Source organism: Aulonocara stuartgranti (genome assembly GCF_965226115.1).
Source record: "Aulonocara stuartgranti genome assembly, chromosome: 9".
In the NCBI taxonomy this organism is placed as follows: domain Eukaryota; kingdom Metazoa; phylum Chordata; class Actinopteri; order Cichliformes; family Cichlidae; genus Aulonocara; species Aulonocara stuartgranti.
Genome location: NC_138960.1, coordinates 24,103,523 through 24,247,701, shown reverse-complemented (window position 1 = coordinate 24,247,701; position 144,179 = coordinate 24,103,523). Strand labels below are relative to the sequence as shown.

At 39.8% G+C, this 144,179-nt stretch overlaps 2 protein-coding genes and 2 long non-coding RNA genes across 7 annotated transcripts; 2 read left to right on the top strand and 2 right to left on the bottom strand.

Moving 5' to 3' along the window:
- Positions 1-36,805: 36,805 nt before the first annotated feature.
- Positions 36,806-86,803, bottom strand: LOC309714787. Its single transcript, XR_014279023.1, has 3 exons — positions 86,622-86,803; positions 38,193-38,340; positions 36,806-37,060 (listed from the first exon to the last, which is right to left on the bottom strand). It is a non-coding gene; the product is annotated as an uncharacterized lncRNA (long non-coding RNA).
- Positions 86,804-88,475: 1,672 nt separating this feature from the next.
- LOC309713776 (phospholipid scramblase 1) lies at positions 88,476-95,454 on the top strand. Of its 2 annotated transcripts, none has more exons than XM_082545621.1 (7): positions 88,476-88,548; positions 89,195-89,288; positions 91,613-91,655; positions 91,750-91,970; positions 92,143-92,304; positions 92,813-92,974; positions 93,367-95,454. In XM_082545621.1, exons 2-7 carry the CDS (start codon positions 89,220-89,222, stop codon positions 93,394-93,396), a joined length of 687 nt encoding a protein of 228 aa, XP_082401747.1. In that variant the 5' UTR covers positions 88,476-88,548; positions 89,195-89,219; the 3' UTR covers positions 93,397-95,454. The 2 variants fall into 2 exon arrangements, with proteins under 2 accessions (XP_082401747.1, XP_082401746.1); XM_082545620.1 differs by lacking the exon at positions 88,476-88,548 and adding an exon at positions 88,570-88,939.
- Positions 89,303-104,625, bottom strand: LOC309713777. Of its 2 annotated transcripts, none has more exons than XR_014278669.1 (3): positions 104,469-104,625; positions 102,153-102,283; positions 89,303-91,117 (listed from the first exon to the last, which is right to left on the bottom strand). It is a non-coding gene; the product is annotated as an uncharacterized lncRNA (long non-coding RNA). The 2 variants fall into 2 exon arrangements; XR_014278670.1 differs by having other exon boundaries at positions 102,153-102,280.
- Positions 104,626-105,725: 1,100 nt separating this feature from the next.
- Positions 105,726-142,265, top strand: plod2 (procollagen-lysine, 2-oxoglutarate 5-dioxygenase 2). Of its 2 annotated transcripts, XM_082546676.1 has the most exons (20): positions 105,727-106,226; positions 118,248-118,339; positions 120,248-120,384; positions 123,811-123,974; positions 126,313-126,425; positions 126,750-126,813; positions 127,093-127,190; positions 128,160-128,261; positions 130,907-131,032; positions 131,148-131,269; positions 132,783-132,887; positions 133,676-133,801; positions 134,326-134,467; positions 135,192-135,254; positions 136,357-136,470; positions 136,766-136,831; positions 137,054-137,158; positions 139,166-139,312; positions 140,911-141,036; positions 141,204-142,265. In XM_082546676.1, exons 1-20 carry the CDS (start codon positions 106,127-106,129, stop codon positions 141,357-141,359), a joined length of 2,268 nt encoding a protein of 755 aa, XP_082402802.1. In that variant the 5' UTR covers positions 105,727-106,126; the 3' UTR covers positions 141,360-142,265. The 2 variants fall into 2 exon arrangements, with proteins under 2 accessions (XP_082402803.1, XP_082402802.1); XM_082546677.1 differs by lacking the exon at positions 135,192-135,254 and having other exon boundaries at positions 105,726-106,226.
- Positions 142,266-144,179: the final 1,914 nt, after the last annotated feature.

Here is a 144,179-nt window from a genome sequence, read left to right as displayed (position 1 = left end):
TCATCTCGGAAGAAAATGCAGTTATAATTTCTTTTAATTTTAAAGTTTTTTTTCCCTCGGTGAAAGGGGCGGTCTAAAATGTGCTACACTTGTGTTAAATCTCACTTACTCCGCTGAGCTGTGGTATGATGCAGACGTGGGGTAGAGTTTGATGAAAGGCTACAATATTCGGATCCAGACTTCAAAGAGCATTTCGCACAAAGAGCCATTTTTTCACGACGGTGAATCCTCATGGTGAATTAAGATTTCTATAGCAATAGCCAAGTCAAACTCAAATGATATGGGGCCAAGTCCGTGGACTCAAAAGCCTGCTCTAAATAATGTAATATTTGCTTCCCATGGGGTAGGAAACGGTAATCTATGTCCTTTATACTGCAGACTGGGGCAGTATAAAGAAGAGAAATATATTCTTTTGCTCCGGGCCTACTTTACGACAATCAAAGGAGAAGCCGCTAAAAAACAGTTGTCCCACACCATAATAGACTTGCACTTTAGGGCCTAACCGCTCACTGGATAAAATGTAACCACAATCATATTTTAGACTCTACACACAAAATACATAAAACTATAGGAGAGAGTCTGTCTTTTAATGATAACCGTTTCAATAGTAGACAAGTAAATTAATTATTTCAGACTTTGCAGAAAGCCCCATTTTTTCCCCGGCAGAAATCTTTTCCAACGTTATAATTAAAAAGTGAAAATTTGGAGTTAACTAAAAGCTTGAAGACCTTTGCTGTAGTGGGAAAACTTCAGGCTGAGGAGTACATTTTTTACTCTGGCCCTCACTGAGGCAGAAGTGGGTAGAAAGCGCACACAGCTACAACTCTCTCTCTCTCTCTCTCCCTCAGCGTTTCCAGGGTTTGGTTAAGTTCATGACAGTTTGCTCTGTGATAGAGGCTCAACTGAAAGCAAAGAAAACTCACACTAATAGAATAAGATGATGGTGATGCCTCTGTTTTTTAGCACCAGGTCTAATAAGTGCAGGGGGGGGGGTGAAAGGAAGGAAGAAAAAGAAAAAACAAGATAGTTGGATCTCAATTGAAAAAGAGAGTCTTTGAAGTGGAAGTTAATATCAGAAGGATTCTTTTTAGGTTGTCTGAACGACGTTGATGACACGGAAAGCCTTTTGTCACCGATTTTTTGGGCTCCTCTCTATTGGGCCTTCTAAAGCTTTTTAGTTCCAGCCGTCAAAATGGACAAGAAACTGAGTCGCTTAAAAAAAAACGTGTTCCATTTAAGGCAGAAAGCGAACGACGAGCAACATTTTTTTTAAAGTTGTTTGATTAGAAAATGAGTAAGGAGAGGGCGGGTTATAAAGACGAGGTCCGTGTCTCGGCTACATGTGGCCAGTTTTGCGTTTTTAAGCCATTCTTCTCTTTTCTGAATTCGATCTTCACTGCGGACAAAGATGAAAGTGCGTGTGTGTGTGTGTGTGTGTGGGGGGGGGGGGGGGGGGGGGGGGGTACGTGGATTAATTTCAATTAAAAATAAGACCGTGGCCAAGTGTTGAGGGACTGTGCAGGTCTGCAGTTTTGGTAACCTTTACGCGGACTAATTTATGACGTTGACCAAACAGAAACATCCTGTGCTTTGTCGGAAACTGAGCGGGCGTGTGCGGGGTTTGGTTGCAAAGCAGCTTGGAGCCAAAGAGTGTTAACCGGCGTGCATGTAGCTACCATAGCAGAGATAAAATATGAAGACTGTTTGCTTTTACTATATATACTTTTTTTTTTTTTACAGTTAAATTCCCGGTGTGCAGATACTTGATGCCAGAGGCAGTCAATACAGTAAGAGCTCTTTAACAACCGATCACGTTGGACTCACTCATCCAGCCTTCAGCTGAGTGACAACCTCTGATCTGACACCATCTCTAGGGTCAAGAATCGAGAACAGGTGTGTGTGCGTGGATGGGGTGGGGTAGGTTGGGGGAGGGGGGTATAAAGGGGACAGAGAGAGAGAGAGAGAGAAGGAGGGAGAAGCAACACTGCACGACTGCTGAAGAAGCAAAACAGGAAACTGTTGGCGACGCTGGAGTTCAACAGGAAATACATATTCGCGTTAATTGCAGAAGGGACAATTAAAAAGAAAAGAAGGGGGAGTGGAGGTCGAGCTTCAATCGCTACAAAAAAACAGAGAAAATGAATCTATTTCATTTCTTCTAAGTCCCTCTCACTATCACGGCTGCATCCTAAGGCTCATTTGAGTGTGAAATATTATTTCTTTGTAAAATAATGGAGGCGGTAATCCTACTTCCGGAAACTGTCCGGCATTATTGAACAAAGCCCCTTTAATAGGGGGATTAGCAGTCTTGGAGTAAAAGGCTCACTAACCCCCTCCTCTCCTCCACCTCATCCACACCACCCTCATCACTCCCCCTTTCCTCCACGCCCACCTCACGCCTGAGCTCCACCATCAGCACCTCCAACACCAACCAGGTCATAATTATCAGGAATGAAGAGGCTGAAATTGGCATGAAAAAAAAAAAGAAAAGAAAGAAAGAGACAGAGAGACAGGTGCAATAGACCAACCAGAAACAGACCGGAAAAGCTGGACAGAGTTGTTATAATAAGGCTGCCAGTGTGGACACACTGATTTAAGAAAAAAAAAAAGGTGTTTTGATTTCATTATTTACTACAGTAAATATATTTATATTTGAGCTGTCAAAATGGCAACTTAAATGACAGAAATCCCGCCAAATTTTACTCTTTTATTATTGTTTTATAATATTATTATAGGAATATTCCACCGCTTTTTCCTCGCAAAGGAGTATTACACTTTATTTCTTGGACTTTGATCAAGTGTGGAGAAGGGAGGTCAAAAGGCAAACTATGCACACCCACAAGTTAACTACAACCATAAAGCCTGTCATGAATATTGAATATTTTATTCCGATACCGTCCAAGGTTAGTTTTCCGAGGGGATTTACAAGATCACGTGACCGTGATATATAGGCTACCATGAGCTTCCGTCATAAAGATTTATGACGGCCTTTAAAGCTAAATTAACTGTATTCCGCATATAAAGAGGTGAGCAAGCGGAGCCGAGGCAGGTTTAAGGCTACACCCCTGCGGCAGCTTTTGTATATAGCAGGCAAACTCAACATAAGTCACAAGAACCTGAAGAAGAGAAATAAAATCTGTGCCAATAAGACCTTATAGACCGCCCTCTTCCCCCCACCCGCTCCACATCTCAACTCTCTCCCCAGGTTTTGGGATTACCGTCATCCACAGATTTCAGGACACTAAGTTATTTTACTTCCCTAGATGAGTGGGGCTCCCTCCAATGGGAATCAGCCCCCTAGTAGCCTATAGGCCCGAACACGGATTTCTAACAACCTCCACATTATATGGCAGAATGTGCCACATACTTCACACCTGCACTCTGAATAGCAGCTCCCATTCAATGTATGATACGCCTGTTGGCCTTGGACTCAATGCAGCTGCACGAATGAATCAGCGACCCGCTTGTTTGGTCTCTTTTGATGTGAGATCTTCTCTCATTTGATCTTGCAATCTGAACCAGAGACTATTAGCACGCGAGAGCTATGATGACTCGTATTGTTAATGCGCTTTCGATATATGCGTGCAAACTTGTTGCTATATCGCGAGCAGCAATTTGAGATATGGCGTTATTGTAGGACTTTGTGCACTTACTTTGAGTGCGTGGAAGAGGAAGGGGAAAAATAGTGAGAATTAAGTGAAACCTTGTTTTTCTTCCTTTTTTCTTTTTTCTTTTTTTTTTTTCAAACACATAATAAAACAACTCTTTAACAGGATTACACGCGTACACGGATCATGTTATGAAGTAATTTCACTTATTTTCCAGTATGTAAATATTAGGTGTTCAGCAACTGCACAGTCACGTATCTAAACTGTGCAGCACATTTGCAAGCTTCACTGTCATAAAAGAGGGCCATGCATCATGCTGCATAAGTGATTAGGAATTTGAAGACTTACCCTTTGGCGAATAAATCGACCTGACATACATGCGGCAATTTATCATATTTCGAATGCATTTTCCTCTGTTGATCTTTGTATGTGAGCCAAATGTTTGATTTTTTTTGTCACATATTAGTGTCATGGAGAACAAGTGTGTTAGGTTTAGTGTAAATTAAATATAAAATGAAAACGCACACCCACCCACTCCCCCCACACACCAACAAACAAATCACAAAAGGGTTATTCCTCAACTTTTGGGAAGCTCCTGCTCTGAACAAAAGCGATTCCCAACTCCAGAAGTTAAGATAGCCAGTGCTGCAGAAATAACAATAAAATAACGATTTTTTTTTCCTGCCACTGCGCTGGAATTGGTTCACAAACAAGGAAATGGGCCGTTTTAGGACAAAAAAACCCTCCTACTGATTTAGCCAAAGCCATAATGGCAAAAGTGCGTTTATACACTCGATAAAAAAGATAGTATATCATCATATATCAAAATAACACAGAGTATTAGGAGATGCAAATGCTGCCAGTATTATGAATCATTGGTTTATCTGCACTATTTCACACGTCAGATGGGAAATATGTTCCAAACAGACAAGCAAATGCACAGTTTGAGAAGAAACATAATGCATGTGATCACTCTAGCAGTATCGAAGACTTTGGGTCATTTCGCCATCTCCCGCAGGAAAGACATTATGCCTCTCATATTTACATACTCTTTAATATTTGTCAAACATTCATAAATTACACACTAATGAAATGTTCGACGGTCCTTGGAGATCAAGCTAATGAAGACATAGACTTTTTGTGCTTTTGACACATCTTTGTTACGTTTAGTACCATTCTCGCTATCACGCTCTATTAACTATTATTATACTTATGTCAGGCCACCGCTGACACGTTACGACACCAGGATCACCTGCTGTAGGTGGGCACGCCGTGGGATACAAATGACCTCCATCTAGAACGCCAGTTGGCTGTTTAAAAGTATTAAATTCACGAGAGATCTTTTTTAACTGCCTTCTAAAAGTTTAAAAATGCTGCGAGCATCACATTGCGGAAAAATTTACAAAAACACTATAACAGTGTTATATTTATAATATCTCAAAAATAGTAGAAATAACAAGTGTTTGTTTCCTTCTTGCTTTAAGAAATCAATGCGCTTTGCAATGCATGGTTTGTTACAACAACAAAAAAAAGAGAGAAAGGGTTGTTTTTTTTTTTGCAGTGTGCGCAGCTTGTATGACCACTACGACGTCAAGAGGCACTTGGAGGACTGAACCTGTGAAACGAAGAAAGAGAAACACTGAAAGAGGAGGTGGAAAGGCGGGGGAGATATTAATTAAGGAAGAGTGTTGCTCCATGTAGAGTTCATTTCCGCTCTGGCCAAGCCTTCATTTATTCATTCGTTCGTACTATTATTGTTCCCCATCTTTTTTCCTATGACCCAACCTTTGCTAACGCCCCCCATCTGCACACGGTAATAAATAAATAAATAAATGATAAAACTACGCTAATCTACGCGATGTACGAGATTAAAATACGTTGAAATGCACTGAATGGGGAGGTATTGTCAGCACAACAATATAGATCCTTGGAGACGTGTTTATTTGACAGAGCAAATCCCCAGCGTGTCAAGGTTGTCATATTCCCCTCAATGTCCAATGCAAATGCCGCGGCATAATCAGATGCAGCAGCATGACGCGTTTATTACTTTGTCAATCATTTTGATACGACAGTATAGTGAAACAAAGCGAGCCCACGTCCGGTAATAGAATTAAAGAAAAAAAACTTTCAGCGACAGTTTGACGCGTAAAACCGGACCAAAGTCCTTCTCACAGAGGTCAGCGGAGCTTTATCAATCCGCAGAAACTTACTGCGTCATCCATGACAGCAATAATGCTAATAATAATAATAACAACAACAATAATAATTTTGTTTGCATGAACTATTTTTGTGCAACTTTGTGATTTAAAGGCACTTGATTCTGGCCGCAGAAACACAAAGCACGACTTCTTTTCTTATATTATTATTCGTACTTAAGCTCAAAGGACGCTGTGTCAGGCTTATCCTCCATGTTCGTGAGTTAATTCATCAAAAGAAAAAAAAAGTTTCAATAAGATTTTTTTTTCTTCTTGGTTTCAATAATAAACCCACCACTGCGACATTCTTCGAGCCTTAGCTATCTCCATATACTGGTTTGTGTAGCCTAGGAAACTACGCAGACCAGACCAGAACCAAGCCCAAGAAGATTTTTTCCGGCCATATATATATATATATATATATACACACACTTTCAACAAGGTTTGAATATGACCCTGTTGTTTCAAAAATGGACTACGTAAGCATAAACAGGCCAGGAGCAGATGAGGTAAGTGGCGTTTTCCCTCACGTTCTGGCACCGTCTATAGTAAAGAAACGCACATGCGTGAATCATATGTAAGAGTGTGTTAAGAGCTGTCAGGAAATCAACCCCTGAGTCCTTACCCGACGTTAAGGCTGTCTAATTTCTAGCCATAATTAACTTTATGCTCAAAATCAATTGTTTCCTGTACACAGCCAGGGTCCAGGACTGCAAGCAGTGAGAGGCCTATTTGAGCATGTGAGAAAGCAGGAAGCAGCCCTACCTGCCACTCATTAAGCCCACAAAAACTCAATACAAAGAGGGGGGAAGAAGGATTAGACCTGCTCGTTATACCTGCCGCGCAATTAACACTACTTATTCTTCTAATCCCTCTGTTCTAGAAATAATTGAACTTGCAGGAAAAACAGCCACGACCAAAAATCCAAGTTGTTTTTTTTTATGTCGCCCAATATTATTATTATTATTATTATTATTATTATTATTATTATATAGATTTATCTTATCTTGCTATCTCATTTCTTTCTGATTTGTGGTTTCCTCTCTTCTCTTCTTATTATCATCTAAATCAGGTGTAGAATCAGCATCTTCCTCCTCCTCCATAAGGCGGATAATCACATGCCCCCCTTTAGAAACGGAGGTAGCTGCAACTTCTTTGTCCCCGTTGTGTTGTAGGTGAATCGGAGCACACTTGAACTGAAAGAGGACTTGACCTTTGCCTTTATGTTTTCCCCAATGTTTGTCTAAATCACAATTGTCTTTTGTGAGCGGACATGCGCAGCCGTGACACGTCCTATTGAGCGGATGGGTGCTCGCAGTCGCACAAAAGCGGAGAGGACTTCAGTGGCTCGTAGGTGTTTGTAAACTTTTTGTACTGGAAAAAAATGGTGGGGGAAAAGGAAGGAAAATCTTGTGTTTCTTCAAAAAAAAAAAAAGAAGAAGAAGAAGAAGAAGTGACACCGGTGAAAATTGTTACAGTGCACCGAGGATGCACGAATAGACCATAGGTGATTAATTTCTCGCTCGTGTCTGCTGTAAACACGTTTAAAACGCATTTAGGGACCCCTGTGAAGCGTCTACGCGCACGTGCTTCATATTGCAGGAGGGATAAACTTGTTACCATTCATGTCACCGCATAGGTCTACCTACATCTCTGCTGGATGGACATACGGGTCAGTGGAGCTCTCAGAGGTGGGATTCCTCTAGGTCCCTGTCATTTTTCTTCCCGTGACTTAGCTGTAAACAAACACTGGTTTACATGCAACTTTACAGGGGTCGATTACGCCCAGGCTTCGATTTACAAGTGGCACTAGTTAGAAATATAATTTAAAAACTGCATTTTCCTTAATCCGTATAAAATGAGCTGCTTTATTATTATTATTGTTACCATCATTCAGCTCTAACCACTGATTATTTTTTATAATTTGGAAATGCAAAAAATCCAATACAATGTAACGGAATTGTTTTCGCGCATATGTTTAGAGCAATATTTTTGGAGGGGTTTTTTTTTTTGTGTGTGTGTGGGGGGGGGGGGGGGACTTTTGGAGATCGCGGGATCGATCCAAAAACAAATGTGGGTCAAGATGTTTCCGACAAAAACAAACAAACAAAAAACCCAAAACAAGAGAAAAAACAGGCGCACAGACATATGTATCATCGCTAAAAGAAATTATTTCCACGCTTTCAGATCCCCAACAACACCCACCCACTAACAGCACAGTGGTTCTGACCCTCCTTCTAACGGGCTTTTGACACGTTGTAACACTCTAGTTGTCACTTTTCACAGTATCTTTATTTCTATGTGCAGCTCTGTTGCAGTTACTCTCGCCACTCAGTAAACTGCGGGACAGTTGCTTGGGAGTGATAGAAATACTAACGGAGTCTGTAAACGACCGCTGTTTATGGCAGAGGGGACATGAATGCGTCGCTCTCAGCCTATAGGGGAGCAAGAATGTGTTCATTTATCACGAGTGGCAGGGTGTGAGATGACATGGACAACCGAGACAGTAGAACCCCCCCCCCCCCCCCCCCCCCCTTACTTTTTTCTTCTTTATCATAAACCTACATAAAGCTGCATTCAGTGACTCGGGGGTGATGATTGCACTGCTGTGCTGGAGATACTGCCCTTTTTGGGGGGAGAGGGAAAGGGCGTAGGTTTGTGATACATATATTTATATGATAAAAAATAATCTATTTTAAGTATATGGGCAGGTAATTTTTCTCACCTTTATGATTTGAAGGTGTACACTGCACATGAATTGAGTTCAAGTTTTAGTTAGAATTATGGAGCAGATAATGGATGACAAGTAAAAACAATACGCGCTTAGATATCGTCTTATTCTTCTTGAATGTAAAACCAAGATTTAGTTATAATCAAATACAGTCCCTGACTTTAAAATAATAAACATGTACAGTTGGCCAACGGCAACCGCAGAACATCTTACTCCTAATTTTCTATTTCCGGGGTATGCTCTGTTGCTCAACTACGTCCCCACTGTAATCAACCTGGAGTCTAATGAGGGTACAGTTACATTTGAACTTTTAGCTAATGAGCTGATGGGGTTTTGAAACTGGATGTATCAAATTATCTGATGTGCTACCTTTCTGCCACTAATGCAAAACCCTCAAAAGGTGAAATTCGAATATTTTGGCACCAGTAAACTGTTACTAATACATACATTGCTTCGGAGAGCAGCCAATAACACATTTCTGGGCACCACCTTTTGCACCCTTTACGGCATACACTTCTACGTCTTCTTAGTGTTGCTCAGAGGTGACGATCAGAGGGTGAAAACAAGGATTACCCACTTGACTGTGTCAAATGTTAAGGCTCTCACGAGACTTGCAGAATATCATAATTAATGTTTATGGCAGATTTGAAATGTAGACTCCGGCGGCCTTCGGGGCACAAAGGGAATGTGTGGAATTTCATATGCTTACAATTTAGTCTGCAGAAAGACCTGCAAATTGAGTTACTGCACGTGTCCCACAGGTTCGCGGTAATATCTAACTCTATTTTCGCACTTTGCACAATGATTACAAGATTGCATTAGTGTGGCATAACCCCTTAAAAAAAACAAGACGTGGAAAGAAAGGGGTCATGTTGTTGCACTCAGTAGTAAGCTTACTGTAAACATAGACTATTGCGGTGGTATAATTTTTGCGCGTGAAATACACATCGTGTTTTTAAAAAGAAATACACTTCTTGTTGTGGGATGACAGTGGGAGGAGTCTTTGAAAATGCGTTATTTATTCTTTATATATTTATGCTTTTTCAAAGGTGCAGATGGGGGAGGGGGAAAGCCCCTCTCTATCATCTTCTTCTCTCCATAACTTTGTTCCTTTCGGTCTGCAGATCAAAGGCCTCCAAAATTGGTGTCCCGAAGATGTACATTGTTGAGATGACAGGGGGACAATGCAGAGAGAAAGCGTGGTCTATCAGACATGTCAGCACGCAGAAAGGAGAAGGGGGGAGAGGCTGAGAAAGGCCTGGGTGTCTATTTAATACCCCAACTGGAGGAATTTGAAGCTTTTAGCTTGGACCAAGTCGTTTTCTCTTCTGTATTCTTTAGCAAGGATCTATGATTCCGATCTAGGGGAGATGATTGCTAAACATGGCAACAACATAGCACTATGTAAAGAAATAAACGGCGAATTTATTATTTTTGTTGAGAGGGGCGATTAGTATTTGAAATGTATTCCTTAAAAAGAAAAGACCTCAAAATCTAGTGCGCGTTTGTTGGAGATTTTTGGCTCACTAAGCCGTCCTAATAAATTCAGGAACTTTGCCATGAGCGTTAAACTGTATTAAAAGTGGGGCTAAAAGGAGGGACAAGTCAAATCTGACAGTGAATGTAAGGGACTCAGAGAGAGACCTGTCTTTGCGTCTCCACTTTGGAGCGTCTCGGCGTTACAACCTGCTGCTCCAACAAAGACTTTAATAGTTGAAAAGCATCCGAAGTGACTGGAGCTCAGACACTCGCAGAATAAATATTTGTATTCATTTGAGAAATGAGGATTTGAACAAGGAGACAAAACCCGACAAAAGGCACACAAGAAAAAAACAAGCATGAATGCAAGTATTGTCCCCGGCTTTGAAATTCTGATTCACCATATCATAACCCCTGCGAGGAAAAAAACATCAATATCCCCGCGGAAAGGACGCGTTTCTATGGAAAACCAAAGAATTTTTGCGCATAACAGATCTGGCGTAAAAAGGGGGGAAATCAAAGGGATCAAAGGCTCGGCTGAGAAGGCTTTTTGCGTGAAGAAAAGAGAGACGATGTTGACTTTTTAGTGCTAGATTTTCTCTCTGTCGTTTTTTAGCGCTTTTCTGCAGCTTGCCTCTTAAAAACCAGAAGCCGTTTAAATCACAGTATAGTATAGAAATACATATCTTCATCGATTTTTAAAAAAATATATTTTTATTTATTTGTTTATTTTTATTTAAATGTTAACGGTTTAAAACCGAAAAAATACTAATTTCTCTTCATTCGCTATTTGGAAAAATAAGCAAAAGAGGCACAATGTTCTGCTCCCCATAAGCACAAAATAAAGAAACCCGAGACAAGCATCAATGACGCACTGGTAGTTCTTTTTATCCGAGGGGGGAAAAATACTGCTTTATTTTTATATACTCAGACTCCGCGGTACGAAAACACCCGCAGCACACCTGGAATACAAATAAAGTCATGTTAAACTTCCTACACTTGTATTTTTTTCCTGCCTATAAAAAAACGGACAGGGCCCTGGAAGCTGATGGCTGAAATGTCTCAATTGTAAGGCCTACACACATTTGATCCATACGCCCTTTCAGGTAGCCTGACACGCAGGCGGTATAGAAAAAATACTAAAATAAACAGGACTAACAGGAGACTAGTCCCTTTGTTGTACCAAAGGCAGCTGCCCAGCCCTCTATTATCGCGGAGCAGACTGACCGCATCCTTCCCACTGCCCCCTCACCATCCCACTGCACAAAAAGAGAGGGATGTTCTGCTTGCATGGGTAACACTGTCGTTCCAGCCCTTAGCAGTCCTCTTACACTCTATTGAAAAGAGTGGGAGTAGTGGACACAGCCTGATTTGCGGAGTACAAAGGCTCTGCGTAGAGTCCCATTGGAGTGAAAGGAATGAAGGGGCTGGAAATTTCTGAAAGAGGGTCGGGAGGTTTAGAGAAAGAACGGAAGTTATGTTGTTGTGCTTGATTTCCCCTCCTAACTAGGGATGGAGTGGATAGATAAACCCACTTAAAGTCAGTCAACTCACTTTTTAATAAGCAGAAAACAGCTGGGTCACCTGTTCAGCCTGGCACAGACACAGAGGATCAAATTTTATGCGGATCATGTGTTATTATCAAAATGCCAGTTTGCCATTGGATCACTCGTATAATGGAACTATATAAAAAAGGTCCCTCCTTTCCCCATTTCTCCCTTACAACTACTTTTTCTGTAAATAAGTACAATCAGAAACAGATTCCTCAGAGAAGACATCCAGTAGTCTAAATGGCAGCCTTGTAAATGTCACCTATCAGGTATTCTAGGATATAATTATTATAACTATTAGACAAAATGTGTGGATGTGTGGCCTGGCAGGGAAGGGAATGGGAGGCAAGTGTGTCCTCGGGGGGAATCCCATGCTGGCAGGGTTTATGTGGAAACACACTTTCAGCAAGGATTGAATATGACCCTGTTGTTTCAAAATGGCCTCCTGATTTATACCCATCAAGGTTTAAGGGGCCTGTCATGTCTGCTGAAATAGAGGTGTTGACAGCCGCACTTGACAGCTTCTGGCTCATACTGTTTTAATGTTGGTGTCACGGCACCAACTGTACTGTGTACGCACCGTGTCCAGACATTTTTGGCCTGAAGAGCAATACGAGACTCCGAGTTGGACGTGGTTGACTTCCTGTCTGTGTAAAAGTTTCTATTTTCAAAACAAATACTGTCAGTTCTGAGACTGTGGTTCCACCAATGGGGACAGTGGGGAAGAGACAGCGGCACTAGATCTATGAAACAAACTTCAAGCAGCACTGATCAACTGTGGCAGACCAGTGCAAATTCCTGGGTAAAAACAGATGAAAAAGATGCTGGTTTTACATAGTGCCGTGGGACTGAAAACCATCTGAGAAATCCACGCAGCCTGAGAATCCTCTTTGAAGGCACATTCCATAGGTCACGGAGCAGACACCACGCAGTCGAGCCGTTTCATCCTCATCAACATTTGTGTGGGCCGCACAGCCGCCCTGAGGCCAAAAGAAACGCATTCGGGATTTCTCAGTCTATAGTTAGCAAAAGGCCAGCTCCTCTGGCTCCACTGAGCAGGGACACAACTGACATCAGCACAGTCAGCTCTCTGATTAGTTCAGCCAGTGAATCAGAATCAGAAAACCTTTAATAATCCCTGAAGGGAACTTGTTTCAGAAATCACTGCCTGATTATGTTTCAGCTTATTCTGTGTGCTCCAGCTGAAGTGTAACTGAGATCCATTGTTGGCGCACTTTAACTGCATATAGCGGGTCTCATGCACACTGTATAAATAAAGGGGACTCTGTTTTCTGCTACTAGGTTATTTCAGACTCAAGTGCATGCTATTTTAACTCTACATAGCCTCTTGTGTTATAATTACATCATCCTGAGCCTTGTCATTCAGACAGTAGCATGTGAAGCATGTAAACCCCATAGCTGGCTATATATCAGCCTGCTTTGTTTGACATTTATACGCAGAAATGGTCTTGTGCAATTATGAGCTTACTGTTCTGTCAAATATTTAATGCCTTGTAAAACAGGCAGCTATTTATAATGTACAGTGAATGGTGCAGCGCTATCTGCAGAGGAAGAGGCAGAGGGTAAAATATAATCCCTGACAAATGCACAGTAAACATGAATCTCATCGTTTCTATGTACGTGTTTGAGATGCCAGCAGATGCCAATAACTCATCACACTTAAGTTTGGACTCAAAGAACAACAGCCATACATTATAGCAGTCAGCAGAGCAAAGCACGCTTCATTTTATAGGAATAAAGAGCACCATTTTGCATCATTTACACGGGTTTGTAGCCTGGTGCTGCTGTGATTGAAGCTGAAAATCATACAGGTTACACAATGGTGGGAGGAATGTTCCATCTATATCTGTGTCTTTAAAAAAAGCAGCAATGCAGTTTTTTTTCAAATACTCTGTTAGGAGGTAAAGCGCTTTAGATGTTGCAAAACACTTTACAATAAACCAAAACTATAAGAACACACTGTGCAATACAGTTCTGTTACAGCTTCATAATTTCACATATGGGTATTGTCACAGCCCGCTGTGGCAGACCGCGTGGAGAGTGTGTGGAGGACTCAGGTGCGGACACAGGCGAGGACACGAAACTGAGTTCGAATGAAAAGCGAGCCTTTATTGTGGCTGATGACAAGGAGTGCAAACAAGGTAGAAGGGCAGTGACAAAACTAAACTATGACTAACCTGGGAAACTGATACTATGATAAACTATGAAGACACAGAAAACCATAACTATGAATACAAAGACTGGCTGTGAAAACATGGAGGGTGGGAACACAGACGACACGACACAGACTGTATGAAACACAGAGACTAAATACACATGAGGGATGATCAGGGGAAGTGGCCACACATGGGAGCACAGCTGACACACATGAACCTAAGACAGGACAGGAGAAGGGAAACTGAATACACTGACATTGAATACAGACTTTCAAAGTAAAACAGGAAACATGGAGATTAGACATGACATGAACTAAACATAACCACGCAGACATGACGCATGAACCAGGGAGACTTAGTACAGGGGGAGATGACATAAACAACTAAGGAACAAAGGACTAAACAGCAATCTCAAAATAAACTAGATGAGCTAAACTAGGGCACAAATGAATACAAAAGATACATAAAACTCAAACACTGGGTCGCTCGACCCAGGACCATGACAGGTATTGTGTCTGAGTCTTGTGGCGCTACTGTTGTACGTTATATTTTATCAGCTTATCGTGTTTTTAATGTCTGTTAATGTCTGCTCATATTTTCCTGTGCAAATGTAAAGTTAAAAGATCATTCCACCTTAAATGAGGTGTCTTAGAACTATCATTCTGAACACTTTGAAAATATTTTAATAAAATAAAGTCCAAGCACTTTAATTACAAAAAGTGCAGTATATTAACAGTGGTTGTCACTTTTTTCTTCTTCTTTTGATGCAATGCTAATATAAAACTTATCTTAAAGTAACTAATACACTAATTCAGTGCTCGAATTGTGACTATGAACATTTACTAAGGTGTTGTAATTTGAGGAGTAGAGTTGAGTGGGAATAATGTAATTTCTGCTCCACTAAATTTATGTGACAGCTTCAGTAACTACTGCACAAACTCCAACGATGCCTATACAAAAAAGGGATGTAAGACAAAGTATGAATTCGCATGTAAATTGTTGAAAAATGCCCACTTAGAAAAACTGTAAAATTCTGCTTGTACATTATTGAGCTTTATGTATAGCATACTTTTGCTTTCAGCACTCTCAGCACACGTTAGAAACAGTTTTTACTTTCAGTGAAGGATTTTAAACATTTCAACCTTCTAGGACCTGGAATCCACATATGTGGACATCACATTTTGGGATGTCTAGACCAAAATACAAAATTTTGCTCTACAAGGGCCTGATATCCACTTACGAGGACATTGTATTGCCACTTTTCTATCAAAATTTAAAACTAATGTCCTCTTATGTGGATCTCATTTTTCTGAGAGACAAAAATCAGGTAAAAAAAAATCTGGAAATTCTTTGTTTTTATATTCATCAGGTCCCAAATAGCAAAGAGAATTAAAAAATGCATGCCATGAAAGAGTTCGGGTCGTAGGAGGTTAAAGGTTGGTAGTTTTTTTTTTTAAAAACACGTTTAAAATATGGCTTTGCTACATATTCCACCGTTCTTAAATACTAACCATATACGAGCAAACACAAACCTCTAAAATAGGTGAAACTGTCATTTGAAACAGTGAATATTAGACTCAAGAATCAGTCAAAGTCAGATTACTGACAAAAAAGCAACTATAAGTAAATTTGGTATCTTTTGCCTCCGAATGTGCAACATATTGTCAAAGTGAGTCAACTGCTCCATGTGCCTGTCTTTGAAATACTGGGCCTAATGAACACTATGTGTGCAAGAGAAGATGGTTATAAGTAATGCTGAACACATGCTGGTTGAATAGGTTAGCTCAAGGCAGTGTCCGGTTTGACTTGTCTGTTTTTCACCGTGGGGAATAGAGGCTCCATGCATGGTTGCCATGCATTGGCCGTTACATTTTGCACATGTAGGTAAACAATCTCGCCTTGTCTACTGAGAGGCCTGCATTTATACATGGGTGCAAAACATGTGTTGCAGCCAAAGTCGCATCAAAGGTCACTAAACTATGCTTTGAACACTTCAAAGCTGGGGGATGAGACTATAGCTTTTAAGTTTTATGGCAGGTGTAAGTAGGGGTTGCTGACCAGCCCAGGGTGGTCTGCTCCCTGGTCTGCAAGAGGCTACTGGTGCTTTGCATGGTAGAGGTGGTGGTGGTCTGTCAAGGGCCAAGGCGTCGGGGGCAGGGATGTACCCTGCTGACGAAGCTGTGTCCAAGATGTCTTGATGCAGCACGCCACATTTGGAGTCCTTGATCTGAAAGGTTTTCTGGAAGCAGACTGGACACATGCAGACGTCCACTTCAAGGGTCTCTGGTTTCAGAGGACCTCAGCAGGGTACATCTAAGGCCTGTCTCGTTCCCATTTGGAAACAGATACATTGGTGGAGAGAAGTGAAGGGCCCAAAGCCTGATGACCATACCACAGAGTGACCAAAACACCGCACCCTCCCCTGACAGAGCAGAAACAGACCCTGTGGCAAGTTCAAAGGATCCAAAAAGGTCTTGCCAAAGTTCATTTGCTGGAGTTCATTCATCTCAGCACCTGATGTGGTTCATTGCGTCTCGTTTCGTAAGGCATTTCCTTTTAAATGTGAGACTTCAAAGGTGGCAAGATTATTAAGATTTGAGTCAATTGGCAACATTGCATGCAGTCAGATGCTGCATAAGCTCTGTAAAATTTACACCCTGTGAGGGCCATTCAGCTTTCTGTAAATAATGAACAGATCCACATATTCCACATATTTTCTTTTGTGTGTAAACTGTGCCATCATCTTATAAACCTGTTAGGTGACTAGCAGGAGGAAAGACAAAGCAAATAAATGTCGTGATGATGGCAGCACTGAAATCTCTCTTTCCTTCTTTCTTTTTTTTTTTTTTTTAGATTTTGTTAAATGTGGAACCAAACAAAATGGGTACTGCTAAATTTGCTAAAATGGCTCTACTAACAAATATAGTTGCAACTCCTGCCTCGAGCTGTACAAGTCCATGTTCTGCAACAGAGCTCTAAATTCACGCAGTTGGCAGCACTTTAATACACTACATTATGAACATTGAAATCAACACAAAGTGGCTTAATAACTCCTCTGGTGACACAGCCCGCTAAATTGATCATTTTGAACGCTTTACAATATCCATAATTATGCGAGTGGAATACAAGGTGCTGTGCGTCTGGTTGATGATCCTGGAATGACAGGTCTATAACAGCCTCCTCTCCTTGAGATAGTTGGAGACCCACATGCACATTGAGAAAAGCCATTACAAGCCCAGGGTGAAGCAGGTGTGTTTGCAGCACTTCACAGATGGCTGGGAGCGTTGTTAATGAGAGAATAGTAAACACCAGAAAACTTTTATCTCTGATGTGAGATTGTTTTACCTACGCAGTCCTAGCTTGTCAAAGCAGTGGTATGCAAGGGTCAATTCGCACATATGATTTGATTGACCCTTGCTAATAAGGTCCTGCCAAGATGGTTTAGCACACAGTTTATGGGCTCACTGTCATACATTTTACTGGAGGCTATTTAAAGTCTTTAAATGACTAACCTACCAGCGTTTTAGCTCCACACGGTACATATATCTCAAGTATATTCCAAGTATGGCAGCCCTCTTACCGAATCTTTATTAATTGTTTCCCATTAAAGCAGAACGTTTTGCAACACCCAGAGAAACATTATCCTCCCAGAGTGTGAGACTTCTTCCTTTTTTATTGTTGTGCTGAGATGCTGAAGTGAGATGATTAAAAGTGCATTACCTGGGCCCGGCGCTTCCTTGAATGAGCTATGCTAAATTTGTTGTTTTCTATGTTGTGATAAATTGGACTTCCAAAGACACGTTCAACATGCTTTGTTTTTCTGTCCCCAGTCATCAGCTATTATTAAAGACAAATTTTCAATATCTCTCTGGGAGTCCAATTAAGGATTTACATTGTGACAGTATTTTTCACTTTAATTACTATACATGGTGCAAGCTTTGACGTACTTCCTTATTTATCAAACAACACAGTGGAACGGAATTTATCAAGTAAAAGGATTGTTCGACGCTGTAATTGCACCTTCCGTTTTAGCTGTTAAAAAAAGATCCAAAACCTGATGAACAATTGAATAATAGCTCAGCTGGAGAAGAACTAAACTCCCAAACTGTAAAGAATATTTGATATATAGCTCCTCGTGATACGTACCACTGATCATATGTGGGAGAAAATGAAATGAAAGGAAGGGGATTAAATATTATTATTCCTAAATGCAGTAACTCAACTGCTGCCGTATTACACCACAGGTTTCTGAATCACAATCGGTTGTGGGACTTGGGAGAAAATGTATGGACACCGTTATAAATTTCACTGTACCTCATATTGGGCAACCAGCTGGAATCCCCTGTGTAACTAGCAGTGTGGTAAAACATCGGTGGATGACAGCACTCGCAGAGATGCTTTGTGACCGCTGCACTTGACTGGCATGTAGTGTTTGACACTGGCATTCAGGGATTCACTCTTAATATTTAAAACCTAAATGCCTCATTGTTGGAGATGACTGCAATAGTGTTGAAGTTAAGTGGCTTCAAATTGAAATTTCCTGTGGGTTTGTAGCCTGCATATGGAGCCAATAAAAGTCCCGTGGCCCTGAATAAATGTTAATTTTTCTTTTTGTGGGTCTGCAGGGTAAGAGAAATGATGACAGTTTCTCTACTAAACATGCAGATATTCTTTGAATAATCATCTCATTTCTTGAAAAAAAAAAAAGTATGGCAATCCTCTTTCAGTGATGGTTCCCTGGAAGCGAGGCCTGCAGTAGTTCAAAGCTACCCATGGCATCCTGCTTAATGCCCAATTTTCATTCAGCATCTATACCAGCTCCTTTGTGTGACCCTGCAAATATCCTCTGGGCCTCTTCATTAGTCTGTGGGGCCTGTGTGCAAAGGCTCTCCAGTTAATTTGCCCTGGACTGTTTCCCCTACTGGAGATCAGCAAGGGGAAAAAAACCTGCCTTTTAATATTCATAGAGACATCTTTATATATATATATATATATATATATATATATATATATATATGTAAAATGTTTCTCCATTTTTTTTCAACGCATTCTCCTCATCCATTTTAAGTGCTTCAGCGAATCTCTCACACCACTCATTGGCTTGTTTATTGCCAGCTTTTTGGTCTGATCTTGTCATGCGCTGGTGATGCGAGCACCGTGGTGGGTTTTTTTCCCCCCTTCTTTTTTCTGCATTGTTTGGCCGACCACTTGCTGCTACAATTGACCTGCAAGTGGAGCTGATGACCAAGATGACTAACCCCTGGGGAGCCCAAGTCAGGGAAATCATGCGAGAGATGGAGAGAGACAGAGAGGGAGAGCAAGAGACCAAGACCAGCTCGCACAACACAGGCATGCAATCACACACAAACACACACTGTACTGTATTTCCACGGAGCTCTCAGTGGCTCGGCTCCTTGGTCGAAGCATTTGCGGCGAGGAGAGATGCCACATTTATGCAGCACAAGACAGTCATTTCTTTTGGGTTCAGGAGCTCCTAGTGTGATACTGGCATGATGTGCCTGGCTCTGACAGGTGCTGCCATCCCAACAGCGCAGCTCGGCCACCAACCAGACAAGAGTTGTCTGCTCAAACCATGGAAGACCCAGAACCGTGCTGGGAGCGTGATCCCAACTTGGCACTGACCACAGCACCAATCACTGAAGCTGATTTAATTGTGTCACTCTTGGGGAAAGAGAAGCTGGTGAAAATAGAAGTGAAAGGCATGGCTGCTCTACCACATTGCCACTCCGAATTTGAAACAAGGAACATTTATTGTTACATTTTTTAAAGTAAGGCTTTAAAATATATCTGCGCTCCCAGTTTGGGCATTTTTCTTTTCCCAGTTTGTAAAGGCAGAGCATGTACTCCAATAGGTGTTGTATGTTATTAGAGGTAGACAGGAAAACTGAGTGAACTGCATAGTAGACAAACTCTCACCAGGAAACATTTGGAAACATGTCTTCCTCCGCTGCAGGATTGTGAAGTTCCACATGGAAAACATTAAGCTTTATACAGAGCGAATAAGGATGGGCCAATAAATGTCAGGAATTTCAAAAAAGCAGGACCAAATCAAACAGGGTGGGGTCTCCATCACTTGCCTCCAATCCACTGTTGCATTCAATAAGAGAACGAGCATTCCTCACCACATCCCACCTTGCAGTTTGCTGTCTGCTCTGTAATTAGCTCAGGCAAGGTATTGTTTCCATGACAGCAAGAGGAAGCAAGAGGCAGACAAAACATAGACAGGGAAATAAAGAGAGAATGAGGAAAATATAGACCAGGTGGAAATTTTGGACACATCTGTAAAACAGCAATGAGACATTCACTGTTCACCACACTGATTCTCAGCGCCATTCCCTTCACACTGAATGGAGAGCATGTCAGGCTAAAGCTGCATTAAAACGAGAGAGAGAAAATACCTTTAAAAGCAAAGAGATTAACATAGTCTTGTGGGGCCATAAAGGGATCAGGTGATGGTGTGAGAAAGACAGATTACAAATGCCATGTGATGAGATTGAATGTGTCAGCTTTAATTTGGAGGACTTTGGCTTCGTGACTCAGGCTGCAGATGATCTGGTCTAAACTTTTACTGGACGCTGTCCAAGGTTGTCTCCTTGGAAGAGTTACTGGGCCATGGGACTTTGTCCAGACGCTCCAAGGAAAGCAGAGTGCACCACAGTGCTTTCAGATCGGCTGTATTTTGATTAGTTGCAAGGGTGGAAGCACTCTGGTGTTTTATGATCAGATGTTAAATATCGGAGCGGAATTTCTTGTTTTTATCATGATATGCAAGAGTTGGCTGTTCTTGATCACACTGGACAGTCTTTTGATCTCAACATTAGACTGTAAATTTTTTGTTCCTTTTATGATTTTTTTTTAACTTTATACGGTTTATCTTGCGTGTGATATTTTAAGTGTGAAGTTCTTTTGGCTATTCAAGTGTCTCAGCGGACAGAAGTTGTTAACAAATATTATTTTTACCTGTCTCAGGTTCCAGAGAGCCCTTTGCAGGAAGACTATGTCCTCCATCTGCTTCCATTCAGACTAGTAATAAGATATATTCGAAGTTTACTTCTTATAGTTTAACTTTGAACAGTTCACATAATAAAGTTGTACTTATGAAGTGGCCATTTTTCTGCTCATCCCTCAGCTCTGAGATTTACAGGGGGTAGAATCGTCAGAGTGAAATCATAGGTCTACAGATGTTTTCAAGATGTTTTTTCTGTCAGTTGCAGATTATCCCCTGTAGCAAAATCTCATTAAAGTGCAATTTACAGAGCTGCACTGATGTTGCCATCAACCAAAATTAAAGGCATTAATTTTTCAAGAAGTTCACCGAAGTCCTCACAATAAATGATGTAGCACTTTGTAAGAATGATTTGCCAAAGTATTATTTTGGGGGAAGAAATTAACTCACATTAACGGAGCGAGGGGATTGGACATAGGCTGCAAAAAAGATGTGCAAATGTGGCCATTTAGTCAGAGCGTGTCGGTACGGAGACATGCATATTAAGGCTACCATGCTGGGACAGATGAGGGAAGAGGGAAATATGAAACCCTGATGGAGGTTATGACACAGACACATAGAGAGACATGTACACTGGAGGGCTATGGCGCCCACTCTTCTGTACTCAGTGCTGCTGCTGAATGCAGGAGGATTAAAAACAGGCAAAACTTAAATGTAGTTTGGTACAAGCGATGAATATCCCATTCCTCTGAAGTGTGGTAAATGTAAAGCAGTACTGAATGTTTTGCCTTATTACAAATTTCCTCATAATGCTTATATTTTTTTAAAAATATTTTTTTAAAGCAATTTTTATATGAAAAGTGAATGTTTAATTTATTGAAAGTGCTCTTGATATTGATGGGCGTTTGGGACACTGGCTTCTTGCAACACAATCACAGATACTGCTTTTATAAAGCGAGCAGCAGGCTGATATTTCGCGCGTGTTTTCCGTTCTTGTTCAAGTGAGAAGCTATTTAATTTATGAAGCATTAATTTGTTACAAACCCAAATTAATTTTACAATATTTGATTTAATAAAGTTCTTCCTAAATATAATTTAACATAAATAGTTTGCTAAATAAAATTTAGGTCGCTAAATGAACAAAAAAAAAACCAAAAAAACAACAACAACAAAGTTTGTAAATTTAAAACTGTCACAATCCCAATTAAATGTTACCTTTATACAACACTTTTAAAATAAAATCTCAATAACATTAATAATTATTAGAGTTATAATAATAATAAAAATACTACTACTAATAATACTACTACTAATAATAATAATAGTGATGATGATGCATATTTCGTTGTATTTCTAACGAACCTAACTGCCATCTGTTATTTCAAAGACTTTTATCGCAGAAATCGCGGTTACCCCGTTTGGATTTGAACATGACGCCATGCACTTTATAAATCATAAGTGATCACTAAATGGACATGGGGCATGGGAAGTGCAGCTCCATCATTAATGTACATTAAAATTAATGCCATGGAATGGTCTCTAAGCTGCGGAAAGAGCACTGCTTGTCCCTGCAACACTTCTGGAAGCTGCAGGGATGTGATTTATAGTAATGTGGATGTACTCCTGCAGACCAAGTCGAAGACATAAGAAGTAGAGCATAATTCTGTATAGTCCAGTGATTTATGTTGGTATTTATAATTCGGAAACGGTGCAATTAACACTGGTGGTGTGAATAAATACAGTTCTACATAAAGCCAATAGGCCTGTGCAACTCAGCAAAATAACCACACACTTAATCAAAGTCACTTTGAATTATTATTATTATTATTATTATTATTATTATTATTAATTTTTCACTGAAAAGTAAAACTTTTTATTCTCTAAACGTTATTTACTCCAAAGTTAAAAGTCTTTCTTCTTCTTTCTTTCTTTCTTTCTTTCTTCTTTGAAACAATGTAAGGCGGATATAGGTTTAATTAAGTTAACTCATGAAAAAGATGTCACAGCATGCTGCAACCAGCCTGCCCGCTGCACATAATGTAGGCTAAAGAGCAAAAGCATGGTCTTTCTTATAGCTTACGGTCTCTGAGTCACTTGATTTTGTCCTCAGCTCACACCGTTGGGGCGTCGTGCCAAAGCCTATCAACTAAATATCAAAGACGCGAAGTGTCGGATCCTTCCACTCTGCATTTTTACCTTATTTCATTCAATCCCACCTGCTGTCGCGGGTTAAGTTATTTAAATGCAGCTACTATTGGGAGGCTGCACACGCATGCACGCTCAAAATGCCATTGTCTTTTTTTTTCTCTCTCTTTTTTCGTTTCATCCTCAAATACGGAAATCATTTGCAAGGAAATTATAGGCCTCGCGAGGGCAGGTCTTTTGCATACTAATTTTGTTAGACTTACCTCCCGTGGTCAGTGTTGGATGTGACCATTAGTGAGAGCGCTAGAATTTATTTTATTCCACTGAAAAGAGCGTGTTTAGAGTAATGTGGCGCAGACACCTTATGCCAGCGTTAAGACAAATGGCTGGGAAGACTCTTTGTCTACTCTTGGACTCGGGCCTGCAGAAGGTATGTCTCAGGAGTGTTTTGAGTGGCGACTTTAAGCGAATTAAGGCAAACACGTGGCCTTTGTGCAGGCACAGTTGCCTCCTGAATATGAGACTCTTTTATTTTCTCATACAATAATTAACCTCGTATAACTGGATATCACCCGCCATCTCTCCATCACCATTCGTCTATCTGCTGACCTTTTTATTTCTGCAGCCCCACCCAGCTTTACACCCTCCTCCGTGCGTGATAGAATTACACTGGCCCGTATTTCTTCTCAAATTATGTGGACACAACAGACAGATTTTTTAAAAGGTGAAAGGAAATATTTTTAACAACCTCGAAAATAAACACTTGTCCAGCTTTGGGATTTGTAAAAAATAAAAAAAATAAAAAAAAATAAAAAAAATAGAAGAAGATAAAAGGTTGTGGTGTGAAGCTGAGGCAGGAGAGATTTTACCGTTGGCTACTTTGGGGGGTTGGTGCGTTTGAATGGCAGGAAAGGGGAGGGAGGGGAAAGGCTTCAAAAGCTGCTTACCAGCAGGTGGCGGCAGCATAACGTTTGAGCAGCCCCACCCCTTCAGCTTCTGGGTTGTGGACTTTCTGGTAATATTGACAGGTGTTTTATTCTGTAGCTCAAGAGAAATTAAAACTGCCAAGTTGTCAGCAAATACGATGTTATTGATCACTGATGAGTGAAATTCAAAGCTGTTGTCTGGAAGGTTTTTTTTGCTCATATTTAAAACAAAAAAACCCAAAAACAAAACAATGGCCTTGGGTCAGCAATGGCCATATCTGACTTCTTGCTTCATACTACTAATGACAGTACGTTTTTTTTAAACTAATTATTATTGTGTTTTTCTTCTTGACCAAATCGAAACAAAAGCTCCAGCAGACACCTGGATGGACATGATAGTCATCAAGGTCCTTTGTGAGTGCTTATCCTCAGTGGTCAGGTCCCTTTTGTGGTGGGAGTCATTCAGAAGATGAATCACATGATGCATTTTTAATTTCCCTGCCGTGGCCCTAGTCCAGGACTCGGTGGGTCACATGGAAATGAGCGCTAGACAGGCCAGCGACATCAGCCGACGAGGGCTGCAGCACTTAAGACATGATGTACGACGGTCATTACCAGAGGCAGGTCAGGAGGGAGTCCAGGTCATTCTTGCCACCAAAGAGAAACAGCAGAGGAGGCAAAAAGTGTCTGGCCAGTTTAGAAAATGTCCCATCTCCTCAGACTTTCCCCAGGAATACACACAGGGCCCCTGATGGGTGAATGCTCCCTCAAGACAGCAAGGGATTATTACCCATCCTCACCTCTGCTCTTTGTTCTTGTACAGTATATGGCTGATGCACATGGCATGCTCTCTCTCTCTCTCTCCCTCTCTGAGTTGCATCACAAATAATGGTTTGACATATGTGCTACTTATCAACACGTCTGCAGACAAGTTGGCAAGTCACACATCTATTTTAGTTTTGAGGTCGGCTGATTAGCAGTGCACATACAGGATTGAGCACATGTGTCACTTGCACTCTTTATGTTGGCACGGTGAAACTCCAGCACAGTAGAAGCTCGGGCTAATTACCAAATGTCTGACGGCCTTTTCTTTTTCCTCCCTTTGATTGAAACTTTAACTTTTGCCTCCCGAGTGGCGTCATGAAATGCTTCTCCTTTTGTGAACGCGCTTCTGGGTGGCGTGCTGTGCGACCAGGCCGCTATGCGGGAGCCTCGGTGTTGTGTATCTGGTGTCACAATATTTTGGGTGTCAGAAAGAGCAAACAGATTTAGAGCAAAGCAAGGTGTGAATATCGCCACGTGTATCTCTTCTGAGAGATTTCGTAGCTTCCTTATTATAAGGACAGGGTTATTCAAAATTAAACAAAGGTGGCTGACAAGTGGAAAGTTAATTGCATTCAAAGCCGTGTTCAAAACTCGCATCTTTAACGCAAAGAGAGGACAGCATGTCAAGGAGATTAAGGAGAGAAAAAGGGGAGGAAAAAAATGAAAGGAAATAACCAAAATGAAATAATGTGCTGGACCACCTCTTGAGCGAGTACAAGCGTGGCATCTGTGTCAGATGTTGTTAATTAACGTCAGTATGTTCCTCGCTGGCACTTGGCTTTCTGTCCTTCGTGCAGGGCATTTCCTAGAGTAGAAGTGCTTGTGGGGAACAAATGTATGTGTGTGTATGTTGAGGTTTGGGCAGGGGGGCTGCAGGGTTAGAAACAGCAGTGGTAGGGGGTGTTAATCCCACTCATTATAATTCTAGTCTGTGGCCTGTCTTGGGAAAGGGACTACAGGGGCCTACTGGTGTATCTTATCAATATGTATTCCTCCTTTTTCACCTCTCCGAGTGGCCCCTGACTGCATGGTGGCTGGGAAGTCTTTCACTGTCTATGTGGATTATGTGTAAATATTTCATTGTTTCTTATACCGTCTCGCTCATTCTTGACCAAAACCAAATTTGTGTACACCCCTTGACTCTTCTGTCTGTGAAATTTGTGTTGTTGTTGTGTCTTTACTAGTATATACTGCCAGTCACCTTAAACAGGATTTAGGCAGGATTCCAGTGATAACAAACACAAAATTCTGTATAAATTAATAACCAGTCTTACTATATAGTTACCCTGAAATTGTTTTTTTCCCTCTGCCCTTGAAGTCCAAAGAGCAAACCACAATGCCATAATGAATAAAAGCAGCATATGGCACATTACTAACGTGGGAATTGACCTTTCATACTACATACTGTATGCGTGGAGTGAACACCTGCTTTGACTATACGTGATGCTGAATATGTGTAAGGTAGCTAACAGCAGGCAAAGGAAGCTACATTATTATAAAATAGTCGTACTAACAATAAAATAAAGTAGCGTGTTGGGAGGAAAAAAACACAGCACAAGCCAAAACATGCACTGTTTTGAATAATGTAGACTAAATCCACCAAAAGCTTACCTAATGCCACCAAATGTGCATTTCATAAACTGGATAACAAGAATTGCTCATAGTTTCCCTTCCCAGTGTTGTTTTTTTGGTGTTATTTTTGCAACACAATGAACCCTATGTCAAGTTTTTATACATTTTGTTATGTCTTTGGGGAAATCAAAGACTTTAAAGACAGTAAATTATTTTTAATGCTTGCACAAAAATAATAGGCCATTTCCTAAATGATGTGCCATGCTGGTGCCTGGGATCATCAGGATGCCAGTTTTGCCTCCCTGTTGATCGGCTAATTTGAGAAAGAGCGCACCTGGTGTGTCTTATTGCGTGCACAAGTGCCGAGAAATGGCACTCTATCTACTGGGTTTGGTTATTTCCATGCAGAACAGAGGTACTGACAATGTTAGCATTAACGGCTCATTAAAATGAAGAAGGATGAAGTCATTGCCACAAGAAAAAAAAACAAAAAAAACAACAAAGTTGTTGCACCTTGCTAAATGGGAGACCGAAGTGGAAATGAGGTAAAGAGGAAGTGGAGCTTTCAAAATGGCCACCACATCCTGTAATGTTCAGTTTTTATAAGCCCTCCACTGAGTAGGGTCTCAGATTAATGTAGACGGGAGCGTGACAGCAGTGGTCTGAATGGACTGCTGTAGGGAGCCCACTGGGGCTTGTTTCAGACAGCACACGCCTGATGGTAAAAGTGAAATGGCTGCGACATGCAGATGTTAGAAGCATCTAGAACTGTCCCATATCCAAGAAAAGCTCTAAAACCTTTAAGAGGACTACAGTGGGTGATGTTTATAGCTCTGACTATTGAAGTATATATGCTGTTTATCACTTTCACCTGCCTTGCTTGGAGTGCTGGGATGTCTAGCCAGCCACTGCATCCAGGGGAGCGTTTGGAGCTTATCTTTTCAACAGGTTTTCGCGTTGCTGTGGACAGCAAATCAGGGCAGGCTCAGCCAAGGAGTAGAGCACAGTTTGGGGTGGTGCCACACCTCATCACTAATTTCAGGGTTAGCAGAACGCCCAACAGGAGAACGGCATTGCCATGGCAACGGTTAACAGCTAAAAGCACTGTCTACAGTCTGATAGGGGCCCCAAATAATCAGTCATCATGACAAACAGCCGGTTATAGCAGTCTTTTTCAACACGCAAGGTCTCAGCAACAGCTAAATCTGTGATTTAGCTACAGCATAACTAAATGCATTGGCATTTGCTATACGTGCATTTTAAATCCCCATGTGCTCAAGATGGGATTTTGTAGCAAAATTTGCTATTAATCTCAAATTAATAGCACAAGGACAAGAGCTTTATCCATTTGTCTTTAATATTTATGTTTTTATCAGATGCACTCTGTAATAAAAAAAACCCATTACAAACGCTTCCAAACCAAACCAGGCATATTTACTCACTCCACTCCTGAACTTGATGTTGAAATTATATTTTTTTTCTGCCTGTGTACGAGCGATATAAAAAGCGAATGAAAAGCATGAGAGTAGATGGCAAATCGGAGAGAGGGTGTGATAGTCAGTCAGGGGCAACCACAATATACTTTCCATCAGGATCTAGTCAATTTATCAGGAGAGAGATGTTATTAGCTTCCAGATAGCTTCAGCAAAAGCATGTAGGTATTTTCCTCCCCATCAGTCTCCTTTTATATTTTTAGATGTTCTTTATGTGAGTACAATGGCCTCAATATCAAGCATTTTAAATGATGCTTGAAATACCAGTCACTTGACTTTGATGTCACAGGCAATTAAATCCAACCTTACCCCTTTCCACCGTTAATAACAGCAATCTCGCCCGACCTAGTGCCTAATTAATATGTGCTATTTGTCACTTTGCCTTGACACATGTATATCAAAGTGGGGGTGGGGAGAGAGGCCTGGAGGGGTGAAGAGGTGGCTTCATAGGGGAGAGTGGGAGGTGGCGGGCAGTGGTGAAAGAGTGGTATGGTGAGCTTTCATTAGGTGGCAAGGTACCGCTTCTCCTCTCTCCATCTTCTCGCTGCTAAGTGAGAGGCAGGTGTACCGTCATTTGATTTCATAAGAGGGGAAAAAGGATATTTAGTGTGGGAAAGACGCTTCACAAAATGCGGAGAGGGTAAAAAGGCAGGAGGTGAAGAAAATATTTGGCCACAAAGAAGAAGAAATAATGATAAAAATGAGAGAGCTGTGAATGCAGCCATGATTTATTCCTTCGCTTCTGATGGTGATTATTTTGCATGTAATGACACATTTTCACATGGTGGATGCTTAATTTTGGAATGAAAATCTTCATATTGTTTATTTGTACGTAATTTTGTGCCTTTTAGGATATCATCATCCTTCACTGGAGTTTGACTGTGGCAAAGTGGTGCTTATAATTAGGCATGTGTTTGTTTGTGTATGTGCATGCATGTGTATTGTGCATTGTGCATGTGTACATGCCTTGTCATTGCCAGTTTCCACTATGGCTCGGCGGGTGGTAGGGCAGCACTGCAACGCTGCAATGAAATCAATGATCCATGGTTCTTTAGATGTGACCAACAAACTAAGTTGTCATCTAGCTCTAAAACAAAAGGGTTAATGGGGGGAAAGCGGAAAGGAAAAATAAGAAGCCAGCGCACCGACGCCGCTAAGATTACATCGCGAATGTGCAGGGTATCATGCCAGTGCAGTTCTCAGTGGGGTCAGCAGACAAACACCAAAAATTCACAAATACATCCACACTGTACATCTCTCTCTCCTAGCCCCCCACCCCATCCATCCTCCCCTCACTTTCCGCCTGAAACCCTCTGCCAAATGCTGCCAGACTCTCACATCTGTGCCGAAAATGAATTGTATCCCAGAGCCCTCTGAGTCAAGGATTCACTTGTAAAGAATGCAGTTTTATTGGATGAACAGACTAATGTACCATGCAATGTAGTTGCACTAGCATTTTATGCCACATTGAAAGAGTCAATTAATTTGCATAATTTAAACGAGCATGTACAGCCACTTTGAAGGCATGGCTAGGCAACTTGGCTAGTCACGTCAGCCCTTCCATTTCTGATAAATTAATCATTCTTGCCATACAATTAATTACATTTATGACAATTTGAACCTTTGTCCCACCCACCGGCCTGACAATTTTACAACCAGGCTGCAATATCAGAGCATCCTGATGAAACCTCGGTGATTTAGTGAACACCTTAACAGAGAGCCTATGCCTAGGGCTGAATAAAATTAATATTTTGTTTCCCATCTGGTGGAATCAGCAAAATTAATGAGGGAAGGAGGCCCGTAGCTACGCAGAATCCAGGGATCAATCTGCCTCTCTCCGCTGGTTGCTACTCTTTGCTGGAGGTGTGTGTGTGAAGCCGGGGGCGTGGGGGGAGATATGAGAGGCGGGTGAGATGGAAGGAAGATAGCGCGTTGTGCACTTCCACAGTTTGAGCATTCACCCACAATGCACTATGGTGATCACTACTGTAAATGAGTGATTACAGCAGTGCCAGTCACTCCTCCTTTCAGCCCTGACAGACAGCACAGTTCCTTACCCACCACCACCACCCTACTGATTAATTTCCAGTTGTGGCTGCCCGTCTGTCTGTCTTTGCCTTTGACACTTGTTTACAGCCTCTAATTGAATTGCAGTAGGGCAAATGTCTATGAGCTCGCTGGCGTGGAGCGCTGGCAATAAAGTGACTACGTTCTGTGGCAGAGCGAGACTAGTTTAGAGCGAAAAGCTCAGCATCCGGGCTGCGTGTGGTTCTTGTCGCCATGGGAATGGCTGGGAGTCAGAGGGGTTTTTGATGCTGTCACAACAGAAACAAGGAATTTTCAAACTCCCTTGTTTTGGGATATTTTACATCGCCGATTCCTCTACACTTTAGCAGATCATTTTTAAAAATATGATTTCTTTGTTTTTTAATATTTTCTAAATTGAAGATTTATTTCTGTTTTTTTTAGAAATTCTTAGAATGTGATTTAAAAGGTTAGTTTTGGCCATTGATCTTGTTTTGGGGATTTTTTGCATTAAAATGCTTTTCAGTCTGTCAAAGCAGATGAGGGACATTTAGGAGTCTAAATGCAATGCAGATTTTTATGGACATATGTTTTGTTGGGGTTTTAATACTGCTGCGACAAGTAGGGAGACTTTATGCACAAATTTAATGCTCGGGATTTGTTACAAATAATGTTTTATAATGTTATTTTTTTTGATTCTGTGGGATTTTGATGCTGCCAAAATGGGAAAACTTGGAAATTGAATGAATGAAAAATGTAAATGGCAGTGCACATTTGCAAAATAACACCACACAAACATTTTTTTTTTTTTTTTTTAGACACTGGACACGATAGATACAAATCTTTTCAAAAGTTTTTTGTCCTCTTGGAAACGCGTCCAGACAACCCATTAAACACTTTCCCCATTTTTCAAATGTTTTCAGTTCATTGCAGCTGTACACATCCACTGTTACACTCATCTGTAAGAAGAAATAATGAAGACAACACATGTTCATTTCATGTATTCATTCATTGTCGCTGGACTACAATGAACATTTTAGTCATCCATTTACCAGAGATGGCAAAGAAAGAGAGACAGAGAAAGCACTTGTATGACAGAATAGGCACTCCCACAGTGTCATCCAATCTGGGCACCCCATTACCTCCTTCTCTTGCCCTGTGTGTGTCTGTGTGTGTTTATGAATATGTGTGTGTGTGAACCGGCCCCCCCTGTCTGCCTTGCTTGCTCCATGCAGCGTTTTGCCGCCTAGAGAAGGTGCTAGTCGTCTCTTTGAAGTATCACTTCAATTACAGGGTTTAACCCCACAGGTCAGCCCTTGATTATTTACACAAAGCTGGTGTAATTCTGCTGGAAAGACTCGCCTTTGCCATGAATACAAAGCCAGGTTTCACTCTAATGGAGTGAATTTCACATCAACACTCGTCCTGTTTTGACCTGCATCTGATAGGGTTAGTATGTGACAGAAGTCATCTTGTAAAAAGTAGACACACATATGCAAAGTGGGGAAATATGACAGGGATGCTTCAAACCAAGCATCTGATAAAGGTGAGATCTAATATCTTCTTGTACCCATTTGAAATAATTCCTGTTGGGCATTAAATATTTTTTTTCCTGTGTTGTTCTGATGGTTACAAGCAACATGAGGTTATCAAAATGTGTCTCAATGATGTTTTTTTTTCCCCTCTGTCTTTTTGTTTTAGCTACACTGAAAGCTTGGTGGCGTGTTTCATCTGCTTGGCTTGTCTGATAAATTGGGGCCATGTAAAAACTGATCTTGCCAAAAATGGCATTGAATAATAGATTGTTTTGTTGATCAGGTTGCTGTTTACTTACCCTTTTAAATCCCTATTCTGTCTCCTCTCAGCTGGTGGCCTTCAATTGACTTCTTGTTATTTTTTCATGAAGTGAAGAGAGCGCAATACCAAGTGCTGCTATCACTCCTTCTTAAATAATATAAACAAGAGAACAACAAAAAAGGTAAAGTCTAAGTCATCTTCCCTGTTAGTTCATTTCAGCCTAGATGGCCCTCGTTCGCTGGAGCATGATGCGTGCAATGAAAATACGAGGGTCCTCTTCTCTCCGTGTCCCTGTGTGCACCACCCCCATAAAAGTTGCAACTGCCAGCTCAGGTGGAAAAATGTTGCAGAGTAAAAGATGTATTCAATAAATAGAGAGGGACAGCATGGGGCCTGGGGAAAGTGTGCATGAGACGGAGGTTTGGAGAGTGGAATAATGGAAGAGAGGGTAGATGGGGCATGAGTGTACATTAAACAGCGGTGCTTGACGCCTGTGAAAGAAAGCATACCGCTGGGAATATAACTCTTAACTAGTATTGTCTCCTTTCAATTTAAAGGAAGAACAAGTGCTGTCATCTATATAATTCTTTCTTTTCAAAGGTGGTTATCAACATTCATTACTATACATTATATCGCTAATTAGAATATCAGCGTTAAAATGTATGTTATGTGCCCCAGGATATTTAAGCACATCAGTACATATAGCTACAGAGTTGCTCAGGCTTTTTTTATGACCACAATAATGCTTTAAGCAAAATGTAAAAGAAGAAAAAGGGGGGAAAAATGTATCAGCACAGAATGAAATGTAGCTCATCAGACACAACAACCTTTTTGGGTATTTTATCTTTAGCGAATATACAGAATATATAAATACACTATGTTTATATGCTGTGTGTGTGTGCGTTTTTGCATATAGCTGAGGTCATTAATACACACATAAAACATTTAAGGGCTAGGGACCGGGGGCAGTTTTGTAAAACATTAGAAAAGCTGGTGGAACATCTCAAAAGTAATTTTGTTAATTGGCAACAGGGGTTTAAAATTGGGTATAAAAATTCCAGCGAGTATGAGTATCTTACATGTAAGGGTAGAGGGGGTGGGGGTTCCATCGCAAAGAAAAAGACTTTGTTAACAAATAGTTCAGCTATTTAAGACGTTTCTAAAATGTAAAATCGAAAACAATTTGGGGATCTTATCACCTGTGGAACATGAAGACAAATTCTTGTAGCATTGCTGAAAGCCAATGTGTAATGGCCATGGTCCTAGGACCCTCAGTCAGTACTGCAATAAAAACAGACATGATTCGGTAGTGGAAATCACTGCATGGGCTCAGGAACACTTTATAAAACCATTTTCAGTGAACACAGTTCATAACTGCATCAACGAACTGCAAGTTAAAATTCTACCATGCGCGGAAAGTAACCGTATAAAACAAGACCCAGAAACACAACCACCTTCCGGCCCTGAGCTTATTTTAGACTGGCTATGGCAAATTGGAAATCTGCCCTGTGGTGTGACAAGTCAGAATCTGAAACTCTTCGAAAATGACTGGCATCACATCCTCCTCCCCAACCTCTGCTATCATCTTTTTCATGGTTTGACTTCATGTATTCCTATTTCAGAGCTGGGCTTACCTTAAACATAAGTACAAGTGGTTTTGCTGCTTTGATGGCATCACAATTCACAAGAGCAATGACCACTGCATAAGAAAGGGACAATTTGGCTTGCACTCATGATGCCATGGGTTTCTTGCACATCTGATGTGACCTCCATTAAGGTGTATAGAGGTTTGGGATAAGGTCAGAGTAGTAAGATGGTCTAAAACACCCAGAGAGCAATAAAAATTCAGCACAATGTATGTGATGGTAAACATCTGCCCAAAATACTTTAACTATTTGAGACTCTTTGTTAATCAAATTGTGTATTAATATCACTAAAATGTGTGGCACTGTGCTTTGTGTGCCCAGTCTCCATAGTACAAATGCTAACAGCCATCCCTCCTTTAAGGCCTATATCTCCATACACCATACATGTGTGCATTGCTCCAACTGAATGATTATATACCAGTGTACTCTAATACAGCTGAAATATTGTACAAAATACTATAGGTGTTCACTTTCTAGATCAGGACAGGAGGACTACACTGGCTTGCAGGGATTGTATACCTTCTTACTTTGAACTTTGCTTGTTTACAACTTCACATCACAAAGGGAGGGGTGCTGCCATCTGCTGGGTCTCAAGACGCAGCTAGTGCAGGCTATGTAACATCTTACATTGCAGTTAGCTGACATTGTACTGGAGGTGGGTAATATAACCTTAAAATTTTATAAAGATATTTCACGAAAATTTGCAACAAATTTTATTCCTGACAATAGAAAAAAAGGTGAACAATAATTTATCGCAAATTGCGGCATGCAGAGAGCAGCATTTGTCAGTGCAAACAAAACAAACAGCTGCCATCACTGATTACAGACTCTCGACCTGTACTATGTTATTTTACATTTTTTAGCCGCCACCTGTGGTTTTCACATGTACTGTATTCATATATTCTCCATTTCTTTTAGTCAGGCGAATGTACATCACAGCGCTCCTTGGCTAGCACATTTGTGCTGCACTGCACGGTGCAAACAATACACAAGAATGGGTGTCAGAGGGCAGTGCAGGGCTTGCTGTTTTTAAGTTGTTGTGAAACTATAAGCTCTATAGTTTAAAATTAAACATTTTAATTTGTTACATTTAAAAAAAATGTTGGATGTTGTACTTGTTGCTACTTTAAAAGCCTTTCTTCACCATCATGCATTGCATATTTTGCAAAGTATTGTGATTATTATGAAATCCTCTGGAGCAGCTAAATCCTCAGCAGAGGCCAACCCTCAGCTCTTACCTTCAGACATGTCTGTCTCACTGTTGTGCAGAGATGGGCACTAACGCGTAATCCGATTACTTTTTTCAAGTAATGAGTAATGTAAGGGATTACTATTGCAAAAAAGAAATTACATTACTCTTACTTTTCTGTAAGTACACTGCGATACTGCGTTACTAAACCATCATGATTTTGTTTGTGAGAATGTCTCATGACAATGATGTAAGCACTTGCGACGTCCGTGGCAGCAACAGACGTGTGTAGATCAACAATGGATAATATGGAGTGCGGGAGAGAGTATGACCATGCAGGGTTTAAAGCGTGAACGTACTGACATTACTTTGAGTTTGATTATGTGAAAAATTAAACTTCAAATCTGAGCAAGCACCTAGCAAGCCGCCACGAGAATGTGAAATTCACAGAGATCCCCCGGATCCCCCCACTGACATGACCGCTGTGGCACCAGGCAAACCTCCACCCACCCCACTCCTGCTAAACAGGTGAAAATAGATTTAAGAGCGACAGGACGTAGTGCTTTGATTATATTTATTTTTTTGCTGTGTCTACTTGCATCTACTTGAAAGAGTGAGTGTAAACACAAAACATTATTTTATTTCATATGCTGGAATATGCAGAAAATAAGTTTAAATGTTAAAGAATTTCTTTAAGTCAAAGACTATTGCATATCATTTAAGTTTTCCTTAATGCAACGTGTATAAAATTAAAACTAATAAAACAATTTTTAAAAAGAGACTTTTTCATTTGATTCAATTTTATATGATGCATAAAAAATAGAATTGGGCTGAAAGGTGTATTGCTTTATTACGTATTCAGGTTGTGTATAATGTTTTTAAAAAGTAACTAACTAACTAACTAACTACTTACTTTTGAAAATAAGTAATCAGTAAAGTAATGGGATTATTTTTTGGTAGACGTAATCAGTAAATAGTTACTAATTACTTTTTTAAGGTAACTTGACCAACACTGCTGTTGTGTATGCTAAGGAGCATAAACACGTGGTGTTGCTCTATCATTGATGCATTGTGGCGATCTTGGCTCAAGAGTTGGGAGTTCGCCTTGTAATCGGAAGTTTGCCGGTTCGAGCCCCGGCTTGGACAGTCTCAGTCGTTGTGTCCTTGGGCAAGACACTTCACCCGTTGCCTACTGGTGGTGGTCAGAGGGCCCGGTGGCGCCAGTGTCCGGCAGCCTCGCCTCTGTCAGTGCGCCCCAGGGTGGCTGTGGCTACAATGTATCTTACCATCACCAGTGTGGGTGGATGACTGGATGTGTAAAGCGCTTTGGGCTCCTTAGGGTATAGTAAAGCCATTTACCATTCACCTGATGATGTGACACATTTATATGATGTAAAAATTTAAAGAAGGATTACAATATGATATGAGAATGTCCTACTTTTTTTTTTAATTAGCTAATTAACGAGTATTTCTGGGACTAGCTAGAGACGACAACATTTAATTATCTAATTTACTAGGTATTACATTGTGGCTTATTAGGAAAAGACTAGCTGATAAACTGGCCTGCCTGCATACCAGACCTATCAGTGGGTGAAAATATTTGGTGCACCGTGAAACAAAACAGAACCAACAACCCTTGAAAAAAATTAAATGAACATGATTGGACAAGGGTGATGCCAAAGAATGGTTGCTTGAGTTAAGATTTATAAAGCTGTAGGGACATATGAGACAAAGAAGGCTGAAAACCACTGATATAAACACATACAGTGTGCGGCTTTAAGAAGACAATGGCTTCCTTGATGGCACTTGAACCCATAAGAGAGCATCTGCCTGCCTTCATGTTTCACAATGAGGCTCATTACAAAGAATATTTGGGTCTTCATGAAAGATTTTCGTTGATGTCAATCCATCAAGCTGATACATACCTGTCAAAAAAAGAACAGAAATGTGCCATTGTAGTCATGTGTTCGTCACAAGATTCGACGCTGCGCGGCTGGTGATGGAGCTGTGATGGGGCTATGAGTGACAGCCGGTCGCTTGATTGTCAGCTCAGCCCTCCCATGACCTCCAATGAGTCTGTTTGTAAGCCACACATACAGTTACATGGTGTCCTACCAGTGAAGAATTTCACACAAAGCACAAATGATTCAGCTGCTATGCAGAGACGGCAGTGTGACTGCAACTACTAGAAAATGACAATCATTATATTCTTTTATCCAAGTTTCTGATGTACACACTGAGAAACTCAAGCAGTGTCATTGAATTTAATTTTAATGTGGTTTGATTGACTAAAATAGCATAAAGAGCAGTTTTAGAAATGCCTGCTCTTGTGCAAACTATTATCCCCGCAACAATCGCAACAGTAGATGGACACAAATTTTCTCCAACCTCTCTTAATTTGAAAAATATAAACATCTGGCTCTCCGTGCTTTAAAAAAACAAGAAAGAAAAAGCAAACCAGTTGGTATGCTTCAGAGCTGAAACCCCACAATGCCCTGATAGCTTGTCTTTGTGCCACAGAAGCACATTCATTACCTCCTTCTGTCTATTTTAGACAAGGCATCAATTTGAAGATGTGAGGTGTCACGGTGTGGAAAATGTTGCATTTTCCTTGTCAGCCAAGCCTATGTTTCTCTTTCTATGGCCCGGATAAAAGGAGTGGCCTCGGCATGCATCTCTGCCATCTTTCCATTCCCCACGGAGATATTTGAGTGCGAGATGAGTCTCCCTCCATGCTGTGTACACACAGAGAAAAGAGAATTGGTGCAGATGCATACTTAGGACGAATAGCAAGTTTTTCCTCACCAATACAACCAGAGCAAAAGTATTCAATTTTCGACATCTGCTTCACTTCAATAATTCAATGCATTTGAATGTTTTATAAGTAAACTATGTAATCTTTAGAAGGAAGGAAGTGGTGTTGTACTGGAAGCTGCCTTCGCTGTTGTCTTTCATAAACAAGGATGGCATAACGTATGCTTTAACCCTTCTTGGCTTGATGATTTAGCTTGACATGCTCTGTGTTCTTTAGATTTGACTGATTTGGGCTTTGATGAAACTGAATCATGACAATTTCTCGCTGCATTATAGCTGTTGTCATTCCAGCCTGAAGACAACAGCCTAATAGGATCAAAAATGAGGCAACAATGAATTCAGCCATACAGCCTTGCTTTATTAACATGCCTTTATCTCTGATATCATCAAAAGGCTATCATCAACTAAAAGTTAACAGCATAAACCCTGAGCTCCTCTATCTCCTGAATGCGACGCACGATCATTTGCTGTTTTTTTTTTCTGCCCCCTTGACTGATTATCATTACCTTTTCTTGCAAATACCATGCTCATTACGTTAGTGTACAGCCAAAACATTAGTAGAGGGAGCCTATCTCTCTCCCAGGAAGGGAGAGGAGAGGAAGAGCTATGGAGGCAGATTTTCCCCTAGCCTCAGCAGCCAGCCCTGGCGCACTTGGCTATTAACCACAATGAACATGGGCTTTGTTATTAACATCTGTTCATCAGGGATCGGGCCCAGGCCTAATCACCCCTCACACCTTCTGTTTCTGCACAAGAAGAGAGGCAATCAAGGGCATCATTTGGCAGCTGGCTGGAACTACTAATGCTTTTCTCCTGCTCTGCTCTGCCTCCCCCCCCCCCCTCTCTCCTTTCATTGCCTTTTCTCTTTTCACCGCCATCATTTTTTCCTCTCTTTTCTGCCCTTATCCTCAAAAATGTCTCTTTCCCCTCTTATGGGATTATGTTATTTGAGAAGAACACACACATACAGACAGACAGACAGACGAGAAACACATAGAGAAAAAACACGGACACACTCGCACACACATCAACAGACAGAGGCAGAGAGTGAACCTTTGATAGCAGTGAGATGGTAGATTTACTGATGGCCGTAACAGTCCGGCGCCATGGGTGGTTCACATGAACTCAACCTCATCTCAGCCTCTACGGTCCGCTCCTCCCACTGTATCGCGGGCAGATGTTCACAGGTTCATATAAGCCCCTGAAACAACATTCAGACTGGGTGTGAGAGAAAAGACAGTCACAGGAAAAGACAGAAAGCCGTGAGAACCAACACTGGCAAGAAAGTAAGAGATAATAGCAAGACTGACAGATTACCAGCGGGAGATACTATATTTCAAAAAGAAAAAAAAAAAATCACTACTACAGATTCGCTCACAGTGCAGAAATAGTTCTTCTGAAGGTTATGTTGGTGCTAAAATATGTGACACTCATATCCATCTAGAGATGTGAGCTATTATTTTGCGGTTTTTCATTCTTTTCATTTTTTTGGAAGTCTCTGGCGCTCGATGCATGTTTGTCTGTGTCAGTTCTGTTGTGACCATATGATATGTGTTTTTCTGCTGCGATTTATGCCAGAAATTTCAGCATTTGTTGTCATCGGATTAATCCCTTTGTCAGCCCTGGCCTCTTGAACACATTGTGTCTCCTTCTGTTACCCACAGGAAGGAAGGACTGGGGCATCTGTGTTTGGGTTGGCTATGTCTAAATCAGCACTCCTTGTCCTATCGTGGTAAAGACATAGACACACACACACATGCACGCACACACGCACACAAACATATACCCCCTTCCCTCTCTCTCTTTTCCAGTCTCTGAATGTCTGTTTCTAGCCGAGAACAACATGTCCTCTTCTGTCTCAGTAGTGGGGCTTCTCGACACAAAGCCCTTTTCATGTGTGGATGCGGGTCTGTGATGGCTGTCACATTTTGGCTAAGTTCTCTGGGGCTGTCAGCTTGATATTATGTTTACCAGGATGCTGCTGTCACTCAGAAAAAGTTGCTATTACTGACAGTGCTATTACTTCCTTGCAGTATTTCTTGACTGTTAAAGGGTTCAGTGTACCCAGTGCACTGAGATGGGTATGATCAATGGCTCATACCCATGATCCATGGCTCATACCCATGAGCCATGGATCATGCACAGTTAGATACTATCTTTAAATTAGTTTAATTGAGTAAAGCTAAACCAATATATATTGTTAGTTTAAAATCAGGCCAGTATAAACTGTCAAGCTTAACATTCAAACCCCTTTTAAAAGTTCTGTATCATAACTAAATATCCAACTAACTGCTTGTGCACTTGCGGCTTAGCTCTATATCAGTGGGAAGGTCACTGGATCGATCCCTGACTCCTTCAGTCTGCATGCAAAGTGTCCTTGGGCAAGGTACTGAACTCAGAGTTGCCCCTGATTCATCCATTGGACTGTGTGTGTGTATGTGTATACATGTTTAGACATCATGTGAGGACAGAAAATTGGCATGCTACTATAGTTGTAGGGACCAACAGTCACAGTCATGGGGACAAAATGCCCGTCCCCCACGAGTTTGAAGGCTTGTTTTAGACTCAAAATGTAGTTTTAGTGTCAAGGTTATGGTTAGGTTCAGGCTGATGGTTAGAATTAGGTATTCATTTTTGATGCTTAGGATTACGGTAAGCGGCTAGGGAAACCATTATATCAATGAGATGTCCTCACTAAGATAAGAAAATTAATGTGTGTGTGTGTATGCGTGTGTAAGTTTAAGAAAGTTTTTAGGTATAGATAAAAGTGCTGTAGGATCGTGCATGGTTGGAAGACGGAGACTTGTAGTAAGAAAGTTCTTTGAGTGCTCTACTGAGTAGAAAGGAGCTATACAAATAGTGGTCCATTTAATTTGTGAATGATTTTATTGTTTATAAACCCTTTATCACCAATATCTATTCTAACGACAGATTTCAAAGTCATTGCCACAGATTCTAAAGTAGACACATATGCAGGTAGATATGCAGGCTACAGTGATACAAAGCCTGACTGCTCATCACTGCCTTCGATACCTTTTGAAGAACAGGCTCTGGCTGCTGGGCTGGAGTCAGCATGCACTCACTGAAACGCTCTCCTTTGCTAACTTTGTGTTACCGTGCTGTCTGTGCAGATGCTTGCAAAGAGCTGATGGTGTGTTAGCAGGTGTTTCTGTCCTAGACGCAGCTGAAATCAGCGGATTACAATGCAAGTGCAGGGAGAAAACGCAAAAAATGTAATGTGATTACAGTAATGCCTTACATTGGAATGAAACAGATTACACCCACTGTATACACACTGCAGTACAGTAAGCTAGCAGGAAAAATTAAACTCAGAAACATTATTTTAAACCAACTCAACTAAAGTTAACTTAATTAGCTAGCAAGATAAAAGCTGGTATGCTGACTTAGAATAACTAATGAGCAAAATAATCAGATTCATTCAGCATCATTTCACTAACACAGTCATTTTTTAAACGATTTGACAACCAGATGGTATTTTTAAAATGTAAATAGTGAAAGAACTTTTTTATTTTCATTTGGACTGACTTTAACTATTTAAACTCATCTTGTGTCTGTTGCATTGAAAGTCCTACATCTGAAAATGTCAAACCATAAACATTATGAGATTGAAAAGGCGTGGAAACACAACAAACACAAACTTAATTTACTTGTTCCAGCATATGGAGTTACAGTTGCTTCTCCTTCAATGAGAGAGGTCATCATCCAACCATATCCAAAACATAGTGCATCCATATGTCCGTGTGCATGTGGTAGCATGTTAATTCAATGCATCTCTATAACAGTTTGCCACCGTGTTTAACAGGCCTAATTGACTTCAGATATTTGCACTAGAATCTAAAACAAGTTTTTTACAACATTTAACAAACACGCAAACACGATAACATCTCTTGCACCCCCTGCCATGTGTACCGGTGCTATAGTGTGAGCAGGAATTGTCTAATTAGCCTGTTTGCAGGCTTGGAGCATCACTTTTAATGAGGTATCATTTCCTCAAGGTCATTTCCGTGTTCCCAGGTTGTGTGTACGTCTTTGCGTGCATATGTGAGTGTGTGTTTTTTCTTCCCCTCTGTTTGTTTGCATTCTCTTTTTTAATTGAAAATGTTGACTCAGGTTGTCTCCATCTGTTAAGTGAGGAGCAGCATGACAGCAAATAATTATGACCTTTGCAGCCTGTCTTCTCCCAGAATGCTGTTCTTTCTTCGATAGCACAGCTTATGAGAAAAAAAACAAAACTGTTGTTGCACTTCCTTTATGAATAAATATATTACCTGAGGATACTTACTACTGTGCTGCCATTTAGAGAATTGACTCAGAATGTGTAAAGACTCATTTCTTTTCCTTCCATTGTCATACCACCACATGTTCTTCTGTAATTCTTATTTGCTTCCTCTTTTCAACCTCTTTTTCCATTTCTAGCCACAGGGGTCAACGACAACGCACTCGGTTGACAGTAGTCAACAATAGCTTTTTGGTCATGGCTCACAACGTCCACACTTTGCCTCTAAAGACAAGGGTCGTCAATTTTATTGTTTAAAAGTCATTCTGCCTAACCTCTATGACTCCATTTTCTTTCATTTCTTGACCTAACTACCCGTTCAGTTCTCGTCTCCTTCTCACTCGATGGCTTCAGTGCGTATGTATTCACCACGCAACAGCTCTCTCATTTCCAGTGTTCCCTTCATTTTCGTCTCATTCTTCACGGACACTTCTATTTCTGTAATGGTGCATGGTCAACCATTATGTCTCTATCACACAATTGTCTGTCTGAGACATTTGCCCATATACAGATTGAGCTTTTCACCTTCGTGTCACCTAAGCTTACCTTGTCAGGAGCATTTGTACCTTTCTGAAACCTTGAACCAAGCCAGAGCTTGTAGCGCTAGCACAGCTAGCCAAGCTATGCTGCCACCCACCTAAATACCTGTGATTCAATGGGAGGAAGCGTGCCCACAGTGGAAATGATAATAGTGGAACTGGTCTAGGCCTCTATAACCAGGGGAGTTCTAGTGTCCCTCCTCTGTCAAAGTAAAAACAGTGAGGTGCTAAACACCTTCCATCCCAGCAGTGGCGGGGGGCTCACAATGCCATTAGAAAAAGTGTGGAGAAACACTTGGAGTGTCAATTCCTCAGGCTGGTTACACCGCAAGACTCTGTGTGTCCAGGTATGCTGTAGTCATGCCAGTAGGACAGAGTGATGTGGGGGTGGGGTAGGTGCACTAGGAATTACATATGGCGGCTCAAGAGGGATAGGGGGTACGGGCGGGATGTGAAGGATGTAGTGTGCGACTGTATATGTGGTCTGACGCCTGGAATGCTATTTAACTACTTACTGGCAGGTGTGGTGTCCAAAACATACACACATACACAGTTGTGTGTAATCGCAAAAAGAAAAAGAAAAGTAGACTGGGCCTTGATGGGTTAAATGGCCATGTCCCCCCTGTGTTGAGGGGGAATGTGCTCCTGTGCTGTGAGCGATCACTTCCTCTCTCAGGGGCTCCAGCATGGGGCCAGACTGGTGGCTGTTAGCTGGAGATGGATGACTTCTCATCCTGCCTCTTCCGACAAGTAGAGCGCACAGGCAGAAAAACAACACAGGAAACATGAACATGCAGCCAGGAGTAGCATTTTTATATATACAGTAGACAATGCACAGTGCTGCATGACTTTTGTAGAGGTGGGGGAAACTGTTTAATGGAAAAACAGTATTGCACTGGTTTGCCAAGACTAAGATACAGAATTACCTAAGATAACATATTAGTTTACCTAGATAAATTTAGCTAATAGCCAAATTATTGTGATCCTGAATTTTCAGCTGTGACGGATTTAACAGAAGCTCCTAAAACAACAACTAGACAAAATACACAGTAAAAACACGTATAAGCACATACTGTACATATATTGCACGCTCCATATTCTATTGGAATTTTCTTTAGTAGAATAAAATTGAGAAAACTAGCAAACCATGCTGAAAGTATACTCATTATACCATCTCTTTTACAGATGGAGGTATTAAAGACATGGCTATGAATCTATAAACAGGAGAGCTTCCACCCTCAGAACTTTCATTTCATAGGGGGAGGTTTCAAAATGGACCAGAATGAATGTGAAGGTTTAGTCCAAACATCTTGTAACTCATAAAAAAGGCTTTAAAAAAAGACAGAAAATATTGTGTATTTTTTTTATGTATTTATTTATGTGCTGTCTGTAAGAAGGGGATCATAGATCTTATGTCTGAACAAAATTTCTTTTGCCTCACATCATAAAATGTACTGGTCTATAACAGCGACTTTAAAAGACTGAAAACCCATTTTCCTCGGTTCATGTGTAACCACATGAGCTATCGCACTTACACTTGTAGTCTACATGGTCCAAGAATGGAGGTCACCCTCAAAGCCCAGTACAAAGAGTGGACTGATCCTGTGGTGTTGACTTTAACATAATGTCCTGACTCCCCTCCACAGTGTTCAAATAGTCCTGAACAATGTATCTGAAGTGAAGTTCTCTCAGCAGGTGGAGGTTCAAACGGGTCCCAAACCAGAGGCACCTCGGGAGGGATCGTATGGCTGGTGCCATTAGGCCTGGCCAAAGTTTGACCCGCACTAAAAAACATGCCTGTTCCAGACCATTTCTGCTAACCCCCTACTAAAACAACACCAGGGAAAGTGTGCGCCAGTATAGGTACAGCTTTGGGTGTAAATGATGTGTGTGTGTGTGTGTGTATCCATGGTGAAAAGGGGCAGGTGTATATGCAGCTGAAAATACTGACCCAAACATGGGTAAACACACAAATGACAACCTCATGGGTTTTCTTCTTTGAACTCATGTGACATGCGGCTGAATGTGTCAGCGCATGAACATATGATGCATATGTGTGAAGCATTCTTCATGAGGTCAAATGTGAGTATATTTATACAGCACTGCATCAAAGTGCAATACTCCAGTCATCTTTTACGTTGAAGTTCATCATTAAGGGGTTTTATTATAAACACGAAGTTTAAACTTTATTGAGGAAGTTAAACTTCTTGGTTATTTTTCTTTTTCCCAGATGTTCCTAAAGCTAAGAAGGTGCAAGCTTTCTTTTTGGTTAATTAAGGATCCAATTTCTATTCTCACACATCTGTACTTTATTTTTACTTTTAGCTATAATACAAAAAAAAAAGTAAAACACTGACAATAGGGATGAGTCAACATCTTAACAGGCGTTGATGGCCACCAACTGATAGGCCCCGCCCTTTGGTCAGTGAGTGATGGGCCAAACTTGACCTTCTCTCTGAACGGCAAGGGGTATGGGGCTGGAGATTGAAAACATCCTCTCAGAATGATGGCTGTTTCAGGGCCTGCAGACATGGGAAACATGTCCTGCCAGTCACACGCACTCTGTGGTGTAAAAAAGAGCCAAGAGTGGAATGCCAGATATGTCACCCATGCGCCAGACCGACTTTGCAGGCCAAGCTGAGCCAGCGGGATGCCACTGGTCACTAACTTCACCAGACAGACATGGGATGTGTTTACAAATAGAAAAAAGATAAGTATGTCTGTTGCATATTGCACTGCCACGCACTGTAGCTGCAATGAGACTGTGGATTTTTCTCTCATGGATTTCCATCCAATAGTCAGGAGAAAATCTGTTCTATTGACAGAAATGTCTGGTAACTGACAAAAAGACAGAGAAAACATGCATACTATTTAGCCACATGAATTCCGGTCTGCATATTCTATAAGAAACTATGAGAGAAGATATGCAAATGTATCTTATAGCATGTGATTGCTGAATTGTCTCTAAAAAAATGCCTTTTTAGCTTGGGAAAGCTAAATATTACCAAATATCTCTGTGCTCACAAAGGAGGCAAATACGTCTGGTAAATGTATATGCAGACACAAAGTCAAAATTTTAAAAAGTAAAAGAAAAAGTAGTTATTAAACTGTTCGGGATGCATGAATTTCTATTGAGGATCCAGTAGTATGCACTATTCTGTGATTTTAGAAGGTGCATTAAAAAAGGAAAGGGAGAAAGAAAGAGAAAGACAACAGCAAGTGCCTCTGATTGTAAGTGACAAAGAGACCTTTTTGGGGATATGGGGGTGGGTTTATGTGGGCTGGATGTTTGATTTGCCGTTGATTTGTAGAGCCCCCAATTTAAATCAGCAACACAAACTCTAAAAGGCATCTAGAGGTGATTTGCTCCTTCCCCCCCCTCTTTTGGAACCATGAGGCTGGGGCATGAAGTGTCACAAGTGACATTTTTCTTTTGGAGTTATGACTTTATATTTAGGTGTGATAATTTATATCACATTTGAAAAGTGTGCTATGTGGTAAAGTAGTCGATCCACTGCTGATTACAAGCAGTTGTGCGAACAACATCTCAAAAAGTCCTTCCATCTTCTCCTTTCAGTTTTCAAATATGCATCTCAATCGATAAAATAGTGACTGTGCTTAGTAGTGACCTAACAATTAAAGTAACATGTAAAGGTGTGTTACCCAGGATGCCAGTGAGTTATCTCGCCATAAAAACAGGCGGCGCATCGTCAACACAAGAGAATACAAGATGCTTCATACGACTTGGAGACTTGGGTTGACGTTGCCACGTATAAAAGTTGAAGCGAACATCTCTTGATAGTCATGCTTGAGATATGACATGAGAAAATGATGCGCACCCAGGTGGTCAAATGCTCTTTTTGTCTCTCAGCAGAAAACAAGTGCTGCTTTTGTTGCTGTTCATCACTTTGAAGGAGGACCCATGGTGGGTGTTTACGGTTCCTCGCTTCCTCTTGGTACCACATGCTTCCATGCTCCCCTCACCAAACAAGCAGGAGCTTTTGTTGTAGGAGGGGAAGTGGAAACTTGTAAGAGCTTATAATATATGGTGTGAATATATGGGGGGTGAGTAATAAACCATACATCTATTCAACTTAAACTACTCGGTGGCCATATTCCCTCACAGTCTCCACACTTCTCACGAGGACCGCATATCGGCACCCGTTTAAACTACACAATAAAAAAAAAAATCACTTCATTGTATGCCAAGTTATATTATATATATACAGTTGTAATCCTATTGGGCACACAGGCTAGAACATATTGTTACCAGTCATTAGGCCCAGATTAATACTTGAATACATATACATAAAACCCAACAGAATGATATTACTCTGACTTGCCATCCATAAATTGTGGAGATATAGTGTCGCCAGATAGAAGGCATATGGCCATGGTAGGACACTGCTCCTTGTAATTGAGCAGCAGAGCAAGCAGTCCATAAAGATGCCAAGACATAGTTAAATATTTATGTAGATGAATGGAGTAATAAATAAATGGTTAAATGAATAATGGCTTGAGTAACGTGATCGCAATAGATAAGTCATGTTTTATTCAGGACCTCTAACCCGTTTAGAGAGAAAAGAAGATGTTATTTTAATGAGTCGTTTGTTTAAATTGCCTCTGAGTGAGGGTGGTATTTCAACAAAGTGAGATGTTCAGTGTTAAGTTTAAATAATCTTAATAAAATGCAGGTATGCTGGGTTATTCTACAAAAGGTGCCTACAGAGATCTGAGGCAGTATTTCATTGTTTTAAATCAAATGCAGTTTCCAAAGTCAATGCAAAATGATTGTGCTGTTAAATCTAAGTTAATCAGTGCTGGAATAATACTTTCGCTCTCATCTGGGTAACAAAACCATATCTTCCCTTTACACACAGATAAAAGTCGGACTGTGCTTTTCTCCTATTGGGGATATTGTATGTCTGTGGACTCCCCACTGAGCTTGACCAGATTGCTGTTCAGGCATGCCCTCTACAGGCAGAATCTGGAACTGAGACCACTATCTTCTGATGTCATCTTTTTAAAAATGAGTATGAACAGACATACTGATATTTAAAAGGAAATATTGGGATATTTTACAACCAAATAAACAACTTTATTCCTGCAATGTAAAAAATATCATTTGTTTTTGCTGAAAATTCACCTTCAGTCAGATAACTGAAAGTGGACAGTGCCGTTGTTTTATCACATCCAGAACCATTGAGATAGTTTCTTGAGTGGACACAAGGGAAAAACTGTCAACAACACTGACACAGATTCCCACTGTGAAGTCAGGACCACATAAGATGTAAAGCTGTCCACAGCATGCCATCAGGATTTCCCTCTTTGTCCTTCAGATTGTTTTTTTTCTCTCTTCTCCCTCTGGATGAAAAACGATCCCATTATACTATTTAATAGCCACAAATGTAGTCGTTCATAACCTACCACTCTTGTTCATTTTCATCCTAAACAGATCCACATTAGTCCAGAGTCACAATAATATTTATGTATGTTTTACGGTATGGTTTTCCATCGTATGTTTATTGATTAATTTATTTCTTTTTGTAGTTATGAGACAGAAACAAATTCAGTAAATGTAATGATTTGTGAATAAAACCTCTGTTACAGAATAATGTCCCAACAATTAAATTAGCTGTTTCGCATGTGGCTTGTGGCCATCTCAAATCTCCCTGGCACCCTTGCGTTCTTTTGACGGCCCACATTTTGAGTCGCCTCTTTGAAACCTGCTACTGTAAATAAAATATTTACACAGAAACCATTAGCAATTAGTTAGTTCAGTGTTACTTAAAAAAATCCAGGAAACACACAGAAATTAGGCAAAAGAAAGATGAAGAAAGAGCATAAAACCAGCGTGATTTCATGATCTGTCTGCAGAAACTGCGTGATGTTTTGGTTTGTGAAAATAATTTTCAAGGGACATTGTTTTGTGTTCGTGTGGTGTGCGTTCATAAGTGTGTGTATTTGACTGCATATAACCGAGCGTGTGTATTTGTCTAGTCTTTGAAGGCACTGCCTTCCCCTGTGTGTCTTTATTGTGGTGCAGCTGAGGCCCTGCCTGTAGCTCTGTCCAGCAAAGAGAATCAGACACCAGCTGCATTCAACGTCACAAACCTCCACTGGCCTTTGATGTCTGCTCTGCTGCCCAGCCCCTGACCACAGAAACACAGTGCATCCACCAACCATCTTGAGCAAAAAAGACAGAAACACCTCAGTCCTATTTACATGTTTTTATTATCTAACGGGAGAGGAGAAGTTGTTTGATATCCGTGGACAAAAAACAAGCTGTTCGGGTCTGGGCACTCTGGGGTGTCGGACTGATTGACTGCATGGGCAAAGTTCCCAGGGTCTGTCTTTGTGTCCGACTGCTTTTCAAACAGCCTCGGGCATGAGAGAGTTTTGCCTTGGGCAGAAAAATGATAAATTAGAATTACATTTTACCAAATCAGAGTGTCTAGTTTTGGACTATGAAGGTGCAAGAATGAAATGAGATAGGCTTTTATCATGTGGAATCAAAGTACAATCACGTTGACGTGAATGCAGTTGTCCTATGAATATGCAAAAGAAGAAACGGGGCTTCCCGCTGCTGTGTTGATGCAATTGATAGAGCACTATTTGGTTTGTAGTTTACATTTTTGCATATTAGCATTGAGATGCACAACCTAAGACACTAAACAGAGGTATGCTTGATGAGGTGCATTTTGCCTACTGAATGAAATCTGCATGAATAAGAGCAATTATGTGTTTGTACATGTTTTAATTAGTATAAATGCTATCATCTGATTTGCATCTATTAGAATCTATTGTGAAATGCACCTTAGCAAAGAACACATTAGATTCAAAGTTTTAAAGACTGAATTAAAAGTCAGATCAGTATCCTCACACTGCTGTCACTGCAGTATATTTTCTAATTCAAGTGCTCAAACTGGAGCATGCCACCCTCTCCCTTGCCTCTTGCTTCTGTAGTCAGCTACTCAGAGTATATACTCTTCTTTAACACAGTAAGGTGAATACAGAGTTGTCCAGCCTGTGGCTGTGATACTGCCTGTGACAAGTAGAGTCTACGGGGCAAACGGGAACGAGACAATAAATAAAAGGGAAAAATAGGGTAGGGGAGGTGGGGGGAATCAAAGATAACAATGCATTTTTCCTACTGTCTTTCGTGGTTTTACGGCAGAAGCTTTAGACGCAACGTTTGTATCATTGCCTCTCAAAAAATTTCTAAGCAGTGGCATTTCCCTGAAAGGCTAGACAGATGACACGGCACCCGATGTACCCCCGGATAGTGCCTTGTTTCACGATCGTTGTTAGCCTTAAAGCCCCTGCGCAAGCATCTCACAAATACCTAATGGTCTTTATCATAAATATCAGTGCTGCAAAGGTTATAGTTAGATAGATATGTCCCTGCGCTCCATTTAGTTGCATAGTAGACACTTTTGACTGATGCTGCTTTCAAGTAGCTAGAAGCACATTGATAGAGGAGGCTTAGAGCTAAATAACAAGTAGGTTACACTCGGGGTAATCTTAATGCAGGTGAAATATCTGCTCTTGTGTAAAGGTTATCTCAATATAACTTCTACATTGTTTTCTCAAATCTCAGCAACATCCTCTGTTAAACTAATGGAGGACCTTGCCATTTTGGAATAGCGTGACTTCAAGGCAGAACAGTGAACTCAGAAAACAGTCTGCATCAACGTAGAACCTTTACAGAGAATCTGCAGCTTTCTCCTCTGTACTGGGAGCACTGGAGACAGACTATAAAGGCTATTATAGCTTTGACTAATAGTTTACTTGACTGAATTATAATCACATGATAATATCTATTGACCATCATTGATTTGCTATTAGAGGGCTAGTTTAACCTTGATTTATGGTAGCAGACCTGTCGAGTTCAAGGCCATAAAGGGATCATTGACAAGCAACAATAGCCCTTGGTAACATGCCCCTAAGGTCCCCTTCAGCAGCAGATCGATACCTGACCTCTATAACCATTACTTACCAGCAATAGCTTTTCAGCTTTTACTAAAAATGATGTACAGTATCTGTCTGGAGGGAAAGGGGATACATTGTTCTTAACCTTGTGCTAACAGGCTTTTCCTGTGACTGATGTATCAAGGCAAAACAGAAACAAAAATGAAAACCTGCAAAGAACACTATCATATGTCCCCCCCCCCACCCATTATAATCAACGCTGGGTATTGCTGACTGTTTAACCTCTATGCATGTGTTATATTATGAATTTATAATCCACACTGCAAACAACAGAATTTATTTTTCTCAGAGGAAGTAGGAGGTGTTGCAAATTGTTGTGCTGAATTGGTGTAAACCTTCTAAACATGTCTTAAATTTCATACTGACATAAAGTAGGATATTTGTTTTTTTAAGTATTACTTTGGGGAAAGAGATAAGGAGATATGTCTAGATATGTCTGAATTCAGGATGTGTTGTTGGAAAATAATGTTTCTAAACCTTTATAGAGTATTTAAGAAATGATTCGGTTGATTTAAGAAAAGCATCAGTTAGTTGATTCTGCTGGTTATCTGTATTGTGTAATATTAAACGTATTCTTCTGCGTCACAGGGGCACAGTAAAACACAACTGAGCAACGCTGCACAAAAACTCTTGATTCCTCTTCACAAAAAAGTGAAAATCACTGCAATGTTGTTTCTGGACAGCGAGAGTGGAAAGAGTCAGGTGAGTGCTACTTATCCGTGGGACCTTTCTGAACCAACTTCAGGATCTGCAGGGTAGTTTTCAGAAGATCTTTTTTACAATGAAGTGTTTCACCCAATCAAATTTTCAGTTCACTAATGTGATGGTATTTTCTTAAGACGAAAGTACATACAAATATATTAAAATCAGGCTTTCTAAACACGTGTGATGGAGTAGGATCAATCAGTTGATGGTCTTAGTCTATATTTAGAACGATACAGACTATTACACGATTTTAGATTGTCCTATAATAACAGCTAAGATTTGTTTACAGTGAGTTTACATTCTTGCCATAATATTCAAGTCAGTAGCGTGCACTTGGTAATAAAAGCAACGGTGGCTCCCCATTAAGAAGGACCTTGGGGGACAGAGTATCTCTCACAGAGTGACCTTTATTATGAACAGAGCCAATGGGTCGTTGGATGTGACACATATGTATTAGGCTGATTAGGAGCACAGCCTTGACTGGGGTCTGCAGGTGTCCAGCAGCACGACACCAGCAGCCTTTCTCTGTCCGAATTAAGAGGAAATAGTGAAGGCATGTGACCTTTTTAGATAGGAAAGAACTTCACTTTACAAGCTATCCCATATGAAGAAAAGCAAATCTATTGTGTAGTGTTTCTTCGTGACAAAGAGCGAAATGTCTGTTTTTCATTATTACACAAAAAAAAGCCAATGATGCTGCTCATATTGCACTTTATGGTTGATTTGATAAAGGATTTTCTTTTCTACAATATCAATCTTCCAACTTTCCTTAGAGGTTATAGTGCACGATTACATGTCTGTATGCAGCATGTGTCTGTCGGTCAACAGAATCCACTCAGACAGGTGATGTGGGTGAGTAATCCATTATAAGGATACAGAATCCCTTCCTCAGCAGTGCACAGTTTGAGTGCACTCAGCAAGACCTTGATGGGCCCCAGAGCCAGGGCCTGTCAAGCCAGGAGGCAGAGTGATGGAGAGCCCCCACCATGGTGCAGTGGACCCTGGCTTTCACCCACGCACTGCCACTGAGGCTGCACACTCAGGGGCCTACGGTCACTGCAACACAATCCAGATGTAATCTACTGTGTGTGGAGGTATGCACGCGTTGGGCGTACGTGCACATGTTCTTCTCACTAAGAGTATGTGAGAGTGCCAGCAAAGGGTCAATGCAGATTGAGATATTTCCTGCCAGTCTCCTGTCTGTCTGTCTCAAGGGCTTGGGATATTTCCATTATTGAAGGAAAATTCACTCAAATCCCTCAACCTTGTCAGCCAATGACATGCACTCCCAGAGGACATTGGGCTTTAACTCTGAGGGACATTAATGAAAAGGCTACCAGCTCCCTGAGGAAACACCGCACCACAGCACATAGTGCTGCACCAGATAATGGCCAAGAGAGACACTAAAAAGGAGAAGTGTTACTTATATGGAAACTTATAAAAAAAATATTTGTCTTTTTTCTTTAGTTAGTTTTGATCCAGTATATATATATAAAAAAAACAAAAAAACAAACAAACCAAAGACGATTTTGTTCACTAGATTTCATGAAAACTACTTTTGACAATGTGTTGGACAGACTGCTGTGAAGACTTTGTTTATGCAGACGGAATCCAGACAGAAAACCAATGCCCCTCCTGTGGTGATCATGGTTATTGTCAAACCATTAATGATTAAACATAGAAGTTTGTTGTAGTTATGTCTTTCTTTCTTTGTGTGTTTCCCTGGCTTTATACACTTGCAATTCTGTGCAAGTATGCCTGTGTACATAACTGACATACCTAATATATTTCCTGAATGTTTGGTTATATAGTAAATGACTTTAAATTTGTAATACAGCAACACCATGGTGAGCATAACACAGTTTTTATTATAAATCAAATCTTACAAGAGTTATTAAAGCAAAAGGCCTCAACTTCACTAATTGGTGCAATGATTTAAAAAAAAAACAACGCACGTGTGATTTCTTCTCAACCAACTGCAGTGAATAAAGACATTCCATGTTGTTATGAAACTGAATCAATAATGTAGAGCACTGCTGTGTCTTTATTGCCTATCTGGGGAGCTACCGATTCATTAAAAAAAAAGAAAAAAAATACAATATGGGATTTGCTTGCCCAGGGGTTTAGGTTATTGCAATTAGAAAAAAAAACATGCCATCAAAGTCTTCTGTAAATATGTCTGTTAATTTATTGATGCATGCATCTGCAGTAATGACTCATTAAAGAGTGAAAGTATAAAGTTATTGAGAAATGATTCTTAGTTGCTGACACACTGCAAATCGCAGAACTGTCTACATAAAAATATGATAAGAGGTAAAGAAATAACTGCACAGTTGTGTGTGACCGATTATGTGACATACTGGCATAACTTCAAAAAATAGAAAAACATAAACAAATTTTCACCCCAGCACCATGTCATGATATATATTTGTCTGTGTTTTTTGATATGGACTCGAGGGTGTGTGTGTGTGCGCATGTGTGTGTCTCTGTGTGTGAATCCCGCCAGCCTGAAAATCAGTTTGGGCTGTGAAATCCCTGTCAGTGCCCAGGGCTTATGCATTCTGATCTGCTTGGGAAAGCTGCTACACTAATATGTGGCATTAAGCTGGAACGGTCACATTGTCTCACTGTAAACGTTCTATTCATTTTTCATACCTCTTTGTGCAGCAGTCTAGTGTGTGAATACCTGCATGTCTATTGGATTGAAATATAGCAATAAAAAATAAGTTGTGAAAAGAGCCAAAGACATGCTTCTTTTACTAAAATATTGTAAAATACCTTGGATTAAATCATTGATACCCCTCAGAAGGGGCAATAAATATGGATTGTAGTGACATTTCAAGCAGACTATTGTCTTCAATTAGTACCGCAGGAGGCTTCTATCAAATATATTAGTCATTATCTTATTTAAATGAATAAAAGTACCCATGGTGCTTTGGCATCACTGTGTGCACCACACTGAATGTGGGAGAGTGAAAGAATACTATTGTCTGAGGAGATAAGTAAGAAAATAATTACAAATTATGTTCAAGGTTAAGACTACAAGACCATCTCGAAGGAGCTTGGTGTTCCTGTGACCACAGCTGGTAATATTATTAGATAGGAACGTCTGAATGGTGGGAAAAGAACCAAGAAAACTTCAAAATAGATACAAGCTGACAAATTGACAGTATCCAGTTGCACCATTTGTTGCTTTCCGAATGAAAGTCAGCTCCTTGGAAGACCCAACTTTTGAAAAAGGAAATAAAAGAGGAAGAACTGGGATTTGCTAACATGAATGCTGATAAGAACCAATGCTTATGGGATGATATTTTGGATGAAGTTAATTAGAGCTTTTGGAGAAGTCACATAAGCTCTGTGCTCACAAAACAAAAAAACAAAACAAAAAAAAGAAGCTTTCAAAGAAACACCATGCCCACTGTGAAGCACGGAGGTGGCTTGGTATCATGGCGCTGCTTGCTGCATCTGGCACAGGCTGCTTTGACTCTGTTTGAGGTCCAATGAAATCAAAAGCTAATTAAGGCATTCTGGAGCAAACCATAGTACCCTGACTACACTGGCATTGTCAGGGAGCTCCATCTCAGTCACAGGTCACAGCCACTTCAGGAGCATAAGGATCTGAATCATGCATAAACAGTGGAGAAGAAACAAAACATCAGCTCTTTCTGATCTTAATCCAATTGAATACTAATGGAAAGAACTAAAACTTGTTTTCCTTCGACTAAGCTTGTCAAAGGAAAACAAAACTATAAATTCAAAGGTGGTTGTAGAGATTTCCTCAAGGGCGCCTATAATTAAATATCAGGATTATTGTAATATAGTTTTTATACATTGCATTTTCCTTTATGTTTTTAAAATCTTAATAGCAATGCCATTTCAGTTAAATATGGAAGAGAAAATGATAAATGCCAGTTAATTGTGTCAGTTTCAAGTCACATGAGGAAAAAAAACGTGCTCTATAATTTTTTAAGCAGAAGGGAACCAAAGATTTAGCCACATCTTGGTGGTGAATATAAATCATGGTCAAAAATGATTTATATTCATATTGTAAGTTAATATAGAGGCACATAACGAAACCTTAATACACAATGGTGCTTATTAGTTGTTAGGTTTACAATCTCTACTCTATCACGTAAGTAGATGTTCTAGTAATTAGTATCTTAAAAGATTAAAGTAGCTTGAGCGCTGATCTACTTCTTAACTGAAGTTGTTTGAAGGGCTACTTTCCTTGATTTTACTTCACAAGCTGTGTTTTATTTGTCATAAAGTGCTTTGTGATTTTTTACGTCTTTGAAAAACTCTACATAAATAAACTTTACTTACTTTACTTAGTGACTTCCATACTTAAATTTCCCTTGAACTGTTTTCTGTCTGATCACAGGCATTACCAAAATATTGGATTGTGCCTTTAAACCTTTAAGGCTTTATACCCACATATCCACATATTGTAGATTTTGAATGTTTCACTATCAAATATTTGTACAGCTGTATACTGATGGTTGCATAAGTTAACCGGCTACCATCAAAATATCATTAACAGTAATTGAAACTCTCTGTGGATCTCTGCCCTCTAGGTGTTAGGACCGTCAGAGTTGGTTATGCAAAGGAGGACACGATGACAGTCGATGATATGTGTGTTTTTGTGTGTGTATATGTATACGCGAGTGTGTGTGAAAGGTGATTGTTGGTGGTAGCTCGGACAGTTCGCGGCCCAGCGGGGACATTGGCACTCCGGCTGGGTAGGTAATGATATCAGATGCCACGCTCGACAACAACAGGTGCCTTGGCACTGCCACCTTCTAACTCCACGCTGTGTCAATGACATCAACACCAACTCACTGGTTAATTATAGATCACCAATCCCCTGCTCTTCACTGTTCAGCAGTGACAGGAGCATGAGGTTATGGGGAGATGTTCTGTTGAAGCGGGATGACAGGCTTTGCAAAGAACATGACACAACAAGTCGTTTCTTTCTACCATGGGCTGTTTAAAATTAATCTCGCAATGTGCTGCATACACATAAAAATGCACAACTAATGTGGTTGTTTTGACTGATTTTTAAGAGGCTGCAAATGTTATTAACTGATGTCATAGCCTGCTCAGCATTCATGGTTATCCATTAACTGTCACTGGTGACACAAACCCAACTGGGTTGCGAACATGCTACTTTTTTCTTATTAATAACAGGCAATATCATAGGTATTATGAGTACATCTAAAATATACCTAGATCCTAAAGGGTATGTTTCAAGAAACAACTAAATAGAAATTATTTTTTTCATTCACTACTTTCTCATCTTTTTTCATGAAGGGCATATGCTTTTTGTTGTCTTGTACCTCATATGCTCAGAAGCCCTTGTGACTAATTCAGTAGAAGTGCTCAGCTCCAGGGTGGAGATTGGGAGCAGATTTAGGTGGAGCATTTGGATGACCATATGGAACTCTTTGTGGCGCCAAGAGACCATGCAGCTTGGAAACCTGATCACCATCTCCCTGGTGACAGCTGGAGCCTTTACACCATCAGAACATTTGTAGACTTCTAATTTGTCACAACCACCTCCTGTGGCAAAGAAATATGCTGCAAAAATTAGGTAAGCAAAGTTTGGAATTTCTGGGACGGAGCAAGATTTCGGGAGCAGCGCCAAGGAAGAAACCGGGGAGAGGGTTAAGAGATTTGGGGGGGGTTGCAGCATGTACAGGAGACGTATCTTATGCTTACATAATCCCGCCGTGTTATTAACTGAGTCACTAGAGGTCTTGCTTTAAATTATGAAGATGTTTTCACTGCAGTGCATGCACAGGTTGCTCTCAGTGTCTGCTGTAGGTATGAAAGTAGGTATGAAATGGGGTTTCCTTGTTCCTGCCCAGTCATAATTTCCAGTCACAAGTACACATATGAGTGTGCTTCTGTGTTTGTGCTCGCAGGTCATGCACATGTACCTCATGTATATAGTGGCTGTCAGTCAAGCACAAACTCCCTCTCCCTGAAGTCCCTAAAGAGGGAGAGCTGCTGGTTATTGTAGCTTGTCAGTAAACATATCCCATTAATATTTCATGGAGCTGTACGTGTGTGTGTGTGTGTGTTATTCTTTTTTCAGCTTTCTCTCAGTGTACCTTGTTGTTTCTCCCCATTTGTCTGAATGAACCGTGTACTTTATGCTCATCAACCAGAAAATCCTCCCCCTCCGTCCATTCTCCATCTCCAGTGTGTAAAGTGTTTTCTGCCTGAAGGCACAATTCTCTTGTCATTGTTGTACACTCAGGGCCTTGTTGTAGTGTGATGTAATTGTTTTGCTCCGAGACCCTACACATTGCAAACTGAAAACAAAGAATAGTTTCATGATCTGTGCTGCTTTGAACCTTTTAAACTCACAGTTTGAGCGCTTGAACCATTATTGTTTAGCTAACAAATTAATGACTCTTTAACAAAGCCTCACACTAACAGAACAGTAATTGCCTGCATACAACTCCCATATCTGCGGTCAAATTGGTGTTGTGGGCCTGTAACGCCGGCATGAAACCGAGACTCAAACTCTCATTGCACTTAGAAGAGCTCTGGGAAAGGCTTGTAGGCTAGCATTTTCTAGTGGGAAATAGCCTGAGTGTTTTTTTCATTGCACAGTAGTAATGCTCTCTAATGCTGATGGTTGACTCTCGGCAGGCAGTCTCACAATTCTCAGGTGGGTCTTTCTAAAGCACTAGCTGAATTAAGTGGATATGGCTGCGAGATTTTTAAAGTGCGTCACAGCGTACAGACTGCTGGTCTACCGTGACATTAGTTGGTTGTTAAGTGTTCTTTAGCGGATTACAGCAGGCTTTGGCATGTTTCTGACAAAGCAAAATGGGGCTATCAAATCCAGTTGGCCTGATTGTGGACAGAGAGGTGATAGAGTCTGTTTCTGTTAATTTGGTTCAAGCTGGCACCTCTGGGAGAACAGCAGACAGAGGACTGTCCAAGAGAGCATTAGGGATGGTTTTAAAAACAATAGATGGGAATCCAGGCATTAGAAAACATAAAATGGAATATATGTTGTTGGGTTTGATGCACAATTAAAGGAACTGCTGCACACATAAAGCCCTAAGGCTTGCTACTGTATGTCTGAATGGTACAGTTTGTCAAGAAGAGAAAGCTGTATGTGTGACAGTGACCACTGCAAAAGGCAAGCTGTTTCAAAGCTTGAAATAAAACATTCTTGTTTATGGTTAAATTTGCTCCATGTGATGAAACGCCTCAGACACCAGCTGGGTAATTCTTTATTTATCCTGAATGAATACAGTTAAGCAGTTGTCTTAGTGAGTAAATTCCTGCAAAAATAATAAAAAATAAATACATAAATAGTTCAGTGTTAGCAGCCAGGTACAAAAGTCGGGGTGAGCATGAAAGAATAAAGGGTAAGAAAAGGAATGGCTTTAGAAATGCTCGCCTTCAGCAGAAAGCTATCTGGACTGTAAGTTACATGTAGTTTGGAGAGTGAGAGAGAAATACAGAGAGAGCGAGGGTGAGAGGGAGCTAGAGAGAGGGGGCTATGGATTTTAATCCGTCAGTCGATAAAGGTCAGTGCTCGAAAGGGCTTTATTCCTCAGCTCCACATCAAAGTGTAAATCCGCTGATTGCAGGCCCTGAATGGGGAGACAACAAGGCTCCATTTGTGGTCCGTTTCTATGGCTCAGTATGTGTAAGACCCCGCGTGCGCAGACCCATAATACGGGGGGTTTCTATCAGGGGCCCCCTAGATCAATGGGCTGCATGACCTTTGTATTGTGCTGCCAGTTTGGCCCGTGATGTCATGCCATCTATCCGGTGCTCCACTTAAAGGGGTGAAAGAAAAGCAAGGCAAAGTCCCACACCTTCCTCCCACTGAGCCACAGAAAAGACAGCATGAAAGGCATCATCTGCAAATGTATCCACCTGAAACAGGATTTATTCCCTTCAAAACACACCTTTACAGATTAGGGTGCTTTCTGAGAAGGTGCGTAGGCGTTCAGAATGACATGTCTGCTGGTTAAATTCTGACTGTTACAATGACAGTTGTAGGTTATTGCTCAGTCACTGTTTGAATGCATGTTTGCGCATGCTAACAAAAGTCTTGTTGGCTGATTCAGATAGCCCCGTCTCTTCTGGAGTGGTGTTCAGCATTGATCTATGGTAACTGAAATTAAACATGGTGCAGCAGAGATTCTAGGCCAAGAGAAAAGAGAAGCCCTCTCATTGTTCCCAAGTGAAAGGTCCTCTTTATAGTGAGGAGAGACGATGGCAGCTGGTAGGTTCTTCCCTCTATAGAAGATAGAGCACTTCCACAGAGTTGTGGAGTGCATTTGAATGGAAATCTAAAGAGGTAGGCGTGAACCATTTGTTTTGCTATGTTTGTGTTTGCTGTCAACATGTCTGTCTGTGTTGTGGGGCGGCCCCTTTTTACTGAACAAAGTGGCTAACCCTCCACCCCTGCCCCAACTCCAAGGCACACACAAACATGACCTAGACATAATCACAGGGGAGGAAGAGTTACCCCAAAGGAGAGTGCCGGAGCCATCTTTGAGGGGCAGCTTTGTCATAGTGACAGATGTTGTAATTGCCAACTGATAGATCACTTGTCAAGGACGTCATTAGGACTTTGGTGGTTGGGGCCTTTGGAAGAAGAGAAGTGGTTAAAGGAAGAACTGGGAGGAGGCGGAGCTAGCACAGACGGGAATGGATGCAGACCAGGTCACATATATTAGCCTTTTGACTGGAGCCATGGAGATTAATAATGTGATTGGCCACGCATTAGAGGAGACACCATTGAGAATAAAAGACTCTCCACTCCTGCCTTCTTGCTACGGCATGAAAAGTTTAAAGGATGGGGCGTATACACAAAACAAACCCTCTATGGTTCAAACTATAAAGCACTATATGGCCCACTAGCATTGTGCTGAAACGGACAGTCTTTGGGTGATAAATGGCATGCACATGTACATGCTCCCACACATCCTGAACTTTTCAGAATTCTGTGATGAGATCCAAAAAATACGCCGTTTTAAAAAATCTTACCTATATCTCTCTAAATCCGAACAGTGATGCCTTAATGTAAAAGATAGCTGGGGTCCTCCATAAGAGCGTGATGAGGCTTCTGAGGGGCCCAAACCAGAGAGAAGGCTCTATTCTCTGGTGGCACATTCAAGGTCATTTAAGCAAGTGTCCCCGTGTTCTACAAAGTGTCACTCTACACCAAAGTAAATTGTCAGTTTGTTTATACTTGCCAGTTGATTGTGTAAGGCACCCCTCAATGCACACACACACACACACCCACACATACACACACAAATGCATACACCAAAGGCTCCCCAGAGGTCAATTAGGACAGACAAGGGGCTTTCAAACAAAGGGTGCTAGTGGCCCAGAGCAGCCAAGGGAACCACATAATTAACAGTTATAAAGTACTTTACTCTGTTAATTTAATTAGTTAATCCTTTTATCAGTGATGCTTTGTTGAAGAGAGTCATTACAGGGCTCCTCTTCCAGTGTAAGGGCTGAATGGGTGGTAATAGAGCTACACAACTGATCTGATCTCCAATGGCCACAAAGACACTCAGGGGGCTGAGAATGGAGGTCTCTGGACTTCCATCAAGAAAATGTGGTCATATGTTATTTCTCCTCATTAATCTTGGCAAGGTGGTGGGTTGTTATATCAAACGTGTGTCTGTGATGGTTCGATTATTTTACTTCTGGTTGTAGAAAGAGTCAACGAGAAAAGAGACAGATCAAATACATTTGAACGCACAGGTTTGTCATCTCTGATTGAATGTGGATGTTTGAAGTCAAATGATTGTTTTCAAATAAATAAATAATAAATAATGTAAAAAAAATTGCTTCTTCTTCTTCTTCTTCTCCCCCAAAACCCATATCTACCTTTGCACTCTGGAAATTATTTAAATGAGCTGATCTTGCCATTACATTTATTTTGCAGCACCAATTGAAGAGGTAACAATAACGGGCGTGTAATTGTACATGATGTAGTTCCATGCAGTGTCACTTCTTTGCATGTGCAGCACCTTTGAACATCAAATCGTTTTTGAAAATGTTTTAATAATCAGTTCCGCTGCCCCCTGTTGGGCAGTGAACCTGGCTTCCCAGATTTGGACGGAGCTAGAAAGGCGCCCTCTGGCCCTTGCCTTCCTGTACTCACACAAGCATTTAACTTGGACTTAAACATGGAAATGCTACTGTTTAACTTCATATAACATCTTTAAATGTGTGGTGAAAAAAAAATCATCAACTGGCTCTGTGTGTGCCGTTACGCCCATTCCACATTAAAGTGGAACACAGGGTCCTGCTGATTGCTACAAGCCCAGCATAACACCATTACAAATGCATGTGCTGGGCTGAGAATAGATTTCATAGCTACTGTATGCAAATACTCTAACACAATTAGCAACACCATCATGTACATTATATTAATAAAACACAGGCAGTAAGTGTGTGCTGAAATGAACAGCTAGTTCTTTCTGATGTACATAATTCATCTAATTCTATTCAAACAATGCGTTTCTTCAGTATCTTTATCAAGAGTGCCTATAATTACTTTTCAATCTTTTAATTGTGGTAGGCCAGTGCCAAGAAAATTGGTATGGAAGTCACAATCAAACAAAAGTCTTAATCTGACCAGATGGCTAATTCTATACTTGTGGGTGGGTTTGACAGAAAAAAACCCCCATATCTCTGATTGCAATCATTCTCAAACATCAGAGCTTCATTAGGGAGACTAGAGGAATTGTGATGATGCAGATGTGAAACACCTGTTAGTAACCATGTTAACGTCAGCCCGGACCATGGGCATCTTACAGACATATCAAGATGTAGTCTGGAGACATGTCATTCTTACACTGTAACAGAACACTGTGGAGAATTAGCCCCTGGTTAATTAACTGCACCTGCTGGAGCATCCCCCAATGCCCGGCAGCCCTCTAGCCTCTGCTTAACAAAATTGATGAACCCCTCCCCTCCTCACACACACACAGACACAAAAATCCTCTGGCTTCCTTCCTTTAGCTAGCTTCCTGTTTTATCAGTGTCGTTGTGTAGTTTAAACAATGCCCAAAGAGATAAAGAAAAACAGAAGTACTAACAAGGTAAAGTTCTGAATTTTTTAAAAAGGTAGCATCAGTCTTTAAAGCCTGAATATTTCATATTCACTTTGTGAGGAAACAAAAAAAAGAAAAAAAGAAAACTCTTCAGTCTGTCACACACATGCAAGTACAACTCCCACTCAATGATGAAATCATAAGAAAAGAGCACGTACTTTAACTGTCAAAGCTGCTATGACCGAAAAGTTGTACTTGTACTAAAGTGAAATTTTGAGGTATTTGTAATTTGTGTAACTGCCTTCATTTTGTGAGTAATATTTTCACTTTGCTGTACTTGGAAATATTGGATTTTTTTAAATTCTGTACATTTATTTGACATCTGATGTTATGATTTATTTACATGATTAAAGTCTGTAAATTATGGCAACTTAACCACAAATGAGGTTATGTAGCTGCACTTTACATTTGACACAATATACAAAAAGATGAGCAAGAAGTGAGGAGGAGTAAGGTTGGCAAAGGGTTCACAAATCCCCAACAAAAGCACACTGGCAAATCGTTTAGCAAGCAGATAATTTCTTAGCATAAAATTGCAAATTTTGGTGATTCTTTACCATCATCTTCATCATCTGGAACACGGTATCACTGAAAGATTCAGAGAATGAAAAAGGTTTCGTCAAAAGACAATTACAAACAAACAAACAAAACACAGATCCAAATATGCAGTCCTTTTTCTCAGCCCTCTCTCCTTTCCAGTAAGATGGACAGAAGTAAAGCTGAAAACTGATGGCAATGGATCAGAGTTGTGATAGCACACAGTTCAAAAGCCAGCATCGATGATACTACACAGAACATTAGTGCATATAGTATGAGCATGTTACAGATCGCTGATGAATACTAACCATTATATAAGGGATGAGGTGTCTAAAGGAAGGCCTTGCTTATTTCATCAAGACTGGGCTAAACTACATTGAGTATATATTACCTACATGCTAAAGGAATTTGGGTGTTTCATAAAAACTGACACCTAATAACATTGGTCAAGCTGTTAATATGTCAAAAGAAGGCCCAACTAGTTGAGGTCCTAAAATCCAACCAAGAAAGAATGGGGAAACGTTTTACTTTAAAAACTGCAACTACTGGTCTCCTCAGCTTAAAAATAATTTTTAAAATGTGGAAGTAAATATACCTCTATCCCAGCTTTACTGAAATGTGGTTCTGGTATCAAATTCCAAATCAGCACATACTGTTCGTTTGAATTTTCAATGCTTCCTTAACTCTACTAAACATGTGCTTCCCATTATGTGTAAATTGTTACATTCTGTTTTATTCATTTTGAAAAGTTTTGTACTTTTACTTGAGACTTTGAATACACGACTATTATTGTGATATTTAATCTTGCATTTCATCTTTTACCTAAAATCAGCGATGATATTTCTTCCTTATCTGGATCTTAATGTGTATTAAACCTATTTTTCAATATATGAACTGTATTAGACAAAGTCAAACTAGAGACCGCATAACTGTATGCTCTATTAGTAAGTTTACAAACTCCCCCAACTGTTAAAAAAATGGCTCCTTTATAATTTCTGGCAGTCTTTGTGGGGATTTGTGCCCAAATGAAAATGCATTCGAAATGAGCAGCCCTCTGTGGCCCCCACAGTGTGCAAAGATGGCATACAGCAATAATCTTAAAAAAATGTAATTAAACACAGATAAGATTAATACAATCAGGGAGAGATGATTGAAAGATGCTGTTGTTGTGTAGGAGGGTGGTCAGGCCCCCGGGCCCCTGGGCCCCAAAACGAGGCAGCTAGCTGTGGGGAAGGGGGCCCTTCGCATTGGGATTAGCTTACCCAGGTGGGGGAGCTTCGTGGTTGGAGCATTTAAATTAGCGGTGAGATGACAACCCCCATTAGGAGGGATTAAAGGCCTGCTGGCAGGCAGAAATGCACTGGCACTGGCAGGGGCATCCGTCACACAAAACCCAAGGCGATGTGGCACAAGTCAGTCACTCAACAGCCACTGTCATTCTTCTCATTACAATCGCACAAAACAGTGTAAATTCATTTCATAAAATTTGCTTGTCCAGGAATTGCTTTTTACCGTAACTTTAACAAAAAAAATAAAAGTACAGGTGGCTCCCTGAAACATTTTATCACAAAGGTGACATCAGTGCAAAGTTTTGTTCTTACAATGCAGCAGCTTTGTTCTTGAACCTTTTGCTTCTGTTCTGAAAACACATTTTATGTTACAGTTTTTATTCCTTTAATGATTATAGCTGCGCTTTTTATAATTCCATTTGAAATGTAAAAAGTATAGTAACCTGAGTATGCGGTCTCTCTTTAAATTTAATTCAAAAGGACAGCGTCCAGGTTCAGGGCTGCATGCAAAGAAGCCCAATCACCATGGAGGTCCCCGCAGAGACTGTCTGTCAGTGGGATTGTGGTAACGTCAAAAAGCTGCAAGAGGAATTACTGGCTTACTGCCACCTGACAAGGGCACTTTTTTGTTCCTGATGCATTCCTAAGTTCTCAAGACAGAGGAAAACAAAAAAAAAACAAAAAACAAAAAAAAACAGCAATCCGATTAAAACAATCTCCTTGCGTGTTGATTAGCATGCATTTACATGAGAATAGCTCTCTGTGATCAAACAGTAGTAGGTGAGTGCAGCACCCTATGTGGTGTTATGGCCCCTCAGAAGGAAGTCCACAATGCACGCCACGAGCGCAGAATCTTCCCTGCCTAGACTGTATTCAGCCTGTTTGGCCTGCGCTGCTCATCGTAAATGTGTCATCTCTCCCACGGCAGCTTACAAACAAGAACTTTTAAAGTCCACCACCTGCTGAACTAAGAACTGGGATCAGTATAGGATGAGAGGATTGTATCTCCATGCAAACTAACTGATGACAAGTTCCAGATAGACACAATAACAGCTGAGGGTAGAAACAGGAACATCATGCAGAGTAGCAGCATAATTTAGCAATATACAGGCTTTTGTGTGATGAACACACAAATATTAATGCTATACTCTTACCTTAATAGTGAGGTAAGGCTATGAAACAAACATTGACAAGCACTGCAAGGGTGGCGGTAACAGTTGTGATGGTGTAGGGGGAAAAAGGGAGATGATAAAAAAAGAACTGTAGACAGACAACATCAGATGTCACCGTTTGGTATTTCTAGGAAGCTCCAGAGAGAAAGGGTAGCCTGGAGCCATTGCAGTATATGAGACAAATGAAGTGAGTGTGTGCAAGCTCCTGTGCCAACCTGGGCCTTCTTTCTTCCTCCCTTACTGTAGGCTGAGCTCTCCAGCGGCAACAGGAAATCAAACAATTAGCAGGAGGGAAATGAAAGGTCCTTTTTTGCCCTGTGGCACTTGTAAACATGGAATGAGTGTTTGGAAAATGATGCCATCATCATGCAAACTTCTGTGTCCTGCTGTATCTCTCATGCCGTCAAACAATACAACCTAATAAAGGCAAAAAAAAAAAAAACTGTTCTGAGATAAGGGAAACATATTAGGAGTTAATAAAATGATTATTATTTATAAATATTTAAAGTAAAGTTGAACTTTAAAAATTTAATTCCCAGATCTGTAAAGGCATTTCACAATTTGTATATTAGCACACATAAATAATGTTGAAATTACGTAAAACATGTTGAATATGCACAATACCCATTTAGCACAATTTGACAATAAAATGTGAAAGATGAAAAGAGAAAGAACTTGTGCTACTAATTAAAAAAAAGATACAAATATAAAAAAAATGTATTTCTTGATGCCACACACCCCAGAATTGTAAAATAATAGTATATATAAATATGAAACAGGTTTTTCACGTGTCTTCTAATGTACACACATATTTATTTACCTTATAAATAAAAACATTGATCAAACATAATAAATGGATATGACCCTAAAAGAGAAAGGAGTTTGTGACTTAACCTAAAGTGTTTATTGTACTTTCACTCAGCCAACTGGGTATTACGGCTACACTTAGAGCTACATGAAGTAGCTTTAAAGAGTAAAGCAACGACATGACTCGCCCCATATTGCAACAGAGTTCAGTGTGCTCTCTAAGTGGAATTCTTAACTATGGGACCCCTTCACAGCAAGGAGTTTCTGTTTACATAAAAGAGCCAACCAAGGTCTGGGACATTGCACTCGGGACTGGGGCATCCCAGTCCTCTGTCGAGGTGGAATGGAGAAAACATGGATGTTAATGTAAAAGGAGAAAACAAGGAACATGTGTTTTTCTTTCAGAGATGAAAGTTTCCAAGCTGGCTTGTTTTAAGTTAACCAAATGTTGGATGATGAGTAGGATGCTTTCTTGTTTTGTTTTTTTCTTTTAATTTAGCTAGATAAAGGAACATCTATATAACATTTATTTTCACATTTTTTTCTTACTCCAAAATGCATTTTTTCTTCGAAATAATCTTCTGTACTTTTTTTTTTTTTTTGCGAAATGTTGCAAGTAACATTTGTAAAAAAAACAAAACAAACAAAAACAAAAAAGACAAAAACAAAAAGCAAATGTGTAAAATGTGTAAAAGAAACGAAGAAGAGACATAAGATATGAGTGCAATATTATGGATAACCAGGGATATTTATATTAAAGTAAGTTAGGAAGAACAATAGTAAACAAACAGATTTTTTAATATTTAGGAGTATCATCATTAAATGCTTTACTAGAGAACAAAAATATGTCAATACTGCAAAAATACACAGCCAAGGTTCATGGGATCGATATCTCTTATTCTAAATATAGCATATCTGAGAAACATTTCTTTGTTATTGTTGTTATTAATTTGGACGTCATGCTTTGTACTGCAATTTTCTGTGATATGCCATATCACAAGGTGGTAATGGTTTTAAGTAACTTACACTTTTGCTTAAGTTTAAGAAATCTATCATTTATTTGTCTTGATGCATAATAGTTATGTTATAATCTGAAAAGCACATTTAGACCTCAACATGTCCATGGTACTACTGCAAAAAAATACAAATGAGGAAATTTAAATTAAACATAAATTAGTGAAGCTAATGGCTCCATATCCTTACACTTTTGACCTGAGAAAAAGGATTAAAGGGTATATGTCCAAAAATTACCGAAATACAGCCAAGCCCCCCCCCCCCCCCCCCCCCCCAAAGGTCCCTTAAAAGATGGCATTGAAAAGCACTGACTAATGCTGTATGAACAGTGCTGACCTTAGATGTCCTCCTGGAAAAATGATTCAGAGTTTTTATTCAAAGTATAGAGCCTATAGCTTTAAGTTTAGGGAGGATTAACTGTAAAATCCTCCCTAACATAAACAACATCTAATCAGATAACATAAAATATAATCACATTTGTGGCAGGTCTGTAAATGTGTATTTTGTTTTGCACTCACTTGTAAGGGATATAGAGTAAACCAAATAATTTGCAGTTTTAATCCGTGTAGTTCTATAACAGGTGACTACAAATAATGGGATGCACAATGATTATATTAATATGACTGTTAAGATGCGATCACTGCTAAATGTAAAAACTGAATGTCATATTTTGTTTATTACCATGTAGCACTGACTGCAACCGTTTCCTTTCTTTGCAGCATTACTACCCCCTTCTCCGCACACTTGTTTCTGTCTATCTCTTTATATGAAACTGAGCATGCATACTGCACACATTCCATAGAGCCACTGGAGTCCAATGTTGGCCTGACCTGTCCACATTTTCCCCAGCCTGTCTCTGTGCTCCCAACATCCCTCTAAGTAGTGCTTTACACTAGGGCACCCTCTGGGGCTACTGGGGCCACTTTGATAGAGATGGATGCGCTGGTGCTCTACTGCCCTCCAATGGCAGCTGCTACACACACGTACACATACATACACAAACACACACATACAGACTCCGCACCGCTCTGCTCCACTCTGTTTGGCAGTGTTGGGCACTTAGCACTCAGTACTGAGAGGATGGACTGGAGACCAGGAGACTGACCAAAGTGAGGCCAAAGGAGAAGGCCCTCCACATAGGAAAACTAGTTCAAGCAGATGATGCCATGCAGGAGAAGCATGTAATGGAAGGCTGTGAACAGGTGTAAAGAAGCGTGCTTGTATGATGGATGCTAAGACCTGCCACTGCTTCCTCCAGCATTCACAACTGGTGATTGTTATGGTTTAGAAAGCAATACAGTATGCCTTTTGCTTCTACTTTCCACTTATCTTTCTGTAAAGGCAGCTACACAAACACACAAATGTATTGCACACATTCATGCATACACACTGTTACAGTCAAAAATACAGAAAAAAAAACCACAGTATACGTATAGTTCATAGAGATAAATGTACACAGTGTGCTGAGGCCCAGATGGCTTAGTCACAATGGCGGTGCAGGGCAGCCTTTGATGGGTGTGAGTGATTGATTTCAGGCTTGACTGGCTCTGATAGAGTCACCTCAGGAGGCGCCTGGCAACCACAGGCCCACGCCAGAGCCTTTCGGCAAGAAACAAGATGGAGCTGAAATTCGCTGGATGCCCAGCAGCTTCATTCCCGTCCCCATAGAAGTCCAATACATTCTGGGTACTTACAACCAGTGGAATTGGATAGATTTTGGAACTGTCTTCAGCTTTCAATGGAAAAGCAGTTTACAGTAGAGTAATTGGTCATTCAATATGTCACAGCATGTTACTTTCAACACAAAATATTTTTAAGTAATTCTTATTCGGATTTTTAAACTCTTTTTCTGCTTCAGCCTATGAAAAAAAGTACATGCAACTGTGAAGTCCTGATTGACTATCAAATCCAGAGATGACATAAAATTTGTGGTAGCTATAAAGCCCTCACAAAAAATAAATCTAGTTTATTTTATATCCATATGGCTTTTCCTTTGTTACTTTATGCTCTGTTGAAACGCTGTAATTTGCCCTGCATGAAGATATTGAGCGATAGCTGTAATGGAATATGACTGTCATCTTGGGGTGACATTTTCAGCACTGCCACTGTGCTGCGACTGACTCCGCTGAGCTCACTGGGCAGGAGGGCACCGTGTTCACGAAGACATATTTGCCCCGGAGTCATCTCAGTTACCCGCTACAGTATGACATGATTCGACAATCAATTAACCGTCCCCTTACTAAACAAGACCTCTTGATTAGAGTCAGTTCATGACACCAACAGCAAAAGATTTTCTTCCGCTGTCTGCTGTAAGGATGAAATAGGAGCATCTGACTTAGAAAATAACAAATCCACAATTGCAGATGCCATTAGTGTTGTGCTGGGATATAAACTGCTAAGCCAAAATAGGGTTTTATTCTTATTTCCGGTGCTTTAATTTCCTTTAAATGTACAAGCATTTACACGTACACACATATAAATAAACATAACACCTGAATGTGATTATTCCATCCTTTATCTACACTGTACTACACCCTAAATATTTAGTGAAAAATGTAGAGGTTTCAAAAAAGGTGTCTGGAAAGAATAAACGGGACAAAACACAAAAACAGCCCACATACAAGAAAAATCTCATTTGCAATTATGTTTGTATTTCTAATCACAACCTAATTGCTTTAACTAAATAAATCACACTCTGATTCACCATGGCAATGCTATGGTAATAATTACTACTGTGATGACACCAGCATCAGGCAGGTAGACTTTGCCTCATTTGAATAATTAACATCTTAAAACGCTATGCCTTTTTCTCCTTTTGCCTCTTTCCCCCCCATTCATCCTCCATCCCTGCCCCTAATTGTGAGTTTATTAAAGAAGGGGATTGATGAGGCCTATGCATAATTTACCAATTAATTTTACACATTTGTAAAATTGCATCTTCAAACAACACGTCACATTTGTTTAGGATTAAAGTTTAATGCGTCTTGTTGCTTATGACTAAAAAATTAATTTGTATAAATATGTCCCCCAGCTATTCTGCAAGAATATAAATCATTGGTTGGTTTATAGAGAAAACATTCTGCAGCTTTACCCAAATTCACATATTTATGAGGAGTGCGTTAGAAATGTCTGTAGACATAAATGGAATCTCGATGCCTTTTCTGAAATAGAGGTCAATAAGAAAAAACACCCCAAGGTTTTTAACTAAATTTCTGAAAATCACTGGAAACCTCTTGAGTTTTAGGCTTACTTACGATAGAAATAATGCTTTTCAAATATGTACCATAAATAATACAGTCAAAAAATATGTCGAAGAATCCATTTCAAAAGACAACATTAATATCCAAATATTGTTTTAGCTGAGACACACTGTCTAAATCCAGATATGTAAGAAAACAGAAAGGGGGTATCGTTGCCAGTCATGCAGCCCTAGCTCCAAACACATATATCTAACTGGAGACAGAGGGGCGGGCAGAGAGGTGAGAGAAAGGGCAGGGCAGCTCTGCCCACCTGGGGAGTTTGGCATGTGCCCTCCCTGGGCCTCCTGCAGACCTGGGGTCAAAGTAAATAAAGGGGAGATGTGGACCGCCTCCAACAACCCCCTTACCAACCGCTTTTCCGCCTTTCATCCCACACCCCAGTAACAGGAATCATTCTCTTTATCCAGTGACCACGCCCTTCTGAAGCCATCCATACCTCCACTGCCACACATACCATTTCAAACATTCTCAAACTTCAAGTCCAGACATCAGGCCACAGTCCAATCTCAGTTTGTGACAGTCTAGTGCTGAAACATGGCAGAATGGCCAAAATATACATACAAGCTATTCTTTATGCATGTAATGCAAACTCATATCAGGCAAGGTATATACTTTTGCATCTGCACAAATACTTATAAAGTGTGTTGACGACTCCATCTTGGACACACAAATCAATGTGCACACACACACACACACCTTAAGCGTTAATGAATTCCAGAGCTGCATTTCACTGAAACACGGGTGGAAGAACAAAAAAAAAAGTGTCTCTGAATTGAGGAAATGGTGGACAAAGAGTTCAGATACTCCTGCAGATTTAAAAGTGTAAAAATGCTTTGCACGTAATTAAAAAAAAAATTTAAAAAAAAAAACGTAGCCATGGAGCTAGCTGAGCTCATAGCAGGAAGCACAGGATTTGCTGTGTGTATGAGCAGGGTCTACAAGAGCTTACCAGGCTTGGAACCACATGTTAATTGTGTATTAGTCTTCAATTGTTTCAGAGGTTAACACATTCACACGTTGCTCCCCTAACAGGTTTAATGTACCAGTACCAAAATCATGTAGCCATTCCAACAAGACACTTTTGCCATGTTTGACAGAAGGACAATATTCCAACATCATCTCCAAGTTAATGTTAGGGCAGAGTAGACACATGGAGACAGGCTCTCTTTCGCCTCCTCCTCCACGTCGTCCATGTCTCCATCCCCTCATCCCTCCTGCTGCAGGAATTCCCAACCCTCTCTGCAGGTAGCCAGCCAGCCAAGACCAGCAGAACATGTGTTTTCCTCCCTTGGTCGGGTCAACATGAGGTCGTTCATTCACTCCCAGTGATACAGCGGCCCGATTCGCCTGCTTGTATGCTTATCATGTGCCGCGTCCTCACAACAGATGATGAATTCCACTCAACCGATAGATAGATAGAGGAAGGGAAAGGGATGGAAGAGAAAGATGGAGAGGGACCCCCCTCTGGTGCCTCCAGACGCAACTCATCCCAGCCAGTTTGCAACTCAATCAGTGACATGTGTGATTTTTAGAGAGGAATAGTATGTTATGCCTTTTTTTCAGATGTTCAAGCAGGAGATGGTTTTGAACTTTGACCACACTGTTATGAATTTTCTTTTAAGGCTCAAAGGAACTTAAGGAAAACATTTCTGGGATAGTGTACACAGGATATTCAGGTTTCAAAGCAAGTTTTGATTTCAATAATGTCTAGCTTTTAACCATGCTGTTTCCACAAGTTTGTTTTCTTCATTCTTTTGAACATTCATAATATTGGTGCAAGGAGTTTGAACACTTAAAAAAATATTGTTATATGACGTTTATTACCCTATTTACTCCGTAAACAAAAGAATGTGGTTCAAGATTATTTTTGTGAATTTTATGTAGACAAAATCACAGCAAACAGAAGAACTTAGAGGCTTATTATTGATCAGATAGTCTTTGATGTACTTACCACATCCCCGTGGCCTGTGATCATGCCAGAGGCAGTGACTCAGGGGGTATGGCAATGATAGAAACACAGTAACAGAGTTCATTTTTGTTTGTTTTTTTATATATATACACTTACCGCCCCTTGTATTTCATACACCTTGTTATCACCAGATTGAACCGCCTTTTGCGTTGGCAGAAATTCAAGGTTTCAAGGTGCTGGAGACATTTGTCAGAGAACTTGGACCAAACTGATATCAGAGCATTATACAGTTGCTAAAAAAATTGTCCATCCATGATCCAATGTCCCATTCCACAACATGTGGAAGCCATTTGAATACTGTGAACTCATTGTCGTGCTCAAGAAGCCAGTTTAACGATTTGAGCTTGTGACATGGTCCCTTATCCTGCTGGAAGCAGCAGAAGTACTCAGGTATGCTCAGTTGCTACTAAGAGGTCCAGAGTGTACCAAGAAAACATCCCCCACACAATTACACCAGAACCAGCCTGACCTGCTTCTACAAGGCATAATGGATCCATGCTTTCCTGTTGTTGATGCAATGCTCTGCCTGTACCATCTGAATGCTGCTTTTCCCATCATCTATTCACCAGTTTGGTGAGCTTGCATGAACTGTTGCCTCAGATTCCTGTTCTTAGCTGGCAGGAGTGACACTCGGTGTGGTCTTCTGCTGCTGTAGCCCATTCGCTTCAAGGTTTGAAATACTATGTGTTCAGAGATTCTCGTCTGCATACCTTGGTTGTAACGAGCGCTTGTTTGAGTTACTGCCTTCTGTTAAGCTCAAAGCAGTCAGACCATTCTTCTTTGACCTCTAGAATCAACTAGACATTTTCACCTAAGAACTGCCACTCGCTGGGTATTTTATTTTCAGACAATTCCTTGTAAACTGTAGAGATCAGCAGTAGATCAGCAGTTTCTGAAATACTCTGAGCAGCCAGTCTCACCTTTCTTCCCCACTCACATATTATTTACAGGATATATTTATCCTGTGTCTCCAGTGCCCTCCTTCCTGTCCATTTCACTCGCACAACACTGTGACATAAATTAAACACGTCCTGTAATTTTATGTATTTCCATGTAAAAACAGCTTTATGACAAGAGCAGTGTCTCTTATAGTTTTGCCTTCTGATGGGAGAAATGGAGAGTTATCGAGTGAGAGGGGTAAGAAAAAAAAGAGCGCATTTCATTTTTCTTGTACCTAGAGAGCCAAGCAGTATTTTTTGTATCCTAAATTACAGGAACATATATTTTATATTTTGAAGAAAAAAAATAAGAAGTTACTTTTAACCTGGTGGAGGACACATATTTAACACTAAAATCCCTAAAATAGTACACACAACATAGTAAAGAAGTTATCTGGCTTAATGAGTTACGTTAAATCTGGAACCTGGGATAAGAAATACAGTTTTCCTGCTTTTCTGGTCTAGAAAAAAAGTTACCTTAAAAACATCTATCTTTCCCTTTTCTTACTAGAAAAAAAAAAGACAAGCTGAGGACACTGTAATACTAAGGAGATATAAAATAAATAAACAAAAATAATAACACTTAGGTATCACAGCCTGTACTTAATGTTTATCAGGTGTTGTGGCGGCCATGACACCGTGCTGAGTAAGATTCTCAACAGGAGGCATCCTTTTGGCCCCATCACCAGCATGTGGGCACCGACGGGAGCTGAAAAGGCGAGACAAGAGATTAAGGAGGCAAGAAGCTTTGTCTGTGCACCCTCCCCGACTCAAGCACAACCACCTCTCTATACACCCGCCTCCTCTCTGTGACACACATACGCATACACACGTTCTGCTCCCATTTTTTCTTATTACTGTAAGCACAAAGGGAAAAAGGACAAAAAAAGTACTTACTAATGGAGCAAAAATGTTCCCAACTCCCTACCTTTTCACTCCCACAAAGCCAGAAAAACCACTCACCAAATCTGTTCTGTGTCCCACTGTTGAGAACTACATTTAGTCAATCATATAGTGCCCTATAAGGAATGAATTTTGGGACATCTTGTGAGACTGGGTGAAATGTGAGTTAATGGGAAGAGAGTCAGTGGTTGAGTGAAGAAGCCAGGCAGAGTAGGTAGTTAAAGAGCAGAACAGTGCCTTAGGGGTACTCAGTGTATCCGGACTCACACTGGGAAAAGTGTATTTATCAACTTAATAGCAGGTGTCTGATTGAACATGACTATGATTACAGTAAGTTGTTCCTTATTTTGGCTCCTCTTCCCCTGTTCCTCCTCATCATACTCCCCTTCTCTGCTTCCTCCTGTTTTCCACCTTACCATCCTCTACCTTCATTTTAAAAATACAGGAAGGTGTTATGGTGGCATCGCTGTCAATGCAAATTAATTTAATTATGTTATAGGAGGATAATATATTAAAGGAATGGATTGTTTAAAATTCATGTAAATATGTCGTAAGTATACAACAGCAGTCTTCTCCACATTCCTATATATTTGTTTTTGTTTCTTTAAATCAAAGAATAATATATGAGAAGACACAGTTTAGCAGATCTAGAGCTCTAGAAATATAAGTAGAAACAAGATTCTGAGAAAGAGAGACACATGAATAAACAAGAAGTAAAATCTGACTTGTGGAATAGGGGGAGTGAGAGCCATTTAGCTGATAAGGCAGGGAAGGCCCTTCAGGTGTCTCCTGCTCCACTGCTGTGTAAATGAGCTCCAATTAAACAGGCGGCCGCTAGCTCTGGGTCTCCCTGCAGCCCTCCCCAGCCTCCTCAGCCTCTTCCATCCCCTAAGCTTCCCTCAGCCCCTTGCTGCTCGCCGTAAGGCCCAACCCACCCCATGGCTCCTGCAGCTGCTCGCTCACTCCCACTCTCTGTTTTTCGCTCACACTGCGTGACCCAAAGGCCTGCTTAACTTGTGTGTGTGTACACAGTTGTCTGTCGATGTGTGTGCGCTTCTCTTTGTGTTTCTGTGTGTTCGCTAGCCCCACAGCATTTCAGCTTATTGTAAACTCTCGATAAGTGACAGCATGGTGGAAAAGCTGCGTCCCAGTGTCGCGTTGATTTGTGTGCATTGCAGTAATTGCTCTGAAACTCAAAAACTTATTCTCGCAGTCAAATTTCAAACATAAAAACTGAGAAAAAAAATGTAGTTTTACTCTAGAACTTGAGACCCTTGTGTTTCAGACTACTGGAAGAGTCTCTGAACACTGACCAAACACAACGCTAACAGTTTGCAAACATCATCTGAATCCTCAGAAGGCCTTTGCCACACAGCAATGAGGGTTTGTGAACAGCGGGTGATTTAGCCAATTAGATGAGGTGGTGATTTAGGTGGCCAGATTGGAAAGGCCACAGTTGGCTGCTGGCCAGGATACTGGGGTTGCCACCCCTGATCCTCAAGGAGTCATGTCACGAGTTCCTATATGACCACAGTGAGAGCAGAGGAGGGAATGAACATTGGATAAACAGTGCTGCGCTGTTTCTTCTTAAGTTAACCCTTGTAGACATCAAGGCTGATTGATCTTTAAGTAAATTAGTTAACTGCTTAAGGAGTAATATGGTTCGAAATGCCTAATAGTCTCCGAGTTCTTTAAATAGCAGTCCAAAATGTGGAAAAAAGGCTCAAGCTAGCCTATGTTGACTTCAATTATTATCAAAAATGTGGGCATCACGCCAACTTCAGCTAATTGTTTAAGCACTAAATTCTCCAGTCAGCAATTGCACAGCTTATTAAAAGGACATATTTTTGTTACACAGTAAATATGCTCAGTCCCTTATATCATGGTTGTTGAAATTCAATCTAAGTCGTCTGAAAGGTGCCATTGTTTACGACGGATGGGTCAGAGCTGCAAGTCAGCCTGTTACACAGCTCACTCTGTGCCTCCCACTGTAAGAGGAAAGCACAATTACCTGTTCTTGTCGAGGTATACAGGCCCTGCCAGCAGCGCCTCGTGCATAATGCATACCTGACATTCTGCTAACGTTACCTGCCACATGTAACCAGTCACACTGTAAAAGGTGTTTGTCTGCTCCCCCGCCACTCCAAATGCTAGATATTTAAAATTAATGGACGTGATTAAGATACTTTAAATCCCGCAAATGGTATATTTAAATATTAAGTCACATGTAATTAAGCAGGGAGAAATATTCATCCCCGTTGTTAGGGCAATTATAACAATTTCCATCAAGGGATTTCTCAGCTTGACTTTTGTTCTGAGCAATAGTGATTAACATTATGGTTAATTGAAGTCATTTTCCAAGACTAGGGGTATTTCTTATTTCGTGGCCTTAGAGAAAAAGGAAACCGGACAGAGAGGAGGCAGCGTGTCTGGTGTAGAGTCTTAACAATGTGATTTTCTCCTCCTTGGTTCCCTTCTGTGAGCATATTTAACAGTGTGTAGGGGGGTCTTCCCCAGGTGGCTGAGGAGGTCAGTATCCCCTGTGGGAGCGTCGAGTCAGTGGACAGTCGGAGATGAGGGCTCAGTGGGGAAACGCCACTTGGGTTAGCAGCCATTTCCTTAGAGGAAGGAGGGGATTGGATGGTGTGATGTCCACCTTGTTTGGTGATAGCAGCTTTTCCTAACTGAATGTGTAATGTTGTTCTACTTATCAGACAGTCCAATTAAAAGTTGTATAAAGCTATTAACTGAGCGGTAAGGGAAATACTACATGACATAGAAATAGCACAGTGGGTTTAATAACTTAAAGTCAAACATACAATCAAAATGTGTTTAGCTCATTTTATTCACTTTGACTTTCTCTGTGCAGGAGGAACTAAAGACAATTTAAATTTATCACTTTTGATGCATTTAGGGGGTTTGATTTTGTGCCATCACAACCAGTTTGAGAGCAAACCAGTGCGAGACAAACTAAAAATGGATGAAAAATTTCAAAAATACTTTTGCATGCGCATAAAATGTCTGTGTGGGGATTTAATTGAGCCACTGGAATATTGTATTTAAAGGAAAATTCAACTTCCACACAATTCATGTCATTAAAAGTCTATCACTGCCTCACGTGGTAATACTGCAGGTGATATCATTAAGTTTTAGCAGTTACATGAGGCATAAAACGGGGTAAAAGTAAGCAAAGCTGATGCTGTCAATCAAGCGAACAAATTGTTGCGCTGCATTTCTCACCTGTTTGTGCGACAAGTTCACCTCGACTGTTCATCATTTCCCAAAATTGCCGCTTCGTTACTCTGAATCTGTTTACGTGACGATCTGATGTTGTGCCTCGATATCAGCTAATTGCTCTCGCACAGAAAGCGAGCAGTCAAACAGTGGCCCCTCTGTTAAGATTCCCAAATCAAGACATAATTGTCACCCAGCATACAGAGAGTACAGCTCCATTACCAACTCTGTCTTAGTGTAAGTAATATGCCTGCATACTGTCATGAGTGACACGGGCCTCTTCTCTTCAGCTCCGTGACCCGTTTTAAAGATCAGCGCCAACCCATGAGCATGCACCCAGCAGTTGTCCTCCCTCTGAATGTTATTACAGAGGGAAGCAAGGTCAGATTGCAGAGATGATGATACATGGGAAGCACTTTTGAAATAAGAAATTCTTCTTTTTTTTTCGCCGCTGTGTCGCATATTGACCTTGGCATTTTTGACAATAGCATCCATCACACACATGAAACCCTTCCAACAGGCAACACTGGTCTGCTGAGCAGCCAAGTGAATCAGATTAAGGAATAACACCAGTAGATGGATGCCGGACGTCAAAGCGGCAGAGGGATCAACCTCCCTGTTCCTCGTGCATTCAGCTTCCTTCGCTCTCCCGCACACACTGCGTGGTTGGGTCATGTTTCTCTGATTTTGACACAAATGATTAACGGCCGCAGGTTTACTGAGTTTTTGATCGATGCTACAGCAATATGGCGGTATTTAATACAGAGGACAATTGAAAGGTTGTCGATTGAATCATCTGCTGACACGAATCCATCAGTGTAGAAAAAGCGAAAGCTTCGAGAGAGTCGAGTCAATTACTCGTGCATAATTGAATCAATCCCTCCATACATTCTGTTTGTTTTGGTTAAACATTATTTTCACTGCAACTTATTTCTGTTATTGCCATAATGTGAAAAGTCTGCCCTGTAATAAAGTAAACTTTTGTGCCTTTATAGGGTTTCCAGCTAATCACTGCAGGGCATCTCTTACAAGACTAATGAAATACCATTTCTCTCCGCAAGCCTTATTTTCAAATACGTTGTATATCTGCTTTTAATTTCTCTGAACTTTAATAGTTCCACTTATGTGAAATAAAAATAAAATGGATCTCACAAAGAAGTGACTCATTTTATAGCGATGGCAAAGTAAGATTCCAGGCTGACGGCAGCTTTGCTATGGGGTCGAAAGCACGCGGTATCTGATCACAGTGCTGCGCTAGTTTTAACACAGAATATCCTTCCAGCCCATGTACAGTCGGAGAATATCATGGAGAATGACTCGATCTCATTACATTTTGATTAAATTTAGAAAGCAAGAACTCTTTTCTTGCTTTTTTCCCCTCATACACAAAACAAAGTCTTCAATAAAATTTATGGATGATTTGCTGAGAGGCACCATTAAAAACAATTAACTGCCATGGTTATTCTTTTTTAGCACTGAAGGAGCCAGAATTACCACAAGTGTAAGAATGCATTTGTGAAACAGTTGTTCCTGATTAGAAAATGAATAATAATAATAATAATAACAGTAATAATTGGGGTTTTTAAAAAAACTAACAAAAAAACCATCCAATTAATGGTAGCTTTTGTGAGAGAAAAGCAAACTACGACACCACTGAAGCTTTGTATGGGGTGCCTGCATGGAAAAAGACATTAACAGAATGTGTGTGTGTGTGTGTGTGTGCGCGCATATGTGTATGTCTCAGAGAAGAGCTGCACTGAAGTACTCAGGCGGGAGCATCCAGTCAGTGACCCCTGTCTTTCCAACTGTGTGGAGAGAACTCTTCAGTGTGCATGCAAGTGTGTGCGTGTGCGTGCATGTGTGTCTGCAGCACAGAAAGAGCAAGACAGGGAGGCAGTGAGATAGAAGTACAGCACAAAGAACAGAGGAGCATTGTGCAGTGCCGAGCCTCCTCAGGTCCACTCCGTGCATGTCGTCCACATGCTGTAGCTCACAGTGCACAGCCTGAGGAGGAGTCCTGAACCGCACTGGCCTTTGCACTTTGCACTGACACTGACTCACACAGGGCAATGTGGCCACCTCGCTGTATCTGTCTGGCCTGACCAGGTTCAACACGCTCCCTAAGCCGTGCAGGAACAGTAGACTCACTGTAGGCACGGAGCTGTTTCTCATTTAGCAATAAGCACTGGCATGTTAACCTTAGCATATTAACCCTTATAAGTTGTTGTTTTTAAATTTTTATTCAGCAAAGATATAATAATTGATATTTATTTCAATTTTTCAAATTTAATATAAAACTTCACCAACAATGTTTTTATATTAAAAAAATTTGCAAAATGTAAAACATGAAACCTTTAAAATACTAGTTACAAAATGTAATTCAAATTAAAAGTTGGTTTGTTTTTGTTTTTTTGCTAAGCATTCCTTCAAAAATGAACTTTTATTTTTCTTAAACAGTAAGTATTATCATTAACAATATTAAGATTATTTTTCTGATAGTTTTTTTTTTGCAAAACTAAATTGCTTTTTTTAAATGTAAAAAATATTTAAACCTTGACTAAAGTTTACACATTTATGTGCAAAGTTTTTTTTAAGACTGACAGAAAGAAACAATAATTTAAAGTATATGTTTTGTATTTAGAAAAAAATGTATATTTGTTATTAGCAAGCCTTAAGTTATACTGTAAGAAAATGGTTAATGTTTTATAAAAGTTTTTACATGTCAAAATTCAACAAGGGTTAGGGGAGAAAAAAAACAAACCTAAAATAATAACTATATTTGCAAAACAATTTATTTCCCTGTCTGCTGTTACAACCAAAATTTGAAAATAAAAACATGCGCTATTTTTTTCTTTTATCAGCCTCAGCGTGAGGGTGTTTTCCACAATCAAGTTTTACGGTGTGCCAGCAGGAAACCATGTCCACAGGGACTCTCTGGAGAAAGAGGTGAGTACCAGGTGCTGTGAACCCTCTCATGCTATTACCACCATACTGTCATGGCTTTCTGTCCCATTTCTACCTTGCATACACCCTCCCCCAACCCGCCAGACAACAGGATGGCATCACAACAGCTGCACGTTCGGCAGCTTTGTCCATTTACAGCATATTTCATAGTCTATACGCGTGTTTTTGCATTATTTTTTTTGCAAGGGGAAGCCGGTAGTGAAAGGTTTGCAATGCGCTGAACAATATTCTGGTGAAATATGGACTTGGAGCACCCTCTACCCATCATGAGTTAAAATGCAGGCCGACTTTGCTCCAGAGTCCTCCCATTCCTATGTCTGTAATTGTCTGGGAGCCAGGCCTTGGTCCTGCTCTCCAGAATTTTAACAGAAACCATGAGAGGGGAGGCTGCTTTAAAGGCTTCATCAACTGTGACCAACCGCCGTCAGCAGTAACCCATGTTATACAGGCTGCAGTTATGACACCCTCAAAGGGCTGCCCATGAGGAGGCAGGCGACAGGGAGGGGGATACAAGGGGAACAGGGCCTCAGAAGTTTCCCACCTTCCCTTGAACCGCAGCCGCACACCCTCGGCAGGAGGTGGACAGGGCCAGCTTTGAAAAATAACACCTTTGTGATCCCCAGTGTTTGGGGATGGATCGTGGTCTGCAGATGGCTCCGGATACTCTCTGTGTGGATGGTTGGGAATGAGAGCGAGCGAGAGAGGGCTGAGCTCTTTTGTATCCATTTTTGTACCTGAGGTTTAACGATTGAGGTCTGAAGTTTCCAGTTATTCACAAGTTACCTTAATGGGTCATTTAGTCAATGTTCTATTATTTTTGATCAACGGAAAGTCACAAATGAAAGTGCCGCTAGATACAATTTTACAATATGCCTCCCCCAACAACATCATAATGATGAATACGGCCTGCAATTAAGTTATACAAAAAGCTGCCATCTTCCAGAAAGTTCACACGCGGCCTGCATATGGCTAGTTAATGGGTGCGAGTGGAAAACTAAGAAGCAGACGTGGGAACTGGGAGCCAACTGAGTTTTGGACAGGGGAGAATAAATTATTATAGGCCAAGCAATAGTGACAGCATTTTCCCCTCAGTCAAGGGAAGAAAACAGTATGCTGAACTTCTAACCCCTGAATCCAAAATCATTTTTAGCTGCAGTTGACAGTCAGTAACCGGCACTTGACAGCAAGCTCACGAAAGCTGGTGACACTTTCCTGGGGCTCAGCGGGGTCCCCCAGTGGTCCAGCCCTCTGTAAAGATGATCGGCTGTTGTGGTGTTTTTCTTTCCTTCGTCTTGGCTGTTTCAATGTGCAATAAAATATAGAGTGTGTTTCATTCCTCTCTCCACTTTATTTACATTTCGCTCCTTTGCTCTGTTTGCTCAGTTGCTAGCACCACATTAAGAGCCAGTATGGGAAATGCCAGTTCAACGCAAATAATCATTTCAAAAAAGGGGGAAAAAAGATGGGTTTTACATTTAAACAAAATAGTCTTTTGATCAAATTTTTTGCCAGCGTTTAAACTTTAAATTTCACATGCACATCATCTTGTAAGGTTTATTCTCCACAGACATAACGTTACAGTATTGGGACAGAGCTTTCAAAGTCAGCATGAGTGCCAGTCTCGGAGCTCAGTAGAGAAGACAGTGCCTCACGAAGGCTTGTGTTGCCTCCAAACAGCTGTGGTGCCTCTTTTGTATTATTTGGAGGGCCTGTTGCCCCTGCTCTATTCAAGGCTTTCACACCAGTCTCACTCACTTCTCACTCCCTGGGTTCCTCCTCACAGGTCATAAATTAAGCGGAGGGAAGAGAGGCCTGAGATCAGAGAAAAAAGATCAGTCAGGGCCTTATTTCAGTTGGTTTTTGCCACATATTCTGTGCTACAACAGCACAGAGAGAGTCTGTTTCATAAGCAAGTGTAAGAAGCAAACCTGCTGCTTGGTGAGAGGTTCCCTAATGTACAGACAAGTCGGTGGATTTGTGAGTTGGGATGGTGCATTTTGGGTTCATCCACTTGGGGCCACACTGCTGTTGACACTATATGTTATTTTAATGAGTGTTGCAGCGCAGTGGTTAATGTGGCCACGGCTCGTGGCTCAGAGGTGCTGCGAGGAAGCGTGTGTGTGTGCGTATGAGGGAGACAGAGTTGGTGGGGGATGGGGGTGGAGGGGTCACAATATGGTTACGGTGACAAGCGCTGGAATAACTCATACACCTCTCCTGTCAAAACAAAGACTACTTGAAGTGAATGAGGCCAGCAGTGACATATTTTATGGTAACCGGAAAAGCTTTTCTTGGCACCGATTTTTCTTTTTCTTTCACGAGTTCAGTTAGTTCTCATTTTCACAATTCAAATTTTAAAAAAGAAAATCAACATCGTGATGGACATATTGTATTCAGTAAGGTCACCAAACTCAACCCAGTTGTGCATACTGCGACAATGACTTAATGACATGAATGGGGTAAATACTGCACAGTTCAGTGGGTTGCATTGCGTGCTATTATTCCTTTGTGATACAGGGAGATCAAAATTATGAAATATCATGCGACACATGTGGGATCTATTCAGTGATATCACAAAACTCCCATTGAAAAACGGGTAAATGGCTTTGCATGAGGCTGTGTACAGAACCATATGGACGCCTCCACATCTCCTCATTTCATACATGTTTCTTTTGACATCAATAATGCCTCGGTATCCAGTCGCGTTTGGAACACATCCAAAACAATTATAAAGTTGCCGTGGAAACTGAGGTCCTGTGCCAGGGTGAGGCATACTGTCTCCGCTCAGATAACCACATGGAAAGTCACAGCAAACAAAGCACTTGACAGGGGTGCAGAAATGGGAGAAATAAAGAGAGGGAGGGAGGTGAGGGATGGGCAGAGGTGAAGAGACAGCGATGGAATAACAAAAGCAGCGTTCTTGGACAATAAACGTACAAAATAAATCTGTATTTTTGGGAGGTTTGTTTGTTTCAGGGTGTGAATTATAGACATTTCATGCTAGACAAAAAAAAAAAACCTTGTTGTGACCAATTTAAAGGCCAGTGTTCAGAACATAATAAGGCAAAAAAAGAAAAAGAGATTTAGAGATCGAGGTTCAGCAAAGGTCTTAGTTTAAGTGCGGAACAATGCACGTGTTTGTGCTCTTGTGTGCCTGAATGAACATTATCATGGCTAACTAAAACACAGCCTCTTCGGTGACACATGCAATTTTGTGTGCGGAACATTGGGACTGGAGTAATGTATTGTAACCTTATGCTAACCTAATGAACAAGAGGATGAAAGCGGTGTAATGGAGGCATTTTTACATTTATCTTTAGGCTCCTCATTATGCGGTGAATCTGACAACCTCGTTAGGAGTGCACGAAAGATTACCCATGCGGATAAAGAGCACCACCTTCACATAAAAAAAAAACAAAACAAAAACACACAGAAGAATTGTAGAACAGGTAGGAATGTCAAGAGCAAAGGGTGTACAACTGGTACGCACACACACACACACACTCGTACACAAACATGCAGATCATTCCCTGGTGGAAGTAACTCGGCTCTGGAAGTCAGAAGGACAATCTGACTGGCTTTCAAAGACCCCTGACGGTCTGTTTATTTAAATGGGAGTAAAGAATGCCACCATTTCAGAGGCAAAGCATTAGTATGTTTTGATCACACTGATGAAGACATTTCAGTGCTCTGTTTGGGCAGCTGGGATGATAAATGGGATCACCGATGCTACAAATAAGTCTGCTTTATTTCACATTAGATCCAGGGTCTACAAACTCATGCTACGTGTATAGCTGTTGGAGAGGGGGGGGGTGAATATTTAGGTTTTATAGCAAAACATTTATTTACAGAACAGAGAAAACACAAAGCAGCCTGTAGATTCAGCGCTTTTTAGGTTACATCAGGTCAGCAATCGCCGTAACGTGAATCAATTAAAACATGTTTTTAGGTGTTTGCGCCTGAAGTGTCAGCAGATCTGTGTGTGAGTCATCATTTGTTCTCATTAGTGTTTCTTGGAGAAATCAGTAGTGCTTGAGGAAATCAGGTAATTTGTATTCACAAATAAGCATACTCGACCCAACGACGTCATGTCATTTGTAACAGAGAAAATGTTTTTTGCGCGTGTGTGTGTTTGTAAGGACAAAAATATCTTCTTTTTTTTCACAATGAAAAAGCAATTTCTACATTGGTCTTCTTACGAACGCCAATGAGGCCGGGCATCATTAGCTCGATACTGCTCTCCAGTGGATGCAAGGTACATTGATACTCTCGAAGTTCAAGCGCACAGGGAGGGTTTTCTACTATATTTGTAGAAATTGAGTCTCAAGGTTTTGAAATGCCAGTGCTTTGCAGCTTAAGATTGTATAAGTGAACCTAAACCTAAACCTAGTTTTAAAGGACGATTAAAAACATGACTAAGAAAAAGCTTTTAATAATTTAGGTCTGGGATTAATCCATGTCTAAGAAATCAAGCCAATTTTTTTTTCCTGCATGTCTTGGATTATTGAGTTTCACTGTAAGGATGACATATGTTCAGAGTTTGACAAAACAAGACATGACTAAAACAAAGGTCTCTACATCAGAACAGTATCTTAAAATCATATCCTTAAGAGATAGGAAGAAAACAAGGAGAAAAGAAGATTACATGGGAACTGGACTGAGAATTTATGAAAAAAAACAAACAGATTTTTAGTGTGTGAATCCAAATTTGAAACTGTCGGTTCAAATTGCTGTCAGTATGTACATTACAGGTCAGGAGAGAGGTGCAACAGTGAGTGTATAGCCATGAAACCACACTGTAAAAGACAGAGGTGTTCGATGTTCGGAATATTAAGAAATGATCAACACAGAAAAGAACCATCAGATTTTGATACACCATGCAATACTATCTGTAAAGGATGACTGTGATCCCAGACTCAGTGCCAATTAAGTAAAAGCACAGACAATTAAACACTGCCAGTGATGGATTACCCTCTACAAAACTCAACATTATTGAAGCAGTGTGAGATCATCTTGACAGAGAACAGAACAAAAGGAAGAAACATCCAAAGAAGAGCTTTGAATGTCCTCCAGTAAGCCTGGCGAACTATTCCTGAAGACTACTTAAAGAAATTACAACAAATCTTGCTTAACAGATTGCAGGCTGTGCTGATGAATAAAGGCGGCCATACTAAATATTGACTTGCAAAATTATTAGAACTGTATAAAGTCTGTTTTGTCCTTATATACTGTATTTTCATCAATACTGCACATATTTCAAAACAGTGCACCCATCATAGTAAAATACAGTATAAGGAAATGAAGGCTGACTTATTTGGACTTAACAAATTCATGCATAGTAGTTTGATATTCTAATAGAGCTTAAATCAGGGAGATCAAATCAACTCACACAACTGTTATAAGTCAATTCATCTTTCTCCTGTGTGAAGGACCTCAGTCTGAGACCTATAGTCTGACTCTATTCAATCTATAAAAGTTGTGCTCCACTGTCAGGAGAGGACATTTTGGGCCTTCTATGGATGCCAAGAGCACACGGACTTTCGTGAAAATGACAAAAATGATGCAGTTTCCACATTTTATGGCCTCTAGGGAGATTAAATAATAATTTTCTGGAGACATTATAATTTTTATTGCTAACAATCACATTACTTTTCAATTTAACAGAATTTCAGAAGTTCTATGCCCCTTTGAGCAAGCACTTGGCAACTGTGGAAACAAAAAAACTCCCTATAAACAGGAAGAAAATCTCAGGCAGAACCAGGCTCAGGGAGTGGCAGCCATGACTGATTGTGTGTGTGTGTGTATGCTAAAAGTGTACTAACTCTTCTGTCGTGTTGACAACCCAACCATCCATCCATCCAACATACAGATATTGATTACATCACACAGAAAACAAGCAACCAGGTTTTCAGAAAAAACGTCAGACCAAACAAATCAGAGGCAAGTGCTCATCCCTGAAGGTAGCATTAAAACTGAAACTATTCGGGAGCCAAAACCATTCTTTAGCATATCTGTGTTCATGTTTGACACTGATAACCTTGGATCCACATTTATTGGTTCATAGTTATAGTCAAGACAGATTCTTCAAGATTGGCCATGAAAGGAACAAATTATCTTGATGTAAGGGAGGTCTCTGTAAGGTGAGACCTCCCTTAAACAGAATGCAATGAGGCTGCTTCAATCTGCTGAGACGGTGTAAAGATGATTCCCTTCACAGGTCGGTGTCTCGTATACCAGTTGTGAAACAAAATCCCACAACTTCAGAGCTCTAGTGGTGTCAACACACCATCCCTCTGTCATACTATCCATGATCATTGTTAGTGCCTTGGGTGACATGACCATACAACCCAGCTTTATGTGCCTATTGCCAGTGTTGGGGTTGGCACTCAATAAAAAAGTGATGAATTACAAACTAACCATTACTTTCCCTAAAAGCAGTTCAGTATGTTACTTAATTACTGTCACATGATTACCAGTTAGCAATATAAACCTTGTGCTTCAGTCCCACACACCAACACAAATCCCCAAAATACATAGAATCTTTCTTTTAGTGTTTACATATGAACACAAAACCCAAAACAAAAAGCAAAGATGAAACCAGCTCAAAGAAACAAATGCCACAGTATTTAAGTGTTACTGTAGAAACATGAACAGGCACAAACAGGCTTCAAGCCTGACTGCTCATCACTGTCTTTGTTACCTGATAAAGATCAGTCTCTGGCTCCTGGGCTGGGCATGCACTCACCTTTCAAATCACTCTGGGTTCTTGGCTAGCTTTGTGTTAGCATGCCGTCTGTGCAGGTGCTTCCAAAGAACAGAAGCTGTGTTAGGACTATAAAGCAGTTGTTTCTGTTCTGGACGATTTACACTTTGCCATCATTCAAAACTAAAACTAATGTTAAATTATCTGTGGTAAACCGCTCCACCATTTTCCTGCTCCGGAACAGGAAATGAAATCAGCTGATTCCAGCGCAAGTGTGCGAAAAATGAAATGAAATTTTTTTTTTCTTTTCTTTATATCCACCCAGCATGTAGATAACAAGAAACATTGTAACACAAGTAATGACATAATATTGAGTTACATTACTGAAAAATGTAATGTGATCCAGTACAGTGCAGTAATGCATTATTACTATTTTGTGTGCAGATTAGAGTTTAATTAAGTTTAATTAATTTAGTTTATTTAAAATAAATAAATTTAAATGTTAAATTTATGTTTTAGAGTTCATGTGCGTTTCCTTCAACTAACTGTTTTAGTAGTCATGAAAAAAAAAGGAAATCTTACCAATAATCCACACAACACAAATGGAAAAATTATTATCAATTTCAACTTAAATTGAATTGATGTGATGTAATGTGATGTTCAGCATATGTCTTTCAACCACATGACCAAAACAAAAACATCTCAACTTCTCAGTTTCAGTAGAATATAACAATAAGAATATATAATATAAAATTATTTCTGTATAGTGATTTTCAGTATAAAAAAAATGTTTTTCAAAATAGAAGGAGTTAAGCCAAAGACAGATAATCAGGGTATTAATGCCAAATGAGTGAGTTTAAAGCCAGATATACTGCAGGGTACTTACCCTTAAGGAAACAATCTTAATAAATGCCATCAATGCTTAGGAGGCAGCATATGGTCTTAACATCTGAAAGTCCTCTGGACATTGCACTATTAACTTTATTATCAAACAACAATTGCATCATAGCACTAAAACACAGGAAGACACAAAAATAACATCTGAGAGCTTAATCAAAGCACATAAACAAGGGATTGTAAAAAAAAAAAAAAAACGTTCTGTAGTAGAAATCACTGTGTGAGATCAGGTCTGATAAACTGTTGTGACTGATTATATTTTGTCTGCATTCAAAAAAAGTTTGACCTTTACGATGCAAAGAAATTAACATATATGACCAAGATCCGGAAAGGCTGTTGTATTTTTTTTTTTTTAAATATAATATGGATTGAGGCAAAGTAGAAAACTGTCATGTTACTCTTACAAATCAAATATTTACATCTGGGGGGGGGGGGGATTGCTTTTTGCGTTTTGCTAAAGACGGAAGAAACTATCGGCTTGTTATCAGCAGGCAGTTCAAAAGCACACATATGCGATGTGATTACCATACATGGCAAGGGTTGCTTTCTATGAAGGCACCATTAATATTGGTGTAAATAACCTAACTGCTCGAATTTATTGTAGACTGCTTTGTAAAATCCACAACAAGATGCACAGGTAACAGGATATACTTGAAACCGTTTCACAGAGTTGCGTTTCCTCGTATTTATGGTGACATCAAGAGGATGGAAAAAGAAAATACCAGGAAAACCGATATGCTGCTAACGTGTGCATAATGAATGAATAAATTAAATAGCATTAATTATTAATGTTTGCTTTTTCAATTATACTTATCTATTTTTGGTTTGCTTTTGCTTTTGTGTAATGCAAACGCTCTAATCGTGCAAGTTATTCCTTTTTTTATTTTGCTCTATTTTGTTCAGTTCTACTCAAATCTATTTGCTTCTGCTGAGTTCATTTCTATACTCTCATATCGCCATTGGTGCATGAAGATGGGAAGTACAACCACGTCGACCAATGAGATTCGAGTTTTATTCCATTGGTTTGGTTCCGGAGTGGCCCGTTATTATTTTAAGTAGCAGGTTAAAATCGGTGAGTATTTTTTGTCCCTCTTGTAACATCTGGGTGTCTCGCGTCTAGTTAGCACTGCGGAGGGCGTGTAGAGACACTTTCGTGTTGATTGTAGCGCGTCGCTTTGAACGACTGGCTCTGTCTGAATCCCAAAGTAGGCAGATCGGGGTGCGCTCTCTGCACCAGCTGACGAAACATTCACGGGTAGTAAACATATTTAACGCGATCGGTCACATAAATCTGCGCTGACTCGTTCTGCTTGCTTGAATACGGTTAGTGTGGCTCACACGGGCTTTAGGCCCGCAGTCTTATGTGTAAACAAACGGACTAAGAGGATTTCTCCAGCTGGTGTCTCCCCGTCAGAAGCTCGTCACTTCCAGAACCAACCAAGAATGTCTGTGTCGCCCACCATGTAGGTCTGCAGCCGCTCCCCCACGCTCTGGACTATAACTACATCGCTGTTGGTTAACAAAAAGCATATACTGGACCTTAGAGAGCACAACGATGCCCCCAGGCTCTTCTATCGACCTCAAAATACTAGATAGATGTCGAAAATATACGGATCGTTGTCCATTTGCTTCGGTTTAGCAGCATTTGTTCACGACTGTGATTATACATAAGCAGAAGATGGCGCCATTTCTCAGTTTTAAACACTTTTCATCAACAGGTCTCATCAACTCCCTCTGGACGGTATGAACATGTATGCTGTGCCCAGCCCGGGAATACCAGGCTGTCCCCCAGGATTAGAGTACCTGACGCAGGTTGGTAAAGTACAAGTGACTCTAAATGGAGCAATCTGCATAGCCAAAAGTCTAAATTGATGCTCAAGGCCAGACATAATGAGCAATATTACCTTCCTTCTGGTTCCTAATATTAAATAGCCACCTGACACAGCAGAAAATCACATAGCAGTGAAAACTATGGAAACATACCCTGACTTACTCATCCTTTGTGACTACATAGATTAAAATGCTGTGTAGCATTGACAATATTTCCTCTAAATTAAATAGCTTAAATTGAATGCTTAACCAAACTGACGTAACTAACAACCCTACATATAATGATCACCACTGATGTTCACACAGGCATTCAGACATGTCACAGTAGGAGAGTGTGAAAAATTAAAGAAAAAGTGACTGAATTCTGTGCAAGCTACACTTGTTACACTTGTTGTTAATAGTGACACTTTTGCTTGCTGTGATAAGTCAACATCTGCCCTGTGAATAAGCTCTGTTGGAAAGAGTTGCTAGTTAGTTGAAGCCACCAGTCTTTTTCTTCATTCCTTGCAGCTTTAGGTCCATTCATTAAAGTTGAGAAGAACATAATGAAGTCCATGGTAAAAGTATATTGATCCACTTAAAATAAAGTGAGATGCTCTGCATGTGTTTATTCCAGAGGGTAAGTTGTTATAATTAGTAAAAGATGTGAGACCAGGCTGTTCTGATCCAATCAAAGGCTGTCTTTCAGAACAAAAAAAAATCAAGTCATCAGAGATAGATTGGTACTCATATGCTAGACTGTTTGTTCCCACTGCTTTGCTCAGCTTCTAGAGCTCCATTTAAAGTTTGACAAATTTGAACAGTGACAAAACTTGTCTAGATTAACTGGCTAGCAAAAGTTTGTAGATGAGGCAGTGGCTCTCACATCCTTACTCTGCTGCCATAGCAACAACTCTTTTCTCTGATCCCTCTGGCCTCGCCTGCGCCTCATTGCCTTCATCCTTTTTTTGTTTTAGAAAAAGCTTCTTACGTTCCAGCTTAGTTACCACCAGAGGCCAAAAGTGACAAACACAGTAATGGGAACGCTCCCTCTGTCTCTTCTGGCCTCGCTCTCATAAAATGAGTGTGTGCCAAGTGATTTGAAGTTTATCTGCTGCTTGAATGACCCAAAGAGGGGAGAAAAATACCCTACTACCATTTTTGATAAGAGTTATCATAATTCGGGGGGAATGTATTGATCCAGGGCTATAATTCTTCTATTCTATTGATTATTTCTATCTGAGATCCAGGGCTACTCATTAAAACAATGAACTATAAAAATAACAGTGAAACGAACTGTTTCACTGTTATTTTTATAGTGCCAAATCACATCAACAGTTGAGTCAAGGCAATTTAATAGTAAAGTAAAAACCCTAAAATAGTGAAGAGAACTCCCCCAAAATAACACAACCCCCTATAAGCAATCACCTGGCAACAGCAGGAAGAAAAACTCCTTTTAATAGGAAGAAACCTCTGGCAGAACCAGGCAGGGTCAGATGTAGAAACGTTTTCTTAGAGTTGCATGAGGGTGGCATGGAAATCAGATTAGGTGGCAAAATCAAAGCCATTTCTTTACACATATGCAGGTGTTACCTTCTATGATATGTACTATATATGGATAAATACATTAAATGCAGTAAGTATACACATGTTTCATATAAACATAATCTGTATCTTTCTTAGACCAATAAGTATACAATCCAGAAAAGTACACAACATGACATGGATCAGTTAGAAATTTCTTCACTCTTCTTATTAGAAATAATCAAATTGTCCATCCATCCATCCATCTTCATCCGCTTTGTCCGGGGCCAGGTCGCGGGGGCAGCAGCCTAAGCAAATAATCAAATTGTTACACGCCTAAATTTACACAAAACGTCAAAAATGTGCCGTGGGTTGCTTCTGACAACAAGAAACAAAGCCATTTTGGTTTAGGGGCTGAACCATTTTTAATGAGGGGGGGAGATTATACAGTATATTTCATTTTAGAATTGATATTCAATGCTAATTGAAGCTAGGCTCAAAGTGTTAATGATAGATTATTTTAATAAACAACTGTCATATGCAAATCTTGGGTGGTACTAGAGGTGGGAAAAGATTATTTTAGGGTGGCACATGCCACCCCAGGCCACCACAGTAGATCCGCCCCTGGAACCAGGCTCAGGGAGGGGGGGCTGTTTCCTGTGACTGGGTGGCAGTGAGGAGAGGGAGAAATAATACAGCACCTGTTATTTATGTTTATGCCAGCATATATAACACTACGCCACCAACAGCTGCTCCTCTCAAGTGTTACATAAAAAAATAACATTGCTTATGTGGTTTTCTAGGTAGATCAGCTGCTCATCAAACAGAAAGTTGAGTTGATTGAAGGTATAGTACGTAAATAGTTTACTACATGCATATTTTAAGGATGTCTTTAGCGACAGTTGTTCAGTGTTTTTTTTTTTTTTTTAAATCCATGCAGCTCTTATTGGTTTTGAAAGCAATAATAAGTATGAAGTTCGTAATGTCATGGGCCAGAACGTCTTCTACGCTGTCGAGGAGAACGACTGTCTGAGTCGACAGTGTTGCGGTCCCCTGCGCTCCTTCACCATCCACATCCTTGACAATTTTGGACAAGAAATCATCACTGTCACCAGACCACTTAAGTGCATGTCATGCTTCTTCCCTTGTTGTCTACAAGAGGTGAGAGTAACTACGTTTAGAGACATCCTCTTTGTATATGTTAAATTACAGTATTTCCCTTTGATCACCAAATCACTCATTGTTTACACCTTGCACCACATCTGTGATTTTTACATGTATTTTTTAAAAGCTGACTAGAAATGAAACTGTTCTTTAATAACGCTTCATTCAGCTGGAGGTGCAGGCTCCCCCCGGCAACACAGTGGGCTATGTGATACAACAGTGGCATCCCTTCTCCCCTAAATTTATTGTTGCTAACGAACACAACGAACCTGTACTGAAAATTCATGGGCCTTTCTGCGGATGGAGCTGCCTTCCAGATGTTGACTTTGAGGTGGGTTTACCCAAACACAGAGAAATCTGTGAAATTTGTGAAAACACAACATGACATGGTTACATTCACACCCACTGGACATTATTTTTTTAAAGGAAGCCTCCTCGTGCTCTGAAGCGAGAAATGTGTTTCCAGTAACACAAGCCCATGGCTTGAATGAAGCCACTGCACAGGGCATGCTCTTGTGTGGCATAGTGTAGGCTTTGTTCCATGGCTCAGCTAGTTTTATTAGATTGAGCTGTGAAGGGGATTTGGGTCAGTGATACAGGCCTTTTGCCAGATCCAAAGAAAGGGTAACTGAAGCATGATATTACCATCCCCTAGCTGCTTTGAACTCATTATGGAGCGTACAAATCTCAGATTTCAGTGGCAGCGGGCAAAAAACAAAATCGAATTCTGAGCTGTTCGATGATCCTGTTCCAGTAAAACCAAACAAGTCCAGGGAATGACCTTTACGCTAATGCAACACATGTGCACAATCTGTTTTCTTATGCAACTCTTTCCACAGATTTTAACAATCGATGAAGTCAGCAAGATTGGGAAAATCAGTAAGCAGTGGACAGGGCTTCTTAGGGAGGCATTCACAGATTCAGACAACTTTGGTATCCAGTTTCCCATGGATCTGGATGTGAAAATCAAGGCTGTGATGATCGGCGCATGTTTTCTCATTGTAAGTTCAACCTTCACTTACCTTTTAATCAAAATGATTATATGATGTATTAACCTGTCATGTTAAGGCTTTGTAAAGGATATAATTTTAGAGTTCTTGAGCTGCAGATTAGGTGTAATTTTCAACACAGTCAACCAGCAGCTGACCGACTGACTTAATGTGTAACTTTGCCCTCATTTAGTGGGAAATGTGGTTTAGAATCACCTGAATTTCAACTAATAGAAAACAGAGTTTGCTAAATTCTTTCAATATGTTTTTACTTTTCTAGAAAATTGGCAGTACAAATTTTATATATGCTTTGGCTGATGCATTTTAACAGACGATTAAGCATTACATCGTTACATTTTTAAACATTTTTATGAACGCTTTCTTTTTCCTTATTTTGCATACAGGATTTCATGTTCTTTGAGTCAACTAACTAGGAGCCAAACCGCATTTCCTTGTACCTCTGCAAGAAGAACGAGGCCTCAAAGCCATGATGATTAGTCCCAAATGCCCTAACATCGAACAGCCTTCAAAGGAATAGTTTAAAGAAAGTACCAAATGGTACCTCAACGTCAACACTTTGCATGAACAAAGAAATAGAAGGTTTGTTTTAGTCTTAGCTGCTCAGGTTTGTTGCAAAATCATGTCATTGGGCTGAAAGTGCAAAATGCAGTTTTAGTTTAGCCAGTGTTCATGAAGATTTCATTATTATAATTATTATCTTGTAATTATTTAAAGGAAATGTTTTTTTTAATATATTTTTTGCTGTGTGTTTTACATTGTGACCATTAAGTCAATCTGGAACCCCGAAAAAACTTTGCTATTACTGCAAAATAACGTTTAGGGTAAAGATACATTTATATACAAGGAAACAAAAACGGAGCACAGTGGTGTAGGAAAAAATGGTTTGGTGTTAATATGATTAGTATGAAACCCTCATATGCAATTTGGTCACATTACAAGTAAAGATACTAATTTACTTAATCTACTCTGCTTGTATCTACTGTGTGAGAACTAAGGAACTCGTTTAATTCAGTTATCTGTAGTTCTGATATCCAGTGCCCTGTTTTTTATTGCTTTATGTTTTGGTCATTTGCCACACATAGCGATGTCTGTGCGCACTGCTTTGAACAAGTGTTTGTGTGTCTGTGAGCTATGATTGTACTTGTCTGTGAACAGAAGTTATAATACCATAAAATTTTTTTCCACAGTTTTTTTTTTTAAAGGAAAGGGTGGGTGGGAAGTAGAAAGGATGTGCTATAAGCTTGACATACTGTTCTTGTCTTCCCCACTAGAGGGAGCTAGATATTCATTTAAGAATAAGCAGCCCAGATGAACGATATAAATACTTGCTAATGTTATTAGTATCTGATGACATTGTATATTTTTTTGATAAACTCAGGTTGAAATGCATGCTACTACTGTATTACAGTGTTGGTCACTACTGGCTCTGGACGTTACACACCTGCACCTGATACTATGAACATAAAGCGTTCACTGGTTTGTTTTCTTAAATCATTTTGTACATTATATGATTTTAATATCCATATATTGCTTCCATTTTCTTTTATATTACATTTAATTTTGATTATGTTTACCTTTTACATTAATATCCTATATGACAGTTTTACATGTATCACAATATTGTAGTTTCCAGTACAATAGAGTAATATTTTGCAGAAAATGAACATTGGTACTCTTTCACCATACTTCAATTTAAAATTATAATACATATTAATTGTGGCAATCGGTGTGATTAGGGGTGGTATAAAGTATTGTAGCAAAGGCGTTATGTGTCAAACATTCTTTGTGAAATATTTTTTTCACCATGACTGTGTAATCTGTGACTTTACAAACCTGAAAAATTAGCCTCCATCATAAGCCATTTTTACATATTAATACTTAAGCTTTTATTTTTGTAAAAGTACTATATACTGCCAGTTGGAAGAGATAATATTACTGGTGTAAACTTACATTTTTTTTTGGTGTCCAGAGTGTTTTATTCTGCCTTTAATGTATTGACACTTGTTTTTAGAATAGCCATAAGTGGATATATTTCTCTCTTTATAAACATAATTTTTTAAACCCCTTAATTATGCGAAACCTAAATAAAAACTTAATAGATGTCTTTTATGAAGTCTGTTTTTTTTTCTTTGCATACAGTTGGTTAAGATAATACTCAGTTGAAATAAAATCCAATCCCATTCTCGCCACTAGCATGGGCCTTTCCTTTTCTTATAATACAGTAGTAGTATAAGATGCTGGTGCTAGATCCTCTGAAGGCTCTTTGATTGTGTTTAAACGCCAAAAAATTCAGCCAGAATGTGATCTTAAAAAAGGGAACTTTGCTATTTTCAGTCAGTTATATAACAAAAACAGTTAGAGTCCTTATTCTTCTACTTTTGCACTATTACTGTAAACTGATAAACTGTTTAGTCACGCAATGAATGGAAATGAGCTACGCTTAGATTGTGCAAATAGTCCATGGAAAAACATCAATAAAAAATAAAAAGAACCGTGATGTGTGATGTTCTTTTGATTTCAATACTAAAATGAGTAGAAACTGACCATTAACAACCACTGATAGTGAAAAAGTTCAACTTTAGTACTATGAATGAACTTCTTTGTTATAGTCATTTCAATATGTTTAATAACAATGCTCAGACCTTGTAAACGGTTATGTAAAGGCACTGTGCTTGGTAACCACCTTCATCTGGTCTTTCATCGGTTTCCTTAAAACATCTTTGTTAATGTTTCTGAATGTTGAATTTTTAATGGAAAAACCTGATCTGAGGTGCAGAATGAAGAGGGAAACGAAAACTATTCATTTTCTCCCTTCTGAAATAAGCTGCAAACCTTCATTGGATAAGTCCAAGTAATTCTCATTTACAACAGCCTTTTCAACAACAGCACCTTTTGTTATGACATTTATTCAATGGAAAAATTATCTGCTGTGAAAATACTCGTATCTTTTGATGAGCCTGGTGTTTATGAAAATTATCATTACTAAGTTATATTAAGAGCTTCCTTATAAGGTAACTATTTAAGGGCAAATTTCTCTTATATATAGGGTTTGTATTATACTTAAGGATATGTGTGAATCATGGCAAATATCAAGTTTCAGCTATTTTTGTGGTGCAGATGGTTTTCATGTTATATGGCAATATTTTCCGGAATACATGATGTCCTACTTCTCTGAGTGGTACAGATAATTAAGCTGTGGTTGGAAAATAGTGTGGAGGAGTGCACGTGGAGGAGGGAGGATGTGATTAAAAATAACACCTCATGCCATTTTTTCCTTTTTTTCTGATCATCAAATAAAATTCTTCTCATGACATAGGTATGGCAGTGGTTATATTTGCAGTAGTACTGAGGTGGATAGATGGTCAGATTGTTGTGGACGGGCGATGTCTATGATAGAGCAAGTCACATTTTCTGTATGTGCAAGTAAGCCTAGCTCTTCTAGGCTTCAAGTGACATCCATTCTTTTATTAAAGGGTTTATGAAAGGGCTGTAACACACACACAGATTCTAGATCTGACCAACCTTCTCAGCCGTGGGCAAAAGATGACAACCAATAAAATTCTAAAAGATAATTTATTAGTACACTGATCATAAAAGTGAAGGGACAAAATAGTCCAGTGTCCCACTTGCAAAAGGGATACAACACACAGTTCAAGCTATGCCACACTTCACTATGGTGACAACTTTAACAGGAAACAACAGTTGTCCTCCAAGACCCAACGCCCTGTAAGTAAAGGGCTGATAATCACTCTAGCCTCAGTAAACCAACTCTGCCTTTAGGCTGTGTCACATAGTAGGCACAGAGAAACAAAATATCACAGCATTGTATTGGGTATAAATAGACCAGAGTATCAGTACAATCAAATAAACTGCCTTCAATGAATCCAACCCCATAACAACCACTTGTTCACAGCAATTGTGACACACAAAAACCTCCCAAACTAGTGCCCAATACCCACAGCAAAGATGGAGATGAGTAAATATAGGCAATACTAGTCCACCATATTACAGGGGCATCACTATGGCAGCTCAGTATAAGCCAGTGTAAACAAGCCAAGTCAGTCTTTGTATATTAGAATGCTAACTTTAGCATTCTAACACAAATACATACAGTATAGCTACTATTAGCTGGTCTCCTGTTCATAAGGGATTGCTACAAGAATCAGGGATCAGGAATCCTTCATTGGTTTGGCAGATGTATAAACCAATACACTACAGAGACACTGTGACTGCACGATTATTTGACTTCATTAGTCTCTCACATTGTTGTGGAGAAATTTTGACCCACTCTTCTTTACAGTGTTGCTTCAGTTCATTGAACTTTACAGACATTTGTTTATGTACAGCTCTTACGGTACTGGCATGTTAATTAGGTTAAGGTCTGGACCTTTACTGGGCTATTTACTGGGCAACACCTTGATTCTTTTCTTTTTTAGTAATTCTGTAGATTTGTTGCTTTCTTGGCTATCATTGTCATGTTGCATAACTCAGTTTTGGCCAAGCTTTAGGTGTTAAACAGATGACCTCACATTTTATTCTAGAATACTTTGGTATACAGAGGAGTTCATGGTCACTTTAGTGACTTTAAGGTGACAGTTGGTATGAGCTGTGTTTGGTTTTCACCAAATGTGGCAGTGTGCATCAAACATCTCCAAATTGTTCCAGTGTTTAGCTTTGTTCAAAAGCAACTTTCCAAAGACATGTAATTTTTAGAGAGTGGAGGCTTTCTTCTGGCAACCCTTCCAGATAAACCATATTTGTTTAGTCTTTCTCCAATTGTGCTTAATGAACTTTTACATTTAATATGCTAACTGAGGCCTGTAGAGTCCAACGTGTAGCTCTGCAGTTTTTCGGAGTATTGTACAGTCTGAACTTGACGTGGATTTACTGGGATGTCTAGTCTTTGGAAGATTGTGGCACACACCTGAATGCTCCAGACCAGCAAACTGACAAAACATCTGCTTTTATAGATGTCCTCATACTTGGTCATCATCAAATTAATGAGGTATATTTGATTAGCAGCACACGGCTGCTAATTACCCTGTTAATTCCTATGGAAACAGAGAGTGTGTACCTAACTTTTTAAGTACATAACCTCACTAACATAACTAAATATAATCAATTTTTCTGACAACTGTAATTCTGTACTTAAACTTACCCTGGTTTTCAACCATGAAAAATGAGGAACAGTTTTTTGAGATTAACAATGTAGCGCTATGTAGATGCCTGCAAAAATGGTAACACACACAGCTAACATTTCACCACAGCTTGTTACAAATATTACCACCAGGTGTAAAACTGTCACCTTTGAACTCTTTGTGACCCCACATTTCAATCAACACCACTGGGAACTTTACTATCTGTTGTGAGGAGCAATCCCTTTATTGTTGCAAATTCAATTTAACAAGGATTTAGAAGACTTCCTTAGAAAAAAATCACTCTCCTTTGACATGTACTGTAAAAGAGCACACATTACAGAATTTACTGGAGTTGTTACTGCTGTTACTGCTATAAGCTATCATGTTTCCAAGGAACATTCCACATTTGTTAGGAATTACACATTCAGACCACACAGAATGACCTCACTGATGTCGGTGCGGCAATTTTGATGCCTGACATGTTCCAGACTGTGAAAAACATTCTGGAAAAACAACAATGTTTTGTGCAAAACATTTGAAACTTCATTATAATTAAACACATTTGCTTTCGATAACTGTGTAATATTTTGCAATACATATACTTAAAAATGACATAATTGGTTACACAAAAAATAAACATCTGTGAGTCAAACATATTTAATATACTACAACAGTGGTGGGTTAAGCAGACGTGTCGGTTCGGGAAACTAGATGGGCTGAATTATTTGTATTCCTGACTTGTGATTTACAACATTAAAAGGTTTTTGAAGTCAAGCTGTAGTTCAATATTGACGTTGCAATGAAAAAATACAAACTCAGATCAAAAAACATTTGTCAAACATTACAAAAATATAACCGTATTAATTCGAATGAAGTATTAACAATCTATACTTTTAAAACTGTATTTGCAGATTGTGATTTCCTTTGTTAGAAATCATAACTGTGATATGAAACAAATTTATTCTTCAGCTCTAGCAACAAGCCAGCATTATAGTAGTAATCGATTCACAAGTTTGGCTGATTATTTTATATTAACTGAACTGCTTGGTGTAATCACTCTGCATATTTGTTGAAAGATTTGTAAAAAGATGTTAAAATTCATTTTAACATCTGTTAGCATTTGTCATGCATGCAATAAGCATATCCTATTAGTATTGTGATAAATCGGCGAAACCCAAGCTGGAATAGAAAACACGTTTTCTCATTACATTTGCTGTTCTGCTCTGAGAATAAAATGGAACGCAGATTGCTCTGTGTTGCAGTGACTACAATTGTCTCCCAACAGTATACAGAGAGTGGAATTTCTGGTATCTGTATTTTAAACCCAGGGTGATAAACAAATGGCTGAAGCAACATCTGTGCAAATGGAGCCTAAGAAAACACTATATACCCACAAGGGTAGAAGAAAACAGATGTAAAGTATAAAATGGGGGATGGTTGTTTGCTTTTACACTGAAATAAGAAAGACTGGACTGGAGTCAGTTTAGACTGGACTGGAGTCAGTTTAGACTGCCCGTGCCTATGAAGGTAAGTGTATCAGAAACAGCTTGTTTACAAAAAAGATTTAGAAGCTGTTTTAATTTGTAAATAAAAAAAGAAAGAAAGATTTTTGACAAACTAGTCAAAAAATGAAACAGACATTTGTGTTTTAGAGAGATTTTTTTTTTTTTTTTTTTGCCGCCTGTCCCGTTTGGCTCTTTTGCCATCAGAATTGAGAGAGATTTTTTTAAGACCAACACTATAATACATGTATATACAGAGCTGTGGAAAAAGTATTTGCCTGCTTCTTGATTTCTTATTTCTTTGCAGATCTGTCACACTTAATGTTTCAGATCATCACACATATTGTAATATCAGACAAAGATGATTGAATGTTAGTGTCAGTTCTTATCCAAACCTACCTCACTCTGTGTGGAAAAGTAATTGCCCCATTGTTAAATCCTGAATTAAGTGTGGAAAGTCACACGAGAAAGTCAAATCTCAATCACTTGAGTAGAAACTGTCTGAGAAACTGAAGTAGGCTGAAAGATCTCAAAAGCAACAGATCATACCATGATCTAAATCAGGGGTGGGGCAACTTCAGGCCTCAAGGGCTGGTGTCCTGCAGGTTTCAGATATCACTCTGGGTCAACACACCTGAACAAATGATTAGTTTGTTACCAGGCCTCTGGAGAACTTCAAGACATGCCGAGGAGGTAATTTAGCCATTTGAATCAGCTGTGTTGGATCAAGGACACATTTAAAACCTGCAGGACACCGGCCCTCGAGGCCTGGAGTTCCCCACCCCTGATCTAAATAAATAAAGAACAAATGGGAAACAAAGTAACTGAAATCTATCCGCTTGTAAAGGGTTACAAAGATGTTTCTAAAGATTTGAGATGTCAGAAAACCATTATCCACAAATAGAAAACACTGAGGAAGGTTCCCAGGAGTGGCTAGCCTACCAAAATTACTCCAAGATCACCTCAACAGCTCATCCAAGAGGTCACAAAAGAACCCAGAACATACTGTAAAGAAGTGCATGCCTCATTTGTTTTAGTTAAAATCAGTCAAAGTTTTCATGATTTAACAATAAGAAAGAGACTGGGCAAAAATGTCATCCATGGATTACGAAAAGGGTTAGGGTGTAGAACTAACACAGCATTTCATTAAAAGAATATCAAACCAGCAGTGAAACACGGTGGTGGTAGTGTGATGGTCTCCTGCTTCTGCTGTAACTGGAACCATGAATTCTTCTCTGTACCAGAAAATCCTAAAGTCCAGTTATCGTTTCAAATCTTCAAGCTCAAGTACACTTGGATTATGCAACAGAATAATGATAAAAAAAAAACATAAGCAAGTCCACCATTAAATGGCTAAAAAAAGAAAACAAAATTAAGGTTTTGGAATGGCCTAGTCAAAGTTCAAACTTAAATCTGATTAGGATGCTTTGGCATAACATTAAAAAAAGCTATTCATGCTAAAAATCCTCTAGTGGGACTAAATTAAAACAATTCTGGAAAGATAAGGTGGCCAAAATTCCTCCACTGCGATGTTAAACACTTGTGCCAGTTATTGCAAACGCTTGATTGCAGTTGGCATATATAATCGGAGACATATCAGTACTAAATGTTAAAGCTAGGGAAGTGTCTGATTATACTCCCGATCCAGAAGTGGGACAGTGGGGATAGGCACTGTCTTGCTGAAACAGCCACAGGGTGCCGTACTGCTTCTACCTACTATTGAAGCTGGAAATCTAAAGACTAGAGCACAGTGGGAACAATAGTAAGCAGTATAAACATAATGAGCAAACCAAGTAAAAACAGGGCTGTTTAATATTTCGTAAAATTTATGACAAAACCACAACCCTTTGGTAGTTGATGACATCTTAAAATCTGTGGGAAAAAGGACCAAAATCCTACTCTACACTTTCTAAATTGTGAACTTAACCACACACCCAAGCTTCCCTTGTGACCACTGAGATATAGATGTCACATATCAGATGCACTGAACCAACTACTGTCAGTGAACAGAATCAAGGCAACAATTACTTGTCCTCCAAACTGCATTTGGAAAACCAAATTAGTAGGGTATGTACACATATTTATAGTGATGAGGTGGCACTATATTGGCAGGTTTACTACAAGGTTGAATCTTCTTTTCCTTAACCCACTTCTGGTACACATTTTGAGGCCTTGCGGTTCTAACTTTGCAGCCTACTGATGACATTCAAATGAAAGTCTGGAAAAAAGAGCTTATTATATGTGTCTCAAAACTCCAGCTTGTCCAGTAGAAATGGACATTCATAAGACTAGAACTCACATATATTTAAGAATTGCAAGAAACTATACACTTGATAAATACAAACTGCTGCCTCAAGTGGTTACAGTAAGCTGTGGCCTGTTTTCAGTAGATAAAAAGCCATCCACGTAAAGAGGGAATTAATCCATATCTAAACCCTTTCCCCTTGTGCAGCTAGACTCTGTGACTATAACAAATGTGCACGCTGTGCTATTTAAAGGTCTTTGGTCTAAGATTAAATGCAGTGTTACCTTCTAGCACTTCCTTCGAGGAATCCCTCAGCCACACCCTGGGCCAATGGAAGCCCTAAAATCCCATAAATGTGACCACAGGAGCCAGGCGATGACGTGGTGACGTACTGGGTGCTCGGGAAGATGACCTGCTGAAGTAAGAAAAATGAGTTTTACTCTTTCCATTGATCTGGACTAGTAATTACACTTTCTGTGAAGTGATCAAAGCATTGGGATAAAAATAAAACCCATTCTTTTACAATCACAGTGCAGTTGCGGGTTCTCATGAATGCTTTATGGGTTTCTGTTATATGTGACTCACCAGTGCAATTGCAAAACCATACCAGAAAAAGAGGGTTGTGTTAAAAATAGAGCACAAAGTAGAACAAAATCCAGGGCCAACTGACAGATAGTCAATATTCTGGTTTATATATTTCCTAAACTATTGCACTGACATGAATTAAATGAGTAATATATATTATTCTTTACATTTTATTCTCACTATTGTTTGTGTTAGTTACCAGTTAATGAGCAGTTTTGTCTTCAATTGTCCCTGTTTCTCTCATCTTTTTAAGCCATTTTTGCTGTTTTCTGTTCAGTATTGAGCATCTTCTTTGAGACCTGTCTCCCTAATGAATCATCTGTTTCTTCTTGCAGCTTGATTAAATTTAAGCAGCGCTTTTAAACCCACTGTCTCCACAACACTGCCAAAAATAGAGGATGGTCTGCTGTCGTCAGGGAGCTACAACACTATTTAGCCTTTTACTCACTTCAAGTGACAGTGAATGCTGGAGGCTTGTGTGTTCTTGTTTTCCACAAAAATGAGCTTAAATTAAAAGGCGGGCTTAAGAACACACCACCTGTGCTGCAGGAAACTTTCAAACAGCCGGCATTCCTTTTAAAGGTTGATAAACAGCTGTATTTAACCGTGTTGCCATCCAAAGTCTCCAAGTATCCCCTGATACGCAGGCAGATAGAGTGGGGATAATGAGGTCCAGGTGTGTCTTGTTGCAACGATGAGCTAATGGCGTCTCTGCCATTACCCCCGTCACCGCAGCCATCTCCCAGTTTCTGTACCCTGCACTTGCCCATTTTTGTGTAATTAAATGCAATTTTCTCACCCACACCACATACCCAATGTTTAAACTTGTCAACAGTGCTACTGCCACCACCGTGGACTCTTGACATGTCATTACTTCAATCTTCAGTGCAGACAAAACTCTATAGATGGCCTCCTGCTTTTTTTGCAGCTCTATGGTATGTCACATTTCCAATTACTGTCTCTGGCAGAAAATGAAATACCCTGTATGACTTCTGGACATTTTTGTCAGGGTGTAATCAAATCTAAAGAACATTACATTAGCTTTTTCAGATATCTAATGGATATTTAGTCAGTGAACTGAAGCAATGGTTGTAGCATATTCCTGTCACAAGCTTCCAAAATAAAACATTAGGTTTTGCACCACAAACACTTTTATTTTCCAGCTGCAGAGAGTTCCCTCACAAACCCACAGGGCAAAAATCCCTGTTATAAGTTATATGTTTGGTGCTGAGCTGTCAAATTGCTTTAATCCTTCTTTTGGCTGTGAATGATTGGACTGAAATTTTTGCAAAAGTGCAAAAGCAAGGGTTGTTCTACTGTTATAACTTGGTCTGCGTTAGTTTGAGTTTCCGAATAGGAGGAATCTCTGTTGTTGAAAGTATTTCTATTCAAGACAGACAGCAAGATTTAAAGGGGTAATTTTCTCATGACACTAATGACACACTAATTTCAACAAGCGTGCCTGCCCAGTGCTTGCTATAGTGTCAGTTACACACTGACTTACCAAAAAAGAAGAAATGAAAAACAAAAACAAGAGAACAGCTGAAATCAAAGTCAAACATCCAATACCAACTTTCTGGCATGACTCTACATTTTATAGTTCTATCAGGGCCTCACTGGAAAGAAGTAATAAAGGTTCTCACTCTAAATTTAAAACCACGATTCTGGTGATGTCATTAAGCAAAACAATCTTCTGGCAGTGATTACAACAGCCATGCAAAGTGTTTACCAGGAAGAAATGGTCTGAGCTGGGGGACAAGTCTGTTACTCTTAATAATGAACCAGGGACACAAATCACAGAAGGCATTAGTTTCAGTGTCAACTAAAACACAAGGAAACACAAATACAATGTGACAGTTAATGAAAGCCAGATTTATCATCTGGTTTCTGCTTTCTCCTTCATTTCTTCTTGTTGAGGGCATACAGCAGCTCTAACATGTGTAGTATTGCATAGCTGCTTCATATATGTCGATCGGCTCGATTATGTTACAGGATTCCCTACTGTATATCATCACCTGGATGAGGATCTGCATTTGATGGGACCAGTTGGTCCTTGGGAGGATGGTCTACTCAACCAACAGGACATATACATGAAATGATCCATAGCCAGGAAGATCGCATGGGATTCCAGCAACAACCGGCTGCTGTCCGTGCTGCCATCAGGGAGCCTGCAGCCTGCCAAGACAGAAAGGACGAAGAGCTTTTATCCTACTCGTAGCTGGACTGTCACATAAGCTGCGCATTCTAACTGTATAAGTTTACATGTCTAATCGTATATGTATTCAACTCAAGCTTGTGCTATAATACCAAATTATTTACACTCAATTATAAGGATTATTTAACTATTCAAGTAAGTAAAAAGGAAAAACTTTCTCATACTGTAATTTCTCTAATGGAAAAAAACTGATGGCCAAACAGTCTCCTTCAGGATTTTGCTTTTCTGGTAGAGTGCAGAATTCCTGGTTTCATCACTTATGGCAAGCAGCAAAGCAGCTTCAGCCACACTGCTACCACCATGTCTGATTGTTCTCATGTTAATTTTATGAAATGTGGTATTAGTTTTATGACAAATCTAATTGGACTCAAACCCCCCAAAAATTAATCTTTTGTCTTTTCACTCCACGGGATATTTTCTCAAAAGCCTTGGGGATCATCAAGAGTTTTCTTTTGGGAAATATGAGATGAGCCTTTGTGTTCTTTTTAATCACAGTGGTTTTGGCTTTGAAACTCTCCCTGTGGATGTTGTTTTTGGCCAGTCTATTTCTTATTACTGAATCATAATAACTGACCTCAACAGAGGTCAGTTATTTAGACATTGTTCTGTGTTTTTCTCCCGAAAAATGTGGTTAATCACTGTTAAATAATTTAAAATAAGCATCAGATAAGTCTGTATAGCATTTTTTCCCTTGAATATTGAAATAATGATGCAAACAAACAAACAGCTTTGTCTGGTTTTCTTTGTCTAATGATATCCTAATAATGTATTATTATTTTTGTTTTTTGACCATCTGAAACGTCTAAGTGTGAGAAATATGCAAGAAAGTAAGAAAGAAAACAAGAAGTTGAGATAATAAATAATAAATAAATAAAATAAGTAAAACTTATTTTTTATTATAGTTATAAAGGAAAGTAATTTCTGGAAACGGACTTTTATATATATATATATTTTTTTACACTAATGAACTGTTTCAACTTCCCTGCAGAAGGGGAGCAGTATTGGTCAACCAGATGCCATGTGCTCAGGGGGGAGGGGACAGTTAACAGCCGACGGGGTGCGGGGTTCAAATACAGCTGCGCTTACTCACACTTTTCGCGTAGGACGTCCCTGTGCCAGGGGTGAATGAATACCGTTATCTTTTCCTCTGCACCGTCTCACTTCATAGGCTTTACCGGGAACTCAAGCTGCAGCTGCAATTAAGGAACCACGCCTGTTGCTATTTAATTTCCCTGAATTGTAGCACTTATACGACAGCTCCCTAGAGCTAAAAGAATAGTTACAGGCTCCCAACCAGAAATCACACTACTCGTTGATTTTTTTTCCTAAATCCTCCCTTATTAATTGTATTATCGCGAGAGCCAATAGTACGAGCCTCCTGGGCTGATCTTGACCACTGCTGCCGGGCTGGGAGTTAATATCCCAGCTCTCTGACCTGGAGCACGCACTATAGCAGAGATGGAATACCTCATGGTTTTAGTGATTTCATCCTCGATCAAGTTTGCAACTTCTGTCTTGTCCAATGATGTTCCTCAAGCCCCTGTGCCAATTCCTAAAGGTAAGAAACGATTAAAAAAACAAAACAAAAACTTTCACTTCTTGTTTAGATACTGGCAAATATGGCTACTTTGACACCGCCACTGGCTACATCACATTTTACTGAGTTTACATGTTGCTGTATTTTCCTGCGTCTGAGTTGTCATGCCAACTGTGCAAATACGAAGTTGTGTAGGATATTTTTCTGGCTGTAATTTCCGGTTACATGATGTCTACATGAGACGCAGGTTGCCTGCCTGCGGCTCCCTGTGTGGGAAAGTGAATATGTCTAGCGCGACATATGTCGGAACGTAAAATTACATGATGTTGCTTGACAGAAGAGTCGTCTGCGGTTTCTCACAATCCTGTTTTTATTTGTTTGGCTGCACACAGCGCTGGCTTTTCATAAAGATGTCAGGCTGTAAATTTCACTGCGAGAAATAACTAACCAATTGCGGGCGAGTCTTTGATGATTTCACTAGTTTCCCCTTACTCTGCATTAAGACTAAACATTCAAATCGTTATTGACTCAACCTAGATCCTAGTGAAATCCCCGAGGATATCATTTTATTTATTAATTTATTTATTATACAGAAAACAAGCAATTGTGTGATTGAGATACAGAGAAACGCCTGTAAACGTGTTATAATTTAAGGTTTATGGAACAGAGCCAAACACTGCTCAGATCTTGAGACAGGCTTTATTCTGATGTAAAGGGCTAAGCTCCTTGAAGCAAATCGTGTCACATTTTTATTGACTTTGGGAGGGGGAAATCCACCCTCTGCTAACACGTAGCTGTCGTTAAACTGCTCTAAATTACCCTCATATTATTCCCGTTTAGCATGACTTCTTCCATAGTCACAGAGCACCTTGTAAAACCTATAGACAACATAAGCAGATGTTGTGGCTTGTGTTTTAGTTAAATCTGGAAATCTGATTCTTTTCAAATGATGCCTCTGGGATCATTTGAAAAGCTGGGAGATTTGACTATCAGGACACAACAGCTGCTTTCAGTCTCTACAGGCTTGTTTTGTCATCTGCTCTGGACTAACCAAGCGCCTTCCACACAGTAGCCACATTAACTTTACGAGGGATATAATGTTTTATTGTGAAAGCCTTCGATCACTAAACTGATGCAATATGTTGGCTAAATTTGTGACAGAGAGCAAACTTTCAAAAACCATGACTAATATTAAAATTGAACCCGTAAACTGTAAACTCTACATATAAAGTCATTTAAAATGAGAGCACTGGACATTTCATTTTACACATTGTATATAAAGGTGGTGCTTACTAAAGTGATTAAATGAAAAGAACTAGGAGGGAATTCAAAGCTGTTTTAGTTTTGGGTAGTTCTACGTTAAAGATTCAGTACATGGTAGTGGATGATTGCAAGACTTTCTTTTAAGCATCTGAAGAACATCAGAAAAGTATAAAGTAACTCCATTTGGGGGCAATTAAGTGTTTAATACACAGTCACCCATTTCCAGGCATGCATTAGATGGAAGAAAAGGCCATGAGAAACATTTGTTCTGCTTGGCATCAACTCGATGAGTATTTTGCAGAAAGGCAACATTTCCAGAGAAACACCTTGGTAGTTGTGTGTTTGCCAGGTGGACATAAATATGTTTCATTAGAACAACTTCAAATCACATGCTGCTATGAAAGAACAAGGTGTCACCACTGTTTAAGTAAAAGTAGAAATGGTAGCTAATAAGGCACCAATGAAAGGACCCTAAGTCCCTAGGTGTTCGTTAAACACTGGTTGTAGCACAAGATGCAAACGGTGTGATTTAGCACTGAAAAGGGTTCAGTAGAAGAGGAGGAATTTACAGCTCTGCCCATTTCTCACCAGTGTGCACCTGGCCACTCATGGTGAACAACGGACATGGCTGTTTGGTTTGTCCGTTTTGGAAAGTTACAAAAATTGGGGCTGCGTAGACCCCCACTGTCCAGCAGTCTGAAAGAAGCCTTTCACTTATGTCTGAATGACTGTGTGAACTTCGGACGGAGCATTGGATTCAATATGCAGGTCTTGCTAATCCAAGTTTGAATAGTTTGCTGCAACACATAGTTTAAAATAACCAGCCCACTGTTAACCTCTGACAGGCATCCTATCAGAACTAGTATCATTTAATATGACGCAATGCCTGAAGTTTAATAGTAAATGCTGGCTAGGTTAAAGGCTATTTCTCATGGCTTGTACTCTGTCCCCCTATTCCATGGATAATGCATCTCTCAGCCTTTTCCCAGACATCATTGACGTGTCAACAGGCAGCATTTTATAGAGAAGAAAAGGAAACCCCACCTAAGGTTGTCCATGCCTTATATACTGTATAATAGCGCTCTCTATTGCCTGTAATTCCAGTCTAACAAACTTAACAAACCTTGTTGCCAAGCCAAGGTTGTAATCATGCCTTAGAACGTTTTCACTATGTCACCACAAGGTTGGTTTCGTGCCTTCTTTATGCCAAATATGTGTTGTGTTGTCTGCTTTTTTGCATTGCCTTGTTTTCTCTCTGCTGTTTCCCAGGGATTTTATGTTAACTTGTAAATGTATAGATACATGAAAACTGCAAGAAGCACAGTTCTCAAGGAGAACTGAAAGTCAATGACACTTTAAAAATGTCGAAACACTCCCTATTGTACAAATAATCAATTATTTTAAGTCATTTTAAATGGCTTTCTGGGAATCAAGCAGCTGTTGATCTTTGACAAAAGACATGCTGGCTGAACCTTATATTGATGCAGCTGAAAAGACTGAAAAGGCAGTACTTTTCAGACTCCTGCATATTCGTCAAAATTTCAGGACTCATTTAGATTGTAGTAATATTGGCCAGAATGTCAAAAATACTGAGGCTGGAAAATTTACCTTCACTTGCCAACAAGTTAGACATTGGGGCCAGTTTGCAGACTTTGCCTCTGAAAGTCATTAATGCATTTATAGTAGAGAGAAAAACAACAAAACTTTTTTAGTTATTATTTATTTATGCTACAAAGTCAGAGACATGCTCATGTGCATTCCTGCTGTTCTGCAAAATTAAACAAAACTGAAAAGATCAAGGTGTAACATGAACAATGAGACAGTACATTAAGTTTTGATTTGTACTTCATAAAACTGCAGGATAAGTCATTAGTCCGGGTGAAGGATGTGCTCATCAAGTGCCTTTTGTAGTTGATTATAATGTTGGTTTAAGTAATTGATACACAACAAAACCAATTTTAAAAAAGAAAAAATCAAAAGTAAAGCCATGTTTGTGCTATTTAATGAGGCAGTGATTCAGTTTATATGAGTAATCATTGATTCTTGTTAAAATAAATTTCATAGCTGAGAAGAAGCCAACCCATGCTCTTAGGGACCCGCTCATTGTTTGCCTTAAACAAATCATTTCATTCCCTTTCCAGGTGCAGCAAAAGAAGCAAATTTAATGTCCGTTTTTCTCTCTGAAAACTGTGTGACAGTTCTGACAAATGAGAGGAGAGAATCAATATAATTATGATATAAGGGTGAATTCTTCTGTTAGAAATTACTTGGGACTCTGTGTTGTTGGTTTATTACAAATTATTCCTCTATGCAAACCTGAAATCTATGTGTAACCGCTGATATATATATGTGTAGAAGAACATAAAATATTATTTGCCCATCAAATCCTGAGCCATCATTGGTAATGAAGTCACTGTTACGTTGCCAGAAAACTAAATGTTCACATCTTTTGGTTTTTCTGCAGTACGTACAACTAATTGAATTTATGCACTGTTAGAAAACCTTGCTATGAGGGCATCTCTGAAGAAATATTTCAAGCACAGTTCATTGGCTTTGCCACTGATGATGCTGAAGGCATGATGGGCCGACACTCCTCATTGAAAAAAATCGCCAAGATGACTATTATTTATTGAAACATTTAGAGTACTTAGAACTTGTGGTCCATAATGCTGGAAAACACGTTACAGATTAATTTTCACATGTTTCTTAACTCTTAAAAGTTTGAAGTTCTGCTGGCGACCCCTCCTTCTCAGGTCAGATATTTACAGATTTGGGTAAAAAGAAAGACTCAATCACTGTAAAAACTACTATCCAGGAAAGTAGGAGAAAATCTGAAATCAAAGCAAGTATTTTCTTAGGAATCTACTGCAGTGTTATGTTAATTCTTTTTTTAAACTAAAAGCATTTTATACTGTTGCATTTTAACATTACGGTATGTCTTATTAAAATACTGAAGTTAAATGGCACAACTACTCAAGTGGAGATGGGATGTAATCCTGGCATGTTTGCATTGTTGTGTTGGCTGTGAGTGTCTCAAACAAATTGTCAGACTGAGAATTGTGCATGTTAATTTAACACTAAACCTAACACGTTGCAACAGTAAGACATTAGTCTAACACACATATACAGTCCTGTTAACAGCTTTATTTTGACATATGGCGATTAATTGGAGGCCTTCCGCAATCTGATTGAGTGATTGAGTGAGTCCGAGTTGGACCAAGACAGATTGCCTTGCACTGAGCTTGCAGAGGTTGAGGATTTTGCATCCTCAACCTCTGGACAACCAGCTGGTTGTAATCAGTCTAAAACAGCAAAAAATTAAAAAAAAAAAACTGAAAATCAGCCCAATCACTTACACATTTGTCCTGGTTGCACAAAGGCTGACATTCAATTTCTACTCTAATGTGATTGAGACCTAAGTTGTGTTTGTTATTCCTTATACAGCAATTCAGCACAGAATACATTAGCATATTGATTGAGTGCTTAACCTGTGAGTGCATAATGTTGAACTGGACTATGTGTTCCTTTCATTACTGAAAGTCTATAGTATAACCAGCTTTTTGGCAGAAGAGAAAATTACTGTCCATACTGTCACAGCATGACAAAACCTAAATGACAGATTAGCTTTTTTTCTAGTTTTTATTTGTTTGTGTAAGGAAAGGTAATGAGCTATTCCTGATTCAAAATGATGTGTGACGAGACTACGAAAATTGTTTCCTGGCCCACTGTTGGTGACATCATGCCACATCATACGCCTGAAGTGCCTGTGGTTTGAAATGTGTAATTGAAAACACAGCCGTTTCTGTGGATGCCCTCCGTGGCTCTTGTGTTATGGAAATAGTGTGTTTTATCAGTTATGGTGACTCTGGTAGTCACTAAAAAATAAACTCTTTATTTTAGTTGTAGACAACAAAAACAAGACTTGTTTCATCAATTCTGTAAGCAAAAAGGTTTACTAATGCCTTGCCTATCCCAAGGCTACACACAGGTCCTCGTGTCTGCAAGCTCCAGGTTTAATGCATGAAAAGTAAAACTTCTGTGCGTAAGCCTCTTTGTGGTCACATTAAAATTCTAAATCTTCCAAAGCTGGAAAAAGCCTTACAAAATAGCTGTGGGCTGGGTAGTATGCTTTATGTGTATCTGAAAACTTAGAGATGAAGGGATGTAAATGTCAGGGATTAACAGTTTAAGAGTTCATTCATTTTTGTGTACATGTATTCTTCTTATATTGTACACATTCATATGGTCATCATTTTCTAATTTTTATCAGTGCCAAGTTATCAGTATCAATATACACAAGTCATAAAGCTTCAGAAATACCCTACTCTCTCACATTTTAAACAAAGGTTTTGAAATGTCCAGTCAAGATTGGGTTTGAGCTTTTTCTTCAAGTCCTCTGTCCCTTCAATGTGTTAAACCAAATTTACTAGCCTTCTGAAGGAGACTGACTAACGCTGTGTGGCATTGTTAATAATGTGGGTGAGTTAAATAACCAAGTTTGCATTGATATTCAGATCAACACCTTTCTCATTCCAGCTGCGGCCCGGTATCTCAGCTGGGATGCTGGCTGATTGCAGATTCTTGTGATGGCTGAATTTGAATAATTTCGGTAACTTTGGCAACTGATACAAGTGATGAAATATTCATTCATCAGAAGCTGAAGTATACATTCTTCCAGGGTTGGAGTTAGCTTTGCAGGACACAAGAAAATACAACAACCTCGTTATCTTCTATCTGAAAATTCTTAATAACGCTGAGGAATGTCATGGTAGACAAAGATAAGCACTGTTTGCAATGATTAACGCCAAGAACACCTGGCATAGCTTCGTCACTTCCCAGCACCAGTATGGCCTCTGGAGCTAATCTTCCTTCATGCACTCAAAACAAAGCTTCCTCCAAGCATGTCTCAGCACATTTTTGAAGCATGCCAAAAGTAGTCTTCTATGTTAAAACTTGGTTGGGTCCTTAAAACAGTGTTGTTATATTTTGTTGCTAAACCAACCTTGCTTCTCCAACTTGCCTTAGGAAAAATGTGCTTTGGCCAGCCAAATGATTCTCCATTGTACTTTTCTTTTATATAGTTATATTTTCAGCAGCATTACCTTTAAAAGAGAGATAATTGTATGTGAAGGACTTGTTACTTTAAGTAACACAATGAAGGGTTTCAGCTATACAAAGTGCTAGTATAAATCAGCGTTAAGGTTCTGGTTATGCACGAGGAGCAAAGCCATACATTAAGAGGAATCTTTAGAAATCCATTATACTCAGTTTCTTAACATGTTCCATATACTCAGAAATGCAGGAAGTCAACACAAACCTTAATTAAATTTAAATTTACATCACAGACTGGCTTTTCAGGAGTTTCTGCAAGAATATCTGAAAGTTCACTATGAAATCCTTGCATGAAAATCTAAATGACCTCTGGATGAGGTTATAAGAATTCCCTTTCTAGCTCAGTAGGTCTCTTGTTCTTGCCATCATGCTCTGGTTAATATGGACCAATTCCAGCAGACTGTGAATGAGGCCGATTGTTTCTCGTTGACATGAACAGCGTCCTCAAGCCAGTAAATGCAGATAAAATAAGTGTAGGTCATTGACTGCAATATTTGCGAAGTATCTTTACTTACTTGACCAAAATAGAACTAAGGCTTGTGTTCACTGGCCAGGACCATCTCATCAAAAAGAATCCTGTTATCCTTATGTGCAGGCCAGGGCACATTCCCACGATACCCCTTTCCTTTCTGCAAGAAATGCTTACTTAAGCCTAGCCCCAGCCAGTGAGTCAGAACTTTTGCTCATCCAAGTGTGAAAGTTTACCTAGACGGCTGAGCCCCATGTGGTGCAGAGGAAAAGTGCAAAGGAAAGACCACTTGGCGTCCATGCCTTTTTTGGAGAAGAGTTTCAGCAGCACTGTATGAGCTACATTCCTCTCCTCCTGTGGGCTGTTCATACACTACTGACAAGAGAACACGCTGTGTTTACCCTGACTAGACACTAAAACTCTAAAATCACAGCTGTATGAAAACCTCCTTTATAAGTGTTACCATCTGCCGCTCAATTATGCTTCATTATGGGTGTGATTATGGTGTTTGCATAAAAACACATCAAAGGACTGCTGGTCAGTTGCCCTAAGTTTCAAAATTAGTGTTAGACAAAAAAAACAAAGGAAGATGTGTATTTCTATTACCCTGAAAAAGTCCCTCGGATTAAGTCAAATAATGAAGGAAGTGCGTCTTCTATTAACACCCTAGCTCAGGGGTGTCCAACTCCAGGCCTCGAGGGCCGGTGTCCTGCAGGTTTTAGATGTGTCCTTGATCCAAATGCCAAATGACCTCCTCAACATGTCTTGAAGTTCTCCAGAGGCCTGATAATGAAGTAATCATTTGATTCAGGTGTGTTGACCCAGGGTGATATCTAAAACCTGCAGGACACCAGCTCTTGAGGCCTGGAGTTGGACACCCCTGCGCTAGCTCATCACCCAGTTATTTAGTTGGTCTAAACCAGGGGTAGGGAACTCCAGGCCTCGAGTGCCAGTGTCCTGCAGGTTTTAGATATCACCCTGGGTCAACACACCTGGATCATAGTTCATTCCCAGGCCTCTGGAGGACTTCAGGACATGTTGAGGAGGCCATTTGACATTTAAATCAGCTGTGTTGAATCAAGGACACATCTAAAACCTGCAGGACACCAGCACTCGAGGCCTGGAGTTGCCTACCCCTGGTCTAAACCAAGCCTATAGTAGCTATCATTATTATATTAAACATGAATAATATAGGTTATGAATGTTGCATAAAAGGATATTTATTTCTAAAAGAAAATGTAATATTTGGGGGAAACAAGTGAGATGGTATAGCTAGATTAGATGAATAATTTAACTATTTCTTTTCACTGTTATAATCTGTTTTAATTTAATAGTCTGTTATAATTTCATGGAGCCCTATCCTAGAAGCTTACACTAATCTAATATGACAGTGCTGTTGCTCCATTAAATAATGAAGAGTGAACAAGTCCTCTAAATGTAAAATAAATAGGCAGATTTACCTGGATTTCTGCATTAATTGGTAGCAAAATGTGGTCTGGTTTTAATCTTTGTCACAATAGCAGACCACATGCTAGTTAAACTAGGAACACATGAATGGCTTTACTTTTAATGTTTCTGTTGAGCACATTATATAATTACCCAAAATGCAGACTGGAAATGTGAACCCTTGAATTAGTAACTTGTTGAGACTCCTGAAGCAGCAATAGCCTCCATCAAACGTTCCCTGACAAATTGGCTTGGCCCATCAGTTTTCTGATGGAACTTTGGCTTGCATTTGAAGACAGTTTCACAAATTTCTAAGCAAAGTTAACATCAACAGTTCACATGAGGGCACTGAAACTCCTAGGGGATTGCCATAAATGTTTGAAAAAAAAAGAAACACTTGGAATGTAGGAAATAAAAGTGTATGTCTCATTTCTTTTAAATCAAAGGTGGTTTGCATTTCCAGGCTATACTTAAGTGGGAGCTTGCTTGTTGGGATGCACTCATGTGGTCTCCATGTTTATGACAGGAGTGAAGTATGTGGTTCCGAAAGGTCACGCCAGAGTCACAGAGGAGTAATTGGTGTTAGCTGTCAGTGCGTTTCTTCCTCATGGGAAATGTCTCACTGACATAACAGGAAAGTCACTGTTTTTCTTTTCCTTTTTTTCTCAGAGTATATACTGTACTGAAGCACAGCTCTTCGAAGTGAAAATAGATGTCACCGTGCAGATATCACAATATGCAGCACCCTGTTATCTTTCATCGTAGAAATACAAACAAACCTACTTGAAGTCTTGAGTTTATGTGTGTGCAGAAAAAACAAATGGAGTTAATTTCAAAAAGAAATACTAAACATTTCCCCTGGCTGTAATCACAGCCCACAAGTAAAAGAGACCTTTCATGGAGGTTTCGGAATTTTTCCAAGACATATTTGTGTGCGCCTTTTCTGTCTGCAACACTATGGCTAGCTTCCAAGGTACACAGTCTGAAAGTCTGTTCGTTTATCCCCATACCTAACCTGGCTGACCTGTGAGACATCAGCTTTGCCTCTGTGTCTCACAGGTCAGCCAGGTTTAGGGAAATGGGCAAAATAGAAGCCTTTCCTGCAACCGTTTAAATAACCTGTTTTATAGAGCGGTATGAGAAATGTGTTTCTCAGCTGCTGGAAACATCATCCCCTGGCAGCACTGTGCTCCAACATCTTCTTGCTTCAAGCCAAGAACAAGAACAGGGAACACCTGTGGTTCAGAATAGTCATCCCACAGTGATTGACGTGAAACTCTTTCTTTTAAATGTTTCTAGGTTTTGTTGGGTGACATAGCATTTGGAACTGTTTGGAAAAAGCAAGACAGGGCATTATTTCCACTTTCGATCAGGACTTTTACGTCACACTAATACTGGAATGGCTGTGATGACGGAGCCACAGACTAGACAGAGATGAGAGCTAAGTCTAAGCTAAGTCACACTGACAGTAAAGGGATGGAAAAGAGTTGCAATGAGGTTTCTGGACAAATACAGCTCTAGAACAGGACCTACCATGTGAACTAGTTCCTTGGCACTTGTGCTGTACGTAACAAGTCACGTGACGTGATGCTGCGGCTGTGATTGGTTCGGCTCTGCGCTAGTTAATTTTGATTGGCTGTTCTTTTTTTTTTTTTAAGAGGACAAGAGAGATGAGGCCTATCGCAATAGTTTAACTTTTCAATCGAGAAAAAGTTATTTCGCAATACATATCGTTATCGTTCTATCGCCCAGCTCTACTTGACAGCATGTTTAATTTTACACTAGTTTCGGAGGTTTGTTTACATATATTCAGTTGTTTGTGTTTTTTGTTCACATAGTGAGAAGTAGTAGATAGCTGTTAGTATGTCTGTGTCAGTTCGTCCCCAGTTAAACAGGCCTAGAGAATGGTTGGTGTCTCCCTAGCAACCTCCAGTCACTAGGGAAGCATGTGTACACCCCAACTAGTTGGCGAGGGGTCGCTGGAGGTTGATGGCTGTCACTAAAAAATCAGTTGCTAAAACTCCAATTGGTCACTCAGACTTAGATACTGGTCTGTGGCCCCTGGTAACTACTGGTTACTCGGGAAAAAGGTTTATTTACTGATCAGTCAGTGATTGATTGCCGAATGCTGCTGTCTCGCTAGGTGAAACTGGTCTCATGGACGTCTGTGGTAGTGTTGCAGTCATCCACAGTTTGCTTAGAAGACACAGACTTGCCTGCAAACACTCGCTAACTACTAATAAAATGGTAGTGAAAATGTGAAAAGTGCAACACAAATGCAAATAAGACTGTTTGCCTTCAGAGTAAAAGCTGTGCCATACTGCTGCAGCCAACAAGTTTCAAGAGCAAAGGGTCTCTGTTTTACCTTTGTTTCACATTTTTTAAGTTACACTATCACTTGTTTGCAGACAAATCTTCTGTTTTCAGGGTAGTTGTTCAAATGTTTTAAAAAGCCCATGCTCCTCCAACTGTTCATTGTATGGGGCAAGGGATGGAACAGGAACTAAGGTCTCTGTATCTTAACATTGAACAAACATTACATTTTAAAAAACTAGGGTTTCATAAACTGCATTTAAATTATATGAAATAAAACTGAAGCAACAAATGTATCCATTTAACTTGTATCAGCTTTTTTTTTAGATCCACATCAAAGGACAGCCATGTAAGATTTATTTGGCCAAGATTAACAGGTCTCTCAAGATGAAAACGTGATGTCCTTTTTGAACTGTCTAATAATTTAACTCTTTATACGTCTAGTGAGGTTTGCATTGCAGTCAAAAAGACAAGAAAAAGATCAGTGATGATAATCGTGTTAAACTTTGCACTCCAAAGGAGAAATGGAAGCTCTTTAACTATGTTCTCGGGCAGGCTGCATTTTTGAGTTAGGTCCTGTGGAAGCGTTTATAAGTCCCAGATATCTACTCTTTCCCACTCCCAATTCCACTTGCCAATGTCCAATAAATATTTTACAGGGGTTTAATGGAACTTTGTGCTGTATATTAAACAGAGGATAGTCTGGTTTCCATATTTGAAAAGCAGGAATAGTTCTCAAATAGTCATTTAAAACCACATAAAAGCATCATTAACTTTTTTGTTAGCTTGTCTGATGGCTAGCACAGAACAGCACATTTTAAAATGTAAGCTACGAATTAATTAGTTTCCCCCCTTTATGTTGTAATAGCATTTCATGAAAAAGATTTAAAGATGTGTGGTCCCCCCCCCCACAAGTGAAAACTAGCTCAGTGAGTTGAGCTTTTGAGGAATCCAGACACACTACTGTGAAAATTTGCATTTGGTTAACCCTTCTTCAGACCTCAGTTTTCAGCACTCAAGGCCACTAGAAATATCCTGGAGGTTTGTGGGAGTTCTTCTATCCCAAAAAGGAAGAAATTATTTTGTCTGTCTTTGAAAATACACTTCCGTTTTGGGATCAAACTAAAACTACAGTAGTCCCTCCTAATTTGAGACATAGGTTTGCTTAACCAAATAGTTACCAGTATGTTGACATAGGTTTGAGGTTTACAACGATCATGGTCCACAAAGAAGTGGGAATCTCAATGCATATATTTAAGCTTAGAAAAATATACACATTTTTGTGGATATCCTTCAATGAAAGCCAAAAATTTTGCAACCTAATATGTCTTCTGCAAGAGTATATCCCTGCATCCCTGTAATTTCACAGGAAAGAAAGCATTTGATGACTTAAGGTCAAAATAAGGAATATTTAACGTTCTTTTTTTCCTCTTTTTCAGAGAAATTGCTCGTCTTAACTGTTGCAACTGAGGAAACAGATGGTTTCCTCCGCTTCATGAGGTCTGCTGACTATTTTAACTACACTGTGAAGGTAAAACTTTCTTTTTAAATTTTGAAATGACTGCATATTCACAAATCCAGAGTTAAGGGCACTGCACTGACACACACAGCAGCAAAATTTTTTAACACAAATTTCCATGGATTGATTGCACTTATTAAAGGAAACAATGGAGTGGAGCAAGCTGCAAAAACATTCATGGATAGCGTTTAATCTGGATCCAGAATTCCCCTCTGTGGTTGAAACAATTGTTAAAAAACGCTTTTTCCTTCTTTTTTTTTCTTGCTCAGGGTTCAGTTCATGCTCTGCCCTCATTTGTATTCTTATGCGTGTAATTGTGCTGCACCAGTTTGTTTTTGTTCTCCAGGCAGACATTTTCAAGATACTTTGTAAGCCTTTTGGGCCAAGACAATCCATTTTAGTGGTTTGAACTAAGTTAAGTTCTTCTTGTGTATTGTTTCTTATTATGTGTTTGCTTATATTGTTTCTGCAAAATGCATACAATAACTTCTGTACAGAAAGCTCATAAAAAAGATTAGTAAAAAAAGAATATCCAGAAAATGTAATTGTATCTCAGGAGTTTTACCTGTTACTGATGGTTATTATGCTAGCTTTGGCTATTATAGTATTATAGTATCACACTTGCGTTGTACGGGATCAGGCTGCAGAGTAAACATGGCTCCCGGATCAGTTTTGCACATGTTGTTATCAAGAAGGAGGGCTAGATGGATGTTTCTGGGAAAGGAATGCAACCAGACAGTTTACAGTTGTACACAGCTGGGAAGAAAAAAAAACTCTCAGAGGCTTTAGTCATACTGATCAACTTGACAAAAGTGATGGAGCTGCCACTTAAGAATCCAGAAAACTCTTTTTTTTTTTTTTTTTTTTTTTTGGCCTGTCCCGTTTGGCTCTTTTGCCATCAGAATTGTTGTCTAAAGGCAAAGAAAGATGCCCAACGGATTTACTTTACCAAACTGACCATCCCAGCCTTGCCGTAATGGTCCATTTGATTCACCTTTTATTGTTTATTTTATTTTCACTTACTGAATACGGGACAGACTTGACTGGGGGAAAGAAGGGGAGAAAGAAAGAGGGAAAGAGAAACAGCTGAGAAGAGGGACGGGGGAGAAGGGCAAAAGACAAAAACCAACAGAACGGGCAGAGAAAAAAAATGCATATATCAATCACCTGGATCACCTGCTGAGAAAGAAAAAAGAAAGCAAGCAGAAGAGAACAAGAGTAATAGAATAAACAACATCACAATGATATATGGGAATATGACAGTAAATACTAAATGTTAAACATTATTGTGCAGCACATAAGATCAACAGAACACAGTGTGCTTTGAGGTAGGAGCCAAAAAGGGTGTAGTTTGTGGGTGTGATCACCCGTGTGTACACCTGTGAGCATGGATGCGCTTGTTTTTTGTTTTTTTTAAAAGGTTCCTTCATGTAATAATCTGCTAGAGGGTGTGGGGGGGCCACAGCCCCGTCCTCCAGGGCGTGAAGCCAGAAAACTCTTAACATGCTTTTTTGTTTACTGGGGCATTTTAAGGCTTGCATGCTCCGGATGCAGCGCTGGTTCTCATCACAAACACTATGTAAGATTAAAACATCAGCTGTCTTGCAACGCTCCCATTTTCATTCCCATCAGACAATGATTCCCTGTGTCCTCCAAATCGAGCCATAAGCGGGCTGATATCTTGTAGCAGTTGTGTAGACTGAACACAGCGTAATAAGCTCTTCAACTGAGCAATATTAACCCATCAGCTTTAAAGAATTTGAATTATTTTATCATTAATCAAGTAACCAATCTGACTGTGCATTTTAGAGTTGTGTTTTTTTGAAAACTATACAAAATAAAACTGACAGACAAGGCAGGGCTGCAAGGCCAGTTTTGGTGTCGAGAGGGTTTTGGGACTCATTCTGTTTTATGTTTTAGGTGTTGGGAATGGGAGAGGTATGGAAGGGCGGCGATGTGGGTCGTTCTATTGGTGGAGGGCAAAAAGTCAGACTACTGAAGAATGCCATGGAGGCTCTGGCTGATCAGGAGGATCTTGTTGTCCTCTCTGTGGATAGGTACGTTCTGTTTTTTTCTGAACTTTTCTTTAATATTCAGATTCATTTTCTGTTAAATAAACACATTTAATTACATGGGAAAATATATAAAAAATATGTCTGATTGGCTAAATTTATTTTAATCTAAGCCTTGACAGATGTAAGATATGCAGAATATTCCCAACAGACAGATGTGCAGACAAGCAAAAGCCTTTATTCTTATGATATTTACAGTCAATAAATATAATAAATTTAAAAAAAGAATAAGTTGTTTGATCATGTGCTTTTGCTTCCTTACACTATATCTTTGTTATTTCAGTTTTTTGTTGTTGCTCAGCTTCTGTTTAACCATCAGCTTTGATCTGATTTATGTTTTCTGTTTCAGTATAAAAAAGAGATGCAAAACACCTTTAATTGCTACGTAGAGCTATAAATGAGATATTGTAACTAATTTTCACAATCACAGAGCATAATAATTGCTTTGAAAGCCTTATTTCCTGAGTGAGAGGTGTTTCTGCATATTTACGTGTGCTCCACTTCTTCTTGCAAAGGCATTATTATAGAGCAATACCAAATACATGAGGAGAATAATTCTCCCATGCAGGTAGGTGAATTATGAGTTTTGCAGTCAAATGGAAAGTTTCACTGAGTAAATGTGAGTGGTTAAGAATAATAAGAGCTTTGCATGCCACGTTTCCTTAAATAGAGCAACGGACGATGATACTTGCCATACCATGTGACATGAATAATGTTCACCATAATTACTGTGCAGAGCTGTCACACCCTTGAAACAGGTAATTGGAATGTATTTTTTTTCCTTTTAGAGGAAGTGATTGTAGTATATTCAACTGCCTCTGCATTTCAGAGGATTAGGAGCCAGTTAAATGTAATTTAACATCTATAATCCTGCTAGACCACCTCGGGTTTTTTGACAGTTTCTGCCTTCGCTACAATCACAGGCCTATATTTTGTCTTCTGATGAATTTAGTCATTAAACTGTAATTCACTGTGTTTTTGTGCGTTTTAAAAAATGTGCTGAATTTTCAAAATCAAAACGCCTACATGCATTTAAAAAAAGACATGCATAGATAGAAGTAATCACTTCAGTGTTTCACGTTGCACAATATAAATTGATAAATGTGTTTTCTCACACCTTTGTAAAGACAGGACGGAATGGTTTTTCCATTTTTAAATTCATAAGACAGGAGAATAACACGTTTTCTGTAATTGCTGCATAACTATGTCCAGATGTACTTTTTACTGGGTACTTTATTATTGTTCAGCTGCTCATTAGCACAAATATCAAATCAGCCAATCACATGGCTGCAACTCAGTGCATTTAGGAATGCAGACATGGTTACAACAATGTGCTGACGTTTAAAGTGAGCATCAGAATGGGAAGGAAAGGTGACTTTAAACGTGGCAAGGTTGTTGGTGCCAGACAGGCTGGTGTATTTTAGAAACTGCTGATCTAATGGGATTTTCCCACACAACCATGTCTGGGTCATACAAAGGTCCAAAATAGAGGTCAGAGAAAGAGAAAATATCCAGTGAGTAGCAGTTCTCTGAATGAAAATGCCTTGTTAATGCCAGAGATCAGAAGAGTCAACAGAACCTCGAAATGATCACTGGTAACAACCAAGATGTGCAAGATAGCTTCTCTGAATGCGCATAATGCTGAACCTGGAAGCATTTGGACAACAGCTGCAGAAGACCACACTGGGTGTCACCCAGTGAGGCCACAATTTGCAATGGTTCAACAAATTTGGAAAACAAATTAATTACATGCTTGATATCTTGATTTCTGGTGCAACATTCAGATAATAATCATGGCTCAGGGGGTTGGGAAGCGCATCTGTAACCGGAAGGTCGCCGGTTTGATCCCCGGGCTCTCTGTCCTGGTCGTTGTGTCCTTGGGCAAGACACTTTACCCTACTGCCTACTGGTGTTGGCCAGAGGGGCCGATGGCGCGATATGGCAGTCTTGCTTCTGTCAGTCTACCCCAGGGCAGCTGTGGCTACAACCGTAGCTTGCCTCCACCAGTGTGTGAATGTGAGAGTGAATGAATAGTGGTATTGTAAAGCGCTTTGGGTGCCTTGAAAAGCGCTATATAAATCCAATCCATTATTATTATACTAGAGTCCGAATTGGGTGTAAATAACATCCCTTTTACCAATGGTTCAGGATGTTGGTGCAGTAATGGGGCACAGAATATTTTCTTGACATACCTTGGCCTCTTTAGCACCAATGGAGCATGATTTAAATGCCACAGCCAACCTGAGTATTGTAACTGAGTGAACCCATTTTCTGATGGCAACACACCATGTCACAAAGCTCAAATCATGACAATGTTATTGACAAATTTTCTACTTACTTCATGGTAAGTAGGTAACAATAGAGCACCTTCGAAATGGGATATTTACATCGTGGATATTTAGGTATCACGTGAATATGGACCAAAATCTCTAAGGAATATTTCCAGCACCTTGTTTAAGCTATGTTAGATACTGGTTACATTCGCCTGCTAGTTTGTGTTGATGAGTCTAGCAACCTAAAACAATTCTTGGTACCAGCAGTTAATATTCACTAGTTATTATTACACAGTGTTCAATAACACCAAAGTTTGGAATTGTAGCAAAACAATTTGGCATTTCACTACAGTGATGGTTAATTAAACATCATGAAAAGACATTTGAGTAAGTTTAGGTAAATACGAGAAATACAGAGAAAGAAATCTAAAAGACAATTGTTTTAATGGACAAATTTGTCTTTTGCACCTTTCTTGGTTTGCAAACTACATGAATAGTTACAATTGTTTTGCAATTGCTTTGCTTGGCATGGTGATAAACTGTCATTGCACAACTCGAGCTATTATAAAAAATGGGATTTAGTTCATGTCAAATCCCCACAAGTACAGACGAGTGTGGCTTCATCACAGCCACATCTATTAGAAAATATTTATTAAGCAATTATTTTGGGAATGGTGTCACTAAAATGAATCGCCTCTTTTATTGTTATGATTTCACACCTCCAAGTAATAAAATCACCAGAAATATTACGATTTTCCACATACTAAAACATCTGACCTTTGGGTAATAGCATACTTTTAAACAAGTCACCATGAGGCTTATGTAATGAGGTGGGCATTTTCCCCTCAGTCTGGCGCAGAACTGTATAGGCCATGCATGCGTCAGCACAGTTAAAGTGCTTTTGTGTGTTGGTGGCTGACAAATCACAGCATTTTTTGAAATGCCTAGCAGTGCAATCCACAGTGCTTGGCTAAACAAGTGTTCCCACCTGAAGAATGTCTACTGTTTACATTGAGATGTTTATCAGTCTCAGGCAAGTAGAAGCCTAGCAGGTGTGTCAGATGTAAGATAAAAAGATGTTGATGAAGTTGAAAGGTTAAATGATCTGTTGCATTTCGTCTTCACTCCTCCCTTTTAGCTATGATCTTATCTTTGCTGGGGGACCAGAAGAAATTCTCAGGAAGTTTCAGCAGGCCAATCACAAGGTGCTATTTGCTGCAGAGGGACTGGTATGGCCAGATAAACAGCTCGCTGACAAGTACCCCTTAGTCCGCACTGGGAAACGCTACCTCAACTCTGGAGGTAGGTTCTGAATATGAAAAGCTGCTTTGACTTGTTCAAGTCCAATCTCTGAGACTTTGGAGTAATAGTAACCATAAATTGTGGTTAAAGAAAGTGAGTTCAAAAGACTAGAATAGCTCTTCCCTAGAGGTACATCTACACAAAAAGCATTGCAACTTTGTTTTTTAATCCCATGTTTGGCATGCATCTGACAGAAACAATTCACTTCTATTTTAACCAACCCAGCTGTCTGCACGAGCTGTATACCAGCTTGCATTTTACTCAAAGAAGAAAACAAAGATGTGAGGTCTTCTTTTCTGTGTTCTTAAATGCACAAGTAGAGGGATTGTATATTAGACTCAGCACAACTACATACTCTGCCTGAAGGCATTCTCTTTCTGCTGCTGCTCTGCACCTCCTGTGTAAACATAATGTTTCTAATTCAACCCTGTCACCCATGTTTTACCCTAAGTGACAAAATCCAGGCATCTCCAGAGAATAAAATGTATTAGTTAGGGTGAATGGTTCCTTGTGTTGGACAACTGGACGCTGCAAATCTGAAGGCAATATTAGGATCATTACGGCAATGGTTTCCACTGAAACTGGTTCCAATGTTACCCACAGTGTTTATGTTATGTGCCTAGATATTTTATGCTTGACTGTAAACACACCTAGTTTCTATGTGTGCAAAGGGATTTTGAAATTCCACCATCAGCTGTCAAAGTTTGAAGACCTGTAAGCCTGGCTGGAATTCGGGAATTTAAGCCGCACTGGCCCTTCAGAGTTCTACAGTTATGAGAGGTGGAGAAGCTGCGAGACCTGCAGCCCAGTGTTAGTTTTAAAAATACAATACCACTTAATGTTTTTTTAATTATTATTATTATCTTTTGCTGCGAAATTCAACTATATTTTCCTTGTAATCTTGCTCCGTCAGGTATTTCCTGTCTGCGGTACACTGGAGGTGGGTGAATCCCATGGCATACTGCGGTTTCTTTTCTTTAGTAATGATCCTCTCTGCTACATGAGGGGATGTGAATACACACCTGAAGATGTGAAATGAGAGAGGGGGAAGACAGTTCAGAATATGCGCACTCATGCAGACATTTTTAAGAAAGAAACAGTAACAGTATGCTCTCATATATAAGCCGTATGGCCTGGTCATTTGCATCCTGCCAGTTCTTCAGGACATTGAATTACTGCCTTCCTTGTGGTCATCAGTGTGGTCTGACCTCCCATATTGGAGCCCGGCTGTCTCAGACTGATCAGAGGCTGTTTTTAGCATTCATTGTCATTGACATGACATGTGGATTTGTCTTGGGCCCCTGAATGTGCCACAGTTTGTATAAAATTGTAGGCTTTGTTTGTGTTCCTAACGCTACCGCCCAAGTGACCATTGGGGAAAGTTTTATAGCATCTGGATGCATACTTTGTCACAGAGAGTCTAGTGTCTTTGAGATGCAGTCAAGATAGGGTTATGTTTGTGTGTGACTGCATGTGTTTATTTAAGTAGAGTGAGGGGTCACGCACACTAACAAAACTACTAATGGTTAAAGCTAATTACCCGAAATCCCTGGGATCTGGCCATTAAACCCTGTCTGTCCAAGCATATATATCATAAAAAATGTGAACTGTTGTTTCATATTATGTGTTTTCATTCCTGAGAATGTTTTATGCTGCCTCATCTAGTAGAGCAGTACAAGACACTGAACGTTTCCAACAGGCATGCAATTCGCAGCATTTGAGGTGGACTAGCTATCAGGAATAAAAGCTTAAAAACATAAAATATGATTTCTTTTGAACATTTTTCTCTCATTCCTGCCGCTTAGATTATGTCATGTCTGTCCATCGACTTGTTTACAGTGTCTGAGGCTTTTTTCAAATGATAGGATGCAAAATGGAGCAAACCAGCAACACAGCCAAACCCTGCAATCTGTTATTGTGGTCACTGTCCTTGAGCAACACAGTGAGGAAAAGAAGAGACGTGGGGGGGAAACTGGAGTAGAGATTGCCATGAGAATGTGCATTTATAGTGTGTAAGATACCACCAAATATAGTTTCAGAAACTCAGCTAGCAGTAAGTTGTGTTGTTCTAAACACAAAGATCCTTCTTACTACCCATTATTACTCTGAGGGAAGAGAAAGTCCCTAGCTATTTCTCGTGTGTGCTTGGGATTATTGCCAAAAGTCACACTCTGTGCTAAGACGTCCAGGCTTCCCAAGTATTTCGACCTACACCACGGAGCCAGCAGTTGTACTGTAATTGTCAACAACAGCCTACCAGCCATGTATACGCCTGTAAACATTTCTCACTCTATCTTTTACTGCTGGATTTGTGTTTCACACTGTTTATTACTTTCAGGTATAATTGGCTACGCCCCGTACATAAACAGAATAGTTTCACAGTGGAACCTTCACGATAATGATGATGACCAGCTCTTCTACACTAAAATATACCTGGACCCATTACAGCGGGTGAGTCCTGCCAAGAGAGCAAAGATTCTCTAAATCTGTGGCTTGGTTCATGTCTCCATTGTGTTTTTTTAACCACGGGCACAGTGACTTGATCGTGCCTGCATCAACATCTGCCATGTCTCAATTAGTAATGTAATGGGAGCTCCACAGCTTGGCAACAGGTTCAAATTGGATGTGGTTATTGCAATAAGAGAAGACAGACCCAGAAGAGTAAACTGTGCACCACTGAATCCCAATGGCAGCATCTTAATTTAAAACACATGTCTGTGTTTTAAATTATGGATAGCTATGGATGGCTAAATGTAGGTCTTTGTCTTCTTACAGGAATCTCTCAATATGACTTTGGACCACAAGTGCCAGATTTTTCAAAACCTGAACGGGGCTGTTGGTGAGAATTTAAAGATATTTTATTTTCTAATTGAATAATCTCTGAATCTTTATAATTTAAACTCTGTCTTGGATGTCTAAGTGGCAAAAAAACAACAACCAAAAAAAACACTTAAACCAACATTTGATGTTGGTGCTGCCGCCAATCTGTGGATTACTTTCAGTGAACATGTAGGATTTGCAGTTTATAAGTTCTAAATCCTCGCAGCTCTTGCCCATGTAGTATGTCAGCTTTCAAAATATGGCCTAAAATGTCTTGTGTTCCCCTTTTTGTTGGCAGATGAAGTGCTTCTCAAGTTTGGAACGGACAGAGTGAGAGTTAGAAACACGGCGTACGACTCTCTGCCAGTAGTTGTCCATGGCAACGGAAACACCAAAGTGAGCAAGAAATTGCAGTCAAGGACACACCTAATGTAGCCTACTTAAGGGACAGAACAGATACTTTTAAGATAATTATCCTGACCTATGACACTAACCTTGAATGTAATTATCAAACTCTTTCCTGCCATTTGCAAATGAGTTTCTGTTGGCCTTTTAGACTTTTAGATTTTATCCAGCAACCATTCATCACTGCTGCTGATGTTCTGTTCGTTGTATAAATTTGACTCTACTTACTGGTAACGTGATACTTGCTAGTTACCTAGGCATAAAGGGCAGTGAATATAGCTACAATACTCTCATTTTGTTTTTGCCATCACTCAATTCTACATCATGGTGTAGAGCTGAGGAAACTAAAAAGCAGGATGCCCGCTATAATTCTGTTGATTTTTCTTCTGGTCTTTTCCTTCTCCTGTCTCATTTTTTGGCCAACTGTTTATGTTTGGTCTTCCCTGTTAAAGAACCAAACCCACCAAACTACTGAGTCATTCTTCCCAGAGGGCTCAACAGCTGAAAGAAAAGCTTTTAATGAGAGATCACAGTATGAGCTGACTAGCGAGTTGTCAGACCATTAGTTCATTTTATTTCCCAGTTATCTCGCCAAGTTGAGTTTTGTGACAGCTACATGATCATGGCGTTAACGTCTGCAATAACAGACTGGCAAACGGTAGCAACCGGTAAATTACACGTTCTCACACTAAATACAGAGCAGCAATGGTTGTGCTAACAATATGTTGAAAGTTATGAAGAATGATAACATTGTTGCCAAGCCTTGGCTTCTGTAGACGACACATCACTCTGTGGCCTTTAGTCTGACCTGCAAGTGAATGTGTCCAGTCATGACACAGTCGTACAATAAATCTTTACGTCCACAGTTGTATTCCAGGTTAGGATTTTCAAACATATCATAAGAATGTGACCTCAGCTGTCTCAAGTCTTTTATTTACTTTGAATGCTTTTTTCTTGCAGATGTACTTGAACTATCTGGCCAACTATGTTCCCAATGCATGGAACTATGAACACGGCTGTAGCCACTGTGATGATGACGTCGTAGACTTTTCTCAGTTAAAAGTAGGTGCACCAGACTGCTTTTTTCCATCTACTTGCCATCCTTTTTTAGTCTGCTTTGAAATAGCTGCTGTGGAAAGTTCTTCTTCATCCTCTCTTCTGGACTCCGGAAAGGATGACACATACAGCCCATTTCCCAACATCAACCACCCATGTATCACTGACTGTTTAGACAGTAGTTGAAGATCCCAGATTTTTTTCCGTATTTCAACAGATAAGCAATTCTGTTGGTACTCCACTGTCTTTCCAGCGATAATAGGTTATGTGCCCATTCCGCATTTCTGGACCATTTTAAAAGAGCATAAGTGCAAGGGGAACTACTTGGGCAAGAGGAAGCACTGCACATCTGCGGTGCAGGATATGGCTTTTGAGGTTTTCTGAAGGGCTCATTTAAAGGGGTGTCACTGTCGACCAGGCTGTCTTTTAGCATGCGCCGCACTGTGGGTTTTATCCACAATAGTAACTTACAGTGGTTGTACTGAAAATTTGTCACAGAGTTCAACCCAGGCTGGCAACGTATAGCCGGCAGGAATGGCAGGCAATAGGAAATGTCTATTGCTGTGTGGTTACGTCTGTCAAGAATGATGCCAAACTTTACTTCTGGGTCCTCTAGGCGAACACTGTAACCAACACAAGATCTCAGTTCATCTTTATTTATTTTTACCTTAAAAATAGTTTGAGGAAAATCTGTCTATTGTAGAGCAAAATGTGTTTTTACTGTTCACTAAAATTGATGTTTTCACATTACACAAATAAAATTGCTGTAATCCAACATGCTGCATGGATACACTTCAATAGTTTAACTGGAGCCGATTCAGTACAAACCAAGCTACATGAAAGGCATCACTGTGAAAGTTGCTATTGGTGACCTTCCACAGTGAATGAAGAAAACACTACTCCTTCTCAATAATAGGCACATTAGAAAGGACATTTCATTCCACTGTGCCCCTTTGTTTATGTGGGACAGAAACTGGTGGGAGCTCAGGTCATGTGGAAAGTTTGGTCATACTGTCCAGGCCTTTCCTGTGGGGTAAACCCAGTTTGGAGGAGGTACTTGTTGGTTTTTAGTGTACTTGTGTTTTGAGATTGAAATTAAGCCCTGCAATGACACTGAGAGTTACACCACGAAAGACCAAACAATCCCACCCAGGCCACTTCATTGCTTTTCTTTAACTGTTTCTACTGTTGGGTGTTGCTTTTCTCTGCTATAAGAAATGCTAAGGGTAACTTTTTGCTTTCGTTTTAATGTTTCTGTCTGCTCCTGCTTTTCTGTGACAATTTAAGCTCACATTGCCTTGATGGATGAGCTCCCATTCTTGTGCCTAAAACACAGTCATTGCGGAACTTGCAAATTAGATGGTTCTTCTCGGATCTCTTTTCATCCTTGGCCCAGACCTTTGCCATGAACTGGTCAAGAGGATCAAGAGTCCAGACTGAGCTGTGTGGGCTGGAGCTGAGTGTCATGGGAAAGTCTTTGCTCTTCTCTTCTCTATTGCTTAATTTTTCCATTTTATCTTTATTTCCTCAACTTTCTGCGGAATCATTTTGTGCACGTGTTTGTACCGTGGTTTTGGTTACCCACTTCATTAGATTACAACATATCAGCTGGTCAGGATGGAAGATGTTCAGGAAATTAATGCCAAGGGTTTTGCAATGTGTTAACAACATATTTAAAATGTTAAAGCCAGCACCAAATTCTGCAAAGACAATAGTCAAGGCACAATTCTAAAGTCAAATCAAGAAAATAGAGTTAATGCAGTGACACAGCTAGGAGCTAGGAGGGCTAGCTCTGTGGTCGGCATGAAGCTGGACACTCTGGTGACAGTGGCAGAGAAAAGGACATTAAAGAAACTGATGGACATTATGGACAATGCTGGGCATCCTCTGCACACGGCCATAAACAATCAGAAGAGTCTGTTCAGTGACAGGTTGCTTCTCCCCAAGACAAGAACTAACAGACTTAAAAACTCCTTTGTCCCACACGCCATCAAACTGTTTAACTCCTCTCTGGAGGGGAGAGGGAGGGGAAACAGGAGGACAAAGGAGGGGGGAACAACTAAGCTGTAGTGCCTCTTCACCTCACTGTACAATACCTTGTGCAATACTTTTTGTAAATAGTCAACAGTGCAATAGACTCAATACTTGAAATGTGCAATTCACTTGTATTTTTATTTTTTATTCCTATTTATTCTATTTATCCCCTTTGTATATTTTATTTATATTTGTCTCTGTATTTATATATGTGTGTGTGTGTGTGTGTGTGTGTATATATATATATATATAACAATTCTGTAACTGTAACTTCGGTCGTTGCTGTGCTTTTTGGAAGTCGAATTTCCCAGAGGAACCCACCCGAGGGATTAATAAAGTTCTATCTTATCTTATCTTATCTTAGATGTATTGGCTTCATGGTTTGCTTATGTGAGAAATGAAATGTCAAAATCATCCATGATTTATTTTAAACAAGTCTTCCACTGCCAGGGACACTTTTATGAAATCTAAACAATATGGATGTATTGGCTTCATGGTTTGCTTATGTGAGAAATGAAATGTCAAAATCATCCATGATTTATTTTAAACAAGTCTTCCACTGCCAGGGACACTTTTATGAAATCTAAACAATATGTCTTTCTTTCGAATCTAAACAGGAGTATCCAAATGTGCTGGTTGGAGTATTCATTGAGCAGCCAACTCCATTTCTTCCTGAATTCTTTCAGCGACTGCTGACCCTGGATTACCCAAAGGATAAACTCAAACTCTTTGTCCACAACAATGTGAGTACATGCAGCTGCATGTGCAGTTTTTTTTTTTCCTTCCTAGATCTCTACATGGCTCCTTACACAGTATGTGGTGTCTCTGTTAATCCATTAATATTGGCTCCCTGCTCAGGAGGTTTACCACGAGAAGCACATCCAGAGGTTCTGGGAAGAGAACAAGAATGTGTTCAACAGTTTCAAAGTTGTGGGACCAGAAGAAAATTTGAGCCAAGGAGAGGCCAGGAATATGGCAATGTATGTATAACTATTATAAATGTATCATTTCTCAGAATCTGAAGTTTCTTAGAATTTTTGAATGATTATAAAGGATATGGTGTTTTCTGACTTTGATTAACCATGCAATACTTTCAAAACCTCTAAACGAGTTTTCATGGTTTCTGTTTGGGAAAACGGTCATCTTTGTTGCTAGAAGCATGAATAATTCAGTGCATTCAAGGTCTGTATTAAGAATAACCAGAGAGACAAATACACCTTTGGTGCTGCTTTGTAGTCTTTCTGTATTGATTACTCATAAAACGTGGTCTTAGGTTCAGCTAAATCACAGATTTACAGATAAACATAATATGACTAAACTAATAACAGGCAAACAGTTGTAGTTTTTGCTTCTGAATATCATTCACAGTCAAACCTGGGAAAAGGTGCTAAGGAAACTGGAAATGTGGGCTGTGAGCTTCCCCTCTCTATCAATATAATTGCTTTTAGATAAAAGATGGTAGTAGGGGTCCACTCCTATTACAGAAAATAAAGTCGAGTTATTTAAGTCTTAGTAAGCTCTTTCTTAATGGGTTCATGCTCTAAAGTCTAAAGTTTTTTAACTATAACATAATGTTTATTTTGTAAATTATCGTTCTAAAGGATGTCAAGGCAGGGTATGTTTTATTGTAACTGTCAACCCTCTTCAGCATCCCAGTCAGGCTAAGGCCAGCAACTTGGTAATTCAAAAATATGAATTTTCTTAATTTTCAGCCATTCTAATGTTTTTGATTTTTTAAATTTTATTTTTAATTATTTCCTTCCTCTATCTGTGAAGCCTTAGACCCTATTTTTGAAAAGCAGCCCCAAACATAATGCTCCCTCTGCCATACTTTATATTTGGGCATGCTTGATTTTTAGCATGCAATTCCATTTTCCTTCTGACATTATGGATTTCTACAACTAAGTCTGAACTCTTCACATCTATCTACAATTCATCATAAAGGAATTGTTGTAGAAGGAAAACAATTATTTAAGGAGGACCAATCCAAAATGTCTTCTCATAGTTTAGCAGGTGTCATAAGCATCTACAAACCTCTGATGGAGACTGAGACTGTCCTCAAGAAGGTTGTAAATGTTGCTAAATTAAATTCATTGACTTATTTTTTTTCCAGGCTGCATTGTGACTGATTTAAAATCCTCGGCAATGTGTAAGGATTCACAAACTCACACACTCAGGTGTAAACTGCAGCTTTATTTGGACCAAAACGTTTAGGCACAGCATGCCGGGAAGCATTGGTCAGCACAGCCCTGTAATGAAGAAGTCTTAGGTTTATTAGGAGTCTCTAATTTTCTGAAATCTCCTTATCCACTGGAGGTTTAAAGATAGCAAGAGTCAGACTCCACCATTGAAAATTACACCTTATACTTTGACGCTGATAAATCTAAAGCCGTGACAGTGATTAATTCCAAGCCTTTTATTGACCGTAATCAGCTCTGGGTTGGAAAACAAAAAATCATTTTCTCCGCCATGTCTGTGTTTTAATTTCATTAGGGATCTTTGCCGTCAGGATGCCACATGCGACTACTACTTCAGCATAGATTCTGATGTCATGCTGACCAACAGACAGACACTGAAGCTCCTCATTGAGCAAAACAGGTAATCACACAGTAACTGGAATAGAAGCCACAACTGAGCCTGTTTGGACCTTCTTGGTAGCTGTTGTGATCATTGAACCATTTAGTTTATCCCGCAAGTGGCAAAACCACAGGAACATTACAGCTGAGTGAATTAAAGTTTTAAAATAGGCTGCGTTGGCTTCCTGTTTTTCTCTGGCCACATGGATACAGCAAAAGAGTCTATTGAACTAACTCAGAAATGCCACTTTGCATTATACAAAAAACAAACATTCAACCTCTTTTTGCCCTTCTGCAGCTCACGATCTTAAAGAAACCTTCCCATAAACTAGATGTCACTGTGGCCGTGGCATGGTATTGTGACTGGCGTTTACGGATATTTAAAGACAGCATGGGAATTCTCAGCTGGCACAGAGGTTGTGGGAGCAAAAGTCCAATTTATCTCAACCAAGAAAGTTTACCATTAGCATACTGCAGTATATATACGAACCCACACTGTGATTTATGGTGGTGTTATTTTGCAAACTTTTTCCCAGTTTATTTAACAGAAAGAAAGTATACTTCTTTGAATTGAGTCCAGCATGATGTACTGGTGTGGTTCGAATCGTGGTTTTCTGTGATCTGTTTCTGACTTTGCAGTGTAATATAAAGTATACTATCCAGCTAGAGGTTGAGACTTTAGATAGAGGCCTTACCCCAGTGGCAAGTGGTCTGGTGCAATAGGTGGCTGCCTGCTTGGGAGATTTCACTGAGTTTTAACTGCCCTGACAGAGTTACCATCTCTTCACTCCGTCTCTCACTTTCCAACAGAAAAATAATTGGCCCCCTTGTCACTCGTCACGGCAAGCTGTGGTCCAACTTCTGGGGAGCCTTGAGTCTGGATGGGTATTACGCCCGATCTGAAGATTATGTTGACATTGTGCAGAGGAAACGCGTGTAAGTCACAAGAGCAATAAGGGTAAACAAAGTTATGGCTTTGCATTTCATGGTTCACAAAGCAAATGTGGGTACTGGATCTCTGAGCATGTCCGTAACTATGAATAAATCTTGCACCGTTGTGCTGGAACTATTTTCCTTCATGTTTAGCCACAAAAAATAAGACCTGCTAACTTAGAAGGCCTATGTGAAGAGTCAGAAAAGTGATTTGATGAGAAAAACACTAAGTTAAACTTTTATTTCTGACTGACTTTGCTTAAAAGTAAGTTAGTAAGTTAGATTTGCTCTAAGATTGCACGGAAACACTTATTCACCCACAACAGTTGGAACTCAGATTGACAGCATGCAGAAAATAAATGGTTGTTATGTAAGTTTCAAAAGATTCTAAATGAATATGCTGAGCTTTTTTTTCTTTTCTACCACACAGTTCACTACTGCACACTGTAAGAATACATTCTTACATACATACATACTGGATTAATACAAAATAAGCACTTCCTGTCTTTATGTCTTGTTGTTTCTAGGGGTGTGTGGAACATTCCTTACATGGCACATGTATACCTGGTCAAGGGCAGTGCCTTAAGGAATGAATTGAAAGAAAGGAACTACTTTGTTCTGGAAAAACTGGACCCAGATATGGCTTTATGTAGAAATGCCAGAGACATGGTAAGAAGGAACAACCGCCATCTTTAAGGATTCCTCTATTAGCACTACTGTCCGTAAAATATTAAGATTAATTTAGCAACAAGAATGTATAAGGTCATACTAACTTTAGGTATATTTATGATAGTTAGTTTGGTTAAGCAATGAATTTGCTACTAACAAAAGTCAACAGCTCAACGGAAACCAAAGACTGGCAAGTATCAGTGTTTGTATGTATGAGTATGTATGAGTGTCTTCGTCAGCAAGTCATGACCGTCCTGTGTTTACAGTGTCTCTTTGGTCGTGCGAGGTTCTCTGCTACACTTGTATCCCATCATCCTTTACTTTCTTTTAACCTTACGTCTTGAGCGCAGTCAGTACAACCGATGCCTGGCTGGCTACCAGACAGAAAGGGTCTTGTCTCTTGTGGGTTTTTTTTCCTTTTCACTTGTGAACTTGTTACCTAGTCTTGCTTTGCGTCACTTGGACTTGGCAGCTGCGGCGTCTGATTCAAACACAGTGTATGTTGTCTGGTTTGCTTGGCCTGCTCCCCCAGCATGCATTGCTCCCATGTTAACCTACAAAAACATCAGCTTCAGAGGGAATCTTGCTTCTTTTTCATGCAGGCGTGTTTCCTCTCCTCCTGAATTCCTATGTGTGTGACATATGTACTTCCTCTGTCACCCTGTTTTTTATTTTGAATTCACTAATGTCACCTTATTTACATGATGCTTCTCCTTTATTTTAGACCAGTCACAGAGAAAAAGACTCCCCTTCTCCGGAATCATTCCATATGCTCAGGCCCCCAAAGGTTTCCATTTGTTTTGACTACTCTGCTTTCTGAAACATCCATTTCCAATGGGTTAGCACTCAGAAACCAATCTAAGCCATGTAGCATGCATAGTTTTAGGTACAGAAATAAATTTTCCCTTATACTGAATTTAGTATTGGAGGTTTTGTTTTTTGAAAATGCGCAGTTACAAATTCTTAATAAATTCGTACTGAGTTGCCTACTTGTTGCATAAGAAATTAAGATGACCGGCAACTTTTCGAAAATTGATGTTGACTTTTTGCTTGTGATAACTTTAGGTCTAAAAGTAAAATGATCTCAGTCAGACAGAGAAAGACTCATAATCTTTTATGTTTTTATGATTGCTTCTAAGAGGAGATCACGGAGGAGACAAAAAAGTTCACACAGTGCGCAGTTCCCCTGTCCTGATGCTTTACCCTAAACAACCAAACCCTACATCACACACATGTTACCAGCTGCTCTTTCTAAACACACTGACTAATCTCAGACTAGGCTCAAACTATTTTTTCCCGCAGTCATGCTAAACATCTGGTGCAAATCACAGTTTTTCACAGAATGCATTTGTACATTAGCAATTTGGAATCTTGTGCAAAGAGATTGCAAAACTATCCTTAATTTTTCATTCATCTTCATCAAGCACAAAGCCTAGTCTGATAGTAAGTCCAAACCACTCCTACACATCTCCCTCCCCATGCTTCACTTTAGAGGGAATATAATTCCTGGATTTGCTTTGTCCCGACCTCCCTAGCACCCCTCTGTTCCTGTTCTCCCACTCCTCTCCTGCCCCATGTTATCCAGTTCCCAACCCTCTAGGACCCTCCCCCAACACCCATAAATAATCTAAGATTATTTATATGACATCTGTGTCTGTTTGAACATAGAGTTCAGTAATGATTTCAGTGTGTTTAAGCACACTTAAATCCAACTATATTCTCAGTTTTGTGCAAATGAAGCTTTTAGTAGTTTGCCACAAGTATCAGTTTGTCAGTTTCATTGCCAGTGATAACTACTCATGAGTATTCATGTGTTCTAATACTGCATGCATGATGATTATGTAGACAAGTAAATCGAAACTTACTCAACTTTCTCCTGCTTGCTGCAGGGAGTCTTCATGTACATAACCAACCGTCACGAATTTGGGAGGCTCATTTCCACAGCCAATTATAACATTTCTCATTACAACAATGACTTGTGGCAGATATTTGAAAACCCTGTGGTAAGTCATTATGATCTCTCATTATCCTTCAACCACAAAAAAGCTTTTTTTTTCTGAATAGCTGAGATAAACAACAGCCACCTGTAAAGGTTATTAACAATAATGGAACGATTACAAATGTGAGACAATTTTGGAATAATGACTTTGGTGTGATAAGGCTCCTGGCTGATGATTTACTACTGTATTTGACAAGCTGGGATCTGCCCTGTGGGAGATGAGATTAGCTCTGTGAGGTATGCAGGTCAGAAAACAGTTCAAAAAATGGGCACTAATTTGAAGTACTTTCTGCTTGCAGGACTGGAAAGAGAAATATATCCACTCAAACTACACTCGAATTTTCACTGACAACTACTTGGAGCAGGTTTGTATATATACATGTGTATCTGTATGTCTTCAACATACTGATACAGACCGAGGGGGGAAATGGGATGACATAATGTCGCAGCAAAAAAAATCCCAACATCTGGTTTTACCATATCTGGGTATTACATTACAGTTACTAGAGCTCAACATGAAGGTGTTATTCAAGTCTATTCTCAGTGGCCTCTTTTTGTGTGTCAATATGTGTGTGCGTGTTTTATAGCCATGTCCAGATGTGTTCTGGTTCGCAGTCTTTTCAGAGAAGGCTTGTGATGAACTAGTCGAGGAGATGGAGCATTACGGTTCATGGTCTGGAGGCAAACACCAGGTGTGTATTGTTAGCTCAGTTTCACTGAACATAAAGTGCTAAGTGTAATCGTCACACTACAGGCACAGTGCTCTTCTTATTCTTTCTGTGTTTTATGTTTACACATTTTAATAAGGTGACAACCATAATAAAATATCAGTGGTACTGGATTCAGTTTAGAAGTATGAGCCAAAAAGCAAAGGTTATTTATTAGAGAGGCCAGGCACTGAGATGCAACCACTGACCTCTTCACCACGGGGACAAAAAATACATTAAATGTATCCAAAAGTATAGAACGTAAAAATTCAGCACTATGATAAGAAAGAAGATGGCAAAGATTAAGGCTACGTTCACACTGCAGGCGAAAGCGCATCAAATCTGACTTTTTTTGACCCTATGCGACCCATATCCGATCATGGTATGACAGTGTGAACAGCACAAATCCGATATTTTCAAATCCAACCTGGGTCACTTTCGAATGTGGTACTGAATCCGATACATATCTGATGTTTTAGAAAGCGACTGCTGTTTGAACGGTCATGTCGCATTAAATCCGTCTTTTACGTCACTGACACAAGACAGACGCCAATTATCAGCCCCCGAGAAGTCATCATGAACGCTTCCTGGCCATCCAGTGTAGATGTTAGTGAAACTGTTGGGAAGACAACGTTGGAGAAACGTGAAAATTTTATTTGTACTGTATAATCTGTAGATTCTGACAGAAATCTGCAACTATCCTTTGAAGCACCGCTCCTCTTTAAAACAGCAATAAGGATAATTATTAGGCCAAATGTAAATAACAAAATAACTTTATAACTTAAAGCAAAATTGGGAAACGTAAAGTCTGAAGTCTTTATATTAAGGGCCATCAGTCAAACAATATTGTTTGGTATGCATCTAAACACAGCTTGTTGTGTGTGACGTCTTCTTTCGCGCATGCAGGTCGCTTTGAGCGTTCACACTAGAGTGCGTTTGCTGTCACATTTTATTTGTAGTGTGAACAAGCAGGCAAAAAAAATCAGATTTGATCAAAAAATCGGAATTGAGCATTAAGACCTGCAGTGTGAACGTAGCCTAAGTTAATTTAGTTAGCATAACAGATGTGCTGGGAAAACTGAAATGTACTTATAGTTTGATATGTCTGCTTTATCTTGCTTAACATCTTAAAGTTTTTTAGGGCTAAATACAACCAGTGTACTTTAAATTCATCAACTGATGGTTTCATTTATGTTATATAATGACAAATACCCATTGTGTGTTGCCAGAAACAAGAAGACACTCTTCCCATCATTAATAATGATTAAAAAGCCTGCTAGTGAAGCTGGTTATGGCTGGTTATGTGCAGCACCAGCTTTAGCTCACAACAATAGTGTGAGGGCATGCTACCATTTGCTAACACCACTAGCATGACTAAAAGGTTTATTGATTTTTTTTAAATTATACAGTAGAAATTTAGATTTTTGAAATTACCCCAAAAGTTTACATAAATTAACTGAGTTAACTATTGCTGATACTTCTAAGCACTCTTTCACTGTTTGTGGGTTAAATGGCATCCAGATGTAACAAGTATCAAACAGACTATTCTTGGTTAGCTTGCTAGCTTTTAAATGTCAAAGTTATGTTTTGGTATGACACAGAAAGTTACACACATGCAACTATGATTAATGCATATAGTGAAAAATTATTTTAGTGCTGTCATCACAAGGTTGGCCATTTGAATACAACCAAAAAACCCCAGCTGTGTTTTAGTTTAATGGTGTCTAATTCCCAGTGGCTCAAAGTTGGCCAGGGAGATTAATATATTACAAATACTTTGACTCTGTTTGAGAGACGACTGAGCTGGATGGGTCATTAAGTCTCATACAGGCAGACAACAGAACAGCCTGTGGTTTAAAAAAAAATAACACATGCACATCATCACAATCACCATCACTTTGAAAACTGTGGACACACACTTTGAGGATAGTAGGTCATTTGTTCCATCGTTAGTCACACTGCATCGGGCTCTGTTTCTCTCCTTTTTCTCAGGACAAGCGGATTGCTGGAGGCTATGAGACTGTGCCGACAGATGACATTCACATGAAGCAAATTGGGTTTGAGAAAGAGTGGCTGCATTTCATCCGAGAGTTCATATCACCTGTCACGTTAAAAGTTTTCTCTGGCTATTACACAAAGGTTTGTGTGAATCTGACCTTTTTCTAGTAAAAGCTGAGTTATAACAGCAGAAAAGTTTAATCATATAATGAGCTGCTGACCTGCTATTCATTTTTATGTTTGTGATTCTGATGTGAATCTTAACAACTGATGACAAATTTTCCATTGGATGACAAATTGGTAGAATTTCCCATCACCACTCGTTAATATTGTGGTAATAATGGTAATAATGGGGTAGTAAGGTGGAAAGAAAAAGGTGCCAATATGGAAAATTTAAGTTATTACCCCTTAGTAATCCAACTAATCTCTTGTGTCAACAGTGTTTATAATAATTTAATGTGACACTGAAATTTAAGTCATTTGGTAATAAGTACCCAGAAACTAGGGAAAACTATGATACCGTTTTAGGGCCGCTGAAGATCAGAAAGACAATAAGGTGCATTTATTTATGAGGGAAAAAAAGGCAAAGCTTCAAGATTAAAGTGGCAAATTTCTGAGACGATTCCCCTTCCCTCATTTTTTTCACCAATCTTCAGTGGCCCTAAAAACTGTAGTAGGAAACATACATATGCCTTTGTATGTATGTCTAGTAGGAATACTATAATATTATACTGGAAACACTATCAGAACTTGCTAGCAATAAAATTGACATCCATCCATCCATCTTCATCCGCTTTGTCCGGGGCCGGGTCGCGGGGGCAGCAGCCTAAGCAAAGAGGCCCAGACCTCCCTCTCCCCAGCCACCTCCTCCAGCTTGTCCGGGGGAATACCAAGGCGTTCCCAGGCCAGCCGAGAGATATAATCTCTCCAGCGTGTCCTGGGTCTGCCCCGGGGCCTCCTCCCGGTGGGACATGCCTGGAACACCTCACCCAGGAGGCGCCCAGGGGGCATCCTTGTCAGATGCCCGAACCACCTCAGCTGGCTCCTTTCGATGTGGAGCAGCAGCTGCTCTACTCTGAGCCCATCCCGGATGGCCGAACTTCTCACCCTATCTCTAAGGGAGAGGCCAGCCACCCTTCGGAGGAAGCTCATTTCTGCCGCTTGTATCCGCGATCTCGTTCTTTCGGTCACTACCCACAGCTCGTGGCCATAGGTGAGGGTAGGGACGTAGATCGACCGGTAAATTGAGAGCTTCGCTTTTACACTCAGCTCCCTCTTCACCACCACGGACCGGTGCAGCGTCCGCATTACTGCAGCTGCAGCCCCAATCCGTCTGTCGATCTCCGGCTCCCTTCTCCCATCACTCGCGAACAAGACCCCGAGATACTTGAACTCCTCCACTTGGGGCAGGAACTCATCCCCGACCCGGAGTGGGCACTCCACCCTTTTCCGGCTGAGAACCATGGCCTCAGATTTGGAGGTGCTGATCCTCGTTCCCGCTGCTTCACACTCGGCTGCGAACCGTTCCAGTGCGAGCTGGAGGCGACATCCATGTATTTTAAAAAAATTTTATACAGATTTTAAAGTGATAGTAACCTTATAATAATAAAGTAATACTGGTGGACAGGTTCACTTATTAGAATAGTATTACCATATTGTAAACACATTGTAAGCATAATTCTTTATTTGAAGGTAACATCAGTACTGTCAGCCAATGCATTTCTATCCTTTTGTCACAGGGTTATGCTTTGATGAACTTTGTTGTAAAATACACTCCTGAGAGACAAGCCTACCTGAGGCCCCACCATGACTCCTCTACCTTCACCATTAACATTGCTCTCAATAACAAAGGCATAGACTTTCAGGTAAGGACTTGTATTATGGGGCATAAGTCACACTAATATTATAGCTGTTATATATATTTTTTAAATGTAGATTTTATTTTAAGCTTTCCAATTAGATAATCTGTCTGATGAGTATTGTTAACCCAGTGATTTATTTCACAATTATAAATCCAATTTACTTTTTTTAGGGAGGGGGTTGCCGTTTCCATCGGTATAACTGTAGCATAGAATCACCGAGGAAAGGCTGGAGCTTCATGCACCCGGGACGACTGACTCACCTGCATGAAGGCCTACCCACAACCGGCGGCACCCGCTATATTGCAGTGTCCTTTATTGATCCTTGAACTACCTGACGGCCTTATGATGTCAAGTCTTTCAACCACGCTTCGCTTTTTTTCATCCAATTTTTTTTTTGTTTGGTTGTATGATTTGAAGTTTTGTGCACAAGCTGTTCTTCTGATGCGATTCTTTTTTTAAAGCAGATGCTTTAAAATCTTGAAAAAGTTGCATTCAAATAACCTCTGTCAGACAGAGAATAGAGAGGCCAGGGAAGTAACAAAGGCAATTAACAGTTTTGATACACAAATTGAAACAAAAACCAAGCTAGCAGGGTAAGGATTTCTGTCACATTACTGCTTCATTTTTTGATTCAAAACAAAAATCTTTCAGGAAATCGTCTATGCTGTAGATTGTCATGATTTTCATTGCTCTGTCATGGTAACAATCATTCATCCACCCTGGTTGATTTGCTAGCAATTAGCTCTACTGTGTGAGGTTGTGCAGATGACCATTGTGTATAAAATTGTGTTTCAGGTAAAATGTGACTGAACTTGCGTATTGCTTCAAAAGTTACTACTGGTGCTAATAATCATGTTTCTGCAGTGTAAGTTACATTGTTTTCTACCCTGAGTCAGTCAAGGTTTTATTTGTGATTTTTTAATTACATTTCCATTTGGTTTGTGCCCCATTAAAAGAACTTGTGCACTGTAATTTTGCACAGCAAAGAGAGCAGAATTCATTAAGAATTCAAGCTAAATGAAGATCGATGTGTCATTTTTACTTGAAAGGTTTTCCTTCTTTCTGTACTGAATATTGGCAACACTGATTTGCTTTACTGAAAATATTTCTGCAAAATGTTCTTCCTTTTTTCTGACAGATATGAGTGACTTTATTTTGAAACTCAGCAAACTATTTTTTAACTTATTGTCTAATTCAATTAAAAAAACCCTGAATACTGAAAAATTAATGTTTTCACATTTACTCTAATTTTGCATTTAATCTACTAAAGTATGCTGCGGTATAGTCAACACATTGCCTCATGAGTCTCACGAGACCCTGAAAGGAGACACAAACCCAGCTTCAGGAGGTCATAAGTGTGGGTAAATGTGATGGTTGCATCTGGCATACCATGTGAATCCATCCACTTTGATGACCTCGTAGGAAATAATGGAGCAGCTGAAAGCACATTCTTTCATTTAAAGCACTCGCTGTCCAGAGAGAAAACCAAAAAGTCTCCTCGTAGATTGTAGAAAGTCTGGATGTAGTTACCACTGCATACAAGCTTTCATTGTCTTATCGCTTTATCAGTTCAAGTCTGGACGCATCACATCATGGTTGGTTTGGACTGAAGTACTCCTCTGCACAGGGAGTAGCCCCGAAGTGTTTTGGGCGCGGTGTGATGATGTATATCAGTGCAAATGTGGTTCAGTTTACCTTAGGGGCTAAGTGTAAACATGTACATGCAACTTCATGGAAGTGGTACAGATGGTGCTTAGAAGACTGATGACAGAACAGAGAGGGGAGGTGTTAAAAGCACAGCTTACAGAGGAAAAAAAACATCCAGTGAAAACTATGATTTTTACCCCTTACATGACTATATGTTTACCATCTAGAAACTTAATAAAATATCCACCTTAGATTGAGCCCTAGATTTTATCCAAGTTCTCACCTTCTTATCAAATCCCATTTCTTTTTATTGCCGACAGCCTCTGGAGCTTTACTTCCCCCTTGAGGGCCGTGTATTTACCTGACCAGATGTGCATTTTTGCTCCCCGTAAAGCCGAATGAGGGCTGAATTTCTGAGTAGCTGCTATGAAGCAGTAAAGACGCGGGGAGCGGAGAAGGAGGAGATTTAGGTCAGACTAGGAAAGGCTCTCAGCTGCTGAAAGAGCCCTTTGTAGTCATCATTTCCCTTGAACTGCGCAGTGTCCAGACCCTGTGAAAGGTGACATTAATTACAACCAGGCATGCAGGAAAAACCTAGGAGATTCTCACAGCAATGCCTTTATCAAAAGGAAGAAATGGTGACACATATCCGAACCTTGATTTATTCGAAAGTCGCAAGTAGGATACAGTATACTCGGTGTTTTGGAGGCAAAGGCGGGTCGTTCAAGGTCATGTCCTTCTTTTATTAATAAAATCAACTCTAGAGTCTGTGTTTTTACAGTTGTACATGGTTGTACGCACCATGTTTAACCTGATGAATACCCATACTTAGGGTAAATGGTTTTTGAGATGGGAGTTTTTATACCAAAGTCAATTCAAGCGCACCACTAACTGCAGGGTGCCCAGTGGCAAATAGTGATTTAGACATTACCCCAGCAAGCACTCTGGTCTTGACCAAACAAAGGATTTAAATTAAGTGTTTACAACATTGTAGGATTTTAAGTGCCTGGGGTCAGTCTATGTGTGGTCATATCTGTAGCTGATGGTTTAGAGGCAATCTTGCACCATGGGGATAATAAGAAGTTTCCAGCATATTTTGTCTGCCTTTAATGCACTATTTACCTGTTAGTGCAGTCACTCATTTACTGCCTGGGGTAATGAATCAAAACATTAAAGCGTACGAGCCTTGTGACCTGGCATGTGCCACAAGGCAGAAAATCTATTAAGGGGCAAAATAACTATTCCTAACTGTCCAAGTTCAACAAGATACATCCTCTCATACTTCTGTTTATGCTGTTGAGCCACCAAATCTAACTCTCTTGAAAAAAGGCTACAGTAAGTCACAGATATACAGTTTCAGTTCTTCTTAGTTTAATTTCCCCACTTTTTTCCCTACATTTTTCTTCCCAGTTAATTTCCTCGTGCACCTTAGCACTGCTTGTTTTTACTAGAGTTAAGTTCCAGCTGTAGATTAATAAACCTTTGGTGCGCTATACTAT

What these genes read in the sequence shown, in the direction of transcription:
- LOC309713776 (XM_082545620.1), top strand. Translation starts at nt 88,920, where the DNA reads ATGTCTGTGTCGCCCACCAT. An exon ending in ATGTCTGTGTCGCCCACCAT is followed by an intron (nt 88,940 to 89,194) that starts GTAGGTCTGCAG and finishes TTTCATCAACAG; the next exon opens with GTCTCATCAACTCCCTCTGG. An exon ending in TCGGCGCATGTTTTCTCATT is followed by an intron (nt 92,975 to 93,366) that starts GTAAGTTCAACC and finishes TTTTGCATACAG; the next exon opens with GATTTCATGTTCTTTGAGTC.
- plod2 (XM_082546676.1), top strand. Translation starts at nt 106,127, where the DNA reads ATGGAATACCTCATGGTTTTAGTGATTTCATCCTCGATCAAGTTTGCA. An exon ending in TAGACTTTTCTCAGTTAAAA is followed by an intron (nt 128,262 to 130,906) that starts GTAGGTGCACCA and finishes GAATCTAAACAG; the next exon opens with GAGTATCCAAATGTGCTGGT. An exon ending in ATTGTGCAGAGGAAACGCGT is followed by an intron (nt 133,802 to 134,325) that starts GTAAGTCACAAG and finishes TGTTGTTTCTAG; the next exon opens with GGGTGTGTGGAACATTCCTT.